Genomic DNA, 137,748 nt, shown 5'->3' on the forward strand with positions numbered 1-137,748 from the left:
GAGGGCTATGAAATCTCTCTTGCTTCTCCCACCTGCTCATGGAGCTGGTATGAATGGTTCAACGCCATCAAGGAGGAAATTATGTCACTAAAAAAAAAATTTTTTCCTGGCTTGGGCTTTAATTAAACTAGGACCACCTCAAGCCTGCCTGTCTGGACTGGAGAGAGATCCAGTATCAATTGCTCCAGGAGAATGACCCCTTTCTTGGATCCCTTATGCATCCCTGAGAAGGTCCACCAGACTCCAGGCACCACAGGAGGAGCCTAGCTGACCCTGCTGCTTTCTGTGAGCCAGAGCTACTTCTGGGCCCTGCTCCTGCCATCTCTTTGTTGCTGCTGTTCCCTGGAATCCCAAGGCCTCCTGGTCCAGCTCCCAACACCGAGCTTGAGGATTTCCTCCATGGCAGTCAGTACCACAGCATCTCCATCCTGCCTGCTAGGCCCCAAGGCCTCCACCAACCTCATTCTTCTTCCCAGTCCTTTAGACTCTCCCAGGGCCTGGCTGTTCTCCCCTTTCCAGCCCCATGAAAGGCAACAGCTTCATCCCACCCCTTCATTAGACAATAAAATCTAGTCTCCCTGCTAGGAGATTGATTATATGATAATAGGAGGAGATTATACTCCCACCTATTATCACCTCCTGAAGGTAAAGATTTTCCAGGAGTCAGAATAGAGGCCTGCTTACCATTTTGGGTAAATGCATTTCATGCCTCCCTAAGGCAACTATAGCAGCAAAAGAAAACACAAGTTAGTTCTCAATAGATCCCTCTGCTATGTGTCTACATATGTCACGCATTTACAGCTGTCCTAACCAAGAAACAGAAGGAAGGAAAAGAAGAAAGGCAGAAAGAGAGAGAGAGAAGACAGAGGAAAAAAAAGTCTCTTGAATTATAATCATCTATGCTTCAGTCTTCCTAATAGACTTAGAAATACCTTGAGGACAGGTACCCCATCTTATAAATCTTTACATCCCCAAAATTGGTGCTTAACAAATGTTGGATGAATGAATGAACTTTCTATGGAATTTAGATCTGTCAGTGCCACAAACCCTTACTGGCCATGCTTAGAAGGCTTCGAGGTGAAGGCCTTCTGGTGTTGTCTTTTCACAGCTCAGAAGTCTTACTTTTCAGGGTGTGATGGCAGCTCACCCTCCTAGACTAGGGACAAGTTTTGTATAAGGTGGAGTGCTTGTACTGGAATTTTCTGTTATATGTGGCCAACCTCTGTCAGCTTGTGAAGATCAGCTTGGTGGCCAGTCAACAGACTTGCCCTTCTGATTCCAGGCAGTTAATATTCAAAGTGTTGATAATTTGGCAAATACAGATTTGAGAAATTGTCACCCAAGAGAGGCATCGGAAGACCATTCATGTGATTGGCTAGGTTTTGTGTATGTGAGTGCTTTGTTTTGTTTTGTGCTTGGTCCACCAAAACCCTGACTTCAGGGTGTTAATTCAACTGACCAAGTAATAAACAGCTGGAGCAGCCCTGCTCTGAAAGCTGAAGGACCGTGAGGTGAAAGATCTTCACCTGTGCTGCAAATGAAGCTTGTTAGCACGACTGGGCATTGCAATCGGTATTATTCCATTCCAGAAGGGCACGCAGCCAAAGGAGGGCTCCTTGGCACAATCTTCTTAGCACTTGTGACTCAGGATCTCCTTCCCTTCCCCTAGACACAGAGGAAGGCTTGGAAACACACTCGGTCATCTCAATAACAGACAAATTGTTATCCCTCAGTGAGAGAAATATAATTCCAGAGATCTGTGTGTGTGAGCTCAAGGGACACCAATCAAAGCCCAGCAGGATTTGAAGGAAGGGTATCTAATAATCAACAAACACTTATTTCTACAAAACGGGTCCTACCAAACAAATTTATAGATGCTTTTTTTTTCTCCCTGACTTAATTACTTATCTGGTAAATAGCCAGACGATGGCAGTGGTTGGGTCAGATAGCCAGAGGAAGCAAACCCTTGGGTAATCAAAAATATTTCCCCTGTCAATGCTAAATCAGCTGCACACAGCCCCACTGCTTCTGCACAGGAGGTAGCCTAGCCCCATACAGGTTAGACCTGGGCTTGTGTTACCAGGATCAGCATCCAACCAGGCCCTGTGGTAGAGGCCTACTGCTTTCCCACAGAGTCCATAGGAGGGGCAAGGGGCGGCGGGGCGGGGCGGTGGAGGGGGTGAGCGGATGAACTGCCCAGGCTGCCCAACAGAGCTGTGATGGACTTCCAAATCCCAGCTCTTGCCTGGCTCTCTCAGAGGTGGAACCCTCAACTCCTCCCCAGGGAACATGGGCCAATTGGAGCACTGGGTGTGGAAGCCCTTCACCCCCCACCTCACCTCTCCTTTCTACCTCCTTGGAAGTGTAAATGAAAGTTTTAGGTACAGAAAATACAAAGATGAATGAGAGGATTCTACCCACAGTGTGGTAGGGAAGCTGGACCAGCAACAAGTACTCCATAACCAGGTGACACCCACAGCATGAAAGCACCACGCAGAGGCTGAACCAAGCACAAGTAGCCGGGACCCCTGCAGGTGGGCTCAGATGAGCAGCTGTTTGCCCTCTCAAGGACTTTGATTCGCAGCAGACTCCCAGGCTGGAAGAAAAAGGCTAGCCCCACATTTAAGGGGAAAAAACAAGACTTGGCTCCAGGGAGGGTAAAGTAGTACATTTATGGAGAAGGAAGGTTCCAGTCCTCCTCAGTCAGCAGACAGAAGAGTAAAAGGACTCTGCACAGAAACAAGTAAAGCACAGCGTTGCATTTTGCCAGGCTTCCTTCTCGCCATCCTCAACACCTCTGCCCAGTTCAAAGCGGGTGGGGAAGGAGGAGTGGGAGAAGAAGGAAGGAAAGAGAGGAGGAAATGGTGATGGGTGGAGAGGGTGGGGGATGGAAAGGTGGGGAGGGGAAGGAGAGAGGAGCTGAGGAGAGAGAAAGTGAAGGGTGGCAGGGGAGAAGAGGTGAGGGGAGAGAAGAGAAAGAGTGGGGGGGTAGGAAAGGAAAGGATGAGTAGTTGAGAAGGGAGAGGAGGGAAAGAAGGGGGAGGGTGGGGAGGGTGGGTGGAGGAGGGGAAGAGTAGGGTGGAGGGGAAGGGAGGGTGAGGGAGGGTGGGGGGAGGAGGGGAAGGGAGGTGATGCTTGAGGATATTTGGTCAACATTTGTTACTGTCCTGACCCAGAGCAACGAGAAGAAAGAGTATGATTTTTTTTCTTTAATAACAGCTTTACTGAGATATAATTCACATACCGTACAATTCACTCATTTATAGTGTATAATTCAATGGTTTTTAGTATATTCATAGATATGTGCAACCATCACCACAATCAATTTTAGAACATTTTCATCACCCGAAAAAAACCTCATACCCATTGGCAGTCACTCCTCATTTCCCCCCAACCCTCCCAGTCCTAGGCAACCACTAATCTACTTTCTGCCACTCTGGATTTGCCTATTGTGGACAGTTCATGTTGTGTCATTAGGTGCCATGGAGTCGGTTTGAACTCATAGCGACCCTATGTAACACAGAACAAAACACTGCCTGGTCCTGCACCATCCTTACAATCATTGTTACGCTTGAGCCCATTGTTGCAGCCACTGTGTCAATCTATCTTGTTGAGGGTCTTCTCTTCCGCTGACCCTGTACTATATCAATCATGCTGTCCTTCTCCAGGGACTGATCCCTCCTTATAACATGTCCAAAGTATGTAAGACACAGTATCGCTGTCCTTGCTTCTAAGGAGCATTCTAGTTGGACTTCTTCCAAGACAGATTTGTTTGTTCTTTTGGCAGTCCATGGTATATTCAATATTCTCAACACCACAATTCAAAGGCGTCAATTCTTCCTTGGTCTTCCTTATTCATTGTCCAGCTTTCACGTGCATATGATGCGATTGAAAATACCACGGCTTGGGTCAGGCTCACCTTAGTCTTCAACGTGAGATCTTTGCTCTTCAACACTTTAAAGAGGTCCTTTGCAGCAGATTTGCTCAATGCAATGCGTCTTTTGATTTCTTGACAGCTGCTTCCATGGCTGTTGATTGTGGATCCAAGTAAAATGAAATCCTTGACAACTTCAATCTTTTTTCCATTTATCATGATGTTGCTTATTGGTCCGGTTGTGAGGATTTTTGTTTTCTTTATGTTGAGGTGTAATCTCTACTGAAGGCTGTGATCTCTGATCTTCATTAGTGTTTCAAGTCCCCTTCACTTTCAGCAAGCAAGGTTGTGTCATCTGCATAACGTAGGTTGTTAATGAGTCTTACTCCAATCCTGATGCTCCCTTCTTCATATAGTCCAGCTTCTCAGACTATTTGCTCAGCATACAGATTGAATAGGTATGGTTAAAGGATACAACCCTGACCCGCACCTTCCCTGACTTTAAACCACTCATTATCCCCTTGTTCTATTTGAACAACTGCCCCTTGATGTATGTACAGGTTCCTCATGAGTACAGTTAAGTATTCTGGAATTCCCATTCTTCACAATGTTATCCATAATTTGTTATTATCCACACAGTCGAATGCCTTTGCATAGTAAATAAAACACAGGTAAACATCTTTCTGGTATTCTCTGCTTTCAGCCAGGATCCATCTGACATTTCATAGAAAAACAAAAACCCAAACCCATTGCCATTGTGTTGATTCGGACTCATAGCGACCCTGTGGAACAGAGTAGAACTGCCCCATAGGGTTTCCAAGGAGCAGCTAGTAGATTCGAACTGCCAACTTTTTTTTCTTTATTAACTTTTATTGAGCTTCGAGTGAACGTTTACAAATCAAGTCAAACTATCACATATAAGTTTATATACACCTTACTCCGTACTCCCACTTGCTCTCCCCCTAATGAGTCAGCCCTTCCAGTCTCTCGTGACAATTTTGCCAGCTTCCAACTCTCTCTATCCTCCCATCCCCCCTCCAGACAGGAGATGCCAACACAGTCTCAAGTGTCCACCAGGTACAAGTAGCTCACTCTTCATCAGCATCTCTCTCCTACCCACTGTCCAGTCCCTTTCATGTCTGATGAGTTGTCTTTGGGAATGGTTCCTGTCCTGGGCCACAAGAAAGTTTGGGGACCATGACCTCCGGGATTCCTCTAGTCTCAGTCAGACCATTAAGTATGGTCTTTTTGTGAGAATTTGGGGTCTGCATCCCCCTGATCTCCTGCTCCCTCAGGGGTTCTCTGTTGTGCTCCCTGTCAGGGCAGTCATCGGTTGTGGCTGGGCACCAACTAGTTCTTCTGGTTTCAGGATGATGTAGGTCTCTGGTTCATGTGGCCCTTTCTGTCTCTTGGGCTCATAGTTATCGTGTGACCTTGGTGTTCTTCATTTTCCTTTGATCCAGGTAGGTTGAGACCAATTGATGCATCTTAGATGGCCTCTTGTTAGCATTTAAGACCCCAGACGCCACATTTCAAAGTGGGATTCGAACTGCCAACCTTTTTGTTAGCAGCTGAGCAACCAGGGCTGCTTTCATAGAAAAGGAATCATATAATATGCATTTTTCTGTGACTGGCTCCTTTCACTTAGCATAAGGTTTTCAAGGTTCATCCATGTTGTAGCATGTATCAGTACTTTATTTCTTTTTATTACCTAATAATATTCCATTGTATGGATATGCCACATTTTATTTATTCATTTACCAGTTGTTTCTACTTCTTGACTATTATGAATAATGCTGCTTGTGAACATTTGTGTGCAAGTTTTGGTGTGGAAGAGAACTTTCATTAGTCATTAACAAGCATTTATTAACTGCTTATTGTACCTAGCAACAACATTGTGCATTTAGCATTAAGGTGAGGGTGAAGAAGGGGACATAGGACAGACACCCCACAGAACTATAAATATACGACATAATTCCTGTTTTTCAACTAGTTAGGGAAGGGAAACTAAGGTTTCAAGAAATACTTAAATAACTAATAATCATCATTAACATTTATTGTGGGCTTATTTCATTCTGACAGTCAGGCCAAGAGCAGGTTCCATAATCAGCTCTGTTATGTAGAGGAAACTGAAGCACAGAGAGGTTAAGCACTTGCCCAAGGCCACATAGCTATTGAGAGGCTAATCCAGGATTCAAACAGTATTGCCCCAGAATCCTATTCTTTTTTAAAAAGCATGTAATGGAAAATTTCAATCACAAGCAAAATTAGAGAGAATAGTATAGTAAATTCAATGTATCTGTCACATAGCTTCAACAATTAGCAATATATGGCCAATCAGAGCCTAATCACAACTGCCATGCTGCACTGCCCTCTATAAGCAATCAAATGCCAAAATGAGGGGCAGCAGCCGTGTTGTTGTTGTTAGGTGCCGTCAAGTCAGTTCTGGCTCATAGTGACCCTGTGTAAAATGGAACGAAACGCTGCCTGATCCTGCGCCATCCTCACACCCTTGCTGTGTTTGAGCCCATTGTTGCAGTCACTGTGTCAGTCCATCTCATTGAGGATCTTCCTCTTTTTCACTGACCCTCTACTTTACCAAGCATGATGTCCTTCTCCAGGGGTTTGTCCCGCCTGAAAACATGTCCAAAGTATAGGAGATGAAGTCTCACCATCCTTGCTTCTAAGAAGCATTCTGGCTGTACTTCATCCAAGTGAGATCTGTTTTTCCTTTTGGCAGTCCATGGTATATTCAGTATTCTTTGCCAACGCTATAATTCAAAGGCATCGATACTTCTTCGGTCTTCCTTATTCGTTGTCCAACTTTTGATTGAAAATACTATGGCTTGAGTCAGGCACACCTTAGTCCTCAAAGTGACATCTTTGCTTTCAACACTTAAAAGAGGTCTTTTACTGCAGATTTGCCCAGTGCGATGGGTCATTTGATTTCTTGATTGCTGCTTCCATAGGCATTGACTGTGGATCCAAGTAAAATGAAATCCTTGACAACTTCAGTCTTTTCTCCGTTTATTACGTTGTGGCTTACTGATCCAGTTGTGAGAATTTTCGTTTTCTTTATGTTGAGGTACAATCCACACTGAAGACTATGGTCTTTGATCTTCATCAGTAAGTGCTTCAAGTCCTCTTAGCTTTCAGCAAGCAAGGCTGTGTCATCTGAATATCGCAGGTTGTTAATGATGCCGCATTCTTCTTCATACAGTCCAGCTTCTTGGATTATTTGCTCAGCGTACAGATTGAATAAGTATGGCAAAAGGATAAAACCCTGACATACACCTTTCCTGATTTTAAACCACCCAATATCCCCTTGTTCTGTTTGAATGACTGCTTCTTGGTCTGTGTACAGGTTCCTCATGAGCACAATTAAGTGTTCCGGAATTCCCATTCTTCACGATGTTATCCGTAATTTGTTATGACCCACAGAGCCAAATGACTTTGCATAGTCAATAAAACACAGGTAGACATCTTTCTGGTATTCTCTGCTTTCAGCCAGGATCCATCAGATATCTGCAATGATATCCCTCTTTCTACATCTTCTTCTCAATCCAGCTTGAATTTCTGGCAGTTCCCTGCTGAGGTACTGCTACAACCATATTTGAATTATCTTCAGCAAAATTTTACTTTCACGTGATATTAATGATATCGTTTGATAATGTCGGCATTCTGTTGGGTAACCTTTCTTTGGAATGGGCACAAATATGGATTTCTTCCAGTCAGTTGATCAGGTCGCTGTCTTCCAAATTTCTTAGCATAGATAAGTGAGTGCTTACCGCGTTGCATCTGTTTGTTCAAACATCTCAGTTGGTATTTCATCAGTCTCTTTGAGCCTTATTTTTTGCCAGTGCTTTCAGTGCAGCATGAACTTCTTCCTTCTATACCATTGGTTCTTAATCATATGCTACCTTCTGAAATGGTTGAACATCAGCCAGTAGTTCTGGTTTTTTGTTCAACATATATTTGTGGAGCACCGGCTTTATGCCAGGTACTATTCTAGATGCTGAGGATCTAGCAGTGAGCAAGGAGATCAAATCTCCGCTCCTATGGACGAGTACAAGAAACTGGTACGAGTGGTTAAGCACTTGGCTGCTAACCAAAAGGTTGGCAGTTTGAACCTACCTCTTTCAGTGACTCTGAGGGAGAAAGACCTGGTAATCTGCTTCTGTAAAGATTACAGCCAAGAAAATTCTATGGGGAAGTTACGTGGTATCACTTGGGTTGGAATAGATTTGAAGGCAGCTAACAACAACAACAACAACATAGAAGAGTACACAGAAACACACGTATACACAAACAAATATATAATGCAACATCAGGTGGTAAGTCCTATAGCCATTGGGTTTAACAGGTGACTTCAGAGACGGAATAACTCCTGAGTTAGGCTCTTCCACTCACTCTACTAAATATCTTACTCCCTCTTTCTGTCTCACTCAAAGTATTATCTTCTCTCCAAACTTATTTTCTTGCCTTTGAGAAGCTACTCCTGAGATGGAAGGCCCCATTTGTCAAACATGGTCCTGCCCTGGGGAGAGATAAATAGGCCCCAGATACATTTCCCAGAAAGCAATGCTGTGAGTCAGGCAGAGTCAGACGGCTGTTCCATCACAGTCACCCCTTGGTTGTTCCTGATAAGGGAGAACGTGGCTCATTCCAGCACACTGCCGTGTCTGGGCACATATATAAACAGACACTCCCAGGCCCCAGTGTTGTTGTCTTCGAGTAAATTATTGACATTCTGAATGACTGAAACATTGGGAAAGAGGTAAGAGCCAGCTCCCCTCTGCTGAGAGAGAGCTCCAGATTCGGAAGCCAAAAGAAGTAAGAGATGGCTTCGGAGGCATCTTTTGAATCGACCTAATCAAAGACAGGTTCAGGAGTTGTCCATAGCTCTTGAAACAGGAGGGGAGAGTCAGGATGGGGAAGCACACAGAGTTGAGGAGAATTGTGGAGGATGGAGGAGTGGCCAGAATAGGGAAGGTGGATTTATGAAGGAACAAATGGCAAAACACCCAGAGAGAAAAGGCGTGTCATGAAAATGTGAACCCATTTTCACCACAAAGAGAGAATTAACGCTTTGACATCTTAAAAAAAAAAAAAGGGCTCTTGTCCTTAAATGATACCCAGAGTATAAGAAGGAAATGGGACATTGACATTAATTATATAGTAATATCATCACTAATCTATTAAGGAGCTCTGGTGGCACAAATGGTCGAGTACGTGGCTGCTAACCAAAAGGTTGGAGGCTCAAACCCACCCAGAAGAGCCTTGGAAGAAAAGCCTGGTAATCTGCTTCTGAAAACTCCCAGCCATGCAGACCCTAAGAAGCACAGTACTGCTCTGAAACACAGGGGGTCACCATGAGTCAGAATCAACCCAATGGCAACTTGTTTAATACCATATTACACCTTTCAATCCAGATCTCACGTTACCTTTATAAATAGCAAGTTACAGTTTGCCAGGGACTTTCACACCTGTTTTTTCAATTACTATAACAACCCACTGGAGTGGGCAGGACATTATGAGCCACAGTTTACAGATGAGAAAACTGAGGCATAATTAGAGATAGGGATGGGCAGGTGTAGCCTAAGTACCCATGTTTTCAACTCAAAACTAAGACTCTTACAAAAGACACGATAACCATTCCTTGTGAGGCGTGACCCCTTTTCAGTGACTGCTCAGGGAACTGTCTCCCTTGCATTTCTATGTGGAGTAGCCCACCTTCTCCAGTGCTGTGGGGAACAATAATCCTCTGATTATTTTTGCCCAGTACATGGGTCACAGCAGTTGAAGCATGTATGAAGAGCAAAGTGCCACAGGAAATGCCCCTTCTTAAGTGTCTCTTTCTTGACCAGTTCTTTCTCTCTGTTCTGGACTCTAAACTGTGGTCCTAGAAACAGCACCTTTGGGTCCTCCAAGCTTTCCACTGTTGCTCTCAGGTGGGGAGAACACAGAGGGCAGACAGGTGCTCCCCTTACATGCACAGGACCTTGTAGAAGCACATGGCCTACCCTGGGGTGGGGAGGGGCGGGGTTGGTCAGGCAGATGTTCTGACAGTGGTGTGCTTATTGGAACACTGAAGCAGCAGTTCTCAAACTTTGGCCTGCATCAGGATCATCTGGGGAGCTTGCTAAGGACATGGATGTCGGAGCTGCAACCCAGGCCTTCCGAATCAGAATCCCCAGGGGTGGGGCCTGGACATGTGTGAGCTTAACAAGCTCCCCAGGTGATTCTGAATAACACCAAAGCTTGAGAATCACTGTCTTAGTGTGGGAGTGGTAGTTAATCAGGTGATGGGGAGTGGCAAATCATGCTGGGAGAAGGGGTAGAAGCAATACAAGCTTTGAGAGCTGACAGGAGACACAGCCAGAAGGCATGTCTGTTATATTCTTATGTTCTTAACTCCCTTCAACAAGATGGCCCAGTAAAGGGGCTAGAACTCTCTTCATTCAGACATGCCTCCTTCTGTTAGACTCGCTGTGTGTAATGGTAGGAGCAAACAATGTTCAACTTTAACCAAAAGCGCTGCCGTGTGTGTGTGTGTGTGTGTGTGTGTGTGTGTGTGTAACTCACAGCACATGGATTCACAAGTACAAGTGTATTTATGGGAAAGAGGTTACAGATACTTTTTTTTTTTAAGAAATGGCAGTGAAAGTTTGTTATAAATATAAGAGATGCCTGGAACATTCTTTCCCATGCCCTTTGCCTGTCTGACTCTTGGGTTGATATCGTTTCCTTTTGAATGCCTTATAGGGCAGTATCGCTCCAACTTCAGTGTGCATAGGAATCACCTGGGGACCTTGTTAAACTGATTCTAATTCAGTGGGTCTGAGGAGAAGTTCTAGTCTGCGTTTTGACAAGTTTCCAGGTGATGCTGGTGCCACAGATCCACAGACTACACTGGGAAGGCAGTGTAAATCTAGAGTGTTTCTTGGCTCGCCATTGTCTCCTCATGTTCAGTAGAGTGATCAGCCCCCGTAGGTGCTCAAGGAACACTGAATGAATGAATGAACGAGTGTATGAGATTGTGTGAGAGTTTACAGGGCAGAACAATCTTTGTCCTGAAATGCAGCATATTTGGGTGTTTCTGCTTCTATCAGTCCTTCACTTGGTGAAATTATTTCGTAATCTGTAGACTAAGGATGTCAGTACTAAGTTATTCCTGGCCTTGTCACTTTACTGCCTAAACTCTAATCTTTGAACATAGTGGTGCTGTACGTGGAGGGAAGTAGCCTTGGTGGTCCAGTGGTTAAGCGCTGTGCTGCTAACTGAAAGGTCTGCAGTGCTAATTGAACGGTCAGCTGTTAGAACCCACCAACCCCTTCTGTAGAGATTACAGCCTTGGAAACCCTATAGAGCAGTTCTAGTCTGTCTTGTATGGTCACTGTGAGTTGGAATCTACTCCACAGCAATTTTTTTTTTTTTCGTTGTTGTTTATATGTGGAGGGTAATGAGCAAGCTTTCTAGAGTCGACAATCTCTGCAAACGGATTTCCTCCATCCAAGGAGGGAGCAGAATGCAGAAAACCACCAGATTTCGGTGCCTGCCTGAGCAATTGTCAGCTCGGCCTCCTCCAAATCAAAAAACAGCCTTTTAAAACAAAGTATGTGTAAAGTAGGTTCATTACCCTAAAACACATGAGTGTAATAATGTTGCCATTATTTAGTACTATCGTTTATGATGAAAATAACGACACTGACAGTTGAGCGATTAGGTGTGTGGGGAAGTTGGGGGATGGGGCAGAGGGCTGTGAGACGGCAGGAGAAAGAGGAACTACATCTCCCAGAGTCACTCGGGAGACTCTACGCCGCAGCGGCGGCGCCCCGCCCCTTTCCCCAGCAGTCCCGCCTCGCCGATGACGTCACAGAGGTGACGTCACGGCGCCCACAGCGAGGCTGGGGTAGAGAGGCCGACCGAGCGGGAGTCGTCCGCTTGTCGTGGAGGCTGCTAGGGAGCCGGGAGAGGGTGAGCGGCGAGCAGGCGAGCGAGCCGGAGCAGACGGGAGGGAACGTCGCGCGGCGTAGCGAGGCGCCGGGGCCAGGCCTCGGCGGACCCACCGCCGGAGCGGGGGAGCCGGAGCTGAGCGCCGCGGGTCCCCACCCCCACCCGGCCGGACAGTGCCCGGCGTACCCCGTGCGAGGGGCGGCGGCGGCGGACGAGACCCGACAGGACCGCGGGGTGTTGCCACCTCCATCAGGGCGCCGGTGCGGCCGCGGGCTCCTTAGAGCCGGGCCCGGGGCCCGTGACAGACGGGCCGAGGAGGGGAGAGAGAGGCAGCGGCGCAGGCGACGGGGAGGCGGCGGCGGCGGCGGCGACACCATGTCATCCCCCAGTCCGGGCAAGAGGCGGATGGACACGGACGTGGTCAAGCTGTATCCTTCGTGGAGGGGGGTTCGGGCAGTGTGTGGGGGGCGGTATGGGGGTGCCCAGGACACCTCTGAAACCAAGCAGGGGTTCCGGGGCACTCCAGGCCACTGTGTGAGACTCTCCCCCCTCCCCCAGTGCCTTTGGCGACTCCTTGGCACCTCCCAGGAGTCAGAGCCCTTTGAGCTCCCCCTTTATGTGCAACACCCCGAAACGTGCGTCGATCCTCGCTCTTCTGCACCCCCGGTGCCCGTGACTTTCCTCCACCACGTTTATACTCCTAAGACGGCCTTTTTTTTTTTTTTTTGGCAAGACTGGCCACTTCACCCTCTTTCCCACCACCAAGCCCACCTTCAGGGTTTGTTTTCAGTGTTTTTTCGCTGTGGATTTAGGGGTTCAAGGCAGAATTCCCGAGAGTGAGGTCTCTCTTCCTTTTTGGAGACGCCCCTCCACTCACAATGCTTCTTGACCTGGAGTAACTCAGGTGACCTCCTTTATCCCTAATTCTTTTCTATATTAGGAAGAGAGTAGTCTGCTCAGTGCCCCCTCTTCTAATAAACAGCCCTGGGTGTTTTGAGTCAGAGACCCCTATGAAGCTTTCTGGTCCCCAGGAGAACCCTACTGTCGTCCTTTCCACTGATAAAGCCAGTCCCATCCATAGTTGTATGTGGTGAGGACTCCCAGGCCCTCCAACAAGCCACCCTCCATATTGTGACTGTGACAGCTGTGGGGGGGTGGGTAGAAAGAGGAGCTCCTGGACAAAATAGCCCCTGGACTATGGACTTAAGCAAACTCCCTCTATGAGGGTAAGGTTCTTGGGGAGTATTTGATCTTGCCAGTTGACACCCTTTATTTTGTATCTCTTCCCCCCAACTTTTTACAGTCTGGAGACAGCACTGGGAAAGCTATAGCAGATAAGTCCTTCCAACTGGTTTGGGTTGGATCTGGGACTGATATTTATTTGGTGACTAGAGAAATTTGAGAAGGTTCTTTTGATATACAGAGGAATTTTCTAAGGAGTAATTTAGAGGGTGGGAGAGAGGAAATGAGCCCAGTGTCCTGAACAATTTATCCCCGGGTGGGGGGCAGGGGTAGGGGGATGCTGTGTGAAACATGGTTAAAAAGGGCTGTCTCCTGCTTCTCTTTCTCTTGCATCCCCATCCCCCCACAATTTCCCCCTGTTGCAGGGTTTTGTTTATATAACTCAAGTTGTTTGGCTAGATTCTTCAGGTGAATTCCTTCCGCCTTCCTTTGATTTGTTACTGTTATTGATTGGATGTTTTACCTCTTTGGAGAGATCTGTGGTTATTGTCAAATATTTCAGTTATGGAATTAACTGAAGTTTTAAAGTAGTTTTTGTATTTGGGTTGAAAGTGGGGGATGGGAGGGATATTGCCTGGGCAAGAGATTTTTTTTCTTTTTTTCTGTCTTTTAAAGGCATGAGGAGATGTTTTTTCTCCTTGCTCAGGAAAGCTAAGAAATTAGAAAGAGTAGATAAACTTTTAAGTTTAGGGTTTGGAGTTTAGAATTTTGGGGGGAGGTGAGAGTAGGAATTAGAGGAGCAAGTAATAAAGTATATACTACGTACCAAATACATGTCGAGGCACAAGTTAAATCAAGTCTTTATGAGCTGTTTGTGGCTGTGATTGAGTTTTGCAAATGTGTGAATGATATCAGTAATGGTGGTTTTTCATAAGGTTGAAAGAAAACTTGGAACTCTGGGCTGTGTGTGTACATTTTACACAAAGCAGTTTCAGATTTTATTTTTGTTTAGGAACAAGGAAATAGCATGGTGGCAGAATCTGAGTTATTTTTATCTTGCCCTGAGAGTTACTGTCACACCTAATGCAAATTTCTACCTAGTGTTTAATTGGCTGGGGTGGGGGGCGGTGGAGGGAGAGAATTCCAGCTGTTTTTGATCAATGTCAGATTCTCCAATTATGTACACGGGTATTTTTAAAAGACTGAGGCAAAAGGGTGAGGCCTAACTTGACCTGATGCCTTTTCCATACAGTGCCTTTTGTTCATTTAGTAGTTGTGGCATCTAGAATGATTACTGCATTTAGGAGTCGGGGTGTGGGGGGAGGAGAGGGGAGAGGAAAACAGACAAAGAACAGCAGGGTGTCTTTTTTTTTTTTCCTCCTTTTTTTCCTAAGTGGCTTATTTCATAGCTTATTTTTAGTAGAAGATGAAAGGCAGAGATGCCTTGGCTTTCTGTTGTCTCCCCACCTTCCTCCTTTCTGACAAAAGAAAGCAGAGGCTTTAAAACCGTAGATCGGTGAAATAGGAGGATAGCAATCTCCGGATTTGCGAGCCAGAGGTGATCTTCGTTTTGTGTTTGTTATTTTCTGGTCTCAAAGGAGTTTGGGAGTTAAAATTTTCAGATTTCCTTTTGTGTGTGTGTTGTGGGGGTGCAGAGAGTCTTGCCTCCTTTCTCGGTTGAATTCCCACCAATAGGCCCAGATGGAGCCAACAATTTTTGAGTAAGGTATATTAAGCAAAAAAATGAAGGAAAAACATCTCCAACCTACTACTAAAATGAGTAATATTGTGTGAAAGGGCCTGGGGGTTGAAAATGAAAGATGGTGGAGAGGGAGTAGAAAGAAAAGGTCTGAAGGAATGTACTTGCCTTTTGCCCCTCAGTGCCCCTTGCTGATTTCTTTGGTGTGGAGGCTTAGAGCTGGTTTCATGGCAATCTCCTGTTCCAGCCCATTTTTGGATGTTTCCTGTAATTATGCCATCATGATTTACAGCCTGGCAGGGAACCTATCTAGTACTAAAGTAGCCATGTGGGGGTAGGGAGACCAAAGGATGGTAACTGTTTGGTCACTGCCTTCCACCACCTCCAAAGGTTCTTCGGAGACACTGGCTCTGGTTGTTGTTTGGCGTCGGTGATATTTCTTTTGTGCTGGGCTGGTAGGAGGAGAGCTGACTCCCAAGTTATGCAGGGAGTGAGTGTTTTGCACCGATGCACTTAATCTGCTGGGCGGTTATGTTCTGAAACTCTGACTCATTCATTGTTTCTCTTCTGATCCTTTGCTGAGGGTTGTGCAAACCTCCCCAGGAGCCTAGAAACTGATTTACATGCTTTTGGGGCCTGTAGGAATGCGTCCTCATCAGAAAACAGTAAACCCAAATCCAGCAGCATGGTCTTGAATCGTGTGGCCATCTGTTTGCAGGGTCAGGTAGATGGGTGACACTGTGCTGTTCCCAGGCTGGCAACCTTTGAGGTTTGCGTCTCCAGCCCGGCTGATTCTTTATAGATTGTCTGAGAACTGGGACTTAGGTGACCTTAAAGCGTGATTTGCCCTAAAGGAATATCGGTTTAAATTCTCCCTGGTGGAGAAACAAACAGCTCAGGTTACATGGGCTTCCTTGTAGGTGGGGGCTGCTCGTCTCACCCTGTTGCACAGCCCTGGCGATCCTTTTATCTGTGAACAGTGGCCCCTGCTAAAGGCTGGAGCTGCTTGTTTTGGAAAAGCGTTTGCAGGCAAAAGGCCGCAGGCACGGCTCCTCACAGCTCATTGGCTGCTCTGTTACTACCCGGAAACCGAGGAGGGGCGGAGCCTCCAAACAGCTGATGGAGTGTGTGACAAGGGAGAGTGTTTATATACAAAAGAGGTGGGGGGCTGGGGAGGCTTGTGAGCGGTGGTCCAGGATCAAGTGTGTTTTCAAGGGGTAGAAAGGAGAACCTGACCTGTTCAGGAGTACACGCATGTTCAGGAATACTAAGGTTAAATCAGAAACGTGGGTCTGATGATAAGGAGGACTTGGCAAAAATGCACTTGTTATTGGTGTGAGATTTTGCGTCTTAGTGATACCAAGAGTTTGAAAAGATTCTTTTTCAGAGGAAGCACAGCGACTTAAAATAGAATATGTCGCTTTAAATGTATTTAACTGGCTCATATGCAGGGATTGCAGGACGGAGGTAAAAAGTTAAGCTTCTCTTACTAAAGCTTCCAGAGTAATTGTCAGAAAGGGGTGGTGTCTTGTGCTAAATTCACCAACAACACATAGAACCTTATAGAATCTTATGGTACCTGGCTTAGGGTTTCAGAAATGTCTGTAACAAGTTCATCTCCCCAAATGTTTTCAGCACCCTCTTTATGTCAGGCATGGTGCTGGGTGCTGGGGGTTCAGTAGTGAAACATTAAGTGTGGGTGATCATGGTGCTTATATAATTAGTTTAAAAAAAAATCTTTTTAATCAGAAAGGACAGACTGTGCTTAAGCCAGGTCAGCACTGCATGTATCACCTTGCTTTTGGATAACTTGTATTTACTCCCAGAATTGACTTTCCAAGGAAAGGTTTAAAAAAAAAAAGTGAATTGTAAGTGATGAGATGTATGGGGATCTATATTCTTGCTAGATATTTAAAAGATATTTAAGAAATGGAAACAAAAACACATTAAGCTGTGTAGCCATTTGTCTTGGTATTTTAATAAATCAGTATTCTGTCCCTAAGTTAGTGAGTCTTCGTTACTCTTTAATGTGTGCTGAACCCTAGACAATTCTGTAGTCTTTCACCAGCTCCGGTGTCAATTGGGAACCTGTGGTTTGCCTTCTATTTCCTGAAGCCTGTTTTTGTGAGATGGGTTGGAAGGTGGAACCATTTCATGGTTTTAAGTCCTCAAACTAAAAGTAAAGATTTGGCAACTCCCAGTGTTCCAAATTTGTCTTCTCAGCCTAGATTTTGGTGACAAATATAACTGGTACTTATCTTGGTGAAGCAGGAACCTACATGAGTAAGCATTCACAGCTTCAGGACATCTGATTCCTGTAGTGCCGTTCTAGTAAACTACACGCGAGCCCAAAAGTTCAGCTTTTAGGGAAAAAAAAAAAATGATTTGCAGATGTGACCCATAAAAATCCCTTACTATTTGTATGTGTGTGTTAGAACAGCCTAGATTTGTTGGTTTTCGAGGGATTGTAATTTTCCCAGAATGCTGATCGTATATGTATGTATATATATAAATTTTTTTTTTTTTTTTAATTTAGGATCTTGGTCAGTCTTAACAGATTTGATGGATCCAAGGGTCATTGGAGTGTTAGGCAAGCAATTCAGACCTGCGAAAGTGCTTCCAGTGTAAAAGCTTTTTACCTATAGACCCATATAGTGCACATTTTGGTAAAATAGTGAAAACTTACTTGGATTATAGAAGTAATAAGATAGTTGAGGAAAATATGGGTTAAAAAAGGGAATACAGTCTCTCATAATCCCATCCTTTAAACAGTGATTCTTAAATGAATGTTAAGCGCATAAAGGGCTTTTAAAAACAGATTACTGGGTCCCAGCCTAGAGTTCTCTGAGACAGTAGGTCTGGGGCGGGACCTGGAATTTGCATTTCTAACAGGTTCTCCATGATGCTGAAGCTGCAGGTCACTTTGAGAACTGTTGTCCTCGAAGGTTCACGTGGTTTTTTTCCTATCAGTCTTTTTTCCCCCAAGGGTATATTAGTTTCAGCTTATTGATCATACTACGTATGCTCTTTATGCTTAATATTTTTGCAGTTATTTTTCCACTTAAAAATATCGGACATAATGAACTGTTCCTGTAATGTGCCACGGATGGAATTCTCTGTCATTTCTCTCTGGTGAATAAGGTGGAAGTGAACATCTTTGTGTGTAAGGCTTTTCTTGTATTTTTGGGTTATTTCTATCTTCCAGAAATTCGATTCTTGGTCAAAGAATGTAAATTTTTTTTTTTTCATATTTAAAAAAACCTTTTTTTTTTTGAAACATAGTATACGTACAGGGAAGTGCTCATATTTTTAATTGTACAGGTTGGTGACTTTTCACAAACTTGACACACCTGTGTGAAACCAGCACCAAGATCTCAAAAACAGACCATGACCTGTGCTGAAGAAGCCCTCTTGGTGTGCACATTTTGAGAATTCTGATTTGTGTTGCTAAGTTCTCTCGAGCAACCTTGTATTTTGCTCTCCCTTAAATTCTCCAAAGAATATAAACATTTGAATTAAAAGATTTGATTAAAAATTATGGCCCCTACGCTCAGTAGGCTCTCATGTTGCTGTGTTTTAGTTGGTGTCACTTCACCGAAGCAGTCATCCTGGCCTAGAAATTAAAAGATGAATTCTGCTTTCTCTTTGTTTAAACTTTTTTTTGTGTGTGATAATGGTGATTCTCAAGTTGCTGTTTGCCAGCGAGTTGATTGTGACCCTATAGGACAGCATAGCACTTCCCCTTCTGGTTTCCAAGGCTGTGATCTTTATGGAAGCAGACTACCACATCTTTCTCCCGTGGAGATGCTGGATGGATTCAAACTGCCAACCTTTCAGTTAGCAGCCAGTCGTTTAACTGCTTAACCGCTGTGCCCCCAGGCCTCTTTGATTGTCACATTAGGGGATACTTTTGCACTTCCCAAAGAGCCTGTGATGAGTTGGTAGGTTAAATATTCCATTCATGAGCAGATAGAATCTGACTGGCCAGGGCCATAAAGGTAGTTTTGGTAATTAGAAAACTTTTTTTCCTTTTTTTATTGAGGTACAGATGACATGCAGTAAACTGTGCATATTTAAGGTGATACATTTGATAAGCTTTGACATAAGTATCACCCATGAAACCTATCACCGCAGTCAAAATAGTGAACAAAGTTGTCTTACCTGGACATTTCTTGTGTTCCTTTGTAATGCTTCCCTCTCCCCCAGCCATTGATCTGATTTCTGTCACTACAGATTATTTTGCATTTTCTGGAATTTTATATAAATAGAATCACATGGTAGATACTCCTCTTGTGGATTTTTTCTTTCAGCATAATTATTTTCAGATTCATCCATGCTGTTACTATGTGCTAGTTCATTCCTTTCTACTGCTGAGTAGTATTCCACGGTATGGGTGGACCAGTTTGTGTACACAGTCACCTGTTGGTGGACACGAGGTGTTTCCGGTTCTGGGCTGTTACAGATAAAGCGGCTGTGAACATTTGTATGGTTATATGCTCTCTTTTCTCTTGGGTAAACATGTAGGAGTACAATGGTTGGATTCCTGGTAGGTGGGTTTAACTTTCTAAGAGGTAGCTTGAATTTAATTTTTTTCAGCTGATGCTCTGCGCGTTATACAAATTGTGACGTTAAGTTGTTTCAATCACTTGTGTATTTTAAAGCGCTCCCACTAAATAGCATGATCCTAAAGCCCTGATTTCTAACCTTCTAATATGTTGGAAAAAAAAAAAAAAAAATTTTTTTTTTTTTTTTAATATGTTGAAGCTAGCGTTACAGCTGTCTTCCTCCTTCCCATTTGAAATTAGTGAGTTAAATTTTTATTGTAAAATATTTTTATGTTTTGTGATCCTTTGAAATGGCACTTGAGGAATTATGGTCACAAATAATTATATTTGTGTTTGCTATACCTTTTTAAGTTTTTTTTTTTATACCTTTTTGAAGAGCAATCATACTTTTTGTTGATGGTATTCTTTTCTTTTTTTTTTGTAAAGTATTGATAAGATTTTTTTTTTTTTTTTTTAACGTTTCTTGGTTTTACTTAGTGAAGATTACAGCAGTTTACAGACCTTTATGTAGGACTGTGAGCTTGGAATAGTATGCTAACTTTTCAAGTGGACTAAACTCAGGTAGAATGAACCAACTTAACCAACAACAAACAGCAACTCAGTGGCAGAACCAGAAACAAATCCTAAGAGTTAGTGTATCCCTTAATAGCGTGCTTTCCCAGAACTTTTTTAAAGATCATTTTTAGTAAAAAAAACTTTTAATTCTTGGCATTCCATATGACTTATTTGGTAGATTAAATAATAGACATTGACATAATAAAAAATCAGAGATCGTTTTGTGATAGTTGTTACTATCCCATTCATTCTGATAAATTACAGACATTTGAATTTACTCTATTGTTGTAGATGTTTACATATATGTTGCTTAAAAAATTAACATTTTATAACTGACAGCTGAGACTTGTAGCTTAGCTAACAGAAAAAAAACAAAAAGCCTGGTTTACACCTGATTTAGGTTGCCATCAAAGACAAATATTTCAGTAGTCAGAGGGATGGTTTCCTGAGCATGTATTTTATTTATAATTGTGGTAAATATATGTGTAACAGAACATTTGCCATTTTAACATGTTTTACATGCACGATTCAGTGACATTATGTTGTTCAGCCATCACCATTATTCATTTCCAAATTTTCCTATCACCTTTTCTGAGCATGTATTATTTTCTAATCGCCAAAGTAGAACTCAAGCGCAACGTAGAAACCTTCGAAAACAGAAGTCAGTGCAGTTGTTGCCTTGGTGGTTCGCAACGAGGATATTGCAATTGAGGAGAATTGTTATATTTTTACGGGCAGGTACTGTGGTTATTAGAGGGCATTGGTGGGGCAGTGGTAGAATTCTTGCCTTCCATGTGGGAGACCTGGACACCCAGCCAGTAGACCTCATGTGCAGCCACCATTTGTCTGTCCGTGGAGGCTTGCGTGTTGGCTTTGATGCTGAACAAGTTTCAGCAGAGCTTCCAGACAAGACAGACTAGGAAGAAAGACCTCTGGTAATCTACTCCCCAAAATCAACCAATGACAAACTCTGTGGATCACAACAGTCCACGTTCCGTTGTGCGTGGGGTGGCCATGAGTCAGGCCAACTCAATGGCAACAACTCTATCGTAATTATAATTTTTTTTCTGTACCTCATCAGGTGCTTGAGGAAGGTGGCTGGGTGTTTGCAGGCGAGTCCTTGTGGTGTCTGCCCATGCCCAGCAGGACCCAGATCCTCAAGAGGCAGGGGAAAATCCCGTAGGATGGTTATGGTCATGAGAGATGAAGACTCCTTTTTTGCCTTTACCTGCTTTTTAGGTATCTAAGGCCTTAGGTTTAAGGTAGGTGATTTGAAGTTTAGGTGCTGCTGATCTTCTGACCTGGCTTTGCAGACGAGTTGGAAAGAATAGGAGGCCCTTGTGAAGGCTGAGACCTGGTTGGACTTTGCCCTTCTCAGGAAGGCAGGTATGGCTGGTGGGTCTGTCTCTGGGCTCCCAAAAAATGCCTGGGAAACATATTTTAGGGACTTCAGAATTTATTTAATTAACTGGGAATGGAATTTTATGTCTTTTGTTCAACTTCTGAGTTTCTAACTTTCAAAGCACTTTTAGGGATGCATTATGTATGAAAATAGAAAATTCCCTGCATGTGAAATTGTTATTAATGCTATAAATTATGCTTTCTCTTTTTAATATAAGGCTGTAAACTTCATGTTTTTGTCAAATACACTTTTCAGGGTTTCTTAGATGATAAAATCTTAGTTGAGGTAATATAAATAGAAAACCAGATACAAAGTGTGTGTCTGGTACTTGTTACCTCAGAAGCAATTGGATTACCACTCAGTTTAGTGAAAAATAAATTTAGTTTTCTCCAAATGGTGCTAATATAGCGTTGATTATCTGGATTTTGCTTTTCAATCGGTTGACTTTATATTGCATGGACAGCTTCTATAAGGTTGATTAATTCAGAGATTCAAAATTCGGGTAAAAATTTCTATTGTAGGGTTTACCTGTAGGAGGTGAATTTGGTTAAGAGTTGTGTGCGTAAGAAATCGCCAGGTGTAATATAGCTGATATATTGTTTTATGGTCTTCATTATGGACTGCTGAATGTTTAGTACCCCATTGCTAATCTCTGAACCTAAATCTGTAAATAAGTCTCCCTGGCAACAAAACTTGAAACTACATAACCCTTTTTATTTCACTCCAACGGAAAGAAGCTGGCTTTGCCTTTTTTCATTAACAAATGGTCACTTTTACAGCCTTACGTTCCCACAACCGTGACTTGGTACATGGTTAGATCACTAGTCCAAACTAGGAGAGCCTACAAGGAAATCATTCCATGATGTAGCTCTTGGATATTTTTGGTTTTATTAGAAATTGTATTTACATTCAAAAGGATGAGCACAGACAGCTGTGTTTTAAAAGTCTTGTAGTACTTTCTGACAGGAGTTATAGCTCTTTAACTTAACTTGGTGACTGATCTTAACGTTGGTTTTAAGTGTACTTAAATAATTTTAGTAGAACATAATGCACGTTTGATAACAGAATTATTAGGTGAACTGTGAAAAGCCCAGAGTTTGACAACACAAGTTGACATTATTAGCATTTGTTAACTTTACAGACTAAATTCATTAAATTCTCCATAGCCACCGTCTCAATAACAAAGAAAAAATCTTATATTTTGTCTTTCCATTCGTTTGAGCCCTTTGAGATTAAAAAAAAAAAGGCAAAATATTTCTCTTTTAAGTTAGATTTCTTTTATGGGTGGAAGAAAGAGAGGGAGGAGACCTTTGAGTGTGCTCACTAGTCTGTTGTTCTGGGTTGCCGCCCCTTTCTTCTGGCAGTAAAGAAAGGCAGCTCTTGAATGCTCTCTCTTTGATTATCAAATGAAGACATACGTTTAAGTATACCTGTATTGAGTCTTTCATGCTCTTGTGAACACTTAAGTGCTTTTAGCTTTTCTTTCTACAGGCTCTTGGGTTAGAATAGGTAACTAAGTTCCTTCTATGAGTTATTAATGTGATTATACCCTTGCATTTTTTATGAGATGTAGCTCAAATGTAAAGCCATGTTATACCACAAAGACCAAACTAGTGTCTCATGAAGACTGTAATTTTATTTCCATATATTAACGCATGTTTTCATATATGTGTGTTTTCTATAAATGTTCTTAGCTTATACTTCTTCATGAATTTCTAGGAATCAAACAAGACAGAGTTAAACTCACTGACAGGAAAGTACCTTTAGATTGATTAAACACACACACACACACACACAAACACACATACACACAAACAAAAAAATAAACCTCTGTGGAGAGAAGGTATCTCCAGACCCTTTACAGCATCCAGCATTCATTAACAGATGGTCACTTTTACAGCCTTACGTTCCCACAACTGTGAATTGGTACACGGCTAGATCACTAGTCCAAACTAAGAGAGCCTATAAGGAAATCATTCTATGATGTAGCTCAAACTAAATTAAAAAGTAGTAGCAAAGGTAGATCCTTTTTTTCTAAGGGTTTGAACATCAAACTGTTTATACTTGGCCTATTTTACTTTGTGCAGTTTGGCAGTTATTTATCAAGCTTGGATTTATGCTAAAACTGTGTAGTAGCTCACAGCTTTGTTTTATGTCCTCTGAAAGTAGAAATAGCTGGGTACACCTTAAGTTTGTCTTAACTGTGTTCAGGGAAATCATCCAGCGGGGCACCTGAGTGTCGTGTTCTTTAGAGGTCCTCATCTCTCCTTGCCTCTGAAGAATGTTTTTCTGAGCTAGTTTTATTCAATCTGGTCAGTGTTTCTGAGATTCAGAAGCTGCTAACAGTATTTTCTTTAAGTCCTCAAGGTAGGAAGTCTAGAGGTTTCTGTCACCAAGCATCCTCCTGTGCTCTTCAGGCAGGTAGTTGGGAGAGTCGTTTCTCCCATGTGAGCTTAGTCTCAGGAATTGAATTTGAGCCCCTTTGCTTCTAATTCAGAGAATGACTAATGAGGTACCATGTCTACTTGTAACTATTCTTTTGTTGTTGTTGTTCTTCTCTGATATATGTCTGCAAGCCTTTGACCTGGATCATCTTTATTGACAGTAAGAGGTACCTGTCTTATCTTTTTATTTACTTAATGGGAACTAGAATGAAAAATTCTGTTTTTTGTAGAATCAGAAATTAGTATATGACTTGTGTGCTTTTTAATCGGCTTATTGTTTGAATGAATTGGATAAAATGTAATGATTTTAATGTGTCGTTTCTGGATGTTTTATTTCTTAAATGTCGTTCTTACGGTGTTTTGTCAGCTCTGACGAAATTCTGATGACGTATTATTTGAAGTTAAATTTTAGTAGGTATTCCATGTGCATAGTCTAGTGGAAACACTGGTATTACAAAGCACTGGTTGCTTTCTGAATATGAGAGCACTTTAAGTGGAAATTAATAATTATATTCTCCACAAAAAATTAAATGTAAAAAAAGTAGAAAAAATTATTCTCTCTGGACAATGTTGAAAATGGCCTTCAGTTCACTGGACCACTTAAGATTAGGAGAGAAAACTATGGCAACTTTGTTTTTATTAGTAGAAAAAAAAGAGGCCAAGGCTGAAACAAGGAGACTGCTTTTCACCTGAGACTTGTAAAATCAGTTTCACATTTCTCATGTGAGAAATAGAATTAAAACAAGCTATAGTCTGAAAGGAGCCCTGCTGGTGCAGTGGTTAAGCGTTCAGCTGCTAACCAAAAGTTCGTATCCACCAGCCGCTCCTTGGAAACCCTATGGGGGCAGTTCTACTCTGTCTTATTGGTTCAGTATGGGTTGCTATGAGTCGATATCAACTCTGTCAATGGGTTTGGTTTTTGTTTTTTTATAGCCTAATAAGGTCTAATTTAATCCTAGAACTGAAAGATTAATAAAGGAAAACTAAAAATGACGTAGTAGGTTTTAATATAAGGAGCCCTGGTGGCGCAGTGGTTAAGTGCTCGACTGTTAACGAAAAGATTTGTGGTGTGAACCCACCAGCCTCTCTGAGGGAGAAAGACCGGTGATCTGCTCCTGTAAAGATTACAGCCTTGGAAACCCTATGGGGCTGTTCTGTCCTGTCTTGTAGGACAGCTATGAGTTGGAATCAAGTCTGCGGCACACGGCAACACAACAGGTTTTAATGTAAGTGTTCCGGTATCTCTCTACTACAGTAGATGACATTGAATCTGAACATTTTTGGGGTGTCTGAATTGTGTATGTCCTGTCAGTTGAAGAAACAAGCCCCATAAGTGTCTGCTTTATGGAAGCTTTTATCAGGATAGAATAGCAGCATGCTGTTCCTTTCAAAATCTTATATCACCTAAATTGTATGTTGTGGTTACCATGAGTAGAAATCAGCCGATGACATCTTAACAGTGACAATACATTTTGGTGTTATTTAGAAAGTAAACTAAGGAGTGAGGGTGTAAACTGAGTTTAAAACAGTTTAGTACTTAACATTTGAATGCTTTACTCTTTTATCTTTCAGAACTCTTCAGATATTTTTAAATATACCTTTTGCTGGACACTTAGTTGCGAAAATTTTTGTTGACGTTTAAACTCTTGAGTGTCTAGTGGATCGGCTTTGCTTTGTGTTATAGCAGTCTTAGGTGTTAGTCTTAAAACAGCTAAGCATGTAGAAACTTTAGGTGCTTGCTTCAGTTTGTAAAAGTTGGAATGATTTTATAAACGATGACTTGGGATAGAAGTGGCTATTTTCATTTTCTGTTTTTTATCTTACTGCTTGATAGCTTTGACTTTTTAAAAAATAAGCTTTTATTTTGGAATAATTTTAGATTTACAGAAAAGTTGCAAATATAGTACACGTGGTCTTGTGCCTCACCCAAATTTTGTTACCCCTGGTGTTTTAATTTATATTATCATGGTACGTTGGTCAAAACTAAGAAACCAACATTGGTATGTTACTGTAAGTGAAACTCTAGACTTTTTTTTTTTTTTTTTTTTCAGATTTCACCAGTTTTTCCATGAGTGTCTTTTCTTGTTCCAGGATCCAGTCCAGGATACTAAGTTGCATTTAGTTGTCATGTCTCCTTAGTGTCTGTGAGGGTGTCTCAGTCTGTCCTTGTCTTCATGACCTTAACAGTTTCGAGGAGTACTGGTCAGGTATTTTGCGGAATGTCCCACAGAGGTGAAGAGTCCTTCTCATGATATCCACGTGACATTATTTGATCCACTTGGGTAAGGTAGTGTTTCCTAGGTTTCTCCATTGTAAAGCTACTTCAGTGAAACCTCTGAGAGCCAGAACTCGTGGGACTGCCTCGTGTTTTCCTGGCCTCACAAGTTTTCTGCCTTTGACAGGCTGCAGTCTTACCTCTTCCCTGTTACTCTATATTAGTGGAAAATATTTGAGTTTTTCTTCTCTGACAGATTTCCTCCTAACACAGGTTCCAGCTTTCTCAGGTTTTACTGTATTTTCCCCTTTCCATATGCTTTTCTTTGGAAGCAAGCAAGCAAGCCACCAAGCCTAGCCCACACTCAAAGGGTGAGGGATTAAGCTGTACCTCCTGGAAACAGGAGTAGTTTTTGACTTCTAATTATAATATATTAGTGTGTAAATTTAAGTTTTAATGGCTTTTGTACAGAAGTTACATTCCCATGTTGAGTGACGTGTACATTGATGCTGCCTTTTTGGAAATAAGGTGGTCAGGATGTAGTCTAGAAGCATGCATATTTGGTGGACACTTTATTTCCCTCCCAATCTGCACGGCAAGCGCAACTTTCCACATTTGGCTGTTTTAGCTATGGGGTAACATTCACGTGTGAAAACGAAGACCAACTTTGGATGAGTTGCAAAGCTGTTAGTTCAGAACCTCATAACTGAAGGAATTCTATAATTTTAAGAGAAACAGGAAGAGAACCTGGAAGTGGGATGGTAACAAAATGGTATTCGTATATGCAGATATGTATAGTCTGTGTATCTTCTTGTTTTTATATCAGTTATATAATTAACTCATCAGCTGCCAGTTCTAGTTGAAGGCTTATTATTTGGGCCCATAAAAACCTTTTATTCTGTCTTAAAGGAGTGTTATCTTTCAGGATTTTGCTACTTTTTTTTTTTTTCCTTTTTAGCAGCTCTATTTGTGTTCTCAATGAAAATCTTTATAACTTATTGGCAGTTTTTACCAGAAATTCAATTATTGTAGGGAGATTAGCTGAGTAGAACTTTACTTTTTCTTGACTTTAGCATTTTCTAAGTAATTGAAGCTTAACTCCTTTAAATAAGAAAACTTGTTTACTTGTGATGGTTTCTGGTGTATTTTTATTTTAGCTAAGTTTTTGCTGTTTTCTCTTTTTCCCCTAGGAAAAACACTGATTTTCATTTGAAAGAAGTCTTAAAATATATAGTACACTGCTTTCTGGAGCACATATATATTTATAGTACATTGGGCAAGTGACCTCTGAAAATGTATTAAAATTTGGTCAAACCCATTTGGTTTCTGGGCTAAAAAGTTAAACCAAAGTATTTATCTTTTAGGGACATCCTTAAAAATAGTGGAGAAGAAAGATAGAAATTGAATGTCAATGACAAATACCTTACTGGTATAAATATAGTGGTAGTAAACCCTTGAATTTGAGATTGTAGAGGATAGTTTGAATTTATATGTTCATGAGGACACCTGAGTTTTTGTGTGGTATATAGGTCAGAAGTGTTTGTAACCTGCTATTTACTGTGTGGTACATTTTTAGACCTTTGGCTTTAAATAACGCCAGCACCTGGGTGTCATGTAGGTGCTAAGAGTCAATAGTGTGACACTTAAATCCATCTTACTGCCTGGGTGACTCTGGGCAGGTGTTCAACTGGTTCCTTGGATACCTCTGTTGATCCAGGTTTCCTTTGCTCATGCTCTTACATCTGACAGCCCAGTGGATGATTTTTAGGGAACAGAGCTGGTACTACCTTAATAGTATCGAGCCTTTCCAGATTCACTTTTGTACTTAAAAAAAAAATCAGTAGCAAGTAGCAAAATTTTATACTGCTGCTTTAGTCTGTGTTTAACTCTACCTTTCATATTCCCTGATACTTGCTCTCTAATATGCTGTCTTTTGTTCTAATACATCTCACACTTATTCTTGTAGCATACCTGTTTTGAGAGTTGAGAGTTGAGGACCCACTTTTGTGGGCTACACAGATGAACTGAAAGTGCTGAGATCGTAGAGTAGGTCCTTGTGGTGAGGGGTCTGGAGCTCACTGAGGTTCCTTAGGCTCTTGTCCCTTGTAGCACACATGTAGATTGGCATGTATACTAGGTACTCAGGAAGCACCTGGGAAATGGATTAGGGTTAATACTATACCAAAGAGTTTTCACCAGGTCTCTGTGTCATTTCTGACTTAACTTTGGCACCTGTAACGGGAACAATATAGAAGTCATGCAGTCTCTTCCTCAGAGGCCAGAACTTTGGTTCTTTGATGCACAGATGCCATTTTTGCCTTTTCATGTATACAGTTCATTTTTTCACATGTACCGTATTTTTGTTCTGAAATTGTCCTCAAAGCCAGTACTTTAGTTTATTAAATGCCATTCTGTGTTGAGATTCTTTGCTGGTATTTAAGATCAAAGGAAATTATTTTTTCAAAGGAAATTCTTGACTGTGCATCAGGGAAAGAAACAGGTGGCCCTTGAACTCCTCATCCAAGTCATGGAGCTTATTAATACTTCATTTTATACTTTGTAAAGTGTTTCAAGATCCACCTTATTTATTCAGTGGTTCTCAAGATGGCTTTTACTGGTTTAAGATATGAAGCCACCAGCTTATTGGTCTGCTCCGGACTTCTTTGAGGACCTTTATTTTGTGTTTTTTACATTTCAGTCTTAATCTGTGAGAAGAGATTTCATTTAAGAAATGCTATAACAGCTCACACCTTCTATAAAAACTTATACGTGGCCTGCTTTTAGTTGCTCAGAATAATAGGGAAAATACTTAAAAATGGCCCGATATTTTAAATTTCATTTTACAGATGACAAAACTGAGGCTTAGGGTAAATGACCTGCCCAAAGTCATAAGACTATTAATTGCTATACAAGGAATCAAAACAAAGTCTTTTTGCCTCTGAAGCTGATGTTTTTTTCTACTAATTATATCATATTGCCTCTGATTTATATAAACTGAATACACATAAGTATAGTTTGCCTTTTTTGTGTCTGTGTGTGTGCTTGGTTAAGGAGGAACAGGTTTTTGCTCCTTAGGGTATTGACAAATTCTTTAATCATTTGAACCCTTTAACATAGAGGTTCCAAAATGTGGCCTGCAGACCATGGGGATCCTCAGGTTGCTGTCAGGGCACCTATAAGGTCAAAACTAGTTTCATAATAGTAGTAATTTCTTACTTGCCTTTTTGCTGTATTGACATTTGTACAAATGGTGCAAAAGCAATGGAGGATAAAACTGTTGGACCTTAGCATAAATGAGGCAGTGGTACCAAAATTGTATTAGAAGTCAATGTGTTCTTCACCACCTTGCACTTAGAATTTTATATATTTATGGCCAGTTCCATCAAAGAATGTCCTTGATAAAGGAGTAAAGATAATTCATTTACCAAGTTAGACCCTCTGGTGTATATCTTTTTAGGATTCTGTGTGATAAACTGGGTGGTACACATAGAGCACCTCTGCTGCATACTGAAATGTGATGGTTGTTTCCAGAAAAAGCGTTTGTGTGCTTTTGAGTTGCCAGCTGAACTAGCTGCTGTTTTCACGGAATGCCCGTTTGTACTTGAAAGTATAACTGAAGATAAACTATGATTATTCAGACGCGAGTGTTCGGCAGACATTTTCTCAAAAAGGAACAAAGTGCGAATGCCTCTTTGAGGAAAATTACTGACAGTATGCATTGCCAGTGATAAAATCCGAGATTTAAGATGAAAATTAGTATTTTGGAGAACTTGTATCTGCCACCGTGTTCTTGACACTTTTCTGGTAGCGCATAGGGCATTTCTGATAAGGTTAGTGGTGGCGTCACGTGTGACTTTTTTTGATGTATGATGAAAATTGTCAACATTTGGAAGAGCTGTCTACGTCGGCAAACCGATATATTCCAAATTACCAATGCATAGTAGGAAATCGCGCTTGGGTAAAAGACCCATTCCAAACGCAAGGGAGACCCTTGGATTTTCTGTAACAGTAGAAACTGTTGGTAGGATTTCAGGTTCCATATTGCAGTTAGTTTTTAGGAAACTACCAGTTGTCATGTTTTTGTTGTAGTATCAATGAAGAATGTCCACAGCACTCCTCTCTCTTCCAGCTAATTCAAACCAACACAGTGTAGCCAACCGCATGCAGATGCAGACCTGAGAATTCAGCTGTCTTTTATTAAGCCAGACATTAAAGATTGAACATCACTTAAAAATGTCATTCTTACTAAGTTTTTAATTATTCATAAATGATTTCTGTTAACATGTATTAATTACTGCTTTTACATGAACTAATATTTTTCATTTCTAATATAAGTATTGATAGCTGTAATCCACGTAAATAAAAGTTCTTTGGGGCCCTTAATTTTTAAGAGTGTAAAGAGTTGCTATGATCAAAAAGTTTGAGAATCACTAGTCTAAGGAATGTAGGTTGGAAGAGAAGTTGTAACGTTGTTATAAAGTCTCTAGAAAAGGCTGTATTTTTACCTGGCAGAGTGTCTAGTGTAATAGTAGGTTCTTTAATAAAGTCGGATTGAATCGAATTATACAGTAAACCATGTAAATATACATTTAGCCAAGAAGGGAAATTGGTATTGTGTGAAGATGACAAGTATTTTTATGTTAGTAAAGAATGTCAGGTTTACATCTTATTTTTCAGGTTCTAAGACACTCTCATTTTTTCCCACATCTTACAGTCTTTGGAATTGGGATGTCTTACAACTGGTGGCAAATCACAGTAACAGCTTTTTTCTTTCTTGGTGGTACTTAAAATGATGGTGTTTTGTAGATTTGGTGAAATAGAGCAGTGTCTTTTTTGTGTGGAAAGGAGGAGGAAACAGATTGGATAGCAGTTCAGTTCTTGGGCTACAGGATATACTGCCTTGACTGTTCTTATCCGGCACAGCTGACTCCAGGCAGTGGACAATGGCCCATTGTTGGATATTCCATTCATAAAGCAATTATCTTTATTCCAAGCCAGAAGACTGGATTCCATTGTTGGTTTTTAAGGCTTTTAAAAGATAAAACTGATACAAGGTTTTTTGTGTGTGTGTGTGATTTTAAATATGCAAAGCCTTTTGTATGTAACCAGATTGGTGATGGGAACGTAACAGTAAGTATTGAGTAGTTACTCCGCCCCCCCCACCCCCCCGCTGTTGTAAAGCAGGCCTTGGGAGGTCTTAGGTGTAGCTCTTGGAACAGGGATGAAGAAAACTGGCAGAATTAAAATTCTTGGCTCTGCCGCTCAGTGACTGTGAGGCCCTGGTGCTTTGACTTCCTTCTTGGGTATCTGTCTGTTTGCTAATCTGTCAAATAAGGAGTTGGTTTACATGATGTGTAAGTCTTTTCCAACTTGAATATTCTGATGGTATCTATAGACATTTTGCATATAACTGTGTGTGTATGTTTAAAATACAGATCTTCACAGCAATATGTATACCTTGCGTTGCCTCTTAGAGAACAGAGAATTGAAAATAGCGTTATAAGTAAATTTTCAATTTCTTTTTGAATCTTACTTATCTTTGAAGATAGATACGGGTAATAAAAATAAATTCTGCAGTTTATTACCTTCTTGGTATGAATTTTTGCAAGTACAAAATACACAGCCCTTGACACCTTCATTTCTGGCTTTGAAATATGGCAGTAAAATTGTTGCTTCGTATTTAAACACTTGCATTAATGTTACGTATGAGCAGGAAAAGCCTCAATCTCATGCCAGTCGTGAAGAGTCATTGTTACTCTTTCATTCGTAGAAATGGATCCCTGGAAATAGGTGAAGAATTATGAAAGTGTAATTATTAAAACGCTATCCAGTGTTTACTCTCGTTAAAAACCTGTTGCCATAGAATCAATTCCAACTCATAGTGACCCTATAGGTCAGAGTAGAACTGCCCCATAGGGTTTCCGAGGCTGTAATCTTCACAGAAGCAGACTGCCACATCTTTCTCCCCCTGAGCCGCTGGTGGGTTCAAACTGCTGACCTCTTGGTTAACAGTTGAGTGCTTTTACCACTGTGCCACCAGGATTCCTAGTGTTAACTCATCACCTGCTTTATTAAGAATTCAAATGCTTTATCCCACTTTGGAGAGTGGCGTCTGGGGTCTTAAATACTAGCAAGCAGCCATCTGAGATGCATCAGTTGGTCTCAAAGGAGAATGAAGAACACTGCAGACAAAAGGTAATTATGACGCCAGGTGACAGAAAGGGCCACATAAACCAGAGACTACATCAGCCTGAGACCAGAAGAACTAGATGGTACCCGGCTACAACCAATGACCGCCCTGACAGGGAACACAGCAGAGAAACCCTGAGGGAGCAGGAGAGCAGTGGGATGCAGACCTCAAACTCTCGTAAAAAGACCAGACTCTATGGTATGGCTGAGACTAGAAGGACCCCGGAGGTCATGGTCCCCAGACCTTCTGTAGGCCAAGACAGGGGCCATTCCTAAAGTCAACTCTTCAGACAGGGATTGGACTGGACTATAGGATAGAAAATGATACTGGTGAGGAGTGAGCTTCTTGGATCAGGTAGACACTATTTGGGGAACTCCTGTCTGGAGGGGAGATGAGAAGGAAGAGGAGGTCAGAAGCTGGCTGAATGGACAGGAAAATAGAGGGCAGAGAGAAAGGAGTGTGCTGTCTCATCAGGGGCAGAGCAACTAGGAGTATATAGCAAGGTGTACATAAATTTTTGTATGAGAGACTGACTTGATTTGTAAACTTTCACTTAAATCACAATAAAAATTAAAAAGAATTCAAATGCTCTATTTACCATGTTCAGGTCAAACTTTGACCAACTCTAGGAGTGAAGCAGTTGTTGCTCTTATCACAGGTGGTGGACTTCTGGCAAGATGTTATTGTCCCTGTCTGGTAATACAGACCAGCCAAGTTAAAAATGCCTTCTGATTGTGGCCTGCAAGTGTATCTCTTCATTTTTTGTTTCAGAAGAGGGAAACTTGTGGTTCTTGCGTGTCTTGTTTTAGTTTTGTTTTTCATAGAGTACATCTAGAAGAAGTAGTATGGTTGAGTAGATGGGACGAGGCCCTTGTTAGAATTCTTTCAAATAACTTTGTAATTTTAAGCCAGTACTTTTCTCCGTCATTTTTGTTTCCTGATCCCTGGTGTTATGAACAGTGGATTTCAGAATGTTTCCATGTTTTAGAACCACTCCTGTGTAATATCAGTCACCTTGTTGTTAGTTACCATTGAGTCAGCTCCTAGCAACCTCATGTAAAATAGAACGAAATGTTGTCTGGTCCTGCGCCATCTTCATGATCCTTGATATGTCTGAATCCGTTATCAGTCATCTTAGATGTTCGTAATTGGTAATTGGGGTATTTTAATTACTAGCTAAGAGCAAGGTATTAAATTATAGTCCTGGTCCTTTTACTTAAATTTGCCTTATTAGTTGGAAGTGTTGTGATTGAGGATGTTGGTTATCAGTTTTATGATTTTCAAAATTACTGCATAACTTCTAATCACGTAAAAACTGTCTCAGTTTGTCCAGTAGCAAAGAGGGCTACTTCATGATTTATAATATTGCAGAACTTATTCTAGGTTGACTGCAATTTTATTGGATAAACTGTAGTGAAAGGTTTTTAATTTGACCATATTGTAGATCTTTCAGCTGCCGCCTTTCTATGAGTATAATAACCAAACTAAAAATGCAGGTAAAACTTCATTTTATTCTGGAAGCTAATTGATACATGAAAGGGGAAGGAATACTATAGACTCAAGAACAACTCTATTGCCATATCTGCTTTATCACATATATTTTCAGTTGAACCATTTGAGAGTGAGTTGCAAATATCGTTTAAGACTTCACGCTGAATACTTCAGCATGCATCTTTGAAGAACAAAGGCTTTTCCTACAAGAATAATTCCATTTATTTTCAAGTAATAGCCATAGATGAGATATTCATATAGTGCGATTTTTAGTTTAGCCATTTTCTGAAGAAAAAAGCATATGTTCTTACTCTTTGAACAATTTAATAACAGTATTAGAAGAATAAGATGAAAACGTCAAAAAGATTGCTTTAAAACCCATGGTATCATAGTGGAGGAAATATTTTTCATAGATTCTAGTAATTTATAGACTCATCTATTAAAACACGTTGCTGTCGAGTCGATTCTGACTCATAGTGACCCTAAAAGACAGAGTAGAACTACACCATAGGGTTTCCAAGGAGCTGCTGGTGAATTCCAATTGCCGACCTTTTGGTTAGCAGCCAGGCTCTTAACCACTGCATGACCAGGGCTCCCAGCTGTTAAAGGTAGGGTTTAAATTTGCTGCTATAGTTGTAAATTTTAAAAAATTCAGCAGTTTATGTGGGTTGTACTTGAAGTGTGTCCATATTCATTGAATTTATTTTTAAAATAAGGTAACCACATGGAGCCTAGATTGGCATTCATTGTAACGTGAGTTTATTTTACACTAACTGCAGAAATAGAATACATTTTAGTAAAATATTAATTGGCCATAGTTCTTGGAGTAGATTCTTTGGATAAGGAGAAACCCTTTTGATTTGACCCCATGTTAAAGTCTCTCTAAAATAAATCAGCCCGTTTTTCTGCCCTTAAAATGTACAGTGGTGACGTAATCGGACACTAAAGATTAGAGGCCAGAGACAGAATGCAGTCAGCCTAACATGGTGATAATAGTGCCTGTCCTGAGGGTCATCGCCCCAACTAAGTGAGATTGTGTACATAGTGGTTAACACAGTGTCTGATACATAAGCACTCAAATTTAGCCTTTTTTTTTTTTTCCCCAGTAAACATCACTGTGGAATATATATTGATTTGGAGTGATAGACACCAGGACAGATTTTAAACGTTGTTTTTTTTTTTTTTTTTTTGGACATGTGTTCTAGTCATTTGCTCATTTAAAATGTTTTTTGAAATGATGAAATATTTCGAGCACAACAACAAATCAGATAATGATAATGGAATGGTACCCATTACCCAGAGGTTTGTCATATCTTCACATTTTATGTTGTTTTGGAAATTCTGTTTTTAAAAGAAATAAGACCTAAAGTTATGTTGAAGCCCCCTGTGAAACATTCCCATATTCCCCTCTCTATGAAGTAGAGGTAACTGTCTCTCAAACTGTCATTTTCCATTCATATGGGTTTTTTTTCTTTTACTCTCTTGTACATGTATGCATCCGTAAACAATAATGTAGTATTGTTTGTGTGTTTAAATAAATGGTATCATCCATATTATTTTTTGGTTCAGTATTATTTTTGAGATTTATTGATGTTGATACAAGTAGCTCTACACTATTCATTTTTAACTCATAATACATTACTTGCATGTACCATATTTTATCCATTCTGTCCATGGTTATTTAGATTATTTCCAGTTTTTCACCATAAGACACAGTGCTGTAATGCTGTTTTTTTTTGAGTACATAATTGTTTCTCTAAGGCAGTGTTTTCCAAGCTTTTTTGATCACTAGCCACAGTAAGACATATGCTTTATATTTAGACCCTGTACACATACATGTGTGTATGTATTATGGCAACTATAGTTTTATGAAAAAACATTTATTCATACAATGTGAGAGGTATCCTCTTGATATACATATTTTTTCATTAATAAAAAGAAGGTGGTGATCAGAACCTATATTTGAAAAATAAATATTACTGGAGCCCTGGTCGAACAGTGGTTAAGAGCTTGGGTGCTAACCAGCAGGTCAGCAGTTTGAATCCACCAGCTGCTCCTTGGAAACCCTGTGGGGCAGTTCTCTGTCCTGTAGGGTCGCTATAGGTCGGAATGGACTCGATGGCAGTGTGTATGGTATTTGGTGTGTGTGTATTACCTGAAGCAGAACTGCTCATCTCAATGGGGCACATCTTCAGCTTTGCCAGGAACAAAAACACTCCTCTTCAGAGCGGTCACACCAGATGCACACCCCCAGCAGCAGTATGCGAGAGTTGCCCCCCATTCACATCCACGCCAGCACGTGAGCAGCTTTTTAATATTTGCCAATCTGATGGATGTGAAATGATATTCCAGTGTTTTCTCAATTTATTTTCTAATCAAATATTTGAGTACCTTCTCTTCATGGACCCTTTAAAGCAGTAAAGATGCTACCAAGAGAAGCAAGACGTGCCTTCTGCACTCTAGCAAGCTTGCATCCTAGGAGAGAGAGGTGAACTTTGTCAACCTACGCATGGCAAAGGGACACAGAGGGAGTTGTGTGCAGCCCGCTTGGGGAATGGGGCTCTTGAGAGATGAAGCCTGCTCGGACTTCAACGACGGGTAGGCATTTTTAGACAGCAGTGGAGTTGAAGGACATTCCAGTTGGAGAGGAACAGAGTAGACAAAGGCATAGAGCTGTAAAACCACATCATTCAGAGAACTTAATGAACGTTTATGACTGTACACAGGGTCGCAGGATTGCTGAGGCAAAGGGTTGGGCAGAGGGGAAAGCGGAGCCATGTAGGCGGGCTCAGGAGCTTTCTGCTGCCACTGTCAAGTCACTGCTGAAGGTTTTAAGCAGGGTATTAACAGGAAATTATTTTTTAAGTCTAGGAATGGATTCTAGTGTTTTGTTGAAGATGATGGCAAATCAAGTTTTTGTTTTGTTTTAGTCTCAAACTCATCGGTTTGACACTTTTTATTATTGCCCTTTTGAAGTAGATAATAGAAGGTATTTTCCCTTTGAACTGCCTTTGGTCATTTGCTTCCTAAAATAGAGTAATTGTAGCCTAGCATTTAACACATTTGATGTCATCCACGCTTCTTGGTTTTAAGTAGGACAGCAGATGGTCTTCACAGGTATTTTTTCCTATCGTGAGACAAGAATAGGTGTAGGTTTGTTGTACAGAGTTGGCAATTTTAAGAATTTGTATTTTTGAACATCTGTTAAAAGGATATTTCAAAACTTTCTGTCTCACCTTTGCCACACCGTAGTAGGAGTCTAGTTGAAAGAACTTCCTTTAAAAAGCTCGGGGTGCCTCTCGTTAATCAGCTGTCTGTTGTGATGATGCAGTAAGTAGATCTCTTTGGGTCCTGGCTCCTCTTGGTGTTCCTGAGCTACCCAGTCGTTTTTAATGGGAGATTTTTGTCTTCTGTAAGGCATGAAAAGTTGAGGCCTACCAGCACCTAATTTAAAAAAGGCAGTTTTAGAGAGCAAGTTGGAGAGAGTTGTATTTGGAAATTTGTGATGCCTTAAAGAATTAACAAATACTAAGCACATAGACCAGAACAGGAAGCACTTGTTGGTGTGCAGGTTTGGTGTTAGCTCTTGGTGATGAACCTCCCCCCGTGTTTGTTAGGTTCAGCGGTATGCTATTAGATGTTGGACAACACTGAACCCTGGGTTATAGTTGCATAAATGTTATTTTTAGATTACGAAAATCCTATACTGGTGTATTAACTTTTCTAAATCTTAGAGTTTCCTAGCTACTTGATATTAAAAAAAAAAAATGTTGCTCCATGGTATCTTGAAAATAAAGGCTTTTTATTAGTTTGAGAACCATGCTTGAGCTTAAAAAAAAACTAGACAGAAGCATGTATTATCCAGTATCCTCTCAGAAAACCCTGGGATGTTGATTCTCTCTGGCTTGTCTCCTGTTACCCACCTGGCCTCTAACATGCACACATACAAGCAGTTAACAGTTGCAGAAGGGGTAGGGACGTGAGGTTCCGTCCTCAGGCAGAGGCTAAGACCAGTTGTCTGCCTCCTGGTGACTCCATGTATGTCAGAATAGAACTGCTCCATAGGGTTTTCCATGGCTGGTTTTTGTGCTATAGATTGCCAGATCTTTTTTCTGAGGCATCTCTGGGTGGACTCGAACCTCCAACCATTTGAACCTCCCAGGGACCCCAGGTTAGGGGCTAGGAAAAAAATTAAAAAAAAAAAAATTATTGCATTTACACAGCAAATTAGGATTCTCTTAATGATTTTTATACCAGTTGTTTCATGCCATTGGTTACAATTTTCACAGTGTGTCGGCATTCTTATTTCCATTTTGTTTGTTCTGTTTCCATTAATCTAGTTTCCTTTCCCTCCTTGCTGCCCCATCTTTGCTTTTGGGTAAATGTTGACTGTTTGGTCTCATATAATTGATTGTTTAAGGAAGTACATTACTCACAGGTGGTATTGTTTATTTTATAAGCCAGTCTATTATGTGACTTCCAGAAATAGCTTCAGTTCTGGATTTAAAGGTTATTTTAGGGCAATAGTCTCAGGGATTCCTCTAGTCTCTTTTGGTCCGGTAAATCTGGCCTTTTTTTTTTTTTTTAGGAATTTGAGTTTTGTTCTACATTTTTCTCCCACTCTATCCTGGACCTTCTATTGTATCCCTGGTCAGAATGGTCGGCAGTGGTAGCTGGGCATCATTTAATGTGGACCGGTTTCTTCTTTGAGCCTGATTTCCTTCAATCTCTTTTGCTCCATAAGGGTAGAGACAATAGTTGTATCTTAGATGGCTGCCGGCAAGCTTTTAAGACCCCAGATGCTACTCACCAAACTAGGATGTAGAACATTATCTTTCTGGCTAAGTTTTGCCAGTTGACTAAGTTTTCCCTGGAGATTATGGTCCCAAGCCTTTTAACCCAGTAAACCAATCCTGCAGGTTGTTTGTATATGTCTAGGAAGCCTGCGTAACTGTGCCCTCTGTGTGCTTTGTTATGTCTATGGATAGCTATATAGCACACACAAATGTGTGTGCACACGTCTACAGATACACCTATGCTGGATAGCTATGTAGCACACACACACGTGTGTGCACACATGTCTACAGATACACCTATGTGTGCAGGTACACTCACTCGCATATGCCCTCCCGTCCGCGTACGTGTAGCCGTGTCTGCCTACGTAACCACGCACATATGTTTTTGGATGTTTTTACTCTTGTTGCAAAATTGTATGTGTTATAACACTTACTGAAATTGTTCCTTTTTCTTGTGCACTTCTTAGTGTCTTTATTTACTTTAATCAAAGGGGCTAAGAATGTTTTGTTTGCTTCCTGCCTTTAGCAAATGTAATACATGTTAACACCTTGGCAGCTGAAGTCCCACAGGACCAGTTATATACAAGGTGACTGTTTAAACAAAATGAAACAGCGTTATCTTGAATTTAAGCAACATGTACAACTGAGCAAATCGGACTTGCAGGTGGTTTGGCCATTAAGCATGTGTTTAGGCAGGTGGACAAGATGTTTTCTGTGTGCAGTGTAGCCCTGAGGCCTTGCCTCCATTCCATGTGCCCAGGAGTGACGTGTAAAACAGAGAGGCTGCTTCCCTTCCCTTCAGCTTTCAAACAAAACCAAGGCTTATAAACCTGAATTAGACTGCTGCAAGGTGCTGGGGAGCATGGCCCTGGTCCTGGAGTTGATTTTTGGCGAATTTTTGAAAAATTCTGTTAGAACTTGAGCATCGATAAGTGGTTTAAAAAAACAGGAAGAAAACACAAGGAATGTTAACTGCTTGGTGTGCACGTTCTGTAGCAAATGTCCGAGAAATTTAAAGCCAGTCTGTTAAAGTCTGCTTTAAATTCCAGTGGGCGGATTTCTCTGGTGGGTAAAGCTAGGACTGTATCTGAAGACTATTTTCCGATTTTTCTTAGATACCCATGAATGGAATATGTTGGATGGCAGAAGTCTTCTGTTACAGCAAGTTATATTGTCCATTAAAACTTTGTGTTTCGGATCTTAGACTAATTATGTGCCTATAAAAAAAGCTGGAGGCATTTGAAGAAAAATTAACAGGTGCAGGAATATGAGCCTTTTGAAAATTTAAGTGCATCTGAGGAAACCCTCGGGAAGTGGGAGGGTTTTAGGGATTCCTTCAGACTTATCATTAATAATTGAACTTGGTGTGAAAAACACATTTTAGCTGGAGGGAGTTAGGAGGCTGGTAAAGGTCAAACCATTTTTTCCTGAAGGTTGTCTTTGCATTGCCTTTGGTTTGTCTCTAGATCCTCAACTAATAACCAATGGGAAAAAACTGTACATCTCCTGACATTTTTATGGCTTTTGAAGTGGGTGTGGTGCTTAAAGGTAACTGTGTGTTGGAGGGTTCTTTTGAAAGGCAGGTGGACTTAGGGGCTTGTCTACTGTGAGCCAAGCCTGTGTTGTTTCTGCTTTGGTTCTGGGTTGGGCACAGGTGCAGCAGGCTGCTTTAGAAAGAGGTAAAGTTCTGCTTCCAAACAGATGCCTTTCTGTTTCAGTGTTTCTTCCTGGTGCTCTGAAAACCATATGTGGAAAAATAGCCCTGTTCTGTTTAGAAGTTAAGGGTGTTGCCTGCCTGAAAGCACCAGGTTGTTGTTATTAGGTGCCCTTAAGTCAGTTCCGATTCATAGCAACCCTGTGTACAACAGAACGAAACACTGGCTGGTCCTACACCATCCTCACAGTCGTTGCTGTGTTTGAGCTCATTGTTGTAGCCACTGTGTCAGTCCATCTCATTGAGGGTCTTTCTCTCTTTTGCTGACCCTCTTAACTTACCAAGCATGATGTCCTTCTCCAGGGACTGGCCCCTCCTGATAACGTGTTCAAAGTATGAAGTCTCACCATCCTTGCTTCTAAGAAGCATTCTGGCAGTACTTCTTCCAAGACAGATTTGTTCTTTCTTCTGGCAGCCCACTATATGTTGAGTATTCTTCACCAGCACCGTAATTGATACGCATCCATTCTTCTTTGGTCTTCCTTATTCATTGTCCTGCCCTTGCATGTGAATATGAGGCTGTTGAAAATACCATGGCTTGGGTTAGGTGCACCTTAGTCCTCAAAGTGATGTCTTTGCTTTTTAACACTTTAAAGAGGTCTTTTGCAGCAGGTTTGCCCAGTGCAGTACATTGAAGACCGTTCTTCTGTGGACATTGATTGTGGACCCAGGTAAAATGAAATCCTTGACAACTTCAATCATTTCTCCATTTATCACGGTATTGCTTATTGGTCCAGTCGTGAGGATTTTTGTTTTCTTTATCCTGAGGTGTAATCTATACTGAATGCTGTAGTCTTTGATCTTCATCAATAAGTGCTTCAAGTCCTGTTAACTTTCAGCAAGCGAAGCTGTGTCATCTACATATCACAGTTTGTTATTTTAAAGTTCGAGGCTGCAGATGAAGAAACTTTCCACCGTTGAGTAAAATGGAGCCACGCTACCAGTTTTTGTCTCTAAGGAGTATGTTTCTAGAAACTGTACATCCCACCACTCCTTTAAAAGTTAAAAAGGTTAATTTCATAACTTCAGGGAAAATCGTTGCTGCCTCTGACTCAGACTGGAAGTTGAGGTGATGAATCTGTTGCTTCCTATGTGCCAGACACAATAAGAACAGTGGGACAGCTGACGTTTGAGTACAATGTCGCCAGGCACTGTGCTTTTAGCCCTTTACACAGCTTATTAATCCTCAGAGTGACCTGGAGAGGTAGGAACTCCTGTTGCCATTTTTCCTGTTTTACAGGTGAGAAACCTGAGGCTTAGGCCCCAATCTCATGCCAAGTGAGCTGCAGAGCTGGGAGATCAACTCAGGCTACCTGAGTCCAAATCACTAAACACTGCAGTATTAGTACTGATAATTCCCTGAATGGTGTGACAAGGAGGATGGTCTTATTTCCCCCAGGGAGCAGGATCAGAGAAGATAAATAATTTACTGTCTTACAGCTAGTCTTGAAACCAGAATTCAAACCTGGGTCAGTTTGAAGGGAAAGCCTGTGCTCTTTCCACTGAGTGGATCACATTAACTCTTAGGGTATGTTACTGTAATATCTGATTTTTAAAGATCTTTTTTATTTCTTGCGTTGGTTGCCTTCAGTTTGTAGAGGAGGTTGTTTAAAAAGTTCCTCTGTGAGGTGGTTGTTTGGAGTGCGGAATACATTTTCTGCTGGCAGCAGTGCTGTACCTGGTTGTTGTTCCGGCTGTCCGAACAGAGCCTTTGGTGCACCCGATACACTTCGTCTCCTGAAGCCTGTGACACCAGCCTGGGTTCTGAGACCTGCTCAGAATTCACGGGAGGAAGAGAAGCAGATACGTGTCCCTAGCTATTTCTAGATTCCATTTGTCCTTTTACGGATGTTGTCTCACTTGGTGTGGGTAAGACCATAAGGCATGGGGTTGTGGTTAAATACAGAGGCTCCGAGGTCACACCTGGATTTCGATTGTGGCCTCATACTTACTGGTTCTCCCACCCACTCCCAATCTACCGGGAGAGCTGAGGTGAGGCTGTAGCCTCGAAGGCTCAGTTTCCTCATAATAAAATAGAGAGGATTGACTTTCCCCATGGGTTGTTGTGGGGCTTGAATGAGACAAATATACCTTAGGTGCTCTGAATGGTGTCTGGACGTGATAAGTGCTCACAGAGGTGATGGAGACGGTGGTGACTTACTCTGCTGTGTGTCCATCCCTTTTATTCCAAAGCTTTTTGTAGACTGTGAGTGGAACATTCCGAACTGGATACAAGGTCAAGTTTGGGAGTCCCGTTATTTTGTTTTCACCTGCAAACCAATAAATTGGTGATTTAAATACTGTACCATCAAATTGTATGTTGTAAATTTTGATATAATTTTTAGACCTAGACTTTACCTGGAAATACACTTGGTTGTGTTGAACAGGTATTAAGGATTGAGCTTAAATTTTGATGAATGTCTTCAGTGTTTAACTGCTTTTATGAGCCTTTCAAGTTTTTGTTGTGTTTAAAACATATTTATACTTTTTCTTTTTGCTTCTCAGGCGGAGAAACTGAGGTAGGAAGTAGGGATGGGCTTTGCCCAAGGGCTAAAGGAGGGGTGGACAAACTTTATCTGTAAAGGGCCAAATAGTAAATATTTTAGGCTTCATGAGTTATACGGCCTTTGTCCCCTGCTCACCTTTGCCTACTCTACTCTTCCCTTGTAGCAGGAAAGCAGCCATAGGTGGCACGTACATGGACAGGCTTCTGATAAAATCTGGTTTACAAAATAAGACAGGAGACCATAGTTTGCAGACCCACAGACTGAAGGAACATTCTCATTTCTGTCTCATCTGAAAGCACTACCCTCATCCAGTATCTCCCTCTGCCTGTTTATTATAGCCTGGTTTTCCCTTGGGCTTCATCCTCAGCCCTCTTTTCACATAACACATCCACAGGTGAGCTCATCCTTTCTTGTAAACTCCTATATTTGCGTCTTCAGTGGAGCTGGTTCCCAAATTCCACCTTAGGGTAGCTCCTGCCCTCCAAACATCTCTCCAAGAACGTTCCCAACAGGCCCTTAAAACAAGTCCAGTACTGAATTCAGTACTTTATTCCCCAGACTCAGGCTGCAGCCTTGTTTTTGGTTCACTCATCTGTTGCCCAAGTAAGAAACCAGCGTGTCCCCTAACTCCTCCCTTATCCTGTTTGTTCTGCCCTCCTCTCTCCGCTTTTCCCATTACTGCTTCCTTCAGACCCTCAGCATTTTACCTGGTCTGTTGGAAATGATCTCTCCTCTCAGGGCCCTCAGCATTTAGTTTAGTCCCTCTCTCCTTCCAGTCTGCTTTTCATTTTGCTGCCAGAGTGGTCCTATTTTTAGTATATCTGATCATGCCACTTCCTGCTTAAAACCCCTCTGTTGTTCTTCAGCGTCTGTGGTTTACAGCCTGACTTTTATGTCTTGGTATAAAACTCTCTTGGTTAGAGAGGGACCTGAGGCCTCTCCCTACCTAGAGGTCCCAGTGTAGTGCTGTGCCCACCCGCAGTGCGCTGGCCTTCCTAAAGTCAGCTTCCTGACTGCTGTGCTAAGTCCTTTCTCTCCTGGCTAATTTCCGTTCATTTTTCCCTGTTCATCTCAAGCTTCGCATCTTCCTCGGAGCCTTCCTTGACACCCCATCCTCCATGTTGGGCTCAATGCTTTTCCTGTCTCGCGGTATGCACTAGTGGCACCCTTTGTTTCCGTCCCAGAGAGCAGCTACCACTTTACAATCAGCTGTTCTTGTGGCTCCTGCCCTCGCCGCTGCTGAGCTGCTCCTTGGAGGACAGATCCTGTGTCTTTTATCCCGTTGTTCCCAGCTCCTAGAACTGTACATTGTACGTTAGGACTTGGACATTTTGAAGAATGAAGGGAGAATGGTAAATATCAGCAAAGAGGTAGGACCACAGGTACACTTTTCTCTCTCTCTCTGAGGGTTATTATCTCTACTCTTCAGGGGAATTAGAGGCCTAAGGTAGTTGCAGGGAAAAGGAATATCCTTGTGCCAGGGTATGTGGTACAAGAATGCTTAGTGGATAGGCCTGGACCTCAGAACTGCCCCCTTGTATGCCCTTCACAGCCTGCCAACTCCCTCCGTAGAGCAGTGCTCTTAATGTGGGGTGTAGATCAGAAGCTCGTAGGGTGCCTCATGAAAATCCACTGATGGATACCAGCCTCCTCCCCCAGTTACTAATGGGGCTGGTGGATGTCAATACCCTGGTGATTCTTACACACATATATTTCTTCTTCCCACTTCCAGTCATATTTTCCACCCTGTATTTTCTCCTTGTTCCTTCTATTGCTTAGTTCTTCTTGGCCGTTTTTCCGATTGCCCTTCCTCTGAGAGGGAGGGGCTCCAGTTGCATTGAGGTTCAAGGAATGAAAGTGCACGGCTCAGTGCGTTTGCACTGGTGTAGGTGAGGGTTAGTATTCTGAAGTGAAGGTAGTGCCCCTCAGTACAAATGGGAAATTACATTCTGACTTAACTTTGGGAATAAAACTCAAGTCTGTTAGTTAAGGACTCATGGAGTCAGACCTGCTGTCGAGAACATCCTCCTCTGCTTCTTTCCACACCGCTCACCTATCCCGTGTTTCTTGTCCTTGCAGATAGAGACCCAGGAACAGGGAGGTCTTTCTTTGGAGGAGCCTTGGGTTCGACCCCTGAAAGGTGGGTTGGCAAATGGGAAGGTGGTGCTAATTTGTGTTTCTCTGCCGCTAAATTAGAAGGGTTTGAAGCAATTACTTGCTTCATATTTAGAAGTACACTCTGCTGATTTTGAAACAGAACCTATGCAGGTAGTTAGCTAGAACCTATACAAAAGAAACCTCTTTTTTCTTCATAACTGCTTAGTAATCTACATGGTAAATGAACCATTTTGCCTCAGAGATGTGAAATAGAAATCTATAAATGAATAGTTTTTTTTTTAATTGGACAAATATATTTGCATTTATTACAAAAGATCATTACATTTAATGCCAAAATAACTATGTTAAAGACATAGGAAAAGATAAGAACATCACTTTGGGACTGGACAGAGGATACCATGTTGGCTGTCTTCATTTGTCTCTGAGGAAACAAATCAAACTCTTCTCCATTCTATGTTCTGGATTTTCTTACTCCCTGGGTTTGGGCTGGGTGCAGCCAATATGAACAACTACATGAGACTGGCAGGAGAAAATGTGGTTCTTGGGGTCTTTATTCCTCTGGCTTCTTCCCTTCAGTGTCATCCAAGGATGACTGAAAAGAAGACACTGCTTTCTTCAGGCAGTTCTTTCCACACTGCTCTGTTTCGCTGGGTTCCGGTCACAACTCTATCCTTGTCACTTCAGACATGGGCTGGCAACGGCTCCCCTTGCTATTGTTAGCCCTCAGATTCTGCACTATCCCTTGTGGTTTTCTTTCTTTCTTCCTTTTTTTTTAATAATTTTTATTGAGCTTTAAGTGAATGTTTACAGATCAAGTCAGTCTGTCACATATAAACTTATATACACCTTACTCCATACTTCCACTTACTCTCCCCCTAATGAGTCAGCCCTTCCAGTCTCTCCTTTCGTGACAATTTTGCCAGTTCCTAACCCTCTGTATCCTCCTATCTCCCCTTCAGACAGGAGATGCCAACACAGTCTCAAGTGTCCACCAGGTACAAGTAGCTCACTCTTCATCAGCATCTCTCTCCTACCCACTGTCCAGTCCCTTCCATGTCTGATGAGTTGTCTTTGGGAATGGTTCCTGTCCTGGGCCAACAGAAGGTTTGGGGACCATGACCTCCGGGATTCCTCTAGTCTCAGTCAGACCATTAAGTCTGGTCTTTTTATGAGAATTTGGGGTCTGCATCCCACTGATCTCCTGCTCCCTCAGGGGTTCTCTGTTGTGCTCCCTGTCAGGGCAGTCATCGGTTGTGGCCGGGCACCATCTAGTTCTTCTGGTCTCAGGATGATGTAAGTCTCTAGGTCATGTGGCCCTTTCTGTCTCTTAGGCTCATAGTTATCGTGTGACCTTGGTGTTCTTCATTCTTCTTTGATCCAGGTAGGTTGAGACCAATTGATGCATCTTAGATGGCCGCTTGTTAGCATTTAAGACCCCAGACGCCACATTTCAAAGTGGGATGCAGAATGTTTTAAGTGAATAGTTTTTGAAAGTGAAGTTGTTAAGAGGAAGTTTATCTTCTTACAGTAGGGTTTCTCCAGGAAGCCCTCTTTTTTGAAATGCAGCTAGTTTGATCTTGGAAAGCATATTCCATTAAAAAATAAAATATATATATATATAGGCCCATACAGTTAGCCTGTACTATAATGGAATGAATGCTGGAATTTTCTGTGCACTTTCACCATCAATTGATGTTAGTCTCAGGCGAACACGCAGTGGCCAGAAAACCTTGACTGAGAGATGAAAACAAAGATTTTTACCTTATTCATAGGTACACTTTAGTTTTTAAAACTAATAAAATATTAAGACTCTTAAAACTTAATACTTTTTTGGTAACCATCCACCGATGGCAGGATTAAGAAGTGGTGCTTCAGAACTGTATCCTTATTTTAAGTTAGAAGAAATGCCGAGGGGCTCTTCATTTAGTGCCATATTGTATTAGACCTTGTGTGGAAATGACACAGTGGTGTGCTAGTGAATGTTGAGCGTCCCACTCTCTGCACTTGAGGGTTCCCAGGGTGTGAGTACTCCGCCATGGCTGAGCTCCGACGACCAGTGTGCTACCAGTCAGCTTGAAGTTGGGAAGAGCTGCGAATCACCACCTGGCTCAGCACAGCGGTGCATTAACTTCAGCGAGCAAGCGTTCAGAATTTTACAGCCTGTATTTTTAATACTTAGCTCATTCCTGTCTTCACCTTAACCTTTGTTTTAGATTGGCCTTATTGAGATATAATTTATATGCAATAAAACCAAAAATTTTAAGTGTACAACTTGCTGAGTTTTGGCAAATGTGTACCCCACCACAGTCATAATGGAGAACATTGCCATGACCCCTTTAGTGCAGTCGCCAGATTAATTTTTCCGAAGTCTTGCTTTGTATCCATCATCCAACGGTGCACAAAACTTTCACTGATTATATACAAAACTCTGGCCTGGCCCTGTACATCTTGCCTCTTGTCTATTTCTCTGGCCCATCTACCACTACCTGGCTACACGAGCCTCTTATTCCAAGACAACGGATCTGCTGGTCCCAGCCCAGCCCTGCACCTGTGCTTCACTCGGGTCTGTGCCCTCACTGCAACACTCGCTTTTACCTCGAGTTCCTTCTTGCCCAGACTGGCTTGCCTTTCCTTTGAAGTTGGCTCAGGCCCCATTTTCTTATATAATCTAGTCTTTAGCGATTACTCCCACATCTGACCTATCATACCACTTATTTGATACTTCACTTTTGCAATGTGTACTGAAATCCCAGGTTTTTTATGGGGTTGTTTGGTCTTCTCCTACAAATTTGACCATGTGATAGGGCAAAAAGTGTACTGCACTTAGCTTTGCTAAAAAAATAAAAAATAAAAACTTTTAGTAATGGTTCTTGATGACAATTTTCGGTGGCTTTCCCTACTCTGAGCCACAAATTCAGGGACACTTCAGGCGAGGATGTGCTGTGCTGCATTGTGGACCACTCAGCCCGAAGGGCTGGTTTGTCAGAGTGGATATGGGCACTAATTTTGGTCAAAACCAGTGTTAGTCATTAAAATGCACATTGGAGCTTTTACCTCTGCTTTGAACATTCATCCAGGGGTGTTTAGCCTCTTGGACTTCGGACTCTTGGCAAGGATTAAACATTTAAATTAGGTCCCAAAAGAAATTCTTTGTTCCCTTCAACCAGGTTATTTTACTTTTTTGAAGTCCTGGTAAGAAGTCTGTAGGGTGTATCATTGATTTCCTTCCTGTCCCAGGAAGCCATATTATGGTATTCTGAAAGAACGTTTGTGTCTTTTTCAGTAACTTCACTATGAGCAAATTGTTTTTCTTTCCATTTTAAAATTTGTATTTTCCCTGTTTAAAAAAAAAATGTAGATTTAGTTGTTGAAAGCTGACATCGAATGGTAACCTACCACATACTTCCAGAACTATTCTAGATGCCTGTCTCTGTTTCTCCTCAAATTTCCTCTCAGGTTCCTCTTCTTGCAACCTTTAAACATTTGTTCCTCAGGGTTCCATAGTTGGTCCTCATCTCTTGTTAGTTGACATACTTTTTTGTGTGTAATTTCAACTCTTTCATCACCCAAATACAAGTGTCTCCAAAATTTGAATTTCATACCTCTTTTTTTTTAAGCTCCAGTCTTGGATGACCAAATGCGTTCCTGACAGCTCTTTACGGCCCTCCCGAGACCTCAGCTTCAACGCATTCTAAATGGAACGTTGCTAAGTCTTTTTCCCTCTCTTACTGAATGGCGTTACCATCCATAAATAACTCAAGCCAAAACTTTAGACTCATCCTTGACTTGTCCCCCTTTCCTCACCTTCTGTATCTATTGGGTCCACCTCAGACATTTCTCTTACATGCTTTTCCTTCTCTCTGTTTGAGGTCAGGCTGCCCTCTTCCTTTGTTGGTGGGAGAGGGAGTGTCTTTCCTTCCTCTAAGCAGGTTTTCTTCCCTGGCCTCAGATTAACCAAGCTTATGAGTCCAAAGGGTAAAATTGAAATGCCAGTGTATAATTTTCAGTGTGTACCTGTGTGTTTTCTCCCCACAGGCAGACATAGCTGGGCACCTGTTCCATAGCTAGAAGGCTATGTGAGAAGGAAACAGAACAAAAGCAATGAGATGAACCAAGTGTTTAATGTTAATGGCCTGATGTAATCAGGTGATACCATCTTCTCATACTAGAGAGAAGTCTGTTGTTACCAGAAAACTCAGGTCTGTGGGCAAAGGCTTCTTCTCCCCACCCAGTTGCTTCAGTGGCCCCTGCCAGCCTTGGTCTAATTCTTCAGTGTGCTTACAGGGCTGATCCTTTTTGTCAGATCCCTTTCTTTACACGTATGAGTACATTAAATCTGACGACACTTGCATCTTGCTACATGGTGGAAACCAAGCTTTCTCTTTCAGATGGCGTGCAGCCCTCTCCTTTTGGTCATTATATGTGGCCATCTTATTTCATGTGTTTGGAGAAAACCTCATCATAACTGCCATGTATGAACAAATACCTCAGGCTCAGCCGGCACTGCCACCTCCTTAAATGCACCCTTTTCTTTCCTGGCCCACCTATGTAAGGAGCATCTTCCTTAGCACCCACTGGGTAACCCTGATCATAACACTTCTTCATGCTTGGTAATCGTTCCATGTCAGTTTCCCCACCAGACCTGGAGCCTTCTGAGGGCAGGCTCTCTCTTCTTCCTGGATCCTACTGTCTGACGGAGTGCCAGGCACTGGGCTAAGTGCCAGGAATAAAATGAAGAACAAGTCAGATAAGGTTTCTGACCTCTTGGCGCTTGAATTTTGTTGGAATGGGGAGAACTTACAGTAAGACCTATAAAGCAATAGACAGTAGGTGAGGTAGAGAATAATTGGGGGCTTGGAGGGGGTTGTTCTTCGGGTGACCAGACCCGTCTCTAAGGAAGTGACATTTTAAGACACACTGTAAATGATAAGAAGCAGCAAGCTATTTGTAGAAACAGGGAAGTCGGGGCTAGGCAGAAGAAATAGCTATGGCAAAGGCCCTGAAGAAGGAGAGAGCTTGTTGTGTTTTAGGAAATGAAAGAAGACCAGTGTGTCTGCGAAAAGTAGAGAGATATACCGTGCCAGTCATTGTGGGTCTGAATGAGTAAAATTAGACAGCTGTTAGTACAGTGATTAATACAGTGGTTCACGTAGGCTAAAGTTGTTCGCAGCTAATACTTGGTTGTATGTTAGAACCTGTGTTCTGAATGTTCATTTTGCATAATGTTAATATTCACAAATAATGACTGAAAGAAAACCTAGGATTTCAGTCTTAGGTGAAACGTATCCTGCAATTGACCAGACTCTTATAGGAGGTGCTTTTCCTTGCTTGAACGTCTATCTTCTAGGGTGCCCGTAACATAGCCAGATAAGCCTTCTGTATCATACTAAGAATTTCCACCTAGCCTTACTTAGCACTGTTAATTTTTGCTGGTTGATCTACTAACTATTTTCGGTCAACTGTTGGAATAAATACTACTCATTTAGTGCCACGTTCTCATCTGAAACCCAATTCAGGATCAGCACAACCACATTTTTTAAACTTGCATGAGTACAGTTTTCTAATTAATGTTGACTGATGTTTTTAACTTATTTAAAATGCTTGTTTAGATTCTTTGTAAGGGCAAGGATTCCTCCCTTCCTTCCTACAAACCTGTTGTGTGTCTTCCACCTACTACTATGCAAATGCGTCACCGGGGTTAACTGGAAGCAGAATCCACAGTAGACAGACAATGAGAGGGGTAGTTCTACTTCCCACCAACAGTCTTACCTTGGAAAGCATCACAACCTGGCAATTTCTTCATCTTTATAGTGTAAAAAATACCTGCACTGTAGGGTCATTCTCTTGGCAGAAGCTTGGTAAATATTTGATCCCTGTTAATCCTTGGCTACCCAATGGGGCGAATATGATTGTCCCCACTTTTATAAAGGGGGGAAGGAGGGTAGCAGCAGGGTTAAGAAGAACATTTTACTTCCTCTAGCTGGTGGTCTTAAACTTTCGTGTGTGTACTAATCCCGGACGATCTTGTTAGCATGCAGATTCTGATATAGGTAGTCTGGAATGTGGCCCAGTTTCTGCATTTCTGAGTGTCCTCACTTGTGTAACTAGGCCCTAGGCTGCTTACCTAGAAAGTGATGGGGCTGGGCCTCAAACCAGGTTTGCTCTGCTACAGAGCCTTCCACTATACAATAGAACCTTCCAACTCTCATGAGTGGGACAAGGGTTTTATTGGGGGACTTGTATGTTAGTTGGAGCCTTGGTGGCATAGTGGTGAGGAGCTCGGCTGCTAATCAAAAGGTTGGCAGTTCGAATCCACCAGCTGCTCTTTGGAAACCCTATGGGGCAGTTTTACTCTGACTTACAGGGTTGCTATGAGTCGGAATCAACTCGATGGCAACAGGTTTTTGGTTTTGGTATGTTAGTTATTCAGTAATTCATTAGACTCGTAAGAATCTGAAGTTGTATTTTATTCATTTATTCAGCATTTCCTCAGAACCTTTTATGCGCTGGCTCCCTTATTAAATACTTTAAAAGGAGTTGTCCGTTGCTTTCAAGACAATTCCTACTCGTGGCGACCCACTGTGTGTGGAGTAGAACTGCTCTGTAGGGTTTTCAGTGGTTGTGACTTTTTGGGAGCAGATCCGCCAGGCCTGTCTTCCAAGGCGCCTCTGGGTAAACTTGAACCACCAGCCTTTCTCGGGTGGTAGTCAAGCATTTAACAGTTTGCACCACCCGGAGACTCCCTTTTAAAGGAGTAGGGCTAGATGAAAAGGGATATTACTGAGTGTTGTCTATTGGACAGTTACTTGGTGTCTCATCACCTTAAACTTAATATTCCCTGTATTACTCTGATCTTCCCCCCAAACCTGTCCTCCTGCCCTTTTTTTTGTTGTTGTTGTTGTTAGAATAGCGTGTCATCATCTACCTCATCTGCCAGACCGGAATCACCAGATGCTCTTTGAGTCCTCTCTCTCCCTCACATGCAGTTAGTCATCAAGTTCTTTCAGATCTTAGAAATCCCAGTGAGATGTGGCTGCCTCCTCAGCCTGTTGCTGCTTGTCAATTCTTACCTGTCCTTGTGCCCCAGTCCCGCTGCCTGCCTCTCTCCTGACCCAGTCCCCCTGTGCAGTGTGGGATCTGCGGTGTCTGGAGTTCATCTTCCTAAAGCAAACACATCTGAGTGTGCGGCTCCCCTCCTCAGCGCCTCCAGGGTCTCCAGGATGGTTAGAGCACATACTTGAACCAGACTGCCTGGGTTCAGATCCTGACTCTACAACTAACTGTCTGTATGAGCCTGTCTTTGTCATCCTTTCTCTCCTGGGTTGTTGTGAAGACAACAGTGCATGTCAAGGCTTAGAGGGCTCTCTCAGCACCTTGACGTGCTGGGCAAGGATGAGCTCTTGTTAATATTTGTGCCTTGAAAGGGGAAGTAGCAGTTTAAAAAATTGGGAAAGGGCTGCACCAGCATGCCATCTTTGGGGCAATTTACAGGCTAACAGTCCTCTCTTTAGCAGTTGCTAACATGAATATAATAAGGACTTAAGCATATTAAGGTAAGCAGTTACTTATGTAGGATACTTTTCTCAGGATTGAAGAGACGTAATTTCAGCTTGGTAGGTTAGAAACTAAGATAGTAGTTGTTAGCTGTTGTTGAGTTGGCCCCCAATTCACAGTGACAAAATACTGCCCAGTCCCATGCCACCCCCATGATTGATTGTAGGTTGGACCGTTGTGAACCATGGGGTTTTCACCGGCTGATTTTTGGAGGTAGCTACCCAGGCCCTCTTTCCTAGTCTGTCTTAGTCTGGAAGCGCCACTGAAACCTGTTCAGCATCATAGCAGCACTCAAGCCTCTACTGGCAGATGGGTGGTTGGCTGCACATGAGGTACATTGGCCCGGAGTTGAACCCCAGTCTCCCACTTGGAAGGTGAGAGTTCTACCACTGAACCACTGGTGTCCCCTAGACTGACAGGTGTACCCTTTGAATCTGAGGATACTGTTTTTGGAGTAGTTATGATAATAGCAAATACTGAGCCTTTCCTTAATCCTGTGATGTAGTTAATATTATTCCCTTTTACAGTGAGGAAACCAAGGCCCAGAGAGGTTAAGTGACCTGCCCAAGACCTGTGGCAAGTAATGATGAAACTGAGATTCCCACTAATGAGCCCACTCTCCTAACTGCTAGAATTCTGCCAGTTTTAGTGTGAAATCTCTATTCTTTTAGGGAGGGGCAGGTCTGAAACTGGATAATTTTGTGAAGTGGGATTGTAGAGAGGTTAATGGGTTCTAGGACTTTTCGGTTTTGGATTTTATTGGGTAGATAATGCTGAAGTTGAGTGCTTTCCATTTCTTTAAAAGTGATGTTAATTTTTTTTTTTTGTAGTAAAATACAACAAAATTTGCCATTTTAGCAGTTTTTAAGTGGACAATTCAGTGGCATTAACTACATTTACAGTGTTGTGCAACCTTCACCACTGTCTACTTCCAAAACTTTTTCGTCAGCCCAAACAAAAACTCTGTCCCCATTAGGCAATAACTCCCCATTTCTCCCTGCCTCCAGCCCCTGACAGCCTCTCAGCTACTTTCTGTCTCTCCAAATTTGCCTCTTGTAGATATTTCGTGTAAGTGGACTCATCGTGTTTTCCTGTCTGGTTTATTTCAGGTAGCATGATATTTTCAAGGTCATGCATCATATAATGATACATGCTGTAACACGCATCAGATCTTGATTCCTTTTTATAGTTGAATAATAACTCCATTATATGGAAGTGTCTCATTTTGTTTATCAGTTGGTGGACACTTCGGTTGTTTCCACCTCTTGGCTCTTCTGAATAGTGCTGTAATGAACATTGTTGTACAAGTATCTGTTTTTGTTTCTGCTTTCAATTCCTTTTCTGCCCAGGTTCTGGAGTTAACCTATTCCATGTGTTAAATGAGATTTGATTGGCATGTCTTGTCTTTGAGGTAGTTAATGAAAGGTACTTCATGTCTTGGTGCCTTTTTGTTAATGAAACCTGATGGCTGCCTTCACATGCAGGTGTTCTGTTAGAGAGGCAAGGAAGAAGGCCAGCAGGGTGGATCCCTGTGAAAGTCCTGGTTTCCCTCTGGGTGCTCTAGCAGGGTTACAGTCGACCTGTTGAACAGCAGTAGAGAGGGAGTGCACTGGACTGATGGCAAGTGGAGAAGCATTTGAAGCTGAACTTTGTTTCACTTTAAACAATACCAGTATTGGTGAGAAGAAGAGGAAGCCCAGTCAGCTCAGTATGATGGTGGTTAGAAAGTAACTAGATGCAACTCTTTTTGAAGGGCATTTAAATACTATATATCACATTAGGTATAAATTGCTTGACTCAGAAGTTTTTACTTTTAAGAATTGCAGACAGATACTTGAAAAAGTAACGGAGACCCTGGATGGCACAAATGCTTAAGTGACCAGCTACTAGCCAAAAGATGGGAAGTTCGAACCCACCCAGAGGTGCCTCAGAAAAGAGGCCTGGCGATCTGCCTCCAAGAGGTCACATCCTTGAGAACCCTGTGGAGCAGTTCTACGCTGCACACACTCGGTCACCGTGAGTCTGAATCGATGACAGTCTGAATCGATGACAGCTAATAACACTTGAAAAAGTATACCAAGAGACCTGTACTGGAATGTTTACTTGTTAACACTGTAACAGGGAAAAACCGACAACTACCTACCTGTTCACTAATGGAGGATTAGTTAATTATGGTGCTTCTGCATTGTACAGGTATTATTAAAAAGCGGGGTTGGGGGGAGCTTAGCTCTCTATGTCGTGATAAAGACGTCCTCCACATAGTGGAGAAAGGTGTTTACAGAACCGTTTGCACCTGTGACTGTGTGTAAGTGAGCCTGTGAATGTGTGTGTATAAACATGTCTGTGTAAAGGGCGTCAACAATAGTAGCATCTGGGCAGTGGACTATCAGGCTAGGGGGTGGGAAGCTGCTCTAGGCAGTAAAACAAGGTCCAATTCACTTCTTCACCTGATCCGCTGAGGTGAGTTTAGTTGGATTGAAAGGCGCTCTCTCTCTTGCAAAGGCGACTCTCAGAACTGCACCTGACCCCTGCTTGCAGCAGCCTCGGTCTTTGTGTCTCACTTAGTGGCACCTGAGCCAGTCGGGCCTGCTTCTCCCCGTGATGCAAAACACAAGAGATGGAAATGCAATAGTTTTGTCACCTTTTCGATGCCAAATTTTCTTACTATATATACACCCGCTGTTGTGAGTATCTAGGTTTATTTTTTTCCTGTTTTGCTAAAGAACTTTGATTTTTTTTTCACTGTTTATTCAAGAAGCGCTCCCTGAGAAACTTGATTTTTTTTCCCTTTCCATACTTCATAACAATATGGCCGTTATTATTCTCTTAGTGTTTATGCATTTTTAAGTCTCACACCTCAGCTTACTTTAAATCATGAGGCTAACTTCCGTATCACTGTCTTAATTGTACCTGAGCACCCATTTCTTACCATGTTGTAATCATCTCTATGGGTCTCGAGCTCGCAGTCTTCTAGTGCGGCAAGAAAGCATCCTCGCTGGACGCTGCCACTTGTTTACTTGTATGATGCTTAAAATAGCCCTGGTCACTCTTGTTGCTGTATCACATTGCACATGTTCATATCTCTGCCTCTTGGTACTTTCCAGGGTTTTCTGCTTATTTAATCATACTAGGGTTATTTTCTTACAGTAGGGTGTTTCTCAGGGCTTCAGATCAGCTCAAACTAGTTCAGTCATGGCCAACAAAGTAAAACTGGAAGAGACCCAGATTGTTATGATGTGGGTGATCCAGAACAGTAACCAGAATGGGAAAAATTTCGGGTGGAAGCCCTGCAGTGGTAGACTCAGAAGAGGTGTATGTAGTGAGCTCTTTCAGGAGCCTGATGCATGAGATTGGACCATGGAGAGTGACACAATCAAAGTTCCTTAGTAAGCCACCATCTTTGAACAGGCCACCTCTACTCAAAATAAGAGATTGGTTGCTATGCAATGTGTATGCTGCCCTTGTTTCCTTAGAGAAAGATTATGTTTCTAGCAGGGCTTTGACCTGTAATTTTTCCTGTTCCAGTTATTGTCCTGATTCACCCAAATTTAAAAAATCCAGGCTTGTTCTGGTTTTCCTTCTTCGGCCATGACTAAACCGGGAAGAACCAGTTCAAAGCCCTGGTGTTTTCTTTAAAAGCGACCTTTTTTTTCCTCTGATATAAAGTTTTGTTTCTTCTGTTGTTTTCACTATGGACTTTTTAAAAAAGCAACCCTTCAGTTTCTGTTGAAAGCTTTCACCCTAGTTCTTTGGTCCTAACTGGTCACCAAGATAATAAATAAAAGGCAGTTAATAAGAGCTACTTGAACATATTATCAAATAGAATATTTGCCTGTTAACTACCTTTTTTAAATAGTTTTGAAGCAGAATTTCAATTAAGAAGCCATGACTATTTTCCTTATCACTTTAGATTAATCTCTCCCTCCCTTTTTCACACCGTTGATCTAGACCTTTGTTAAACTTCCAACAGGTAATTGCTGCTGCCTTTCATAAGGCTTCTAAATGGGTGGTAGAAACTGGGCTCAGTTGAATAAAGGCATATTCATTTGTTTTGGAACACAGAGTTCTCTACATGGTGGATGGCACTGTAAGCATAGGTGAGGTTTTGCCCCCCCCCCCCGCATAAAATCTTGGCAGTGATCTTGAACCTGTTACTTACTTCTTTGCATGGGTATTGCTTTAAAAAGGCCTAAGCCTGTATTGCTTTTTCCCCCACTTAATTTTTATGAAATCAGGGTGAGTGTTATTATGCCACTCAATATTTGACTCCTGCTATGCCTAATTTTATTTTTTTTATGCCTAATGAACATGGAGTAGTAAAGGAAACAGCAGGGGTTACTCATTCATGTTCTGGAAAAGAACCTGGGAGTGAGGAGGGAGGCACAGTGATTCGAGTTAGCAATGATTTCTTACCTATTTATAGGGGCAGACTCAGTTGTTTGTGTGTGCATGTGTGATATCTTTGCCCCTTTCCTCTGGGGTTACAGGCAGTTATATTTTAACTTGAAGGCATTGGTGGTTCAGTTGGTGGTTCAGCGGTAGAATTGTTGCCTTCCATGCAGGAGGCCTGAGTTTGGTTCCCAGCCAGTGCCCTTCATGCACAGCTGAGGCTTGTATGTTGCTATGATGCTGAATATGTTTCAGAGGAGCTTCCAGACCAAGATGGACTAGGAAGAAAGGCCTGGCAATCTACTTCTAAAAATCAGCCAATGAAACACAGTGGTCTGATTGACAACCAATCATGGAGATGGTGCAGGACAAGGCAGCATTTTGTTCCAGTGTGCATGAGGTCACCATGAGCTACAGGCCAACTCAATGGCAGCTCACGACATATTTGCATTTTAAAGAACTTGCTTTAAGAAATTCTCCTTCTTGAGATTACTGGAGTCATAAAATTAAGGTGGGGGAATAGCTGGTCTCTAGGAAGGAAGGCCCTTGACCTGGATTGTGGCCCTGGAAGTTTCAGTATTTAGCTCCGTGACTTTGAGCCGTGTTGACTGTTCTGTAAAAGATCGTTTTCGGCTGGTCCGCTGTTGTTCACCGTGTCATAATCTTCATCTGCTCAATGGGTACTACTACTTCGTATTAATTCTCACGGATTTGCAAATGTAATATACTGTATGTCACTATAGAGTGCCAACGAAAATATTTCCTTGTGAAGTTATCACTGCTTGCTGTGAATAATTCACATATGTGATTAGAATGTCTGCGGTGGGGGTGGGAGGAGGTTATTAAACATTTAGCTTTATTCTCTCTTCATTGAGTGACATTGCAGCCTGTATGCCCGGTGTTAGAGTAATAACTGGTCTACTGCATTTAAAACAAAAAAAGGAAGTAATGATCTCAAAGATTCCCCAAGAGAACAACATTGGAAACACGAGTACCAAATACACTGCATAGATCTGCTACAAAGCCTTAATATTATATTAGCCGTATTAAATTCAGCTAGGTAATACTCACCGAGCACCTCCTTTGTGTGAGCTTTGCACAAGGCACTGTGGGTGGCTCAGCAAAGAAGCATACAGCCTCTAGGTAGGACATTTTTAAAATAGATGTTTCTATTAGAATTTTGTAGACAGCCACCCACATATTTGCATGTTTCTATATTATTTTTGGAGAAATTATATGTTGCTTGTGACTTGGAAGTTCTCAAGATTAGATGCTATTGTCATCCTGAAGGTTGTGATTCCTGTGTTTTTCTTCTCTTCCTCCTCGCCAGCCTACTTGATTAGGTAGAGTCTGCCCCTGGAACAACAGAGTTCTTGCCTTCCCTCTTCTAACTCAGGGACTGGGGTCTCGTCTCCCTCTATACTAAGGATTCAGGCCTAGAACCTCCCACCTTTGTCTCCCTTCTGAGGGAAGGAAACATTTCCATTCTCTAAGAAAATAATTTTCCAACTCCCTGAGAGTGGGGAGTTTTAATTAAGTACCAGGCTTCCTACCTTCTAAAATGTTTCAAAAAATTGTTTTAACACATTTTTTCTGGGTCGTTTGTTTGGATTTTCATTGTGGACTTGTTGATATGTCTGTAGTGGCTTGAGAATCTTGTAGGTCTTCCTTTCTTTCCTGCAGTTCAAAGGTGTATCCCGAGTTTGCAGATTGTAACCTCGGTATTTGACTAGGTGGTCGTTCTTTAACAGTGAAGTAGAGTCTGCTTCTTTCCATAAAAGTAGAGAGTAATCAGATATATATTGTCTTCTGTTTAAAAAAAAACAAAGATAGAGATTGGAAAGTAAATAAAAGTAAATAAATGCTTTAATTTATTTTCATTATAAATATTTTCAAACACACAAAATTAGAGATTAGTGTAATGAATCCCCATAATAGCCTGATTCAAATTCTGTAGTTAACAGTATTTTTCTCATGTATCTATTTTTCTCTGTTCTTTCTTCTTGCTGAAATATTTTAAGGTAAATTCCAAACATTTTCATTTGACCCCTACTTACATCAGTACCTCTAAGTACCTCTAAGACATTTGGACATCTTTCTTAAATAACCATGAATGCCATTGTCACAGTTTAAGAATATAATTCTTTGGGAAGAAGATTTATTTTTAATATGCTGTCAGTTTTACCTTTGAATCAAGCTGTGATAAAGAAACCACATCGTGAAAACTAAGCTTATGATTAACCTTTTATGAGTTAGTCAGAGTAATAAATATCCTGTTTAATTAGCCTAAAATATACTGTGAATTTATGTACATATGTAAAGTTTTAGTTACAAGTAAACAGTGCATTATTGCCATAAAATTGCAAAGTAGTGAAGTTTATTTATTAATGAGCTACTTTCGTTTTATTGATAGCCTTCTGACTTTAAATATTTTGAAGTGCTTAACTGGAATTGGAACTGCTTTGTATTTCCTTGGTCTCAGCTGGCATCAGTATTTTCCCCTCGTTCGTTTTTCTTTCTCTCTCTGTCACTTTTTCTGCAACTGAGTCATCTCTGAGTTTGAGTATCTGACTTTATAAATCTGCTTTTTTTAAACATTTTGTTGGGGGTGGGGTGGGACTTCCTGTATATCTTTCTGATACACTTCCTATTTTTAAAAACCTATTAGAAAAAAATATTTTTCTTAATTCATGACTCAATATTTGTTTCGAATTTTTTACTTTATTTTTTTTGTAAGTTGGGTCGTAAAGTAATATATCCAAAGCTAAATAATAATGACAGTTTTTCCATTAAAAAAATATTTGCTTGGATTTTGCCAATCTTTACTTTGGTTTCCGATACGGAAGTTTTAAATGAAGCATAACACTTCAGGGGAAGAAAATCTCTTGTCCCTAAGGCTAGCCTGACTTATCTGCTGGCTGGTAATGAAAGTGCTTGCTGTTTAACCTGACTCTTAAATGTTTAACTAAATTTTTGACTATGTAAAGTTAAAAATCTCTATGCTACTTTTTACCTCTGAGATAATGAGTCTTAAATGTGTAGTGCCTGACAGGAAGTTGTCGAATTTTTGCTGGATTTGCTTCTGGACAATGCACATTTATTTTGAATAACTATATTTAAGTAGACGATATGTCTCTTACTTAGAGGTTAAGTTTGGCCACTCCAGCTAACTAACTCAGCCATAAATCTACAAACAGACAAGAAAACGACTCTAATCTCAGAATTATATATTTTACTCCTGGATGTATGGATCTTATGTTTCCTTCCTAGACTTTAAGCTTCTTGAAGGAGAGCTATTTAAAAGTGGTTTTTGTTTGCCTTATGGTACGTATGTGTGTGGGGCGTGTAGTACATTTAGTAAATTAGAAATAAAGCCTCCTTGATCTCCTGTGGGTTTACTAGATGTTATTTTAACACAGTATTCACCAAAATGCAACTTTAAAAACATTCCTATTAGTTCATGTGAAAAGTTTAAAAATATTTTTGAGGAATACAAGAGACAAAGCTGCTTAAACTCAGAAGAGAGATATTTCTCTTTTGTTGAAGATTGCTTTTGACATTGTATTATTGCCTCCCAGATTGAGATAAATGAATAAAAATATGCCCTAAATCTTTAAAATATGTATGGACTTCATCGCTGCTAGAAGCCGTTTTCCCCCTTTACTACCTTTTGTTCTTTTCCCTTTGCTTATTTTCTCAGTAGTTTTTGTTATTTTTATGTTTTCCCTTTAGAATAAAAGGTCCCCCGTCCTGTAAAAGGGGAAGAGCGCTGACATACTATGGGGATTGCAACCAGTGTCACAAAGGAATGTGTGTGTAAATTTTTGAGTGGGAAACTAATTTGCGCTGTAAACTTTCACCTGAAGCACACTAAATTTTTTTTAAAAAAGACTACAGCCAAGAAAACCCTATGGAGTAGTTTATATTCTGTAACATATGGGGCCGCCATGAGTCAGAGTTGACTGGATGGCTGTGTGTTTTTTGGGGTTTTCTCTCTTTCTGTGGAGATCATATATAATTCCTTTGGAGTTTGGGCGTGCAGTTAAATCTAAGTGACAGCCACGACTCAGAGAACTGCCCTTCACCTGCAAAGTCTAAAGTTTCTTACTGCCTACCTCCATTTTCCCTAATGGGGACATTTCTCTCAGGAGGCTTCTCAGCCCACATTCAAGTAGGTTTTTCATGTGGTCGTTCCATGAGTTGCCCAGACATGTCTACTGAGATTCAGGCTGGGACCCCTGTTGCAGTCATACTCCAAAGAAGCAAAATAGTCACTATAAAGAATGTTGCTTTAATAAACTTACTGTTGAAATGATAGTCATAATAATAATAAAAGGTCCCACCTCCTAATATGAAGAACACAAACCTTTACTGGTTTAACACCTTTTCTCCCTCTATTTTAAATTTAGGATTTTCTTCTTAACCAGGCGCCTTTGGTATCGGACCCAAATCATTTTTCCTTTACTAATAACGTACGCACAGGGACATCTGTATTATTATTTTGCCCATAGGCTTTCTTTGTTGTAAAGGCACAAATCCATGCGCTTCTTCCAATGTGGTTGATTTTTCTTGGGTATCTTTATGAAGCTACTTAAATTTGATTCCCCCAGGATGTCACCCGTCTTGAAAGAGCCTTTTTCTCTTTCAATATGAAGTCTTGGTTTTCTTAAATACCAGATATCCCTGGCAGGAAAATATTGGCCTCTTTTGAGAGGGGTATGGTAGTTCTTTTAAACCATTATGCTAGTTAAATGCTGATTGACACTTGAGACTACATTATTAGTTCTTTAGAACTTTTATTATGGAAAAATTCAAATATAAACAAAAGTAGAGAGGACGATATAATGAACCCCCACGTACTCTTTACTCAGGTTCTGTAGTTAACCAAATCAGGCTAATACTGTTTCTTCTACACCCCACAACCCCCAAACCCCAATTGGATTATTGTGAAGCAAATCCTAGATGTCATAGATTTTAGTTACAAAATACTTCAATTTATATCTCTAAAAGAGAAGATTCTTTATCAACATTACTCTTGAAAATATTTTATGTGGTATTTTTATATGGATTAAGACACTTGTTTATTTTACCAAGAAAACTAGGTAGTGGTGGTTGCTGGGTGTCAGCTGTCCTAGTGTGATTAATCTTAAGGAGACATGGAAACAGACCCGTCTGAACATGGACGGACGTACAGGCTGCTTCTACTGCGTTCTCCACAGAAGCACATTTCCCACCCCAGTGGCCCACTCGATGGACACAGCTCGGGGGAGGCCACCCTATTTTTATTTTATAAATTCTTCAGTCCTAGGTCCTTGACACATTGGCACAGACTTAGTCTTTAGCGCCTTTCTAGGGTAAAAGTTTGTTGTGTGTGCCATCGAGTTGATTCCAATTCATAGCAACCCTGCGGGACAGAGTAGAACTGCCCCACAGGGTTGCTAGGCTGTAATCTTTACAGGAGCAGATCACCAGATCTCTCTCCCACAGAGCCGTTGGTGGGTTTGAACTGCTCACCTGTCAGCAGACAAGTGCTTAACCATTGTGCCACCAGCGTTGCTTGGTAAAAGGTTATTGTTGTTAGGTGCCATCAGATGGTTCTGGCTCACAGCTACCTTACTGGGCACAAGAGAACAAACTGCTGCCCAGTCCTGCAGCATCCTCGCAGTCTTGCTATGTTTGAGCCCATTGTTGCAGCCACTGTGTCAGTCTACTTTGCTGGTAAAAGGTGGTGTTGTCAAGTGCAGCCCAGTCCGTTCCAACTCAGAGTGACTTCATATGACAGAGTAGAACTGCCCCGTGGGCGCTTCTAAGGCTGTAATCACTGGGAGCAGGTCACCAGGTTTTTTCTTCCATGGAGTGGCTGGTGGGTTTGAACTGCCGACCTTTCAGTTAGCAGCCAACGGCTAACTGTTGGTGCTACCAGGGCTCCTGAGTGAAAGATACAGAAGGACATGAAGCCTGGAGAAACCACACCCTAGCTTTAGTTTACCTGTCTTTATGAAAAAGGAGCCCTCGTGGCACGGTGATTAAGCACTCAGCTGCTAACCAAAAAGTTGGCGGTTCAAACTCACTAGCTGTTCTGCGGGAGAAAAATATGGCAGCCTGCTTCCATAAAGATTACAGCCTTGGAAACGCTATGGGGCAGATCTGTTCTGTCCCACAGGGTTGCCGTGATTCAGAATCCACAGCAACAGATTGTATGGAAATTTTCAGAACTACTTAAAAGTCACTTCAGTCCTGATGGAGACATTTTGCCAAGAATGTCAGTTATCTCTTGATGGTTTGGCATCAGCCTTTACATATTAGATTGTGTAATCATAATGCCATTCAGGGAAAATAAGGTGGCGGGTGGCTAGCCTTGTCAAAGTGACATGGACTTGGGCTCCTGGCACTATTTTGTGAATAACTTAGATCGGGAGTGAGTAAAATGTGATTTATGGCCTTAATTAACAATTTTTTTTAGCAGAACAACGTTGGAAGAATATTTTCTATTTTTAAGCTTTAAAACAGAAAGTAATGAAGGAGCCTTCTAGTTAGTTGCTACCAGTCTCCTAGTCTCATGGTCTGCCAGCACATCTCAGAAATAAATCATTATTTTTGTCATTTTAGCCAGCCTCTCGTTGCCTTCCTTGCCCTTGACTTTGAAGCAGAAAGGAGAAAGATACTCGTGGCCTGTACCATAAATACACATGGCAGCAGCAGCCAGGCAATTTTGTATTTTTGTGGCAAGTCATTCATTCAGTGGTATTGGAAGGACTTATTTTTAATTCAGCGTTTTTCTTTTGATGAAGCCTATTTTCCCATCTGATTTTGTCCCTGGACCAGTCTAAGGCAGCACAAATTTAGCACAGCTTCTACTTTCACAACCTTGGTGGAAGTTTTATTCACTTTGCTTTTAGCTTTGCATGTGAAGTGGCCTATGCGAACTCTTTACTCGATGGTGGTGGTGTTGGTGTTAGGTGCCTTTGAGTTGGTTCTAACTCATAGTGACCCTCTGTACACCAAAATGAAACACAACGGGGCCTGCACTGTCTTCACGGTCATTGCTGTATTCGAGCCCGTTGTTGCAACAGCTGTGTCAGTCCATCTCGTTGAGAGTCTTTTTTTTTTTTTTTTTTTGCTGACCTTCTGCTTTATCAAGCATGACATCCTTTTCCAGGGACTGGTCCCTCCTGTTAACATGTCCAAAGTATGTGAGATGAGGTCTTGCCATCCTTGCTTTTAAGGGGCATTCTAGCTGTACTTCTTCCAAGACAGATCTCTTCCTTTTCTGGCAATCCGCGGCACATTCAGTGCTTTTCACCATCACTGTAATTCAGAGGCATCCATTCTTCTTCTGTCTTCCTTATTCATTGCCCAGCTTTCACATGCATGTGAGATAATTGAAAACACTGTGGCTTGAATCAGGCACACCTCAGTCCTCAAAGTGATATCTTTGCTTTTTAACGCATAAAACAAGTCATTTGCAGCAGATTTGCCCAGTACAGTATTTCATTTGATTTCCTGATTGCTGCTTCCATGGGCATTAGTTATGGATCCAAGTAAAATGAAACCGTTAACATCTTCAATCTTTTTATCAGGTGTTGTTGCTTATTGGTCCAGCTGTGAGGATTTTTTGATTACTTTATGTTGAGTTGTAATCCATATTGAAGGCTGTAGTCTTTGATCTTCATCAGTAAGTGCTCCAAGTCCTCTTCACATTCAGCAAGCAAGATTTTGGCATCTGCATATTGCAGGTTGTTAATGATGTCGCATTCTTCTTCGTACAGTTGAGCTTCTCAGAATATTTGCTCAGCATACAGATTGAATAAGTATGGTGAAAGAATATAACACGTACCTTTTCTGACTTTAATCCATGCAGTATTCTCTTGTTCTCTTCGAAGAGTTACCTCTCGGTCTTTATTCAGGTTCCTCGTGAGCACAATTAAGTGTTCTGGAATTCCCATTCTTTGCAATGTTATCCATAATTTGTTATGATCCACAGAGTTGAATGCTTTTGCGTAGTCAAAAAACCTAGTAAAGATCTATGTTAGTCATCTAGTGCTGCTATAACAGAAATACCACAAATGGATAGTTCTAACAAAGAGAAATTTATTCTCTCACAGTCTAGGAGGCTAGAAGTTTGAGTTCAGGGTGCCAGCTCCAGGGGAAGGCTTTCTCTGTCTGCTCTGGGGAAAGGTCCTTGTCATCAGTCTTCTCCCATCAAGGAGCTCCTCAGCACAGGGACCCTGGATCCAAAGGACTTGGTGTTCTCCTGGTTCTTGTTTTTTGGTGGTATGAGGTCCCCCACCTTTCTGCCCACTTCTCTTTTATATCTCAAAAGAGATTGACTTAAAATACAACCTTTCTTGCAGATAGAGCCCTGCCTCATTAACATAACTGCTTGATAATCCCACCTCATTAACTTCATAGAGGTAGTATTTACAACACATAGGAAAATCATACCAGATGTCAAAATGGTGGACAGTCACACAATACTGGGAATCATGCACTAGCTGAGTTGACACACATTTTTAGGGGACACAGTTGAATCCATAGCAACATCTTTCTGGTATTCTCTGCTTTCAGCCAAGATCTATTTGACATCAGCAATGACATCCCTCACTCCACATCCTCTTCTGAATCCAGCCTGAATCTTCTGGCACTTCCCTGTCCATGTACTGGTGCAACCACTTCTAAATTACCTTCAGCAAAATTTTACTTGTGTGTGATATTAATGATATTGTTCAATAATTTTCACGGTCTGTTGGATTACATTTCTTTGGAATGGGTACAAATATCAATCTCTTCCAGTTGGTTCGTTGGGTAGTTGTCTTCCAGATTTCTTGGCATAGATGAGTGAGCACCTCCAGCACTATATTTAGAATGTATGTAAATGGAATCATATCGTATGTGCTTTTTTGTGTCTGGTTTCTTTCACTGTTTCACAGCTACGTCTGTGAAAACCATGCATCTAAGTGTATTCGTTTATTCTTTTTTAAATTGCTGTATTCCATTGGGTGACCATACCACAGTTTTTCCTTTCCATTGTTGGACATTAGATCATCTCTCGTTTTTGGATATTACAAGTAGTACTGGTGTGAACATTCCTGAACGTGTGTTTGGTGAACATAGAAATTTTTATCTGTTGGGTATATACCTTGGAAGGAGCCCTGGTAGCACAGTGGTTAAGTGCTTGGGTGCTAACTGAAAGGTTGGTCGTTCAAACCCGCCTAGTGGCTCCATGGGAGAAAAGACCTGGCGACCTGCTTCCTTAAAGATTATAGTATAGAAAATCCAATGGGGGAGTTCTACTCTGTCATTTTGGGTCAGTATGAGTTGAAAATGGACCTGATGGTACCTACCAATAACAACACACCTAGGGTAGCACCAGTGGGCACAGGGTACGCACGTTGCATTGTTGGTAGATCCTGCCAGCAGTTTTCCAAAGTGGTTGAAACCTTACCACGCTACCGCTGGCAATGTATGGTTATTTTTAAAAAATACCTTCATAGAAGTGAAATTTGAATAGAAGAGTAAATTTATTTTAAGTTTTGAAATATAGTGCTAGATTTCTTCTCAGATGGACTCATTTATACACCCCTGAACACTAGGTTTTATCCAGCTTTTTCATTTTTATCAATTTATAGTGAAAAATATATCTTATTTTTAAACTTCTTTAATGAATTAAGATATACTTTTGCCCATTTCGGTTTTCTTTTCTAGAATTGGCCTTTTCTTGGTTGGGGTGTTTCTATTTTCTTGTTGTTGTTCCTGCTTGATAATAACTCTGTGTAGAAAGATGGATAGTTTTTGTTGTGTTAACATTATTTTCTTCTTAGTTTCTCCTTTGTCTTCTTTTACAGTATAAATGTCTTTTAAATGTGTGTGTGTGCTAATCTTTTCCTTTAAGGCTTCTAGGCTTGGTGTCATTGTTAGGAAAGCCTTCTCTACCCTGCAGAGTATTAAATGGAACCCTGCTGGCTTAGTGGTTAAGAGCTCAGCTCTAACTGAAAGGTCAGCAGTTTGAACCCACCGCCTGCTCCCTGGAAACCCTATGGGCCAGTTCTACTCTGTACTATAGTTTGTTATGAGTCAGAATTGACTCGGTGGCAGCAGGTTTGGTTTTTTGGTTTAGAGTATTAAAAAAAAATAAAAGTCTCGTTTTCTTGGAGGACTTTCCTGTTTGTATTTTAGTTTATTGTAACTGGCTTTGACTTTGACTTTGCTCATTACAACAAGGATGCTTCTTTTTTAAATTTTAAAACAATTTAAACATGCTGCACTATTGCTTACTGCAGCAGCATTAACGTTGGGATATTCTGTAGGGTAGAAGAGAGTGGCCTTTGGTAGTTGGTCGGGAAGAACTTAGCAACCAGAGCACACATGCGTGTGGCCGCTCGCTGACCGAGAGAGAAATGAAGCCGATTCTCCTATGTGGAGACTGTCTGAATCATTTTAATTTGCTCGGTATTAACATAGTGAGTTTTCATTTAGAAAAGAATGAGATCGAGTTAGCCTAGACCAAGTTATCTTACTTGAGTATGTCTTGTGGATACTCTTTAAAGCTTATGAGCCATGGACTCTGCCCTGAATACACCTGGCCTCTTGCAGTCCGTCCTGTGGCCTGTAGGACAGAGGATTACCCACCCACTGCCGTCAAGTTGATTCCGACTCATAGCAATCCGGATTGGGAGGCCCAATACGCCCAATACTTAACCCCAGGCCGTAAAAGATAGCTTTTTTTTTTTTTTAAGAGATCATTTTTAAATTTCTTCAATGTATTTTCTCTCTTCTACAATAGTGTAATTAAAATGTGATTTTCACTGCTTACTGAGAAAAACGAGATTGGTCTCCACCACCCGCACCCCCCTCCGCCAAAGATGCAGTAGGATTTGAGAGCTCTTCAAAGCCCCCCCACCTAAAATTCTTACCAGTAGAGGCGTTAGTGGGTTAGACCACAAAGCAGAGACATAGAACAGATATTAGACCAATAGCCTTCTCTTCCGCTAAATATGGATTAGTTTGGTTTCTATAATTGACTCTTTGTTCCTTAAAGGGGCAAGAGTCCCAGGTGTAGGTCAGTTTTTGAGGAAGAGCCCCAGAGCACACCAGGACCTAGAAGTGAGCCTAGAGGGGTACGGAGTTTTGGGTGGGAGGGAATGAGTAGAGGGAAGTGTAAATACCACCGACTACATTTTTTTTATTTTTATTTTTGCTGGTCTCTTGAATTTGGCAGTAATTGCCTATATCATTAACTATTTCCATTATTCTATAAACCAAGGAGGAAATGGTGGAAGACTTTCCTTAGTAGATCCATAATTTTGGTAGCATTTCGAGTTTAGGAGAATCCATGTTTTGCTATGTATTTTGAATTTGACTAAAGGGACTGCTGAGTTGTGGGTTGGAGAGGAGTATGGGCATAGAGGGAAGAAAAGCTAAAATTAATTGCCTGTTTTGCTTTACATGTATACAAAATGCAGCCTTATGCCTTTTGCATATTTAACCCACATAATCCTCACAGAAAGACTTTAAAAAGTGCTGTTTTTTCAATTTGCAAAGAGAGTGCAAAAGCTCAAGATTTAATGATTGTCTAGGCTCACTAACCTAGAAAGTGGCAGCCCTGCAATTCAGACACCAGTCTCTGCCTCCAAAGCTCATGCACCTACTTTTCACAAGAGTACGAATTGCTTTCTGTTGTTGTTGTTAGTTGCCAGCGAGTCAGCTCCCACTCCTAGCGACCCTGTGTACAACAGAACAAAATGCTGCCTGGTCCCGCGCCATCCTCACAGTCATTGCTGTGTTTGAGTCTGTCGTTGCATCCACTGTGTCATTTCGTCTTGTTGAGCATCTTCCACTTTTTTGCTGACCTACTACTCTACCAAGCATGGTGTCCTTCTCCAGGGACTGGTCCCCCTTAGTAACGTATCCCAAGTCTGTGAGACGAAGTCTTGGCCATCTTTCTAAGAGGAGCATTCTGGCTATACTTCTTCCAAGACAGATTTGTTTGTTGTTCTGGCAGTTCATGGTATATTCAGTATTCTTTACCAATACTGTAATTCAAAGGTATGAGTTCTTCAGTCTTCTTTATTCATTGTCCAGCTTTTACATGCATATGAGGTGACTGAAAATACTTTGGGCTCTGGTCAGCTGCACCTTAGTCCTCAAAGTGACAACTTTGCTTTTTAACAGATAAAAGGGGTCTTTTGGAGGAGCTTTGCCCAGTGCAGCTCATTTTGCATTGCCTCCTAAATCATCCGAATTATTATGTATAATAATTTACCAGAGCCGAGGTGGTGCAGTGGTTAAGAACTCAGCTGCCAACCAGAAGGTCAGCTGTTCAAATCCACCAGTTGGTACTTGGAAGCCCTACGGGGCAGTTCTGGTCTGTCCTGTAGGGTCACTATGAGTCAGAATCGACTTGATGGGTTTGGTTTTTTTTTTTTGTTTGTTTGTTTGTTTTAGTTTTACCAGTTTCATATCAAATTTTGGTAATGCTTTAAATGACATATTTGGGGATGTCCTCAGTGTTAACTTGCAGGTAATATAATGTCTGTGTAATTTCCTTTACCTTCCACCTTAGCATTGAGAGTAAGCATGAGGTTACGATCCTGGGAGGACTGAATGAATTTGTAGTGAAGTTTTATGGACCACAAGGAAGTAAGTACCTGTGCTGGTTTGTGTTCTTCTCTCACAATCTTTTACTCTATCTCGTTCGTAGACGATGAGACTATGAAAGACACGGTGTGGTGGTGTGTGTAGCTTTTGAAAAGTACATTTAATCGAACTTTAGACCCAGTGAGGAAATTTTGCTGTAGTGACATGCTTTTCTCTTTGATTGCTATGCGATGGTATTAGAATTGTGAATTCTGTGTTTTATTCGGATGAAGTGGTTTTTTTGTTTGTTTTTGGTGGTGCTTGTTTTTATCTTTGTTTTTTATGTGTCTGGGGGATATGGGGTTAGTTGAGATGGGAGAGAAAGGACATGACTATTACTAAATAATTGAATAGTGTTTGATACTTCAAAGACTCAAGTAAATTTGGGGAAGAGAATGAATCTGCTTATTCTCTAACTCTGCATCTTTTAAAAATCTAGATCTGAATACAAGGTTCCTGCTGGTTGTAATATGTCCCTGGCCCTGGAAGGAATTCATTTGTAGGGTTCTCAGAGGAGATTAGCATTTGAGGTTTAATTCACACTCAGGGTTATTTTCTCATTTGGAGACCCGGTTCTAATACTCAACATTGTTACTTTCATTTCAGCACCATATGAAGGCGGAGTATGGAAAGTTAGAGTGGATCTTCCTGATAAATACCCTTTCAAATCTCCATCTATAGGTATGCAACTGTCCAGTTTCTCCTCCTAGATATTTTTTTAATCAAAGGGAAAAAGAAAAAAGTAAAACAATCCTACGTTTTGTGGGAGGTAATAAATTCCAGAAATGGTTACTTAACTAAATGCTTCCTTTCTTTGGGTTTGGTTAATTAGTGACTTTTGGGGGACTTCTGCAGTGATATTTAAATCTTCGCATGATTGTAATGACTCTAGATTCTTCTCTATTGCAGGGTCAGATTAAAAAAAGAGCTTTAAGACCCACTGACGGTTTAGGCTATATTAGCAATGAAATTATAAACATATCTTAAATCTCATTTCAAATGCCAGATTGTCAGAATTAATGTTATGTATTCTGTCATTGACAAATTCTCCCTAGATCCTACTTTGCTTTTGTTCATTCCAATACTTAGACGACCATTTTCTATTCCCCTACCCCCAATCTTTTTAGCTTTCTAAACAGTAGAATAAAGTAGAGTAGAAAACTCAGTTGGGTTGTACCTTTTCCTTAATTTCTCATTCCTTAAAAAAAAAAATTTTTTTTTTTTGGCTTTAATTGGTGCTGTTATTAGCCTGGCATTCCCGTGAAAGTACTTAATGACAGCTTAGGTCTCTTAGTGACATTTGCTATAGAGGTATGTCTGATTGAAGGTTGGCACCTTTAAGTATTTTGGGATTGTAGAATGGTGGTAATTCATGTAACTTAAACCAGCCATTTCTACTTCATTCTGTAGATAATTTTATAATATAAAATACTGATGAATTTAGAGTAAGACCAAGAAAATAAAAATTGGAATATATTGAGCAAAGTCAGACTTAGTGTCACATTCAGACATCTTGCTGCTGTGGGCTGCCTTTAGAATTAAAGATAGATTTTTTTGGAGTTTAGACCATCCCCTCCCCCAAAAAAAGTGTTTTAAAGAGATGTAGCAAAGACATTCTGAGCTTGTGCTTTGATTCCAGGCACCTAACCTACCCAGAGGCGCCTCAGAAGACAGGCCCACCAACCTGCTTCCTAAAGGTCATAGCCTTGAAAACCCTATGGAGCAGTTCTACTCATGCACACATGGGGTTGCCATGAGTCAGAATCAACTTGATGGCAACTGCCAACCATAAAAGCATTTCTGTCTAGGGTAAATAAAGCAGAAAGGTTAGGATGGTTGCAGACTAAGTCCCAGTCAAATGTAGCAGCCTCTCCCTGGACCTGTAGCCATTTGGACACTATAGAGTCTTATGCCTTAAAAGTAATTACAGAGCGCCTCTAATTCCTTCTTAGGTAGGGGAACCCTTAGTGCTCATATGAAGATTGTCAGGGGGTGAAATAGGAAGGGAAGTGTGAGGTACTGAGTTAATACCGGCATAGTCTGAGGCAGCAGCCCTGGCCTTGGCTGTAGTCCAGGGTGGTGGGATGCAGGTTTCATCCAGCTGGGGAGGGCTTTTCTGTCACACTGGGTTCCCCCTGCTCAGTTTATCTGTGAACTTTATGGTGTTTCTTTCTATATAGGCATTTTAAGCTTTTACGTAGTTGAGAGTGGTATGTAAAGCCTTAACAGACAGAATTACCAAATGATGCCAGTTCATTCAAATATATTTCAAAAATACCTCTTTACTTAGAGACTAATTGGCATGCTGTGTCTAGTTTTGTTACCCCAGATTCTTAGAAAGGAAACAACATAGCTTGTTGAAGGTAACAGTGAACCTGTAAAATGCAATTGTATATCCTGTGGAAATGTAGTTACTGCTCAGATCTGCCTCAGCGTGTCTTTCCAGGTAACGTGGTTGTTTCGCTGTAACTTTCAAAGTAAAATACCCAAGCTTTAGACATGCTTATTATTAACTAATGACACTACGGAAGCCAGTGTGCTTTCTTAAATGAATGATGTAGAATGAAATCGGCTGGGGCAAATGACAAAGCTAATTTAATGTCATAATTACTCCTTTGCCTTTCTGTGTGCTTTTGGAACTTGGTAATGCCTACAGATGTGCACCCTGGTCTCTCAGGGAAGTAGATCTAGTTGAAATATTTGTACATGCTGTCCTTGTTTCCTCCAGAGGAAGATTGCATAAGAGAGTCTTAATCAGCTGTGTGGGGTGACCCATTTTCAGGTAGTCAACAGTGTAATTACTGTTAGGATGGGCTTTAAACATTTTGAGATGTAGCAGCTCACTTAGAATGACCAAGATTTCTTTTTAGAATCGTATAGATAGTTGTAAAATGACACATAAGGAGAAGGAGGTGAGATAAACCCAGTGGTCGTTCTTTTTTGAATCCTGGCTGTATGGTATCTGGGCAGGGATCCTTTTCCTCCTGAGCTAAACTTTGAGCTCTTCAGTGTATTTCGACGTACACAGATCCCTCCCCCGCACCCCCCCCCCCGCACGTTCATCTTTGGGATTCTGTCTAAATATAGTTTTAGAGAGTCATGTTTTCAGTAGTTATATGATTGCATAAGATGTAACTAAAAATGTCTTTTTAAAGACAGTTTGCATCTCTGAATGAACGTTTTCTTCAAAATAGTAACATAGCTACCCTGAATCCTCTTTGGAAAGAAAAGGAAGAAGTCACCTTGGGAGGTTATGAACTTACTCTAACAAAATGCCATTATTGTTTCAAACATTTTGAGCCCATTTTTAGAATTTTACATCCTCTTTGAATATTATCAGTGATGGCAAACGAGATGCTTTGAAGCTGGATACGAGTTTTTGCTGTGAGTCGGAATCGACTTGACAGCCCTGGGGTTTTTTTTTTTTTTTTTGGTTTTAAAGGCCATCTAAGCCTAGGTAATAAAATGAATGGAAAAACCGAGTAATACCAGTTGGAGTATAAAACGATGTATACTTATGGAGTTGACTCAAGTTTAAGGACTGTGATTTTCTTGTAAACTGGCCCGATGGACACTTGCAAAGAGAAATTCTAAAACTCCTTCAGTCAATTGTAACATCATTGAAATAGTTGTCTAGTTTTCCCGAGAGAGTACTTTAAAATAAATCTGATCTATTTGAAGATTTAGACTCTTATCTTTTTTATTCGGAAATATTTCTCGAGGTCTTAGCAGTGGTGCTGAGTGTTATTACCCACAGCAGGAGAGAGTGATTGGTCATGGACCGGACAGTAGGAAAGAGATTCTGGCCTTGTTCTCCATGACTGTGAGAATGATGCCCATCTTACCAAACCACCATTTCCTCATCTGTATAGTGAGATATTGGAATGAAATGAACGTGGCATGTTTGACACTGACCAGTATATGAATGCCTCAGGGTACGTGGCGCTCTGTGCGGGTTGTTAGAGAGGCTAGCTGGGAGAGGAGATGGGTGAGCATAAATAAAACACTGCACCTGCTTTAGCAGTTGCATTTCATTGTTGTAGGAGAGGTGAGGCATGAGTCAACACCCTAATCTAGGAAGCAAGAGTGTGGAGGAGGCAGGCTTTTACAAGATTGTGTTTCGTGTGTTGAGAATATAGTCTTTACAAAGTTTCAGAGATGTGAAGGTGCATGTGAGGACTGTAGAAATAGTCAAAACCCCAAGTAATCCCCAGTCCATGAAGATTTTATTTTATGCAAAGAAGTCGCTGTGGAGATTGCCATATTCCTTACTTCTCCAGGCTCATAGGTCTCAGCCATGACCCTGATCTAGTAAGAGAAAGCTTTCACCAGGCAGAGGAACCCAGACTTGCAGTTGCTCTGGGGGTGAAATAAAGGTGAGTGATCTCTGATCTCATATAAAAAGAAAGTAATGTAGAACAATTTTTTATAAAAATAAAGCGTAACCAATAAACATATATCAAATGACTTCATGTCTAATCTGAAAAATGCAGATTAAAACAATGAGATAACATGTGGCTATCAGAGTGGCGGGTTAAACTCAGTTGACAAAGATAATTATGGTGTAGACGATCTAGCAGTATATATTGGTTGGCAAAGGTTTTATTGTCTTTGATTAATTCTCCTTAAAAAAATTAAAAATTATCCCAAGGAAATACTCAAAGATGTACACCAAGATTAACGTATCAGAATATATGCATTAGTTACTTATAACGTTTAAAAGCTGGCAACAACCCAAATTACCAAATTAATAGTAAAGCAGTTAACGTTATAGTACGTTTTAACGGGCAAAATATTTTACAGTCATTAATCATGTTTTAACACTATCTTTAAAAAAATACACAGGAAAATATTTACATATAATGTAACCATTATTTTTTTCCACACACATTCCAAGTATGAACCCCAAATACTGTCTATAATTACCCTATGAGTGTTAGGCTAAAGGGGATTAAAAACATACTTTTATGTAGTTTTCAAATATCCTAAAATAATTCACTTTTATTATAAAGGTAAATACCGTTAAAGATATGGCAAATGCCTGTCTTTTGAAAGCAGTGTATGTCATTGTCTGGTTCCACTCTTTCCCCACCTTTTGTTCTAGAAAGCCACCACACTATCCTTGGCCAGAATTCTCACCTGGTAGCCTGCTTAAGGGCCTGCCTGACCCACACAGTTCCCACCAACTTCATTTCTTTTTTCCTTTAAGGTTGTGTGTGTGTGTGTGTGTGTACTGTTTTCTTCCTTTCGTCTTTTTGCTTACAGTTTACTCCATCTTCATACTATTATTATCCCTTTACGCCAACTGTTTTTTTTTTAATTCTGTTAAATATATATGTAACAAAAAACATTGCCATTTCAACAATGTTCACATGTACAGTTCACTGACATTAATTATGTTCGTCACGTTGTTCAGTTATCACCCTTACCTGATCCCAAATTATACCATCACCCTTCACATTTCTTTTACAGCCTTTTTCCTTCTCTTGGGAAGTTCTCACCTATTTCTGTTTTCTGTCCAACTCTTCCACTTTTGCTCCCCTCTCCCATTTTGCTCCATTTTTCTCTTCACGTGAACCAAAAGAAGGCACCTGTTCACAGGTAGTAATAATAATAGCAATACTTGTGATAAACTTCTACAAGGAAAAGGAAACTCATGAATCTTGAAATCATAAAATGAAGACATAAGATATTAGATTCTGGACTTTCAGCTTGTAAAGGTCTTGAAAGTACCTTATAATCCCCATTCAGGATGTATTGCAGTTTCCATCAGATCAGATCATACCTACTTTACTTAAAGTCTGGCATTCAAAAAAAAAATTGACATTTAAGATGAAATTGATTAAGAATTCATTTTATCTTATTTTTAAATGATTACTGACTAGTATATTAATAAAACTATATTCACTCCAGATGGAAGAATGGAATATTTTAGAATCTTTTGTAAATAACCATAAGACCAGCCTAGAAATCATGTCACGATTTATACATTGTTTTTATGAAATACTGTGTTGAAAGATCCAGCTAACATGTCTAAAAACTAACTTTTGAAATGCCACCTATCTGTAAGTAGGGTGGGGATCCTATATTTTGGCCACAAAACCACTGCACACTCTCCCTGTATTCTTGGTCTCCTCTCTCTTCATATCATCAACGAGGAGGGCCTTCTGCCAGGACCAGGTTATATGCACGATGTCTGGATTGCGTTTTGATGGTACCAAAGCTAACTGTGCAGGAGGAATGGGTGATTGAGAACAAGATTCCAGAGGAACTGCTTAATGGTTTGTCGAATGTTGATAGAATTGCCAGGAAGGAAAAAAAAAAAAAAAACAGGCTCATTCTGCAATTTAGTTGGATGTCAATAGCATATAGCAAAAGCTAGCAAACCCATTTGAATGAACAGAGGCAAAATGATAAAGTCATGGCCAATAATGGTAGTTAAAATACTATATCGAGCTGTACCAGTGGCCTTTAAAATTAAGTCAGACTCATCTGAATAAGATGAGTGTAGGTTATTCTCATCTAAAGAAAACTATACTAGCTAACCTGTCAGTCTCTTCTAAATCTCCACATCTGTAGTAGGTTCTTAATTAAAGACACTCCTGTAATCAGTGATTAAAGGAAATTATTTAACCCTTTTCATTGTGAGACTAGAAGACTTTTGGCATTATGAATTTTTTATTCCATTATGGCTAGAAATTACCTTACACTGGTTTTTGGAATGGAGTTTTATGGTATGGTATGGCCAAACTAAACCCAGTGCCATCGAGTCGATTCCAACTTATAGCGACCCTATAGGACAGAGTAGAACTGCTTGTTAGAGTTTCCAAGGAGCGCCTGGCGGATTTGAACTGCGGACTCTTTGGTTAGCAGCCATAGCACTGAACCACTATGCGACCAGGGTTTCAATGACCAAACTATAGAACTTAGAATACTTACCATTTTGTGTTTTCTTAGATGGGAAAATTCTATGACCACTCCCTCAGAAACTAGTGTGAGTCACTTAAGCCAGCAGTGTTTAATAAGAGGTGGACCAGGATTTGGAGTAGAGAGGAGTGTGTCATTCGTGAGAGGGCTCTGAGTTAGTCATTTAACAAAGGCCTGCTGACCACTCTGTTTCTACAAATGAAATGAATTCTTAGACGAAGAAGCAAAATTCCATTACGATTAACCTTGTGCTTCTCTACTTTGGTGACCTTGGGGTTTGAGTTTAATTCCTGGGTTACCAATGAGATCCATTCTTGTCTTTAAGTTGAATTTGTAGGTAAGTCAGAACACGTATATACGGGTCTGATTTAGTGATAATCAAATGTTTGTCTTTAGTATATATAGTATACATCTTACCTTTCTGCGCATACAAAACACTTAAGAAACATTTCCAAACCGTGCAGTGTTTTCACGAGCATCACAGTAGTACGTTCATTCGTTATTACGAACCATCATATTTAATTCAAAAATTTTTAATATAGTAGGCTTTATGGCAGTCATTCTTAAGTATGAGTGATTTGTAAATCGGACATTTATAACCCGGGGACTGCCTATAGTCCAATAATTTCTAATGTGTAAGGATCTCTGTCTTTTGGATTCTGGTAGAGAGGAAAAAAGATTCCAGTAAGAAAATTTGTAAAAAAAAAAAAAAAGTATAACATTATGAGAGTGTAAGCCATTGTCAGAAGCTTTGATTTCAGTGGTGTTCTGAAAATGAAAATTTTCGGGATAGATTTTTAAAAAATTATGTCTGGCAGCTATGTCAGAATCTGCTTTCTCAGACAATGGATATGTCCCACATAATTTCTTCTAATCAATTCCACAAATTTATTGAATACCTACTGTGTGCAGGTGTTATTCTAGGTGCCAGGGATATAGAAGTGAACAAATTGTTCTCTTGGCACTCACAGTCTTCATGGGGAGAAGATAAAACAGTTGTAAATGTCCTGTAGCTTTATGCAGGGAACTGCTGTGATAGAATTGGCTACTTTAGATCAGACGTTCAGGAAGGGCCTGTCTGAGAAAGTAAATGAAAGCTGACACTTTAATGAAAAAAAGAAGCCAGTCCTGATCCCCGTGATCAAGGGGGCAGAAAGAATGGCGAGTATAGAGGCTCCTAGGCAGAAAGGAGCTTCACTTGCTCCAAGAAGAGAAATGGGGCTGGCGAGGCTGGGTGTGAGAGAGGTATGAGCTGGAGGGTCCCAGTGGTGGGCAGGGACCAGGTCCTGGAACACTTTGTAGGCCAGATTAAAGAGTTGGATTTTATTTTAAATGTAATGGAAAAAAATAATTGAAAGGTTTCCAGCAGTATGGTGAAACAATCTCATTTGTTTTTTTAGTGGTCACTGTGCTGTGGGAGGAAACCCTGGTGGCGTAGTGGTTAAGTGCTACAGCTGTTAACCAAGAGGTTGGCAGTTCAAATCCGCCAGGCGTTCCTTGGAAACTCTATGGGGCAGTTCAACTCTGTCCTACAGGGTCGCTATGAGTCGGAATTGACTCCACAGCAGCGGGTTTGGTTTTCATTTGGTGCTGTGGCAGAAGAGAGAGGGTCAGGAAAAGAAGCTAGTTCTAAAGCTGTTGCTTTTGTTAGCCCAGGGTGCTGAGGTTGAGAAACCTCCATTGCTCTGAAAAAATTGCCTGTGTTAAGGAAAGCGTACAAACAGAAATGGTACCTAAAGGAAGATAAAAGGCTGGAAGGTTTTTTCATTTTTTGAACGGGAGATTCTAAAGGATGTTTATATGCTTATTGTAGGGAGTAGTCTAGAAAAGAGGGAAAGCTTGATGATATTGGAGGTCAGGAGGATGCCTGAAGGAGCACAGCCTTTGAGAAGGAAGGCAGGGAGAAAAAAAAACTAGTGCTGAAGAGGAGCACAACCATTTGAGCGAGCTGGTGAAGGCAGGAGAATCTAGTGTGTATGCAGGAAAGATTTTAGAATTGGTCATGGAAAACAAGGAATCTGGCTGATTGGCTCCCATTTTCTCAAAGAAAATGGGCAAAGCTGTTAACTGCAAGTGAGAACTGGGAAAGAGGGATGGGGAAGCAAAGTGAGGGAAAGGAGTGGGAGGTATGCAAAATAATGGTAAAATGTAAAAGCCATTGGAGGCTGGAGGAGCAAGCTACTAGAGAAATGAGAGAGGAAGGCTATAGGTGGTGATGAGCCCACAAAAGGTTAGTGAGCACAATTTTAATAAGTCATCCAAAAAAACCAAGCCCAGTGCTGTCGAGTCGATTCTGACTCGTAGCAACCCTATAGGACAGAGTAGAACTGCCCCATAGAGTTTCCAAGGAGCGCCTGGTGGATTCGAACTGCCGACCCTTTGGTTAGCAGCCGTAGCACTTAACCACTACGCCACCAGGGTTTCCCCATGAAGGAAGTCCCAGGTCTGTTTTGCTAACAACCTCTGCCCCCTTCCCCTACACCCCCAGTATTCAGGGCCTGATGCATTGCCTATTCCATAGAAGACATACGTGAATATTTGTTGAGTGAATGCATGAATGAATGCCTACTTAGTGGCATCCTCAAGTCCGAGTATAGAGAATGTGACTGATTGGGTTCCTCCAGAGTTGTGCTGAACAGCCATTTTAGAGGGGGAGAGAGCAAGGAATTTGCAGAGGATTGCCAGAGATTGATGATGGTGCTGACTCTTAAATCCAGAATTAAGTAAGAAGACGGGTCAGTGGGAAAGTCGGTGGATTAGAGCTGACAGATGAAAGAATTGTTCATGGGTGGGATATACTTTGGGAAGCAAGGCGGAAGGATAGTAGACTGTGGTTGGAGAGGGGATGTCTGAATTGGTGGTTTTGGGAGGTGGAGCTGTCTCTAGTGTTCACAAGGTTCAAGGTATGTCCTGGGCAGTGTGGAGTGAAATGGAATAGAGGAAAGGTCATTGAGGAGAAGGTTAAGGAACTGAGGCCAGAGTGTTGGGAGCGTAGTGTGTATGGTCACTTAAAATGTCACTACAAAGGACAGGCTTTGGGGTGGAGAGAGACCTTAGAGGCCAGGTGCCCTAAGTTCTCTGTGAGAAAAGCAGCCGGTCAGTGGTCAAGGTGGTCCTGTTAATGTGAAGACCCGCTATTAGCAGTCTGTAATATCTAAATCATTCTGATTGGTATCGAACTTTGTCTTGGTATCAGCCAGAGTAGAAATAGTACGTTGGCTCCCCCTCCTCCAGGCCACCCCTCAGGGTAGCCCTGCCTTTGCATATGCTTGCTTCTACCAGATTTATAATTCTGCCTTTGGCAATAATTAATATAATCTTTCCATTTGCATATAAAAATTCCTTCTAACTTGCTGTTTAGGTTAGTTCCTACTATAAGTGTAGTAGGTGACCTTTAGGTTTTGAGGTGGTTATTAATTCTGACATGTTTTTGGCATTAAATTCTTTTCTTTCCCTTGAGGATTTGGTATTATAATGAAAACATGTATTCTTGGCTTCCTTTTTCTTTGGTTAAACTGAAGTTCTTTTAAAAACAAATCAGAGTAATGCCTTAGTTGCCTTTGAAGAACATGTTCACACGGTTTAAGATTTGCTCCTTTTCCTGGTGTTGGTGAAAACTGTACTGCTAGAAGGAGCGTTAGAAATCATGTAGTCCACTGGCTTCGTTTTAAGGATGGGAAAAGTGAGACCCAGAGAGGCAGAGCTATATCACTGCTGACCAGTTGGAGAGGCTGCCTTCTGGCTTCCAGTCCAGTGTTTTTTCCACTATACGAAATGCAGTCAGAATGGTCTTTTTAATGATAAATATTAAAGTAACTGTATTTTCCATTTCCAGTGTGATGGGGTTATAGGAAACCTAATATCCCATAACCAAAATATCCTCTGATATTCTTGATAATTCCTAAGGAGTTAAGAGAGATGGATATGTAGGACAGATATTTTCATTTTTCAGATGAACGTGAGATGAAATTACTAGTTCATTAAGGTAATGATAACATTATTGAGCGCTTCCTTGTGCCTTACATGGCAATCCAGTGTTGTATAGATATCATCAGGTAACCTGGTTTTACACGTGAGAGGACAGGCAAAGCAGTTTAGTAACTTGCCCAAGGCCACACAGCTTCTCCAGTGAAGCCAGGATTTAAACTTAGGCAGCCTGACTGGAACCTGGTCTTTTAACTCCTACTTTGTTTAATAAGAGTTGTAGAGACTTTACCTTGTTTGGGTCTTGTGATTCCAAGTCAAAAGCATCCTTCTACACTGTACTCTTGTACAGTACTTCTGTACTCTGACCATGAAAATAAATACTGGCTGACTCAAACAGCGCAGTTAGATCAGGAGACTGAGAAGATAAATTATGGGGGCAGGAAAGAGGTTACGGTCTTCTAAAAATGAAACTACAGGAGAATAGGTTTAAGGCTGCAGGTGTTGGTAATCCGCAAGGTTGGTAGAAAGGTTATGCTGTTGAAGGATAACACTTCACCTTTTCTTAGTTATAAATGAACTTTTCTTATCCATCCAGCCCATTCCTCAGCCTCCATATTATCAGAGAGAAAGGAAGAAACAGAAAAGAGGACCCCTTGTTGAGTTTAGATCTCCTGAGCAAACACAGGATCAGTTCAGAAGTTCCCATGACACAGGGCATTGACAGTGAGCTCCTTCCTTGGTTCCTCACCCAAGAAGAGACCGGCCCAGGTCCAGCTCTCCTGAGTAGGAAAGGCTCAGCTCTCTGAAGAGACTTCTGCCCGGTTGCAGGCTGCCACGGGCTGAGCCTGGCTGTCTGAGGTAAGATGAAAAGCTGGCAGTATGGCTGTTGCTAGTGAAGCTGGCAGCACCGCTACCTGTTATTTCAGCTGGAACACCCCAAATCTGGTCACCTGGTAGGAAAGGAGAGCTTGGGGTAGCTCAACTAGTTTCCCTCCAAGATCCTAAGTTACTGCTTGTAAAAAATGTATAGTCTGAGATACTGCAAGAGAAGACTCAATCTTTAATAAATATCTCTTAATGATTACCCATTGCTGTCAAGTAGAATCCAACTCATAGTGACCCTATAGGACAGAGTAGAACTGCCTCATAGGGTTTCCAGGGTGCAGCTGGTGGGTTTGAGCTGCTGACCTTTTGGTTAGCAGCAGAGCTTTTAACCCCTGTGCCACCAGAGCTCCTTTTAAACAATTAAACGAACCAAACCAATACCCACTGCCCTCGAGTCGATTCCAACTCACAGTGACCCTATAGGACAGAGCAGAACTGCCCCTTAGAGTTTCCGAGGAGTGCCTGGCAGATTCGAACTGCCAGCCTTTTGGTTAGCAGCTGTAGTACTTAACTACTATGCCACCGGGGTTACCAAACAATTTGGCCTACTTAAAAAAAAATTATCAGCTTTTTTCTGAATAATTTACTTTATGTGAGCATTTGTCTTAAAGACAAAATATCAGGATAACTTAATGTATTCACTTTTTCTCACAGGAACTCATAGGCTTGTAATTAAATTGCATCAACCATAGCTGCCTTAACCATTTGCAGCCCAGGCTTATGCTGTCCCTGGGACGTAGCTAATGGTTTTGCGTTTTAGCTGTTTACCTAAGGGTGGATTTACCTTATTTCCTGAGTCACTTGTCTGACCTCTTATTTCTTCGAGATTATTCTGGGTGGAATTTCTGGGTAGGTGATTGGCCCAGGTTATATTTCATCTACCCACAAATTTGATTGCTAAATATCCTCACAAATAAGAAAACAAAGGTGGAAAATAAGATGAATTTTTGTCTCTTATTTGCATATGACCCCAGCATCAGCAGTTACTCAAAAGTTTGTACAAAAATGTGTACAACTTCCTGCAGATCCGCTCCTAGGACTGGGAGCAGAAACAGGCTGAAAGAAAAGTTCGTTTCCAGCTTGACTTGACACAGTGTTATTTCTTATTTTCTCTCTCTGCCCTTAGCCTGTGGGTCAAGATATTCGTTGAGTACTGGGGCAGGACAAGCAAAAGCGTGGCGTGTTTTTCCATTTCAATCTGTGTTTTTAGTCAAGATGTATGATTTTACATCAACCAAGCATGATTTAGATTCCTCCAGAATTATAAATCACTTCTGTCAAAGAGGACACCGAACAGAGGCTTTTTAACTAAACATTTGTTTCTATTGTTCATCCACTTCTTTCTGCAAATGCTAGAGCCGTGCCAGAGAATAATTGTCCAAAAGATTAAACAAAGGAACCCTGAATCTATCTGGCCAGGCCATTGAAATATATTAGAAAATGTCTGGTAGTGAATAAAATCTTAAATCACTGAGATTAAAAATGACTTGCTGTTTCCACTTACCGTGTTTCCATAAAAGCTGTTTTCAAAATATGTTCTTTTTAAAATATCTTCAAAATAGTTCCTGGTTGAATGGAAACAAGTGTTGGGAAAACTCTCTTGTTGCAGACGTATTCATTAGTGTGGTGATAGCGTTGCCAAAAGGAAAGAGAACGTGCCAGGGCAAACAGGCCCGGTCCTGAGAACCATCCTCCTCTGAATTCCTGGCCTGTTCTTTCTCAGTCACCCTGCCCCCATCATCCAGAAGTTCCTTTGTTGGAATCATTATCCAGAATGTAAATGGCTTTGACAGAAGTGCTACCCACAGCCTGTCCAAGAACAAATTTAAAGGAGATATATGTCCCTTTCTGTTTACTTACTTTGGATATTTATTTAAACAATTTTTTAAAGTCTTGTATAGGAAAAGCAAAGAAGTTTCCTGAATAAACTGAATGCTTTGAAGGCCAGAGTAGCAGGGGCAGGGGTTTGGGGACCATGGTTTCAGGGAACATCTGAGTCAACTGGCATAGTAAAATCTATTAAGAAAACATTCTGCATCCCACTTTGGGGAGTGGTGTCTGGTGTCTTAAACATTAGCAAGCGGCCATCTAAGATGCATCAATTGGTCTTAACCCATCTGGACCAAAGGTGAATGAAGAATACCAAGGACACAAGGTAATTATGAGCCCAAGAGACAGGGCCACATAAACCAGAGACCACATCAGCCTGAGACCTGAAGAACTAGATGGTGCCGAGTACAACCAATGACTACCCTGACAGGGAACACAACAGAGAACCCCTGAGGGAGCAGGAGAGCAGTGGGATGCAGACCCCAAATTTATAAAAAGACCAGACTTAATGGTCTGACTGGGACTAGAAGGACCCCAGTGGTCATGGCCCCCAGACCTTCTGTTGGCCCGGGATAGGAACCATTCCCAAAGCCAACTCTTCAGACAGGGATTGGACTGGACAATGGGATGGAGAGGGATGCCAGTGAGGAGTGAGCTTCTTGGATCAGGTGGACCCTTGAGACTATGTTGGCATCTCCTGCCTGGAGGGGAGATGAGAGGGTAGAGGGGGTTAGAAGCTGGTGAAATGGACATGAACAGAGGGAGTGGAGGGAGGGAGCGAGCAGGCTGTCTTATTAGGGGGAGAGCAATTGGGAGTATGTAGCAAGGTGTAGATAAGTTTTTGTGTGAGAAACTAACGTGATTTGTAAACTTTCACTTAAAGCACAATAAAAATTAAAAAAAAAAAATTGTTTCAGATTAAAGGAGCCTTAAAGAGATTTTTTTTTTTTTTTTTAAAGACATATGACAATGAGTGGAACATATGATCTGGGATTTTCTTTTGCTGTAAAGGACATTATTGTGACAATTGGCAAAATCTGAAAAATAAAAAATCTGTAAACTAGATAATGGTATTGTACCAATGTTAATTTTCTGATTTTGATCGTTTTTTGGTAATTATATATAGGAATGTGCCTGTGTTTAAGAAATAAATACACACTGAATATTTAGGGTAATGGGGCATCATGTCTACAATATACTCTGAAAAGCTTCAGAAAAACATTGTATATGTAAAGAGAGGTAAAGAACAAAAAATATAGAGCAAATGTAAAATGTTAACATTTGGGAAGTATGGATAAAAGATATGAAAGAATTCTTTCTATTTCTTGTGTTGTGTAGAATAATGGCTCTCAAAGATGTCATATCCTTATAAATGGAACCTATAAATACATTACCTTACATGGCAAAAGAAGCTTTGCAGATATGATTAAATTAAAGACCTTGAGGTGGAGAGATTATCTGGGTTAGCCCAGTGTATCACACGGGTCCTTCGAAAAGAAAGAGGGAGGCAGGAAAGGCAGAGTCAGAGCGAGATTTTGAAGAAGCTGTAGTGTCACTATGAGTTGCAATCAACTCATCGGCAACAGATTTTTTTTGGGGGGGTGGGGGGATGGGATTTATCTGCTGGTTAAGGAGCCCTTGTGGTTCATTGGTTAAGTGCCGGGCTACTAAACAAAAGATCAGTGGTTCAAAACCATCAGCCGCTCAGCGGGAAGATGATGTGGCAGTCTGCTTCCATAAAGATTACAGACTCTATGGGGCAATTCTGCCCTGTCCTGCAGGGTCACAATGAGTTGATTCAATGGCAATGGGTTTGATTTTTTGGTATCTGCTGGCTGTAGAAGCTGGAAAAGTCAAGGAAACATATTCTGTTTGAGAGCCTCCAGAAGGAACTCAGGTCTGCTGCTGGCACCTCGATTTTAGCCTAGTGAGATCCATTTCGGTCTTCTGACTTCCAGAACTGTAAGATCATAAGTTTGCATTGTTTTAAGCCACTAAATCTGTGGTGATTTGTTACAGCAGACATACGAAACTAATACACTATTGTAACTTTTCTAAAAGCCTGAAATTATTTCAAAATAGCAAGGTTTTAAAAAAAAAATTTTTTTTTGGAGGGGGGATATTTTTTAAAAATCTCCTGTAATCTAAATATCGAAAGGGGGTGTTTCAGTTAAAATCATAGAATAGCAGTAAAAACAAAAAGTGATTCTGTGAGGATGTCAGTAGGCCACTCACAAAATTCTACATTAACGTGTATCACTGAGAATGTTGAGTAATTTTCTTAATAAAAGCCAGGATACTTAAGTTTAAAAAAAAAAAAAAAAGTCTGTTATAGGAAGGGATCATTTTAGTCCAGAAAGTTTTTGTTTTGTTTTATTTAGTAAAGTTGTTCTGGCAGTTCTTGTTCTTCAAAGCCAGGTTATAACTTTCTGCCCACTTTGGAGGAGTCAGCAGATTTTGTGGCATTTTAGCAAGTCTTTGTGTTGGTAGTTCTGGATTGTATTCTCCAGAGCACGTCTGTACCTAGAAAAGGTGCATATAGGAGTCCCTGGGTGGTGCAGGAGTTAAGCGTTGGACTATAACTGAAAGGTCGGTGGTTCACACCCACCCAGAAGGACCTCAGAAGCCAGTCCTGGTGATCTGCTTCTGAAAGGTCACAGCCCTGAAAACCCTCGTGCAGTTCTTCTCTGCACAAACGGGGTCTCCGTGAATCAGAATCAACTTGGCAGCAACGAACAACAAAAACAAGGGCTCAACCATTGTCTGTTTCTTCTTAAGTCCTCAGTTCTCAGAGTGCTGGCCGTTGTCAGTAAATCCTAGATATTTAGAACTGATAGGACCTTTGGAAATAGAATGTGAAGAACCAAGATTCTGGAAATTACATAGTCCAATTAACTAGATACAGGTTTCTTTATAGTCCAGAGAAGTGAAGTCACTTGCCCAAGGCCTGCAGTTAATAGCAGAATTGGCACTAGAATCCAGGCCCTGTTTATTCCTTGAGTCTTTCCAGTCTGATTCTGTTCTCTATCCTAGAGCCTTCTGAGCTACCGGTATCCCAGATGGTGTTTTATACTTAGCAGGGGCACTGGGGACTGGGCTCCACCCATTTATTGCTGAAGGACATGTTTACTTAAGTTCTTTTTGGCCCTCTCTATTAAACTACTTTGGCTTTAAGCAAGCCAAATCTAGTTTTGATCAAAAACAATGTAGAGACCGTATTGATTCCAAATGTAATCTCCAGACCTTGTACAATGAGAACAGCACCTTAATGTTTCAGAGAGTGTTTTGATAAATGTTTAAAGCTCTTTTCACCGTAGCTGTTTCCTTCACCTATACTTTTAAGCCAACATCAAATTGGTGCAGATGGTTAAGTGTTCAACTATTAACTGAAAGGTTGGCAGTTCACACTGACCCAGAAGGTGTCCTGGAAGACAGGCCTGGTGATCTGCTTCCGAACAGTCACAGCCTTGAAAACCCTACGAGCAGTTCTGCTCTGCACCTATGGGGTGGCCATGAATCAGAATCAACTCGACTGCAACTACTAACAGCAATGATTCTGCTGTAGGAGAGATGGCCCTATTCATTTTGCCTGAGATCTGCCATTCCCATTGTCCTTCCCCAGCGCTGAGATGCCGTGACCTGATGGGGCTGTTCCCCCGGAACACCTCACTATTTTAAGATTCAAGTCTTAAAAAAAAAACTGTAATAAAAGTGGAAGGATGTGTCTGTTTATCACTGTTCCAGCTCTAGGCTCAGTGGCTTCCTGTCTCACCCAGTGAAAGCCAGCATGCCTAAAGGGCCCACGCATACAGATCACCTTGCCGACATCTCTTTCCTAGGCTCCTGGCCCGTGTTCACGCCACTTCAGTTTCACCAGCTGCTCTGCTGCTCTGCAGACATATCGGGCCAGCTCCTGGTGCACTTTGCCCCTGGCTGTTCCTGCTACACAGACACCCTTCCCAGACCCAGGGGCCGGGGTGGCTTGCCCCCACCCCCTTCCAGCCTGATGTCCTCTTCTCAGTGAGGCCTTCATGGCCGTCCATTTAAAACGCAGCCCCCACCCCATCCGTCCCTGCTCCTCCTCTTCACTGTGTTTTCCGCCATAACACTTGCTGCCTTCTAACATGGCGTTTGTTTTCTAAAGAGCTCTCCTGGCGATTCTCATCTGCAGCCAGCACCGGGAACTTCTGCCGTAGATGTTGCTTTACCAGCTATTTGTTTGGAGAGTTCTAGCAGAGGCAGGGTTTTAAGCAGCAACAGCAAAGTTTAAATCTTAATTGTAGCTTCAAGCGAAATGCTTTTCACGTAGTAGAACCAGTCTCTGGAAGGAAACCATGTAGTGGCTAAACGTTACAGTTTTCCACTCTTTGGAAAGTTTCTTGGCAGTTGGGATAGCGGTGTGTTATTCTCTGTAACTAATCTTGAGGGCCACGTGCTTCATAACTTGGGCATTTTCTGATTTTCCGTTTTGAGTTTATATTAATAACACAAGAGTATTTAAAAGATGAGATTTCAAATAATCAATTTCGGGACTCTTTCCCTTAAAAGGAGGGACCCTGGTGGCACAGGGGATAAAGCACTCAGCTGCAAACCAGAAAGGTGGTAGTTCAAACCCACCAGCCGGTCTGCGGGAGAAAGAAGTGGCAGTCTACCTACTTCCATAAAGATGTACACCCTTGGGAACCCTTTGGGGCAGTTCTACTCTGTCCTTCACGGTCGCTGTGAGTTGGAATTGACTTGACAGCAGTGTGTTAGGTTTTTTTTGTTTGTTTTTGGTTCCCTTAAAAGGATTCTGCTTTAGTTAATCAATGTATAATTAGGTCTACATTAGAATGTTTGATACTGTTTATAATTTTTTATTTGAAAGTTTACTTTTTTCCAGCTATTACAGCTATATATTGTAGAAATTTTGAAAAGCCAGAAGAGTAGAAATAGAAATAATGGGGGGGGAGGGAACCACCAGAAATAACTACTGTTAATACTTGTCTGCTTTCTTCTAGCCTTTTTTCCTTGCTGTGACCCTAGTTTTGGTATAGGGAAGGCAGGATTTGGGGTGGGTGTGTAGGGATTGGAAAAGTACAGCAGAAAGTGTCCCCAGTAAGAATTAAACACTGATACCATTTGTAAACATTTGCTTCCAGCTTCTTATGTGTGCATTAAGAAGAAAAAACCAAAAAAAGCAAATAACACTTAAGCATATTGTCTCTTTTTAAAAGGAATATGGTGTTATAGAAAAAGTCATCTTTTACTACCGTTCCCAGTCCTATTTCCTGTTCCCACGGTGACCTTCACCCTGTACCCTCCCTGAAAGAGTTACTTTTGTAAGTTTGGTATATGTTGGTCCAGTACAATTTTCTCTACTTGTTATCATAGAGAATATGTAGTATTGCTTTGTTTTATTTAAATGGTATCCTGCTATAAACTTCATTCTGCAACTTGGTTTTTTTTACTCATCAAGTTGATACATGTCGATCAAGTTCATTACCTTTCCCTGTATAGGACCACCAGTATATGGATTTACCACAGTTTATCCATTTTGTTCCTTGGTTTTTAAGAACAATGCTGCAATGAATATCTTCACGTGAGTCTCTTCAGGCACACGTGTATTAGCATTTTTCTAGGGTCACGTGAAAGTTTCTATCCTGCCTTTTTTCCTCTTGACATTAAGACGTGAACATTTCCATTGGCTTAGTTTTCTCTCTTTAAACCACATACTCTTAAATCTAGGCTTCAAACCGTCTTTCATTTCCTTAATGAAAAATTAGTAATTGTTCAAAGGGCTTTTCTTTTTGCATCAGAATAAATCAAACATTGCGTGGACTCTCGATAATAGTAGATAAAGCATGAAGCTACTTAAAAAACGCAAGATTTTTATTTTTATTTTTATTGTGCTTTAAGTGAAAGTTTACGAATCGAGTCAGTCTCTCATACAAAAATTTATATACACCTTGCTGTATACTCCTAATTGCTCTCCCCATAATGAGAGCACACTCCTTCCCTCGACTCTATTTTCGTGTCCATTCAGCCACCTTCTGACCCCCCTGCCTTCTCATCTCCCCTCTAGACAGGAGATGCCAACGTAGTCTCATGTATCTACTTTATCCAAGCTTACTCTTCACCAGTATCATTTTCTATCCCATAGTCCAGCCCAATCCCTGTCTGAAGAGTTGGCCCCGGGAATGTTTCCTGTCGTGGGCTAGCAGAAGGTCTGGGGGACATGACCTCTGGGGTCCTTCCAGGCTCAGTCAGACCATTAAGTCTGGTCTTTTTTACGAGAATTTGGGGTCTGCATCCCACTGCTCTCCTGCTCCCTCAGGGATTCTCTGTTGTGTTCCCTGTCAGGGCAGTCATTGGTGGTAGCTGGGCACCATCTAGTTCTTCTGGTGTCTGGCCAATGTAGTCTCTGGCTTATGTGGCCCTTTCTGTCTCTTGGGCTCATAATTACCTTGTGTCTCTGGTGTTCTTCATTCTCCTTTGGTCCAGGTGGGTTGAGACCCACTGATGCATCTTAGATGGCCATTTGCTAGCGTTTAAGACCCCAGATGCCACTCTCCAATAAAAAAACAAAAGATATAAGAGCGAAAATTAGAAGCATGATTGGCACTTGGCATGACTAGAGAAGGCAAGGACTGGAATATACCTGGGGTTTTCATACTCTTACCCCCATTGTCTCATTGAGGGAAGTTTCTTAGATTTTTGGAGACAGCCTCTTTACCAGCTCATTCTGGAGACCTTCCTCCAGTGCCACAACCTCTTTCCTCTCTTCCCCTTCCCAGCGAGACCCCTCCCTCTAGCCGTCTCAACACTCTGTACGCACTGCAGTTATTTCTTTGTCTCTCTTGTCCCACCGTACACAGTGACCTCAAGAATAGTGGACCATCTTACTTGTACCCCAAGCAAGCACAATGGCTGATATGTAGGTGTTGACAATGTATGTTTTGAATGAACGAAAGAGAACTTGTGCTGGGGGGGGGTGGGAGGGGTCGAGGGTGGATGTAGTGATTGTGATGACCATCTTAGGAAAGAACTTCAATTTACTGAAAGTGTGGAATGGAATAAGGAAGTCCTAAAAGGAAGTGAGGTACCAAGAATGACAAAAGGACAGCTTTGACAGTGAATCTCTGCTTTAGAATATCGTTTGTGTATTTGTAAACTGAACAAATCACTGATTTTAATTCAGACAATAAATTAATTTCTCCTTGGAATGTAAACATCAGTGTATTTGTTAAAGTCGCTCCTTGCTTTTCTAGGAATAAATTTAAGAACTTCGATCCCTGACAGATATAGCTACCTTACAGAAATTTTTTTAAAAATTCACTCTGACTCATTTCTTGGTTGGCCCAATTTTAATCAAAACTAGGTTTCCTGGAATGAGTAGACTAGAGTTAAAGGAAATATTTTGGTCTCTGTTCTTACGAAATCCTTTGTGGTTTGGAAGGGGTACTCCTTTGAGTTTCGACAGCTTCATTCACGTTCCGCACATGGTGTATCAGAACGGTGCCGGTAAATGAGCTACAAAAGGAGAAGTCTGCATGCAGAACCTCCGCATTTAGAGATTGAACAATAAAACTCGGGAGGTGAAGTCAAAGTGAGCTTTCTTCAGCTTTATCACGACCCTAGTTATAAAGCCATTTAGTAATAATAAAGTCTCTATTGACAAGTATGTTCGTAGCCCAGAAAACAACTTATTTTTATGATTCTTTTGTATAGGAAGCTTAATTGCTCCCTAAGTTCACTCGTTTGATTTATAGGACTCTGATGTATTTTAAGTAATTAGAGCTGTCAGGAGGAAGATAGTCTTTTATAGTCTTACCAGTATCAAAAGATTTAGGGCTGAAAGTAATTTTTTATGGGTATTATCACCTTTTTTCCAACACTGAAATTGTTTGTAGGGGCTGAACTTTAACTGTTCTCTGGATACTTTTTGCTGCTAATAAACATCTCTTTTTACAGGATTCATGAATAAAATTTTCCATCCCAACATTGATGAAGCGTAAGTAACTATTTAAAAATGTTTAAATGTTAGCAGCAACTGCTCGCCATTATTGGAAAAAAAAAAAAAAACCTCAAAATTAGTCTTTTTGAATTTTATTAGGAGTAGGACAATATGAAGAGTCACTTAAACTATACAGACCAGGGATGTGATATTCTAAACCAGTTAGTTCAAATTCTGTTGCTTAGTTTTTTCCATTGCCATCCAGCTAATTTTGGTAATATTCCACATCTCAGGTCTCTGTGTAGACACAATCAGAGATCTGCATTCAGTATACACACTTGTTATTTTCAGCCCTTAGAGTATTTCTTGAGAGTTCTTGAGAGGCAAAGATGAATAACTCTACTTTCATTTTAGTTCTGGAAACTAATTATGTCTTTTTTCATTCTAATATTTTATTACTGTTTAAAAATGTGATACCAGGGCATCTGATTTTTTACTTGTAGTACATTTGGACTGTGGTTTTTTTATTGTCATGACACTAAATTTTGCTGTTACACACACACCCACACAGGAGGTATTCCGAATACTGTGTGAATTGGTCATATCCATACATCATGCCCCTTTGTCCTTCAGTGCGTTAGTGGATATTTTCTAACCACAAGGATATTCTCTTATATAACTACAGCGCAGTTGTGTCAGATTCAGCAATTTAATGTTGAAACACCACCTTTTATCTAATCTACAGCCATATTCCGGTGATGTACTTCATGGCATTTTTGTCTTTCAGTACAGTGTCCAGCCCAGGCTCACGCGTTGCATTTAGTTGTCATGTTTCTTTAATCTTATTTAGTTCAGAACAGTTCATCAGCCTTTCTTTGTCATTTATGAAATTGACATTTTGAAAGAATATAGACCAATTGTTTTATAGAATGCCCCTCAATTTGGGTTTGTCCTATGTTTCCTTATGACTAGATCCAAGGTATGCACTCATGGCCAGAAAGCCATGACAGTGAGACTGCGCCCTCTCAGGGGAATGCATTCGGAGGCATATGAGGTCTGTGTCCCCCTTGTTGCTAGTGTTAACTTTGATCCCCTGGTTAAGGTGTTGTCTGGTTTCCCTGTTGTATAGTGACTGTTTTCCCTTTTAGTCTGTAAGAAGACACATAAGACCTTTGTAAACACTCTATTCCTCATCGTGCGTCTCCTCAACTGGGATTCCTTTAATCTATTAGAATTACGATTCAGTACGTTTCCTTGGTAAATAAAACTAGTTGCCAGATAAATGCAACTAACTTTCTAATTTTTAAAAAAATGCCATTCTTTCCATCTGTTTCAGGTCAGGAACTGTGTGTCTAGATGTAATTAATCAAACTTGGACAGCTCTCTATGGTGAGTTTGGCCATGGAATATTTTGGGGAGATACTGAGACACTGCCTAAAAAAATGTTGCTTGGCTTTTCTTCTCTGGTTTAAGACAATTTTGTTGTCGGGAATGGGAAGGGATTTTGAGGGCCCGAACGGGAAAGCTTGGTCAGTGAAAAAAGTATTTTCTTTTAAGTGCACAGTCAGTTTAACAGTGCAAGTTTAAAGTCATTTTGTAAGATTCTGGACTTAAGGTACAGTGATAGACTTAGGCACACACAGAAGCATGTATGCAAACATTTTATATGTGTGTATATTTAGAAGCACATTGTATACGTGTTTATATGTAATGCCTCTTAGTTTTGGTAAAATTCCTAGAATTGGCCCTCTGAAATCAGATAAATGAATTCAGAAGTCTGGGGAAATCATCTGTTTAAAGGCCAAAACCTCCTTCAGAAACAAAGTTAAGGGTAATATAGCCTTACCTTCAGTACTAAAATTGGCATCTTATTTCTTAGAGCAAACCAACAAATAATTTACCCAACTCTGCAAAACACTATGCTGAGTACCAAGGAGTATCAGACCTGCTCTCCTTGAGCTTATAACTTGCTTGGGGAGCTGAAATATTTCAGCTAATTTAAAGTTAATTAGGAATACAAGACATAAGTCTTGTTCTTCCCCCTACTTTATCCCCGTCTTCAGCCTCCCTGCTCTCCTGCCCTCACCCCCCTGAAGATTCCTGAGACCTCAGCTAAAAGTGTTCTTGGGACACCCCTGCATTTTATATCTCTCTTTGGTGGCCCGCTTTTATTTCTACCTTACCATAGCCATACCTGCTGCCGTTGAGTTAATTCCGACTGATAGTGACCCTATAGGACAGTAGGACTGCCCCATAGGGTTTCCAAGGAGCAGCTGGTGGATTCAGACTGGTGACCTTTTGGTTGGCAGCCAAACTCTTAACCACTACTCCACCAGGGCTCCGTTTCTACCTTAGTTAGTTGTTTATGCTCATAGTTTTTGTGCTGCTAGGTTCTTTCCTGCCTTAAGGGCTCCCAGGGTACATGTCTGATCTGTCTGTAAGTCCCAGCACTGCCAGCATAGTGCTTCTTACCAGTACGGGTTGAAAGGAGTAGTACAGGTAATGGTTGCTGAGAAAGGTACAGAGGAAGGAGGGAAAATCACTTTAGCTGGGGCCTGCCAGGTATAGCTGCTTCTTGTTGAAGAGTCCTCAGACCTTGTAATGGCTTAAGGTAGGTGAGACATCTTGTTCTAATCACAGACATCCCTGGTGGTCTAGGATGGTGAGTAACAGTCCCTGAGGAAGGTCAGTCGCCAGCAGCGCACGGTTAATCATGTTGGGTTTTTTCTCTCCTGATTCTACTAAGCAAGAATTCTTTCCTGTCCCTGGAATTATCTCCCTGATCTGTGTGTGGCTGATACCTTCTTGCCTCACCTCAAACATCAGTTCCTCAGACAAGCTCCTTCCTAGTCACTCTAAAATAACAGCACAGTACCCTGTTTAAGTAAATTTTAGAATCGGTGTTTTTTTTATCTTACCCTGTTAGATTGTAAGCTCCCTTAGAGCAGAGACTTTGTCTTGTTCTTGTCCATATGTAGATACATACACATACACACTTACATACATGTATATGTGTATATAATTTCCAGTGCCTAGAGCAATGCCTGGTACATACAGTAAGGATTCAGATAGTGTTGAATTAATGAATGGATCAATCCTGCCCAATTCCGTTTAGCACGGGCATTTTAGGGAGACAATGGCTTAAAAGGAAATGAGGCTACAAGAGAGAACGTATACTCTGAGGTTGATTAAGTGGCTTTCTTTTAAATGGTTTTGGTAAAAGTGCCTCATGGCAGGCTGCCTGGAATATCTGATGTAATGATGTATTTTCTTAAAGTACATTCACATTTTAGAAATGTACATATCAAAATACTGCAAGCTGGTTCCAATTACAATGAAGTAAATTGGATTTTAGTTTCACTAATTCTTTTACCGTTGACCAGAAAAGATTTATGAAAGAGGTGTGCTAATTCTCAAGGACCTTAGGTTGCAGAACAGATTTTTTTTTTTTAAATAACAGCTTTATTGAGTTTGCAGTTCACGTACCATACAATTTACCCATTTAAAGTGCCCAATTCATGGTTTTTAGTATATCCACAGATAATGTACAACCACCACCACAGTCAAATTGGGAACATTTTCATCACCTCAAAAAGAAACCCCATACCCTTTACCTGTCACCCCGTTTTCCACCATGACCCGACCCCCCCCCCCCAGCCCTAGGCAATTACTATTCTAGTTTCTATATACATGTTCCTATTCTGGACATTCCGTGTAAGTGGAACCGTATAGTATGTGGTCTTCTGTGACTGGCTTCTTTCACTTAACGTGTTTTCAGGGTTCATTAAGCGGTAGCATGTATCAGTAGTTATTTCTTTTTATTGCAGAATAACATTCCATTGTATGGATATACGACATTTTGTTTATCGAATGATGGACATCTGGGTTGTTTCTACCTTTTGGTTATTTTGAATAACATTGCTATAAATATTTATGTACAGGTTTTTGAGTGGACATGTTTTCCTTTCTCTGGGGTATACACAAGGAGTAGAATTGCTGGCTAATATGACAGCTCAGCGTTTAACCATTTGAGGGACTGCCAGACTTTTCCAAAGTGTTGGCAGCATTTCACATTCTCACCAGAAGAACAAACAAATCTGGTCTTAGAAGAAGTACAGCCATAATGCTCCTTAGAAGCAAGGATGGCGAGACTTCATCTCATGTACTTTGGACATGTTATCAGGAGGGACCGATCCCTGAATAAGGACATCATCCTTGGTAAAGTAGAGGGTCAGCGAAAAAGAGGAAGACTCTTGACAGAATGGGTTGACACAGGGGCTGCAACAATGGGCTCAAATATCGCAACGATTGTGAGAATGGCACAGGACCGGGCAGTGTTTCATTCTGCTGTACATAGGGTCTCTGTGAGCCTGAACCAACTTGATGGCACCTAACACCACCACCACCAGCAGTGTGTGAAGTTCAGAACAAATTTTAAAGCAGAAGGCCAACTTGACTAAGATTTCTTCATGTGTATAAAACGTTAGAGTCTATTCTTATATTACCTTACAAAGCATTTAAGAAGCAACGATAATTAAACCTCATTGGTCAGAGTGAACTGGCAGAAAGGTTGGTTCAGATGATTTTGAGGTTTCCTTTAGACTTATCTAATCTTGGGACCTCAGCTGAATTTTTACTGGCAAACTGCTAATGTCTCTGGCATTGAAGGTTGGTTCATTGTTGGTGAATTCTGAATCACTCTATTTCCTGCAGTGATTCTTGAAAGAATCTTAGTTTAAAGGACCAAAACAATTAATACCAGATAACTGTTAGGAAACCCTGGTGGCGTAGGGGTTAAGTGCTATGGCTGCTAACCACACGGTCAGCAGTTCGAATCTGCCAGGCGCTCCTTGGAAATTCTATGGGGCAGTTTTACTCTGTCCTATAGGGTCGCTATGAGTCGGAATCGACTCGACGGCACTGGGTTTGGTTTTGGTTTTTTAACTAACAGGAGAACGCTGGCATGTTAACACAATATTCAACTGTAAGGCAAAATACATAGCCTGGCAACCAGAGCTTGTTTCAGCATCTCTACCGTATAATATGGTAAGGAGCAGGGAGCTGCTTGTGAAAATTTTTGGCAATTAACTTTTCCCCAGGGTAGATATCATACAGTGGATATTCATATTTGTAGGATAACAATAGTGCCCAGTTGAAATTTCAAAATTACATTTATCGAAGCCTGATATTAAATAATGTTCATGTTAATAGGAAATTTAGTCCTGTATTCTCCCTGCCACCCACAAAAGATGATTGATTTCTGGTAGCCCATTTGACTCATTATTGCTTCTGTTCTTATCCTGTTTTCCTTTGCCAAGTATAAATGCATTTTTTTCATCCCAAAGCTCAAAATTGGTATAATTGTAGTTTAATCACTCAGTAATTTAAAATTTTATATTATTTAACCTTGCAAGAGAGCTAATTATAGTGGGTAATGTGGTTAATTTTATAAAGATGCTTGTCATCAGGATGCTGTCTACTGAGTATATGAAGTTATCTATTGTTCCTCTCCTGACATTCAGAGGAAAGTAGCAGATACCATCACAAAGTGGATTCATTTTGGCTTCCTGCACAATAGCATCCTTTTTTTTTTTTTTTTTTTTACATCCCTTCCTGCTTTTCCAGGTCAGTGATAAAAGCTTTGGAAAATTTAAAATGCAGCAGGTCTGCATGAGGAATCATAGCTCGTAACTGGGGGAGCCTGGAGTCCAGTTTCCTAAACGGCTAATTTTAAGGACTGATGGGGGGAGAGATGACAAGTTCATTAAGCCACAGGTAGCTGTTTAAGCTTCTTTTTTATTTTGCAATTTTCTCTTTTAGTCCAAAATATATTTTATCCACAGTTGACTCCTGGGCTCAGATCCCTTGCCTAAAATGCAGATTTTACCTCCCACCGTTCTCGGCCATGTACACTCAAACCCTGCAAATGGAATTTATCTCTGTCCAGTTTTCGTTTTACTCATTTCTTGACTGATTTGGTAAATTCCATATTCTGTGGACTAAGTTGTAGGCAAGTGAAGTGAAAGACATAGTTTTCCTATAAAATTGGGCAGCTTACTTCGTGTCACTTTGGACATGCTACTAGAAGGGACCAGTGCCTGGAAAAGGACATCATGCTTGGTAGAGGGTCAACAAAAAAGAGGAAGACCCTCAACAAGATGGGTCGAGTCAGTGGCTCCAACAAGGGGCTCAAACATAGCAATGATTGTGAGGATGGCACAGGACTGGGCGGTATTTCGTTCTGTTTTGCATGGGGTTGCTAACAAAAGAGAGTCATCTGTGGAATCAGAAACAGACAAAAGTTGACTACAACCAAAGGAATGCTTCAGGGCCTTGAGATTAGACAAGAGATGCTAATTTTTTTTTTTTTTATCAGACATTTAGAAAAATTTTAAAACAAATTTATTCGGTAGTCCTATGTGTTTGGGTTGGTTTATGCTGTGGTCTAATGAATTAAAGCTCTCCCATGTTGGAAATAGTTACCCCATCTTCCTTTTCAGCCAGGTATCCTCTGAACCTTCCCCAACAATTCAAATTTTGGCTAAAGGTAATTTATCTTAAAGTAATGCTTTGTATTGGTGAGTGTATGCTATGTTTCTAGGCATTTTAGCATAGTTACACAGACAAGAAATACATGTATCTGTCTGCATGGGTGATTGATTGGCCAACAGCTACAGTTCAGAGAGGCTTGAGAACTCAGTATTGACCCATCCATGTTGGAATCACAGAACTCACCCTGCCTCTGGAACAGCTGGATGTCATGAGTCCCCTAGGCAGAGGTCAGGTAGAGCAGTTTCTTTCCAGTACTATGTGAGAAATACCATCTGCAGTAGATAAAGAAACAATAGGTGAGTTTGGGATTTGATGGCTTCCACAGGACTTTGCTCTGTGACCCACCTCCATTGTCTTTCGGCTTAGAGATCTTCAGATGTGGTGGTGGTAGGTGGCTCAAGAGCTTAATTAGCTAGACATAGCAAAATGATGTCTTTATGGGTTGAACAATTTGGAAATTTATCACCAATACTGCATTCACTGGTGGTCAGCATTAGAACCGTGGAATGGTTCCAGCTTTGTGGGTTGAGGGACATGAACCAGCCAGGTGTGACCGTAAAGGCCAGCTTTCACTTATGTTCTGCTTTCTTCGGGGTGTAGTTTAAGGGCTCAGTCTTGATTATATGGACAAGCAACCCTGATTTGTTTTCCCTTTCTTTGCTTGTGATCACTGTGTATAGGTAAACTCTTCCACACATAGCTACTTAGCTTGTAATCACATGAAGTTAATCTCATTATTCTTTTCTGACATTAAGGACAAACTAAATTACTGCCTAGTAACTAAAAATGTAATAATGAGTTTTACTATGAGCTGCAAGAATACCCAACTAGCTAATTACATATTAACTGCCCTCATTTCTGGAAAGTTAATAACAAATCCTATTGCTATGTTTTAAGCTTGCAATCTCTTAAGATAGGCAGGGTCAAACCAGGTTTGAAATGGGATTAATGCCCTTTAAAAAACACCTAAGTAAGGTGGGAAACACTTTGAGATTGACATGGCAAGAAGAACAATTTTTTTTTTTTTTTAAACAATAGTTTACTGTGTTTTAGGTGAAAGTTTACACAGCAAATTGCTGTTAGGTGCTGTCCAGTCGATTCTGACTCATAGAGACCCTATCTAAGTACAACAGAACGAAACACTTGCCTGGTCCTGCACCATCTCCATAGTCATTACTATGTTTGAGCGCCTTGTTGCAGCCACTCTGTCAATTCATCTCATTGAGGGTCTTCCTTTTTTTTTTAGCTGACCCTCTACTTTACCAAGTGTGATGTCCTTCTCCAGGGACTGGTCCCTCCCGGTAACATGTCCAAAGTATGAGAGACATAGTCTCTCCATCCTTGTTTCTAAGGAACATTCTGGCTGTGCTTCCTCGAAAACAGATTTGTTCATTCTTCTGGCGTCCATGGTATATTCAGTATTTTTTTGCCAACACTATAATTCAGAGGCATCAGTTCTTCTTTGGTCTTCCTTATTCGTTGTCCAGCTTTTGCATGCATATGAAACAATTGAAAATACTATGGCTTGGGTAAGGCCCTCCTTAGTCTTCAAGGTGACATCTTTGCTTTTTTGACATTTTAAAGGGGTCTTTTGCAGCAGATTGGTCCAATGCAGTATGTCATTTGATTTCTTGACTGCTGCTTCCATGGGCGTTGATTGTGGATCAGTTTATAGTGGTGTTGCTTATTGGTCTAGTTGTGAGGATTTTGGTTTTCTTTATGTTGAACAAATTAAGTTCCCCATCAACAATTTTTATGCAGATTGTTCCATGCCATTGGTTACAGTTTTTATAATGTGTCAGCATTCTAATTATTTCCATTCTGTTTGTTCTGTTTCCATTGTTATAGCTTCCATTCCCTTCCTTGCCTTCTCATCGTTGCTTTTACGTAAATGTTGACCGTTTGGTCTCATATAGTTAATGGTTTAAGGGAGCACATTACTCACAGGTGACATTGTTTATTTTATAAGCCAGTCTATTATTTGGCTAAAAGGTGACCTGCAGAAATAGCTTCAATTCCAAGTTCACTCTTTAGAGTGGTGGTCTTGCAGGTTCTTCTAGTCTCTTATCAGTCCAGTAGATCTGACCTTTTTTAGGAATTTGAGTTTTGGTTTACATTTTTCTCCCGTTCTATCCAGGACCTTTTATTGTGTCCATGGTCAGAACAGCCGGTAGTACTAGCTGGGCACCATCTAGTTCTTCTGGCCTAGGTTAGTAGCGGTTGTGGTTCGCCTGGGCTCTTAGTCCCATGGACTTGTTTCTTCTTGGAGCCTTTGATTTCTTTCATTCTCTTTTGCTTCTTTAGAGACCAACTGTTGTATCTTAGGTGGCTGCTCACAAGCTTTTAAGGCCCCAGGTGCTACTTAACGAACTAGGTGTAAAATATTATCTTTGTAATGAAGGGCACAATGTTTTTGATGAACCAGGAGCCTCTTTTCTTCATTCCAACCTGTGTGTAGTAGCATTCGTTTTCTTCTGCAAATCCCTATGGTCTAACTATATTGCGAGGAGCGGGCTGCAATTAGGCAATGACTGGGTGGGATGCTTTCAGGCATTCCATGTTCTGTAAGTATGGTGACCTAGTGATCTGGCAGTTAGCAGAATGTATTTGGTGTTCCTCCAGGTTGTAGTACCCCACATCTTTGACATTGCCCATTCCTACCTATGATAGAAATACCTGTTTTCAGTTTGGAATGCTACCACTAAGTGAGATTAAATATATCTATCGTGTACATTGCAAAAATTCTTACCAATTTCTACCACCTGCAATTGCTTTCTTTTGTGTGTGTTTATGCAGGTGAGTGAGACCTTTAGTCTCTTTTTGGAAAATCCCCATGGACTCACATGAGAACGTATGTGGATCAGATGAGTTCAGACATTTTGTATTTTTTTATCCACATTTAAAACCCTCTCAGTCAAGTCATTGTGTATGTTTTTGAATTTACTGTTCAGCAGATTGGTGCTGGGATATGTTGTAGTGTTGGCAGCATGTTAGCATTCAGTGAATTAATACGGCGTGGCAAGCTGTGTGGCAAGTCACTTGCACACCATGGCACCACAGGAAGTCATTATGGTGGTCTGTTTCCGCTTGCCACATATATGTCCTGAAAACAGCTGTGGAGATAGGCGCTTCTTCATTGAAGTTGGGTTCATTCAGTGATTTTAGAGAACGTTATTATTTATCCTCAAGGCCATTTCTTGTTTCATGTCTGCTGCCTGTCTGAGGGTATTCAACCTCATTGATTTTACTGAAGTTTTCCTGAAGGGCGTGTGTGCAATCTTTAAGGGCCCTCTGCTTACCAACTGCTTTGATCGTATGTAGCACTGATCCTTCAGTTGATGAGATGTATAGGTTTTTTACTACTCCTTTTTTGGGAGAATTTCACTGTTTTCTAATCCTTACAGGTGACATACAGGACAAAATTAAAGAAGTAAAAAACTCCAATCCACTAATACTGCAACTTCATAGGAGCTGGTAAAAAGTGGAAAGGAAAAGATCCAACAGTTAACCCAAAATTATTAAATAACCAGAGGAAATGTGGAAATTTTATTTATTTGCCCTCTTTCAATCCTATAAAAATTGGCTACATCATTTTTTTTTTTTTAAATGTACATAGTAGACACAACAACAAAAACTTGTTGAATGAATGAACAAAATGAAATTTTAGGGTCGATTATATTTTAAATACATTATAAATTTGTGCTTGCTTAGCAATTCATGATGAATTCAATACAGTACTTACAAGGTGAGCATAAGTCAACCAATGGGATTTTGAAAGATTACCTGTAATTTTCTCTAGTCTTCAGGGATATGGATAACATGGTTGAAATTCCAGGTGACTCCAGGGAAAGAGGAGATCTGTTTAAGTCACAGACCAAATCTTAGTTCTAGACTGCTAGAATGGATTCCTGGTGATCTCTGCCCATCTTTCTACCCCTCCAACATTGCACTCCTGTTGAATTACTGGATAGGTAAAATTATCTTAGAGACTAGTGGCCAGCCCAGTGATTGTCACCTTGGGAAGCTAGTGGCCTCCACTGAGGGGCATGTTGAGGGGAACAGTGAAGTATAAGCTCGTTTGGATAGCATGCTTCCAGAGTACGAAGAATTTTGAACGAGAGCAAGAGGAACTTGCTGTTGATGGGAAATGGCCTTGAGTGATTTTTTAAAGAACGCTTTCTCTGATTACAAAGACAAGAATTTGGAGCCTGGAAGGCTGGCCAGGAAATGGTTGCCCTGATCCAGGGCTAGAATGGTATATTGGGCTTGATGTAGTAAAAAGCCAGAAGAAATAAAAGAGGAACTAGAGACATTTCATTATAGCAAGTAAAGAGTCTAGGGAGAAAGCCTAATCAGCTCCTTCCAGAGTTTTGGCGTCTAAGAACAAGTCAGCCTAGGCATTAGGAGAAGGGAATAGGTTTTCAGGAAAATAATTTTAGGTGTGCTGAGTTTCGTAAGACTGGAAATATAAAGGGTCACTTAAAACGATGTAATTGTTAGTTGCCATTGAGTCTGCCTCTGAGTCACGGTGACCTCAGGTGCAATGGCGTGGCCCTGTGCCGTCCCTCCAGTTGGTTGTGGATGGCATTGCTGTGATTTCACAGGGTTTTCATGGGCTGATTTTGGGGAAGTAGATCACCAGGCCTTTCTTCTCAGTCCATCTTAGCCTGGAAGCCCCACTGCAGCCTGTTCAGCTTCATAGCAACAGGCAAGTCTCCACCGACAGACAGGTGGTGGCTGTGCATGAGGCACGTTGTCCCAGAATCGAACCCGGCTCTCCCGCGTGGAAAATAAGTCACCACCACTACCCTTCTAGATGGTATTAGTGGTCCTTTATGCCCAATTAAATCAACACTCATTTACTCCCCACAGTCTGGTCTCTGTAGCAGCGTTCCTCAAAGGGAGACATTTTTGGTTGTCACACTGGGGTATTGCTATTGGCATCCAATGTATAAAAGCCAGGAGTGCTGCTGAGCATCCTACAATGCAGGGGACAGCCCTCTACAACAAAGACTTTACCCTCCCCGGTATGTCAGCAGTCCTGAGATCGCGAAACACTGCCGTCTGGCCTTCTTGCCACTCTTTTTTTTTTTTTTTTTTCTTGGCAAACAGCTCTTTAATAAATGACAATTAAATATGACCCATGTGTTCAAATCCCCAAGCCCACTCTGCCCTCCCCTGCTTGGAAAGCCTCAAGCCTTTTCTTCATCTGGCGGTATGCTGTCTTTTCTCGAAGACCCATCTTCTATCCTTAACCACCATTGACTTCTTGATAATTATCAGCCTAGACTTATTTCTTTACAATTATGAGATGATGAGCTTCCCAGAGTAAGAATGCATAAAGTCAGTTCTTCAAACAGAATTGCCACAGAGTTCACTGCTGGGCCAGGGACTGATGTCTTTCCGCACAAGTTTTTTGTTTGTTTTTAAAAAGAGGAACCCAGGGCACTGAGCATCTGGGGGCAGGGGGCCAGACTAGAAAAGGGGGTGGGACAGATGGCTTTGCAGGAGGGGAGGGATGGCTCTGATGGCCCTCTGTCACTGTGTATGTCATGGTGGCACTTCCTGACTTAGAGCATGTTGGCTGTTGAATCTGTAAAAAAAAAAAAGAAGATTTTGCCAGTAAAAGTCCCCAAGATGACTTTCTGCTTGCTAATTGTGGCTCCTGGTGGGGCCAACCACTTGAAGCTTTGGGTGTCCATGGGGTTTTAACCTGAAGATAGCAGCAACCTTTACAAAAACTTTGTTTTAATGTTCAAAGGAAGTAGTGGAAGAAGAAATAATGTGTGGTCACCAGTTCACTAAAAGCCAAGGATAACGCGTGAGGTACGGGATTCACCCCCTTCTTCACAGGTTTTCTTTCAAGATCTGTGCTATCTTACCATGAATCACTTAGAGTGGGGTGGCTTTACTTTAGGAATTGAGGCATATTTCTCCGGCGTGACTCTTTTTAATTAACATGTATTCCTTAAGGGATACAGGTAAGCTGAGATTTAGGCTAGCTCTAATATTTGTATCAGTATTTTAGCCTCACCCTTTGGTCGATTTGAAGTGTATTTTATAGCCATTTTTTGTAATGTGTAATTCTTCTTGTAGGAACAGCATTAGTATACTTCTCTTTTTTTCAGATGAAGAAATTGAGGTACAGAGAGGAAGAGACCTGCCCAAGGTCAAAGAGCAAGTCAGTAGCAGGTCCGAGATTAGACTTGTGGTCTTTCAGGTTTTTCATCTGTTGCTCACCTCCAAGGAGCTAGCTTCCCTTTTGCTGGAGGCAGTTCAGCCTAATGGAGTGTGCTCTGCCAGCTGTCTCCAGTGTGCTAGGGGATAGCATCACTACTTACTCTGCTCAGAAGAGAGTCAGTCTTTCCTTCATGGAGTTGGTAGACCTCCACCTGCAGGAAGTGACGGTGACAGCAGCATGTAGAAAACAAAGATGGCCACAGATCTGTGCTGAAGTGTAGAAGGTACTAAACCAGCACTGCTTCAGCAGCCCAGCTGCGGAAACCTGAACACCTTGAGCCGAAAAACCCACGGGCTAATGGTCCCCTTCCCAACTGGTCTCTGGGGAGAGGGGGAGCGTAGGACAGATGGGTAATGTTTCCTGGCTGCGCATGGACACACACACACGTACGTATCACACACACATACAGATGCTGGCCAGTCCTCAGTCTGAATCCCTGGGGCCTCAGCATGTGTGTTTTGAAAAAATTCCACAGGGAACTCTGTTGGACAGACAGACAACCAGGACCTACGCTTACCCAAGAACCATTGCTGCAGACTAAGTGAGCTAAATGATGCTACTCTTGATGAAAAATCAGTATGATTTCAGTGGTTTTTAAAAGATTATATATAAATCATTCATCTGCCTAAACGGAGATATAACTATTATAATATTGTAAACATTAATACTACCAGATTAGATATGGCACACCTGAAGAATCAGCCCTAATGGATCACATTTTGGTAACTGCCAGTTTACTCTGTTTGCTCATCATAAACCACATTTCTTAGTTAGGAATCTTGGGGCTTCTTAAGAAATGAATGCAGCCAGTAATGGAGCCCTCTGACAGTAATCTCCAGGTTGTATGGCCTGTGTCTGGCTATCTCCCTGTAAAAAAGATGTGGGCGCAATGTCTGACCTCCTGTAACTTCACGAGGTGGAAGGAGAATCAAGGCCAACAGCTCAAGTCTGATTCCTATGAGGCGGAGGTCAGACATGCCTCCTCTCTCCGCCATCTCTACCAGTTCTGACACCAACTGTCCCTCTCACGACACTCTGCTGGGTTCGGTAGTTCATTGCAATGGCCAGCAGAATTCACACTAGATACTCAACAATTATGGGGCTTATTAGGGAAGTGACAGGTTACAATTCAGGTTCAGGAATGCTTGGGATATAGTTCTTTCATCAGGACAGCCTTTCCCCAGCCATACTCGCAGGCAGGCCTCTCTGGCCCTCAGCCTCTGCCCTGCTCAGGCAAGTGTTACGAAGCTCTTTTAGCTCTGCCAGGAAGTGCCAGAAGCACTCAGCTTTCTCGCTCCTTTGTGCCTGTTTCTCAAGCTCATCTTTGCTCTCTATGTGTCTGTCTCTGCCTTTTTTTGTCCCTGTCTCTCTGTCTCCTGGTTCCAGGAGCTTCTCAGTGCAGGGATCCCAGGCCCAAAGGATATGCTCTCTGCTCCTAGCTATTCTTCTTGGTTGTGGTGGGATCTCTCTCTCCGGCCTCTGGGATGGCTCACAGCAAGCCCAAAGGATTGAAAAACTGACCAATCCCTTTGGTGGGCCACAATTACCCTATTTGTACAGTCCTTAGAAGACTATGGCGAGAAAGGCCACACACAAGCCATCTGTCACACCCCACTCCTTTACAGTAAGTTGAAGGTTAGCATCCTTAAGATAAAGGTCTTTGAGCTAACATATGGTCTTGTTATTAGCAATCCATTCTAGAGAAAAAGTTCATAATGAGGGATTTTTCCAAAGATGATTATCTCTATTTCATTCTTGATTTATAGTTCAAGTCTGTTCTATCAGCATGTTTATCTTGAGGGAAGGCTGCTTTGGAGAGGATTCTCCATGGTAACCACTCTGTTTCAGGAAGGGCTTCCTGCTCAAAATGGCCATAGCTGCAGCATGCTGGCCTTCAGAAACTGCCATCCTCACCTGACTCAGGGCCACACACTTTTCCTTTCCTCTCTTCTGTTTTACAGGTGGGACTTAGCAGATCTGTGAAACGGACCCGGAGTAGGTTCTTACAGGGAGAAAGGAGACACAGAAAGAACCAATAATGGAGGGGTCTTTCACTTGTTTGGAACAAGTACCTAGATAGAGCTTGAGGAACTCAGCGTTGTGGGGGAGGATGTAAAATCTCTTCCTGGAACACATGAAACACCTAGTTATGAAATAAGTCATCCGCACTGTTTCTCCAGCTCTGAAACACTTCTGAACTTTACTTAAAGATAATGAAACCTCTACTTCAATTTTTTCCTTCTATTTATTGTGCTTTAAGCGAAAGCTTACAAATCAAGTCAGTCTCTCATACAAAAACTTATACACACCTTGCTAAGTACTCCTGGCTGCTCTCCCCCTAATGAGACAGCACACTCCTCTCCATCCTGTATTCCCGTGTCCATTCAGCCAGCTCCTGTTCCCTTCTGCCCTCTCATCTCCCCTCCAGACAGGAGCTGCCCACATAGTCTCATGTGTCTACTTGAACCAAGAAGCTCTCTCCTCACCAGTATCATTTTCTGCCTTACAGTCTAGTCCAATACCAGTTTGAACAGTTGGCTTTGGGAATGGTCCCAGTCTTGGGCTAACAGAGGGTCTGGGGACCATGACCTCTGGGGTCCCTCTAGTCTCAGTCAGACCATGAAGTCTGGTCTTTTTATGAGAATTTGATGTCTGCATGCCACTGCTCTCCTGCTCCCTCAGGGGTTCCCCGTGTTCCCTGTCAGGTAGCCAGACACCATCTAGTTCTTCTTATCTCAGGCTGATGTAGTCTCTGGTTTATGTGGCCCATTCTGTCTCTTGGGCTCATATTTACCTTGTGTCTTTGGTGTTCTTCATTCACCTTTGCTCCAGGTGGGTTGAGACCAATTGATGCCTTTTAGATGGCCGCTTGCTAGCATTTGAGACCCCAGATGCCACTTACCAAAGTGGGATGAGGAATGTTTTCTTAATACAGTTTGTTATGCCAACTGACCTAGGTGTACCCTGAAACCATGGTCCCCAGACCTCTATCCCTGCTATTCTGGCCTTTGAAGCATTTGGTTTTATTCAGGAAACTTCTTAGCTTTTGGTTTAGTCCAGTTGTACTGACGTCCCTTGTATTGTGTGTTGTCTTTCTCTTCACCTAAAATAGTTCTTGTCTACTATCTAATTAGTGAATATCCTTCTCCCTCCCTCTCCGTGGTCCTAACCATCGAAGAATATTTTTCTCTGTGTTTGAACTTTTTCTTGGGTTCTTGTAATAGTGGTCTCATACAATATCTGTCCTTTGCTCAACTGACCAACTTCACTCAGCATAATGCCTCCCAGATTCCTCCATGTTATGAGATGTTTCATGGATTCATCGTTGTTCTTAATTGTTGCATAGTATTCCTTTATGTGAGTATAGCATAATTTATCCATTCACCCGTTGATGGGAACCTTGGTTGCTTCCGTCTTTTTGCTGTTGTAAACAGTGCTGCAATGAACATGGGATATACTTTATTTTTTAAAGGGTGCTGATTTTGTCTTTTTTATGGGAACATTTAGGTGCAAATAATCCTTTTGAACAGCACTCGTAATAGTGTGGCAAGAGAAACCCCTAGTTCACTATATTGGGTATCTGTGAACACTATGTGTTACTTCCTGTGGTTGAGCTACTGGAAAACAAGTGCACACGCATCTGTGGAATAGTGGACAATTCAGCCCTGCAAATGCCTGAACGCACTCTGCTTGGAGACCATCCCGCTGGCCTTGCACTTGTGATAAGGGAAACTTTCAGTGGGGTAAGGGGAACTCTCTCTGACCCCTGGTCCTCCCAGTGAGCATGTGAGAATCTGATGCAGAGATGTGGGCACCATTACCAAGGTGTTATGAGTGTTCATTTTCTCCATCAACAGAGGCAACATAATAGTTAAGCTGAAGTGTGCAACCCATCCCCTTGGGCAAGTTGCTTCACCCTTCACTTCGCCTCGGTTTTCTCGTATGCTAAATGAGGTGGTAATGGGGCCTACCTCCATTGGCTGTCGTGAAGAGAAGAGTATACAGAGAGGGCTTAAGAGTCCTGGTTTGTAGTAGGCACTGTGTGTTAACAGTTACTGTTGCCCTTACTGTTGTTACTGTTAATGTAGCTTTTCAAAAACCTTATAAGTTATTTCTTGTTGTTGAGCATATATATAGAAGAATATATATCAGTTCAACAATTTCTACATGTACGTAATGCAGGGGCATTGATTACATTCTCTGAATTTTGCAACCATTCTCACCCTCCTTTTCTGAATTGTTCCTCCCACATTAACATAAACTCACTGCCCCATATGGTACATATTTAATCTTTCTAGTTGTTGTTGTCAGTTTGTTCCCATATAGGTAGACAGTTCTTATAAAAGAGCACAATGCTCAAGGCAAACATTCTTTACTAAACCTAGTACCCAGTGCCGTCGAGTCGATTCCGACTCATAGCGACCCTATAGGATATTCTGTACTAGTCAAGTTAAATTATTTAGTTTTAAGAAAACGTTAGGGGTTAGTTTTGGTTTAAGGTTTAAAGAGTATCTCAGGGCAGTAGTTTTAGGGATTTATCAGCCTCATGGCTCCAGAAAGACTGGGTTCCATGGGAATTTGAAATTCTGTTCTGCAGTTTTCCCCTTTTGATCAAGTTTCTTCTATAGAATCTTGGATCAAAATGTTCAGTAATGGTAGCTGGGTACCATCCAGTTCTCTTCTAGTGGCAAAGGAGGCATTAGCCACACATTCCATTTCCTTCTGTTTCTCACTCCCTTCTTTCTCTGTTGCTTCAGGTGAATAGATACCAATTGTAGCTTGGATGGCAGCTTACAAGCTTTTAAGACCCTAGGCACTACTCCATGAGCTAGGAGGTAGAACAGAAGCACTAAACATGATATTAGGCCAATTAACTAGGATATCCCATGAACCCATGACTGTAAACTTCCAAACCAAGAAACCAAAACCTGTGAGCTGTTTGGTTGTACATGAACAGCCTCGGTCAGCATCTGCTGTTTTACCAATTCAACTTTTTAAAGATGTACGACTTATTGACAGCAATTCATTAATCAGTAACCCTGTCCTTAATCAGTGTGATTTTTTCCATCACTGTAAACTGAAACTCAGTACTCTGTAAGCAGGAAAGTCCCCTCTTTCCCCCTTCCTTGCACTCCTGGTAACCACTAAGAAATTTCTTTTGCCAGTTCTTGGCCTTTCTTGTCTTTTTATATAACTGAGGTCATAAAATAATGTAACTATTACTAACTCTTCCCTGCTCTAGGATTATGTTTAATTTGTAAAACTTCCATGCCCCTGATTCCTCTTCTTAATTTGCTTACCTTTTGGCGTTTTCTACCACTGCCCTAAGGAGTGCCCTAAACCCAAAAAAGATAAGGAGAGGAAAAGGGGGGAAAAATAATAAATTTCAGATTTTTCAGCTTTACTAGATATTTCAAACATATTCAAAAGTAGAAAAGATACAATTATAAGATTTTTTTAAAAGATGAAAAAAATAAAATGCCATTTAAGGTATGCAAAGTAGACATTGCAAGCCTATTACCACGATGTAAACTTTTTTCGTAATTCTTTTTAAATGTTTAAGTATGCTTTTCTTGTGATAAATATTTATGTAACAAAACATTTGCCATTACAATATTCTGCACATACACAGTTCAGTGACACTGAGTTATTGTCATCATGCTGTTCAGTCATCACCTTTATACATTCCCAGATTTTTCCATCACCCTTAACAGAAGCTCAGTGTCCCATAAGACATGTTGTTGTTAGGTGCCATCGAGTCCATTTCCACTCATAGCAACCTTATGTACAACAGATTGAAACACAGCTTGTGTTTGAGCCCATTGTTGCAGCCACTGTGTCAGTCTGTCTTGTTGAGGGTTTTCCTCTTTGTTACTGACCCTCCACTTTACCAAGTACGATGTCCTTCTCCAGGGACTGATCCCTCTTAATAACGTGTCCAAAGCACATGAGACAAAATTTCTCCGTTCTTGCTTCTAAGGAGCATTCCAGCTGTACTTCCTCCTCGACAGATTTGTTCATTCTTTTGACAGTCCATAGTATATTCAATATTCTTTGCCAATGCCATAATTCAAATGCCTCCATTCTCCTTTGGTCTTCCTTATTCACTGTCCAGCTTTCAGATGCATATAAGGCAGTTGAAAACACCACAGCTTGGGTCAGGCGCACCTTAGACCTCAAGGTGACATCTTTGCTTCTTAACTCTGAAGAGTTTTTTTGCTGCAGATTTGCCTAATGCAATATGTCATTTGATTTCTTGACTGCTGCTTCCGTGAGTGTTGGTTGTGGACTAAGTAAAATGAAATCTTTGACAACTTCAGTCTTTTCTCTGTTTTTCATGATGTTGCTTATTGGTCCAGTTGTGAGGGTTTTTGTTTTCTTGATGTTGAGGTGTAATCCATACTGAAGGCTGTGGTCTTTGCCCTTCATTGGTAAGTGCTTCAAGTCAGCAAGGAAGATTGTGTTGTCTGTATATCACAGGTTGTTAATGAGTCTTTTTCCAATCCTGATGCCCCGTTCTTCTTCATATAGTCCAGCTTCTCAGATATTTGCTCAGCATACAGATTAAATAGGTATGGTGAAAGAATACAACCCTGACGCACGCCTTTCCTGATTTTAAACTACACCGTATCCCCTTGTTCTGTCCGAACAACTGCCTCTTGGTCTATGTACAGGTCCCGCATGAACACAATTAAGTGTTCCAGAATTCCCATTCTTCACAATGTTATCCATAATTTGTCATGATCTACAGTCAAATGCCTTTGCATAATCAATAAAACACAGGTAAGCATCTTTCTGGTATTCTCTGCTTTCAGCCAAGATCCATCTCACATAAGCAATGATATCCCTGGTTCCACGTCATCTTCTGAATCTGGCTTTTTTTACGTTTTAAACCATTCTTATGTATACACACTGTACATAGCTGTCAATCTAGAGAACATATCGCGTTATGGCCCTTCTCCACCCACCATTAGAACAAAAGTATTTCTCTCTGATCTCTAAAACCAAAACAAACAAAAAATTAGAGTAGTTCTATATACTGTTGTAGGTCCGTATCCCCTCCAGAATGGAACGTTTTCTATAAAACATGAAGTGTGTGCAGAAGAACTAAGAAGATGGAGAAACAGAGCCCCGGGGTCCCACAGCTCACAGCTGTGGGACAGCACAGGAACGTTACAGTACCTCTGAGGTTCGGGGAAAGTGGGGTTCTCTTTCACCCAGGTGTTCAGGGCATGCCTCTTAATAAAACCTGGTGTGACTGCAGGCTTTTTATTGGTTTTGCCCTCCGTGTGTGTGGACGTCACCTGATGTACCAAGCACCTTGTTCTGAATCTGGCAAGAAGGCAGTTAATAAATGTTGATTAAAATGCTTATTAATAAATGCAGTGTGTTGATACTTGTCTGTGTTACGATTATTTACAGTTTTAAGTGGTCCAGATAGTCCCTTACCTTCATTATCTAGAGTATTTGCCTCCATTAGAAGTTATGAGGATTAAATTGTCAAGTCTGTAAAATTGTGTTCAGTTCTTTGAAGATTTGGGGCTTGAATACTTTTCAGAACGGGAATTTTGAAAGCTTTAGAAAACAGCTATGTCAAATTAACTGTGACTGCTTATTTCTAGGAATTTAAAGTACTTTCAAATGTTGGGTACACATTTTAATTAAAAAAGGAAGATGGAATTAATTAGATATTCAATGTGAATACCAGGTACATCTTTATCTGGTTCTTCAAATTAAAATTTAAAAATTGGTATTGAGAAGAAATATGTAATATAGGTACCATGTTATGAAGCAGACTTTTAATGGGAAAACATTCATGTATATGTGTTAGAAATTTTCAGAGGTAAGAAGTTTTCACTGCTGAATTCAAGTGAAAGACATATTTCAGATGCACGTGCTTGTTCCATACATGACGTATTTCTGTTTATTTTTTCAGATCTTACCAATATATTTGAGTCCTTCCTGCCCCAGTTGTTGGCCTATCCTAACCCCATAGACCCTCTCAATGGTGATGCTGCAGCCATGTACCTCCACCGACCAGAAGAATACAAGCAGAAAATTAAAGGTAAGAAGGCACATGTATACCTGGAGACAGAAGGACTTAAATCTCTTGGGCTTTGGTCATTAAAGCCCTTCGGAAGCCCCTCAATCTTTTCTTTCAGACATAAAAAGAAACTGTGTGTGGTCTGGAGTGGAACTCACTAGTCTCTGTAGTTCCAAGGGTCCTGGCTACGGCTCAGAGATGTCCTGAGAAGGCCAGGGGTCCAAGCAAGGAAGCAGGAAAGGAGTAAGAGAACAAGCAAAAGGAAAGATAAAGAAGTGGGGAGGCTCACCTGCTGGGCAGTAATAGTAATAGATGTAACCCTGCTGGTAATCCCCAGGGACACCCAGACAAAAGAGCCCCTACCTTGCTTTGTTTCCTCTTGTCTTGTACCACTAGGAAATTGGATTTGAGAGTAAAGCATTAATTGAAAGACATAGTCTCACATTTGTTTACAGATAAGAATCATCCTGGCCTTTCAGGAAAGCAGTTAATTTTTGTCATTATGTAATTGCTGAATTTATCATTAGACTTTCTGTTTCATTTTACCCACTGAATTAAAAATGCCCAACAAACTTCTTTTCTTGCTCCCCTAACTGGCTTGCTTCTCATGATGGGAAGTTGGCATTCACCTGCTACTCCTCTACTACGCAGAGCTAGCCTTGGTACGATGTGGGCTTCCCATTAAAACGCCACATATGCTCTTACGGTGAGAGATGTGCCAGTGGTGGCAGCACTAGTCGGCTTGAACTTTAGGACCGGGAACCCTGTTTTCCCGATCATAAACAGTCTTCGTATTAATAGAACATGAATTTCACGAACATGAAAATAATGTTGAGAAACAACATCCCAAGCGCCACACTGGTTTACTGGTGTTTCTCATGTCCTTTCGACTTCCACATACATTGGGGGAACTTTCATCATAAATAATGCAGATAAATAAAGCCCCACCAAAAAGAGAAGAAACTCAAAGTCCGTGAAAACTAGACTTCTGCTTCTTAGCAGATCTATTCAGTGTTTAAACTGACTTGCCCCCCGCTGCACAGCAGCCCACAGCACCGGGGTCCACAGGATGTGTTGGTCCCATGAGAACATTTGCCTGAGACGGCAGTAGAAGTCGCTTACCAGAGGTCGAATAGGTAAATTTTCCTGCTCACCTGTCCAGGTATAGGACAAACCATCCAGGTATAGGAGGCATCTGGAGCTTTTTGGACTCAGTATTGTTGTTTCCCTTCTGCTTGTTTTCTCATTCTTCCCAGGTTGCTGTAGGGTATTGTTTGAAGCTTTTGCTGAGGTAAAGTAGAAATACATCTAGTCTAATTAATTGACCTAGGTTTCGAGTGCTTTACAAATTAATATCTGATTTATGTAGCAGAATATCTACATAGCTAAGGAAACACTTATTTCAAGGAAAAGGCAGTCGGTTTCAACCAAATAAAATTCTTTTATAAAAATACGTTAAACTTTTGGCGTAGGAATCCCTGAACAGTGTCTGGCAGTCCACAGATGTCTGGGCGCGGAGTGTGTTCCTGCGGTTCTCCTATGCATCCTGCCTCAGCAGTGCACCCACCACTAACCCTGTTTGAGCACCTGTCTCTCATAGCATCCATTACAGAAGGATTACAGAAGCCGGCCTGCAGTTTTGTCCCAGTACGGCTGCTGTAGTGTAGGAAGCCCATCGCTTTCTGAAATGTGAATGTCGGTTCTCATTTCATCTTTCTGAGTATTCTGAGAGAATCACGGCCATCAGACCTGAACTCACCCTACTTCCTACCCTTGTTCCCTTTGGCAGGAAATAAAAGGTATCCCTCCTTATTTCTCAGAATCACTCCCCCACCAACCTTTGGTCTTCTTCCCCCAGTTACCACTTCCACCTCACTCGACTTTCAGTCTTCCTCCCCGTATGGTTGTCTCTGTGCTCTGTATCTGCCCCTGTGGGCGCCTCTGGGCACAGCGGTTACGAGCTCGACTACTAACCAAAGGGTCAGCAGTTTGAATCCACCAGCTGCTCCTTGGAAACCCTAGGGGGCAGTTCTCCCCTGTCCTGTAGGGTCACTATGAGTTGGAATTGATTCAATGGCACCAGGCTTTTGGTGGGCGCCTATAGGACCCAGGCTAATCGTTTCCTTTCACTTTAAAACCGTGGCTCCTTGTCTTAAACTCCTGAAGTCTCCTTTGTTTCCCCTCCTTTCCTGAATCTGTTGCCCATGTCTTCTAAATCTTCTGGTACCTTTCTAAGGCCTATTTTCCTGGACCTTTCTGCAGCTTTGGTATCTTACCCCTACCTTTCTGCAGATTTTTCTCACTCTGTTTCCTGAATGTGATCGTTCTCTTTACACTGCAGCCTTAGGCTCCCTTGTTCCGTCCCCAGCCTTTGGGAGGCACATTAGCCTCTCACAGCTTTAGGTCGTCCTTCCAGGGAGATGATTTCCACAAGCCGCGTCTAGGCCTGCCCCTCTCCCAGCCTGCCTCCCGCACATGTCCATTTGCATGTCCAGTCACCACAGCTCAGGCACAGGGACTCCCTGAACATCAGTCGGCACTCACATTTAGCCAGTGCTGGTTTCTCTTGCATATTTAAAACGTATTTAGAATATTGGATGCCTGTAGAACTGGGTGCCATTGGAGCCATCTAACGATACGTTACTCACTGCCCCAAAACCTTCACTAGGTGGCCTCTTAGCTGTCACCCAGGTTCTCTGGTACTGTGTTTAAGCTTCATCTTTTGCCTTCCCACCTCCAAATGCATCAGAATATGACAGTCAAATTAGATGAGTTTCAGATACTCAAGTATATTCCCTTCGTTTGTTGGTCAGGAAAAGTTTCTAGCTGACAGAAAAAGAATAAACAACCGTGTACCCACCATCCAACCATAGCAAAGTCCTTACATTTTACCTTATTTGCATCACTTTTTTAAAAAGTAATATAGTTCTGTCTACCTTGGTGTTTTAACATTCCCACCACTGCCTTCCCCACCTGAGCTTTTGACAACGCTGTGCCTTTCCCCCCAGTGCCCCTGCTACGTGGTGGCTGGCGGAACTTCTCTGAGGGCCAGTGCAAACTGGGCCACCTTCCTTCTGTCCTCCAGTGGCTCTTATTGCACCTGCCTCGTACAGGTAGTCCCCAACCTGTGACGAGGTTCTGTTTCAACAACTCCTTAAGTCTGTTTTGACGTAAGTCGAATACCTTTTCGTTTTAGTTTTCATTATTGTTGTTGTTGTCAGGTGCAGTTGAGTCACTTCCAGCTCATAGAAACTCTGTACAACAGAACAAAACACTGCCCGGTCCTGTGCCATCCTCATGATCATTGTTATGCTTCAGCCCATCATTGCAGCCACTGTGTCGGTTTGTCTCGTTGAGGTTTTCTTTTTCGCTGACCCTCTGCTTTACCAAGCATGATGTCCTTCTCCAAGACTGATCCCTCCTGAAGTCTCACCATCCTTGCTTCTAAGGAGCATTCTGTCTGTACTTCTTCCAAGACAGATTTGTTTGTTCTTTCGGTAGTCCGTGGTATATTCAATATTCTTTGTCAACACCATAATTCAAACCCATCAGTTCTTCTTTGGTCGTCGTTATTCATCATCCAGCATGCACATGAGGTGATAGAAAACACCATGATTTGGGTCAGGTGCATCTTAATCTTCAGGGTGACATCTTTGCTTTTCAACACTTTAAAGAGGTCTTTTGCAGCAGATTTGCCCAGTGCAATGCGTCGTTTGGTTTCTTGATTGCCGCTTCCATGGGTGTTGATTGTGGATCCAAGTAAAATGAAATCCTTGACAACTTTATCATGATTATTATTATTGCCCTTTAGTTTCAGTATCTTTATAAATCATAACATTGAACATACGCAAGTCAACATCTGAAAATAACATCAGCAAATTACGTGCGGCAGCACTGTATGTAGTACATATCACTAACAATAAGATGTACTAAAATCTAGACAGTCATGAGTACAATTCATCGTAACTCTGCTGTGTGTAAGTTGGGGCTTCTATCTTCACTGGTTCTTTTGCTCCTTAGTGACCTTACTCTTCATTTTTCAATCCCTGAAAGGCCTTGTCTTAGTAAGAACTTAATATATATTTATCTCCTTGAATATAATAAAGGCAAATGTATCATATCATATCATAGTGTCAAAGAACAGCGGTTTCTCAAAGAAAGAAACAAAATAACCAACAGATTAAATGGTAAAAATAAAATTTCTAAGATTTTAATAAACATTTCACCCACTCTACAGGGTAAATTAAGGTGAAGTTCCTACCCATTTAAGGGCTTATTTAATCTGATCATCTCAGAGTCAAGTTTTGTTACAGTGAATTTGAAAGTCAGAGTCAGTGAGCTCAAGCATGACAGCTACCGTGAGGATGGCGCAGGACCGGGCAGTGTTTCGTTGTGTTGTGCATAGGGTTGCTGTGAGTTGGAACCGACTTGACAGCACCTAACAACAAAATCAGGTCAGAGCCTGCCTTTTTTTTTTTTTCTCTCTGTGAAGGGGCCAGCTTTGGCCCCTTAATGGTCTCTGTCTCCTCTTCTTCCTCTTCCTCCCCCACCTTTAAAAATGTAAAAGCCATTCTTAGTTAGACCCCTGTCCTAAATGACTCAAATTTGGCAGGCCCATTGGGCCACTTCCCTTATCTTCCTTTTGCAGCCAGTCGCTGCAGCTCCACAGGGAAGAAAGAAACAAAGCAGAGGAGTGAGGATATTTTTTCTCACACATGCATTCTGAATAGGCTTCTAACAGTCTTGTCTCTTCATGCTGTGTGTAGGCTATTTATTTGGAAACAGTATGCACTTAGAATTTTTAGAAACAAGTTTAATGGTTTATTCAGCAGCTCTGAGCATTTTTTGCAGCCAGCAGATTCTGCCTAGGCTCTGACAGCATAAACCCTCAGGTAAATAGTACCTAGTCAGGTCACTCAGAGACTTCTGGTGTCTCTGTAGAGCAGCTCATTCCTGAGCAGACTGAGACTGTTTCCACCAGCTGCTGCTTCAAAATCTGACGGGCAGGATCTGTTTAGACTAAGCTCTATTTTTAAAATAATAGATTTGGGCTGACTGTAATTACATAACTGCAAATCTAAAAAGGATGAGAAATTTCCTTATACATTACGGAGTCATACCGTAGCTCTGTTCTATCTGCGGGGGTGCGTGGTTTTATTAACATAGCCAGTAGAAAGTGTGAGATTCACATTTCCCTAGTCCATCAAGTTTGGAGACATGCAACCATATTGGGAAGTCAGTAAGAAAAGCACTGGACGTGGGCCCTGGCTGGACGCTGGGCAGGCGGCATTGTGGCCCTCTGCTGGCTTTACTGGGCCTCACAGCTGAGGCCTCTGGGGTGGGGGCTCGTTTGTCTTGTGCACAGTTGATGTCATGTTTTCAGCCCCGTCCGTCCACCCCAGGAGGTGATGGCCTGTGGGAGTTCTGAGATGGTGATCACTGTATTTCAGCCCCTGCCATACACGTCAGGTGTGCTGCTCTGCCCCTCTCAGTAATCCCCACAAACTCGGTTCCAGAGCTGTACCCCTGTGGGGTTGTCCCTTGCTTTCGTGACCATAGAACTGCCATCTTTGTTGCTCTCCTGGCACTTCAGGTAAGGCTGGGCCTGCCACTGTTTAGGTGGCCTCAGCACACAGCAGCCTCTCACCGTGCCCTTGTGTTTTCTCTGTCCCCTCGCCCTGTGCAGAGTATATTCAGAAATACGCGACGGAGGAGGCGCTGAAAGAGCAGGAGGAGGGCACCGGTGACAGCTCGTCGGAGAGTTCCATGTCTGACTTTTCGGAAGACGAGGCCCAGGATATGGAGTTGTAGTAGAAAAGGCACCTGCTTTTCAGAAAGACTATTATTTCCTAACCATGAGAAGCAGACTATAATATTCATATTTAAACAAAGCAATTTTTTTTATTACTAAACAAGGTTTTTATGAATAATAGCATTGATATATATATATTATATATCACCCTTTAGATCGTGATTTATTGGTCATTTCTCAACCTGAGGTGCATAGCATATTCCCACATTCCATTTTGGTAGCAATATGCAGTCGGAATGCATGCATTCATAAGTCCATGGCCAAGGCCGCCTGTGTGCTCCTGAACCGTCAAAAGAAATAGCCGCTCTGATAGGTAGACGCGAGTAACCTCTTCTCTTATTGATGGTTCCAAAGAAATAAACCAAACCAACCAGCTCTTGGACGTGAAGATAGAATAGTACTTTTTCCAAGTGAAAGGAACAAATTGGGGAGGAAAAAGGCGTCCATGGAGCAGTGAGAGCCTGCCCGGGAAGAGCCAGAGCTGCCCCTGCCTGTTAATCCTAGGTGGCCCCATTTCTGTGGAGTAACAGTATACCACAGGGAGCTAATCGGAGTATTGAAACTTAAAACCATTTTTTGACTCGGATTTTAAGTACATTTTTATATGTAGATTCCTGCCCTTCAAGCTCCCGGGCTCTGCAGCCACAAGTGTTTTGCCTTGGAGAACCTGTTGAAAGTGTTTTCTGAACCTGATCATTTTTCTTGAGAGTAGAGCTTATAATCCAGGCCTTTTGTGAGAGGACAGGACAGGAGGAGAAAAGTGACCAGGAAGATGCTTCCGTTGACCCAAAACATAAGTCGCAGCCTAATCCTACTGTTTGGCCAGTGCGAGACTGCTCCCTTGGACTAAGAGCTTTAAATGTGAGGGTTTTGGGGGTGCGTGTGAACTGTGCTTAGACAGGTTGCAGATGTAAAACGAGACAGGCTCATCCTCGCACTCGCCTCTCAGTGCGCCACCAGCCCAGGAAGAAGACCGCTGTGGCTGTGGACCCCGCGGGCTCCCGTTCACATTTTGTTTCTGTTTTCCCTTCTTCTGCCGCTTGCCTGGCAGCAGCCTGGTCACCATCTGCTTGTGGGAGTGGGAAATGGGTGTTTTAGACCCAACACATTTTAAATTGAAAATGAATAATAATTGGAACAAATAAAGGTTCTTAGACCCAAAGTGACTGTATGTGGGAAAAACAAACCCAGCTTTATTCAGCATATGACTGACTAGGAAAGAGGGACTCAGAAATGTGATGTAATAGAACAGGTTTGAAAGGAAGGGAATTTTTTTTCTCCTGTGTGTATGTCAAGAGGAAATCAGACCGTTGAAAATGCCCGCTAATCAAATATGTACTCAGCTAACCATATGTCCCGGTTGCCGGCACAGCCTCTTTCAAATCTGAGTGTCGCCTACTGAATCTGAGGAGAACTTGGAGACGTTTCAGACTGTAACTTTGTGTTCTTTTTTGCCACAACCGACAGGGCAGAATTAGCCAATCCTCAAATCTCCTAAAGACAACTTTTGAATGTCCCACCGGGATACTTTTTCTTTTTGGTGTGTGTTTTCAGTTTAGAAGTGCTATTATTCCACAAGGTTTGAGTCGATGAGGTTGAAAGATAGTCTATCCTTTTTTTTTTTTTTAATTCAAAAAGCACAATCAGTCTTTTCTTTGAAAATCTATATAAAGTACAACTTGCTTTTGGCATGATTATTTTCCTAAATAAAAGAAATAATTTACTTATTTTATGTTAATTACGGGCATGAAGCAAAAGGTTTTCTTTAAAATAAAATTAAAAGTGCAGTTATGTAGGGCTGTGGTTAGTTAACATACTGAGTTACTAGCATTTGTGGCTTGTTGGAAGGGTAGTATTAACTATTTAACATGTAATGGTGTACTTTAACTCTTATCTAGCACGTTGTCTTCTCATTACTTTGGGGGAGGGAGGGGCTCTGCTGGCACTGTCTAACCTGCTTACCTGCTGAATGAGCAGTTTGCTTGTGCTATAACCTTTATTGTAGGTGCTATTTAGGGTAGGCTTAAAGTACGGGGTGGTGATTTCAGTTCAAACAATAAAAAATTGTATTTTTTCAATATTGCAGAAGCAATAGTGTTCTAATTACCTTTCAAAAAATGATGTCCCAGTAATAACTGTTTTTAATCTTGTCAAAAGCTAGTTGGCGGATCTAGACCCAAACATAGGGCAGGTGTATGAGCGTGAGCAGTGACACAGCCCTGCTCCACGACCCGATCCCTAAGGCAACAGAGCCTGCCCCCGTCCAGCACCAGACATCTGACAGTGCAGAGTCCCCAAAAGGAAGACTTGTGGGGGAGGTTGCAGGAATTAAGCAGATTTGTGTGTGTGTGTGTGTGTGTGTGTGTGTGTGTGTGTGTGTGTGAGAGTCTGTGTGCGTCCCCCGGTGGCTGTCCAAGACTGTGTTGAAGACATGATTAGGCTTCTCCTGGGCCTTGGAAGCTCCTGCAGTTGCTACCAGATGACATGCCCCCTCATTCTGTGCAGATTTATCTTTCCTGGGCACTAACCTTGGTCCCATGCATGTTTTTGGCTGTGTGGGGCTTTTTCTCTCCACTGGGAACTTGACTTTTGACAGGTGGAACATAATCCTTCTTAGACTAACCCTATCCCTTCCCTGCACCTGGGAGAGGTGGGCATCGGAGACCATGCTTATAGTAGAGGCAGCTGGAGGAAGGCCTGGCTGGTGAATCTGAGGACTCTCACCCAACCATAGATGGTGGCATCATCCTGGGGCAGGGGGTGTTTCCAGGGTTGTTGGTCCTTTCGAACGCTCAGAAAAAGCATCCAGAGCCTCCCCAGAAGAGCTGTACCTTCCTGGATATAAAGGTGGTGGTCCGTCAGAGCTGCGTCTAGCAGTTTTCAAGCCCTTTTCAGTACCCATAGTTTTTGAAATCCTACCTTGTGGTTGACCAGCGCAAGCCATTCTTTGCAACCCTTTTCAAATAACTGAGCTCAAACTCTCCCCAAACACCAACAAGCAGGATGGCCCCAGCAGAGCAGCACTTAATGGGCTCTTGGCTTGCCCTGGAAGCCCGGCACTGAGCCTTGTGGGTCGCCTTCAGTGGTAGCCAACCTAGAAGCTGGTGTCTTGGCTCTTTTGTCTTCAATCTCATCACCGTCCTTGAGGTTACTGTGCAGTCTCAAGGAGCCTTTTATACTAGCGAGATGATTATCACAAGTTGCCATATTTCTTCACAGCACCTAACATTTTTCTTCTACTTCAACAGCTGTTCTAGTTGCCAACTGGCTGATCTAAGCTTCAGATGAGTGTCTCCTCTCAAAGGAATCTCCCCTCAGAGGGCTCCCTGAAGGCCTAGTTGGCCTTCTTGACTGGCACTTGCTTTTTATTACGCTCGTATGGTGGGGAGGTGGGCCGAGAATCATGAAGGATCTTCCACCAGCCTCCATGAGTGGCTTCCAGGCAACATGCTTCTGGGAAGTAGTGTTTAATTTTAAAGGGTGTGTGACCCTCCTGTGTCTTAGGGACTCAATTAGAAAAGTGAGGAACATTCACAAAAATTAGCAAAAATCTTCAGCTTCCACAGCCTTGTTGACTGGAATTGAATCATTTCTGATTGGGTGCAAAGAAAAATGCATTTCTTTAGTCTTCTGAATCCGTTCATATTTTCTCTGGCCATTGAACACCTTGGTGACTTCGTTAGGGCCTGGATGGGTGGACGCCCCTGGGGGAAGGGCCAGCTAACAGCCCTCAGGTATGCAGGTTCTCCACTCACCTGAGGAGGGGCCAGGCTGGCTCTTCAGCAAATGCTTTTGGCTGTGGGCTTGGGAAGAAATGGCCGTGATTAACTGTGTTTGGTACATTGTGCGATACTTGAAGAGATAAAAGGATTTACGAGTCCTTCATTGAAACCTAAGCTTTTTATTGCTTTTTCTCCTCGCCCCTTCTCCTCCCTTCCACCTTTTTCCTTGCATTGTGATGATCTAGTGGGCACTTCTGTCAACAGGACAAATGCCTCCTCTGGCTATAACCTCTTAATAGTTGTGTATAATAAAAACTGTAAACTTTTTTAAAATAAAATGTGTCTATACCTTGGCAAGTGGCTGGACCTTGATCAATAAGATAATAGCCCCATGATTACTCTTATTTTTTAAAACAAACCCCCCCCCCCGCCCCCCGTTTCATCTGGCTTCTCTGAGCAGCAAACCTTGGCTTTTGTGACCAAGAAGCTCTTACTTAGAAGGCAGATAACTGGATAGTTTGGGAAAGGAGTGTCTCCCTTAGGCAGCATTACCTAAGAAGCCCCTCCCCCAGAGTCTTGCCCTCACCTGGAACTTAGGTGACTGCGGGCTGTTAACACGGGTCTGAAAGATTTCTCCACTGGAGTCTTGACAAGGCCTGGGCCTGAAGTCCCCTTGGCTTCCCTGTTGCTGATTTTTCTTTCCAGCTCAAACCTTCGAGACCCTGTCAGCTAATGCTGAGCAAAGGAGACCCGCGTGGCCTGGAGTTCATTTAGCCAAGTGCCAGCCTCACCCCAGAGCGGGGCGCAGGTGTTGCACCGGAAGCTGATCGCTGGGTCGGACCGGCTTCATCCACCAGCATTTCAGTTGCTTCTAAAGCGTTTGCCCTAATGGCCACCAGATGGCGATGTTGACTAGTTTAATAGAAAATCAATCTGCTTACTTGTGCTTGATTTTTAGAAGGCCCTTAAGATGATGAAAGGGATAGTTTTCCTTTCGACGAATATTCTCACTTCCCCAACTCTCTTCCACTGTTTTCTTCTCCTTCCTCATTTCCCCCCAAAGCCCTCTTTTTTTTTTTTCACTGATGGATTCTCCAGTAGACCCAGCTTTGTAAGGCCTGCCCCCCACCTTCAGTCCCATAGCAAGGAAGCCCTCAAGTTACCTTGACTGACTCCAGTACTTAGGTTCAAAACGTTCAAGTGGTCTTCAGTAACCCCTCAGCCAAGGGTTTGGTGGAACAGAGGACTGAACATCAGGGCTGTGAGTTTGAGAGCCAGCTCTTGTCCTGACAAGCTGTGCGACCTTGAGACCATTGCAGAGCTGTTTGTAACATGAGGCCCCTAAACTAGGAGGCTCGGATACTCTTGACACTTGGTGACTCAGAACTCTACTCAGGCTCTGAGACAACACTATCAGGATACCATATTAACCCACGACACACAAGGTGTCAAGATCAGATGTTTTGAATTTTTAGACCCAAACAGCTTTGGGCTTTTAGAGCACCCATTTTGCAGCTGAAAAGGGAGTAAAAAGACACATGGGTCACATGGACAGCCATTGTCTTGACCTCACCCAAGGCAGCCGCCTTAAAAGCTACCCCACAAGGAGTCTCCGTGCACTCAGGCTTGTGTCTTCCTCATCCCGCCAGTAATCTCACCAGTGTCACCCTCAGCCTCTCAGTCTCCATATCAGCTGCTTTCTGAGTGGCAGGTGGCTCTCCCCAGCCACCTTGAGCATTCCCCTTTTCTGGTAAGGGGGACCCAATGTTTCTGAGGCATATTGTCCTGGAAAAGGGAGTAAGTCCTGTGCCCAGAGCCCCGGGACTTTTCTTTGCCTTAAATTCTCTTGCCTCTCTGAAGGCCAGGAATGCTGGCCTGCTCTCTGCCTCAGGGAATGAATGAGTTCCTGTGACGCAGGGCCATGGTGTTCCCTGCTCCCCACCTAAAACCAGGCCAAAGAAGGCGTTTAAGACTCCCATATCCCCTGGACCTGCAGAGGCCAGGACAGACTGGGCAACTCCGTCCTAGGACAGTCCACCTCCTGCCAACCCTGCCCTCCAGCACCTCACGCAGCAGGGATTGTGCGTGCAGGGCTTCTTGGAACTGAAGAGCTGGCTGACCTAGGATTTAATGGTAGAGCTGAAGAGTTAGGAGCATTCCCCTCTGACTGTGAGTGCGTGTACGTGTGTGTGTGAGCAATGAAGATGTTTATTTTCGAAAAAGGGCTGCAAACTCCTGTGGGCTTGGGGGTCCTCAGAGCTTTTTGGGGTTCAAGATTTTGCTTCCAGGACCTGGTGTCAAGCAGTGGGGGTGGCGGGAACAGACATTGACTCCCTAAAGGAAAAAAAAGTCTACCCTTCTGGCTGCCCCATCATTGAGAATTAACCTGCAGAGGGGTTGCCAGACAGCAGATGGGGCTTTGGCTTTTAGGTCTCTCTTATCCTCCGTCCCTGGGGCCCCGCACCTTGCAGGCAGCCTTGGTGGTTCTCTTTTCTTCAGTTCTTTGAGCAGTTAAGTAAGTACCTGCTCCAGTGCACCGATGTGCGTTTAGAAGTGTGGAACAAGCTTTCAAAAGATGCATTTCTACAGATTCCCAAAGAAATACGTGCAGTAAATCCACCTTCCAGAAGCATGGGAAGGAAGTCTTGCATAATGCTTCCTCCAGATAACCACCAGGGACTGGCTGAAGAGGATTTCTCTCTTGGCCAAATGCTTCCACTTGTGATCCTCACTGGCCCTGTAGCCCCCCAGTGAGTCGACCAGGCCTTGGTCCCATTTTACATTAACTGCCTGAGAGGCACCAAGTGACTTGGTCACACAGCTAGTGAGCAGCAGAGGCAACGTTGGAACCTGGATCTTCTCACCATAGATTAGTGGTCTTTCCATGAGTTCACGCTGTGCCAAACCCTGTACCCATCAGTACCCACTAGGGCTGTGGGTGCCTGTGTCTGTGTGAGCCTTTCATGCCATCTCGGGCCCCTACAAGATGCCTTCCATTTGTCCCTGTCAACCTGGTTGCCTTTCGCAGGGTCAAGGCCTTTCCGCACCACATCCCCATCTCCACCAATATCAGTGTCCCCAACCTCTGGAGTCTGCAATGGAGTCAAAATGAAACGCAGATGTAAACCTAGAACTGGGCCTATCCCCTGAGATTACCTTTTAGCAAAATAGCAGAGAGGCATATAAGATAAAGGCTATTACCTGTAAGATTGGTGCCCTACTTAAAAATCATCAGTATGAGACCAAAAGGTCAACAATTACTCAAAAGCAAAGATGAGAAGATAAGGGGGCAGGGAAACTAGAGTACCGGAAAGGAAACAGGACACAATTAAAGAGAATGCTGACATTGTGATGAATGTAACTAATGTCAGTGAACAATTTGTGTGGAAATTGTCAATTAGGAACCTAATTTGCTGTGTAAACTTTCACCAAAAACTCAATATTATTTTAAAAAAACAAACAAACTCAGATGTACCCCAAGCCCCCTTCCTAGAGCAGAAATGTAGAATGCAATCCAGGTAGGTAACTTAAAACTTTTCTAAGAGCCACATTACAAAAGTAAAAGCAAAAACAGGTAAAATTAACATGCTGTATTTAACTCAGTATATCCAAAATATTATTTCAGCATGTAATCCATATAAAAAATTTATGGGATTTTTGCTTATTTTTGCACAAAGTCTTTGAAATCCAGTGTATATTTTACACATACAGCGCATCTCAATTTGGATGCTAAACTGTCAACATTAAAGTGACATGTAGTCCTACCAAAACAAAGTTGCTTAACAGAAAAAAAAAAATTCATCCTGCTTGTTTTTGAATTTAAGTTTACTTTACAATTTAACTAGAATTAAATTTTTAACAAAAAATAAAATATTCAGTTCCTCATTCGCAACCTTTCAAGTGCTCAAGAGCTACCTATTGAATAGCAATGCCCTAGAAGCAGGACTTTTTGAGAAGAAAGCAAATCGCAGAGCAACTTTTGTGGAGGTTTGGAGAAAAACCCTGGACGTCACACTCTGCCGAGAATGTTCTGCAGTCTGCTATCCATGTGCCTCCCCGGCCCCTGCGTGCAATACTGAGCCAGAGAACAGGGTCTGGAAGTAGGGAGGCTCTTCCAGTTCTGTCCGAGGGTGTGGACCCTGCAGGCCAAGGACCAGGAGTCCGTATCTCACTTGTCCCTATCCCTGCCTGAGTCTGGCGGGAACTGGAGACCAAGACAGTGGGATGCAGGGGTTGTGGACCCCACCAGGTGACACTGTCCGAGGGGGTGAAAAGGACTGTCTATAAATTTTTTTGTGCAATGTTTGAGCAGAAATTTTTTTTTAATAAAAATATCCCTGTAGTTATAACAACAAAAATATTTTTCGTAGTCCCAGCTTACATGTATTAATATACCTACAAGACTAAAACTCTATGCTAATTTACTCTTTAAACCTTCTAATCCCTGGTGGCTTAGCGGTTAAGAGCTATCTATGGCTGCTAACCAGAAGGCCAGCAGTTGGAATCCACCAGACACTCCTGGGAAACTCTGTGGGACAGTTCTATTCTGTCTTATAGGGTTGCTATGAGTCGGAATCTACTCGCGCCCGATGGGTTGGTTTTTAATGCCCTTCAGCCAGAGCTGTCATATTGCCCCGATGCTTCCAATCAGTTTCCTGTTCAGGCTGCAAGCACGCTGTTGTTTTCCTCGCTGCGGGTGTTTTTACAGTGCTGATTTTGTCAAGTGTTCTGGTGTTTTAGCTACAATATTGTGGTAATTAGCATGGAGGGGTGACACCGACTCGATGCCACTGACTCCTGCGCGGAGGGAGGCAGCTGCAGCCCAGCACCCAGGGGTCTGCTCCCGGCACCCCTCTCCTCCGACCGGGTCAGCACCGTCCCCTGGCCCGGTTACTGCCGCCCTCACCAGGGCGCCCAGCCGGTACCACTGGAGCCCGAAACGTCACTATTTCAGAGTCGCCCGTGCCTTTTAAGACTAAAAGGTCCGTTCTTTGGGGGCCAAGTCTCCTCTGCGGAGACGAAAGCGCCCAGAGCCGGCTGGGGGAAGGCGGCGAGGCGACCGGAGCACCGCTGCCTGCCACCCGCCGGCCATCTTGGCGCTCGGCGCCGGCGGCCTCCCCGCCGCGGACACCAGGGGGCGCCCGGGCCTCGCTGTGGGCCTCGGCCCGGCACCGCCTCGGGCCGGGGGAATCGGGGGGCCGCCGGCGCCGCGCCACACGCGACCCTCCGCCGCCCCGCAGGCCCCGCAGCCGCCAGGGACAGCCCGTGTGGGTCTGGGCCAGGGCTACCCGCACACCGAGCCCGGGAGGCCGCTCCACCCAGAGGCCTCGGGGGTGGGTGCCTGGTCGTCCCCGTGCCCGGCTCCCCCGGCCGCGACCCTCCTCTCCTGTCTCCGGAGGAGGCAGATCTCTCAGGCTCCTCAGACTGGAGCAGCCCCGGGCTCAAAGGGTCCTCGCTGTCCTCTCAGCCTGCCTGTCCCCTCGGCCAGGCTCCTGGTGGGCAGCAATGGATGGGACTGCCTAAGCAAGGTCAAGGCAGGGGTCCCAGACCCACGAGGAGGCTGACGACGAGACTTAGAAATGAGAGGAGCTGTGGGGCTCTGGAGAGCTGGCCTCGGGAGCAACACCCGGCAGAAGTCCTAACCATGCCTTCCTCTCTGCCTCAAGTGCTGAAAGTTGAAAAGTGCCCTGCCCTGGGGGGCGAGGACGCTGAGAGAAGGGATGGACACCCAAACAGGGAGGGAATTGAACGCAGAAGCCCAAAGGGGACCTGCTTACACCACTGTGCTAACCACAACCCTGCCAGCAGGGGCCGGCACATCAGGGGTGAGGAGAGAGCTCAGCCACCTCATCTCACCTCCCCTGCTTCGCTTTTGGACAGAGAAGGCTGGGTGTGGGTCTTGAAAGCCCACAAGCCACGAGAATGGGGTTTGGTCAGGGCCTCTTAGATGGGAAGGAATTGCCAAAGGGGCAGGGCAGTCCAGGTAGAAGAGTAGCCCGGGGTCCGCAGGGCGGTGGGAGTGCCCTTGGTTGGGGGCGAGGTGGGGTATCAGAGTTCTGGCTGGCGTGGAGGTCATCAACAGCCAGAAATGAGGTTGAACGGTGGTTTGGGACCAAATCAAGCATCAGAGTTGCAAACCTAGGATACAGAGAAAGTGAGGAAGAGAAGTGATCAGGGGCCAGAACCAAGACGGCTGTGAGTTGCAAGAAGGGGGGAGAGGGCGACTGGTCAGGCTGCAGGAGGTGGGTGGGGCAGGGGCAGCTGGAGCACAGGAGGAGGAAGGCAACTTCATCTTGAGTGCTCTCACTCTTTCTGTCCTGGATCACTAGCTCTGGGGGAAGCCAGCTGATGTGCTTTGAGCAGCTCTATGAAGAGAATTGAACCCTTAAAGTCGGCAAGGAGCCAACAACCATGTGACTGAGTGTGGACCCGCACCCTCCAGACCCAGCAAAGTTGTGAATGACCACAGCCCCCAAGAGAGAGCCTGAGCCAGAAGCACTGTGGGAGAAGCTAAGCTGACCCTCAGAAACTAGAAACCCGTACCTGTTGCCATCCAGTCGATTCCAACTCCTAGTGACCCTATGGGTCAGAGTAGAACTGCCCCATAGGGTTTCCAGTGAGCGCCTCACAGATTTGAACTGCCAACCTATTGGTTAGCAGCCAAACACTTAACCACCGTACCACCGGGGCTCCAGAAAATACATGAAAAGATGCTCAATTTGGTGAGTGGCATCTGGGGTCTTAAACACTATCAAGTGTCCATCTGAGGTTCATCAATTGGTCTCAACCCACCTGGAGCAAAGGAGAATGAAGAACACCAAAGACACAAGATAAATATGAGCCCAAGAGACAGAAAGGGCCACATAAGCCAGACTCCATCAACCTGAGACTGGAAGAACTAGATGGTGCCCAGCTACCACCAATGACTGCCATGACAGGCAACACAACAAAGAATCCCTGATGGAGCAGAACAGTGGGATGCAGACCTCAAATTCTCATAAAAAGACCAGACTTAATGGTCTGAAACTGGAGGGACCCCAGAGGTCATGGCCCCCAGACCCTCTGTTAGCCTAAGACTGGAACCATTCCCAAAGCCAACTCTTCAGACAGGGCTTGGACTGGACTACAAGACAGAAATTGATACTGGTGAGGAGTGAGCTTCCTGGTTCAAGTAGACATGATACTATGTGGGCAGCTCCTGCTTGGAGGTAAGATGAGAAGGCTGAGGGAGACAGAAGCTGGTTGAATGCACATGGGAAATACAGGGTGGAGATAGGGAGTGTGCTGTCATATTGTAGGGAGAGCAACTAGGGTCACAGAGCAATGAGTATTTGTATAGATTTTTGTATGAGAAACTGGCTTGAATTGTAAACTCTCACTTAAAGCACAATTTAAAAAAAAATACTTAAAGGCATTAGCCATTACCAAACCAAACCCATTGCCATCAAGTCAGTTCTGAATCATAGTGATCCTATAGGACAGAATAGAACTGCGTATAAATCTTTACAGAAGCAGACTGCCACATTTTTCTACCATGGAGTGGCTGGTGGATTCAAACCTCTGATCTTTTGGTTAGCAGCCAAGCACTTAACCACTGCACCACCAGGGCTCCTATTAGCCATTAAAGAGATGCAGATCAAAACTACAATGAAATACCATCTCACCCCTGCAAAAATGGCAATGATCAAAAAAACCCAACAAATGAGGCGAGGCTGTGGGGTGATTGGAACTCATACATTCCTGGTGGGATTATAGAACAGCACAACCACTATGGAAAACAGTATGGGATTTCCTCAAAAAGCTAGAACTAGGATGTCACGGATTGAATGTGTGTACCAATCGGCTGGGCCATGGTTCCCAGTATTGTGTGGTGGTTCTCCATTTTGTGATTGTCATTTTATGTTAAAGGGGATTAGGGTGGGATTGTAACACCCTTACTAGGGTCACTTTCCTGATCCAATGTAAAGGAAGTTTCCCTGGAGTGTGACCTGCACAACCTTTTATCTTATAAGAGATAAAAGGCAAGGAAAGCAAGCAGAGAGTTGGGGACCTCATACCACCCAGAAAGCAGTGCTGGGAGCAGAGCTCGTCCTTTGAGCCTGGGGTCCCTGTGCAGAGAAGCTCCGAGTCTGGGGGAAGATTGATGAGAAGGCCAACGGGGAGAGAAAGCCTTCGCCTGGAGCTGACGACCTAAATTTGGACTTTTAGCCTACTTTACTGTGAAGGAATAAATTTCTCTGTGTTAAAAGCCATTCACTTGTGGTATTTCTGTTACAGCAGCACTAGATGACCAAGACATAGAAATAACTTATGACTGAACAATCCTCCTAGGTATATATCCTAGAGATATAAAAACAGTGATGTGAATAGACATATGCACACCTATGTTCATTGCAGCATTATTCAGAACAGCAGAAGATGGAAACAACCTAAGGGCCCATCAACAAATGAATGGACAAACAAATTATGGTACCTACACAACGGGATACTACGCAACTATGAAGAATGCTGAGTTCATGAAACATAACATGAATGAATCTGGAGGGCGTTATGCTGAGTGAAGTAAGTTAATCACAAAAGGACAAATATTGTATGGTTTCACTTTTGTAAAAAATCAAGAATAGTTATACACACAGAAAGCAACTTTCTTTGATGGTTACCAGGCATGGGAGGGAAAGGGAGGAGGAATCACTTTCTAGATAGTAGACATTTGTTACTTTTGGGAAGGCAATCCCAAATATGGGTGAGGTCAGCACAACTTGACCAAGGTAAATAAAGACACTAAGTAATACATGAGAAGAAGAGACAGTTTTGGTAAATGCTGTATAACGTACTATTTGGCAGCAACAGTAAAAAAACAACCAAAAAATATGTGTGCGGTTACGTAGGTGGACATGGACGTACATAGGAAGGCATATTCAAGTAAACGCGCTTGCGTGTGTAGGTGTACCTGTAGACATATGTATACACATGTTTGTGTGTGCCGTGTATATATCCACAAATATAACAGCACACAAGGGGCACAGTTAGGGAGGTGTCCTAGACATACAAACAACTCACAGCATGATTTACTGAGTTAAAAGGCTTGGAACTGCAGTCTTGGGGGACAATTTAGTCAATTGTCATAACATAGTTCATAAAGATAATGTCCTATGTCCTAGTTTGGTGAGTAGATCTGGGGTCTGAAAAGTTTGTGAACAGCTATCTAAGATACAACTTGGTCTTTACTCGTATGGAGCAAAAGAGAATAAAGGAAATCAAAGACTCGAAGAAGAAACTAGCCCACAGGACTAATAGCCCGTACAAACCACAGCCTCTTCTAACCTGAGACCAGAACTAGATGGTGCCTGGCTACCGTTACCAACCGTTCTGACCAGGTTCACAATAGAAGTCCTGGATTGAATGGGAAAAAAATGTAGAACAAAACTCAAATTCCTAAAAATGGCTGGACCTACTGGACTGATAGAGACTATCGCTCTAAGATACCCCTTGAACTTGGAACTGAAGATATTTCTGCAGGTCACCTTCCAGTCAAATAATAGACGGGCTTATAAAATAAATCATATCGCTCATGAGTAATGTGCTCCCTTAAACAATTAACTATATGAGACCAAAAGGTCAACAGTTACCCAAAAGCAAAGATGAGAAGGGGGAGGGAAGATAGATCAATGGAAACAGAACAAATAGAACTTAAATAATAATGGAATAATTATTAATTATATTTACAATTTTAAATTTAAAAATAATGGAATGCTAACATAGTCTAAAAATTGTAACCAATGGCACGGGACAATTTGTATAAAAATTATTAACCAAAAAACCAAACCCGTTGCCACTGAGTCAATTCTGACTTAAAGGGGAACCTAATTTGCTGTGTAAACTTTCACTTAAAATACAATAAAATATTATTTAAAAAGAAAAAAAAAAACCCAAACCAGTTGCTGTAGTCAGTTTTGACCTGTAGTGACCCTATCAGATACAGTAGAAATGCCAATAAATAAATAATACACACCTCCATTATTCAGGTGAAGAAATGGAGAGGAGCAGGGGCAAGCCCAAGGTTCCACATCCTCTTAGAATCCATAATAGGCAAAGTGGGAAAGGCCATCCATACCCCAGGCTTCAGGAAGAAAGGTTTCCAAAAGTGGAGACAGAAGAATAGGCTCAAGCCAAAACCATAAGTAGAAGACAGTGGCCTCCAGTTACAAATGACTAATTGACCATGTGGTTGACCTCCCAGTAAAACCAGTTGCATTCCACAGAGTTTTTAAGGCTACGACCTTTTGGAAGCAGGTTGCCAGACCTTTCTTCTGAGGGTCCTCCAGGTGGGTTGAACTGCCAACCGTTCAGTTAGTACACTTAAACATTTGCACCACCCAGGCCCTTGGTTAACCTCACTCCTTCCCAAAACCACACTAAGATGACAGTAAAGGGTTATAAAAAGGGGCAGGAGGCATAAGCCACAGGAGCAAAAAGAAAGGGAGAGTAGCCAACAGCAAACAAACAAACAACAATAACAAGACAATGTTGGAACTAGAAAACAGGTACACACGTAGTAATTGACATAACAGATTAAAAACAAAACAAAAAGTTTTCTCATAAAAACCCTATGCCTAAGCTAGAAAGGAGAGAAGTTGAGAGGCATCTGCAGAACCTCCCTGAAGGGTCCAGTGGTTAGTGGTTCCAGGTCCCTCCGATCATGGGGGTGAAGTGAGGGCTGTAACAGGAGAGGCTGAAAGCTTTGTAAGTATCAGCCACCTAGATATGCTCCCAAACTCTGCAGCCAGGCTACTGCCCCTCTTCCAGCCCAGCAGAAGACCAAAGGATTTCACTAGGAAAATAGCAAACCAGGAGGATACATACATGCACAGCTAAAGGGAAGTTACCGTACTAAAAACTGGGAGTTAACGTGAAAGTTAACATACTCAACATTACAACCTCAACCTCCAATCCTCACTCAACTCCCGGAAGCCTGGCAACCAGGCTTATACCATCCAGGCAGGAAATGGAAAGATTCTTGTCTGAGCACTCAGACCAACACAAGACTCAAAATTACTAACATTGGGAGTCTCCCAAAGAGACGTCCACACCAGGTGTAGGACACAAGACTAATACACAAAAACTAAGTGTATTTCTGTATAGTAGCAGTAAACAAACCAAACATAAAATTAAGAAAACAATTCAATTCACAATAGCATCAAAAATAATAAAGTGCTTAGGAATAAATTAAGACTGATATAAAAGGTAAGACAGCCCTTGTTCATGGATTGGAAGACAATATTGTCAAGATGATAATAGTCCCCAAATTGATCTTCAGATTCAAGACCATCCCTATCAAAATTCCAACTGCATTTTTGTGGAAATGGACAAGCTGATCCTATAATTCACATAGAATTCCAAGGGACCCAGAATAGCCAAACAATCTTGAAAAAAATAAAACTCTTCTTACTGCAAAGCTACAGTAATCCAAGCACTGTGGTACCACCATAAGGATAGACATATACATCAACGCAATAGAATTGAGAGTCCGGAAATCAGCCTATGCATCTGTGGTCAATTGATTTTGAATAAGGTTACCTAAACCATTCTATGGGGAAAGGGTAGTCTTTTCGACAGATGATGCTGGGACAACTGAATAGCCACATGCAAAAGAATGATGTTAGATCTATACTTCACACCATATACAAAAACTAACTCAGAATGGATGAAAGAACTAAATTTAAGAGCTAAAATTATAAAACTTTTGGAAGAAAACATAGGCGTAAATCTTCTTGATCTTAGACTAGGAAAGGATTCTTATACAGGAAACCAAAAGCACAAAGAGCAAGATGAGAAATAGATAAATTGGACTTCATCAAAATTAAAAACTTTAGTGCTTCAAAGAACATCAAGAAAGTAAAAAAAATGGAGAAAATATTTGCAAATCATATATCTGATAAGGTCTAGTATCAAGGATGTATAAAAACTCTTAAAACTCAAGAGTAAAAAGACGAATAGCCCCATTTAAAAACGGACAAAGGGCTTGAATAGACATTTTTTTCAAAGACAATATACAAATGCCAATGAGCATGTAAGAAGATGCTCAACGAAAGAAGTTTCCAGGATAAACTGAATGCTTCAAAGGTCAGTGGAGCAAGGGCAGGAGTTTGGGGACTATGGCTTAAGGGGACTTCTAAGTCAATTGGCATAATAAACTCTATTATGAAAACATTCTGCATCCCACTTTGAACTGTGGCATCTGGGGTCTTAAATGCTAACAAGCGGCCATCTAAGATGCATCAATTGGTCTCAACCCACCTGGATCAAAGGAGAATGAAGAACACCAAGGCCACACGATAACTATGAGCCCGAGACAGAGAGGGCCACATGAACCAGAGACCTACATCATCCTGAGACCAGAAGAACTAGTTGGTGCCCGGCCACAACCGATGACTGCCCTGACAGGGAGCACAACAGAGAACCCCTGAGGGAGCAGGAGATCAGGAGGATGCAGACCCCAAATTCTCACAAAAAGACCATACTTAATGGTCTGACTGAGACTAGAGGAATCCCGGCGGTCATGGTCCCCAAACCTTCTGTTGGCCCAGGACAGGAACCATTCCCAAAGACTACTCATCTCATCAGACATGGAAGGGACTGGACAATGGGTTGGCGAGAGATGCTGATGAAGAGTGAGCTACTTGTATCAGGTGGACACTTGAGACTGTATTGGCATCTCCTGTCTGGAGGGGAGATGGGAGGGTAGAGAGGATTAGAAACTGGCAAAAGGGTCATGAAAGGAGAGACTGGAAGGGAGCGGGCTGACTCATTAGGGGGAGAGTAAATGGGAGTATGTAGTAAGGTGTATGTAAGCTTATATGTGACAGACTGACTTGATTTGTAAACTTTCACTTAAAGCACAATAAAAATTATTTAAAAAAAAAAAAGAAGAAGATGCTCAACGTTAGTCATTGCTGTTGTTGCCTTCTAGTCGATTCCAACTCAGAGTAACCCTGTAGAGCAGAGTAGAACAGTTCCATATGGTTTCCAAGGAAGTGGCTGGTGGATTCAAACTGCTGACCTTTTGGTTAGCAGCCACAGCTCTTAACCACTGTGCCACCAAGGCTCCAAGTTAGTCATTAGAAGAATGTAAACTGAAACCACAATGAAATGCCACTTCACACCCATGAGTATGGCTATAATAAAAAAGATGGACAATAACAAGTGTTGACAAGGATGTGGAGAAATTGGAAAACTCATACATTCCTGGTGGGAATTTAACTTATGGCAGCCTCTTTGGAAACAGTTTGGCAGTTCTTCGAAAGTTTAAACAGAGTTATCATATGATTTAGCAATTCCGCTCCAAGTAGATACCCAAGAGAATTGAAAAAAAAAAGTCCACGTAAAAATCTGTACATGAATCTCCAAAAAAAAAGAAAATATTCCCTATTTAAATTCAGAGGTGTATTACTCATAATAAATCTACTTGACAGAAAAAAAAAAAATTTGTACACGAACTTTCATAGCAACATTATTCATAATAGGCAAAAAGTAGAAAGAACCCAAATGTCTTTCACCTGATAAACAGATAAACAAAACGTGGTACATTCATACAATGGAATACTATTCAGCTGTAAAAAGGAGTGAAGCACTGGTGTATGCTACAACATGTATGAGCCTTGAAAATATTACGCTAAGTAAAAGGAGTCAGACACAAAAGGCCATGTGTTATATAATTCCAATTATATGCAATGTCCTGAGTTGGCAAATCTATACAGACAGAAAGTAAATTAGTGATTGCTATTTTTTTTTTTTTTAAGAGCTAGGGGGAGCCCCGGTGGCGCCGTGGTTAAGATCTTGGCTGCTAACCAAAAGGTTGGCAGTTTGAACCCACCAGTAGCTCCTTGGAAGCCCTGTGGGGGCAGCTCAGCTCTATGAATCAGAATGGACTCCATAGCAACAAGTTTAAGGGCTAGGGGGAGAGGGGAATGGGAGTGACTGCTAAGGGGTAAAAGATTTCTTTCAGGGTGATGAAATGCTCTGAAGTTAGATAGTAGTGATAGCTGCACAACTTTGTGAGTATACTAAAAACCGTGAAAGTGGTGATGGTGTGGGAAGTATATCACAATAAAGCTGCTATAAAAAATGTTATTAGAAATGTCTCTCTTAATTACATGAATGGGTGCTTTGTTTTGCAATTATTTTTTTCATGGTTCATAGGACAGGAATAATTTCAGTCCTATTTTCATTTTTAGAGATGTCAGTGCTCAGAAACCTTGTTCACATACTTAAGGAGCTAGAAATGGAAAGCATTTTGATACAACAATTTCAGCCCTTGGAATTCTTTCTGAATTATAGCCAAAATCAGCGTGATCTATCATCACAAATTATTTTTAGTGATCTACCTGCTGACAAATCAGCAAAATTCAGTCCTCCTCTGATTTGTTGAAAGCACAGAATTGGGAATCACCTGACTTGCAAAATATATTTTTTACTCCTGAAAGTCATTCCATTCATCAAGGCTACCAAGTTTTACTACGACTTACCAAATAGTTGTTAATTATATCTGGTAGTTTTTCATTTATAGGAACCTTGTTCAACTTAATATATTCAGAAGTTTTGGGAAATCAAAACATTGTTAATTTTAGTATACTTTTTTTTCTGTCAACATAATTTTTTATAAAATGATTTTATTTTATCACACTTTATGTAAATGTAAGTGATTTGCACTTGACTAATAACCAAAAGGTTGGTTGTTCAAATTCACCCAGCAGTGCCGGGGAAGAAAGTCCTGGTGATCTTCTTCCCTAAGCATACAGCCCTTGAAAACCCTATAGAGTACAGTTCTACTCTGACACACATGGGGTCTCCATGAGTCAGAATCAACCCCACAGCAATGGGTTTAGATTGTTTGGATTAATGTCTCTACACACTCATGTGTGTAAATATATATGTACATGAGTTAGGAACAAAAGTAGTTAATATCATATAGGGCCTTAAAACTGTAGTCTTTGAGGTTATCTCCTCTACCAGACAGAAATCGTTTGCGTCTTCCCTGAAAAAAATCTACACCTTAACAAGGACCTTCAGAGAGTTTCTAATCTCATTTTATTTGGTTCCTAATCAACAGTCAAACACAGATACACTCCCCTAGAGAAAGAAATCGTTCTCAGGTGTTCCCATTACACAATACTCCATTGTGACAGTAAAGGACACGCAGCCACCCTTTTGCCTTATTTCCATGTTTTGGTTAATTTTTTCCTTACACCCGTTATTACAACTTATGTGTTAATAAGGAGCCATGGTGGCAAATGGTTAAGTGCTTTGTTGCTGAGCAAAAAGTCAGCAGTTCAAACCCATCCGCTGCTCTGTGGGGGGGAGTGACTTGGCGACCTGCTCCCATAACGATTGTATTTGTATGCCTTTGAGTCTATTCTGACTCATCACCAGCCTATATGACAGAGTACAACTGCCCAGTAGAGTTTCCTGGGCTGTGATCTCTATGGGAACAGGTCGCCAGGTCTTCTCTCTGGTAGAGTCGCTGGGTGACTTTTTACCACTGACCTTTCAGTTAGCAGCCAAGTCCTTAACCACTGCACCACCAAGGCTCCTTGCTGTAAAGATTACAGTCTAGGAAACCCTATGGGGCAGCTCTTTGCCATCTTGGGTTACTATGAGTCGGTGTCGACTGGAAGGCACACAACAACAACAACAACATGTTACTAAAATTATAAATTATTTATGGCTTGGGGACTATGATAAAGTGGTACAGTATTCCTTCAGTAAACGTGTATTCGCGTGTATTTCAAATGCTGATGGTTGGCTCTGGGGAATAATTAACAAGAATCTTGTATTAGAACATCAGAAATAATGCCACTAATTTTGTTAGGCACTATGATCAAACTTTTTTGAAAATTTTAATAAAAGAGAAAACATAGAGTGCTAAGAAGTAATTAATCTGACAACCGGCCTATAGTTTTATTTTTTGCTAATAAAAATCAAACTCATTGCCACTGAGTAGGTTCCAACTCATAGCAACCTTATAGGACAGAGTAGAGCTGCCCCATAGGGTTTCCAAGGAGCAGCTGGTGGATTCAAACTCCCATCTTTTTGGTTAGCAGCCATAGCTCTTAGCCACTGCATCACCAGGGCACCATTTTTGCTAATGGGAGGGAGAAAATATTAGACATTTTATCAGATGAAATAAAATGAGAATTAATTGTAATTGGAACATTATTTTCAAATAGTATTTTGTGGTATGACTTGATAACATGGATCTTTAAATGCTTTATTGAATAAAGCACACTTAATCTGAAAAAAAGGAGCCCTGGTGGTACAGTGGTTAAGCACTGGGCTGCTAACCCAAAGCTTGGCAGTTGGAACCCACCAGTCCCTCCATGGGAGAAAGATGTAGCAATCTGCTCCGTTAGGGGCAGTTCTACTCTGTCCTATGGTGTCACTACGAGTCGGAATAGACTCAACAGCAATGGATTTCATCTGAAAAGAGAAAACCACATATACAGTAAAACCCGTAAGACCCGGAACTCAGTGGGACTGCCTTGATTTTCCGGGTCTCCGAAGTTTCCTCCTTCAACAGGTGCAGTCT

At 41.9% G+C, this 137,748-nt stretch overlaps 1 protein-coding gene across 7 annotated transcripts; it reads left to right on the forward strand.

Annotated features, from left to right (window-relative positions):
• The first annotated feature begins 9,932 nt into the window (after positions 1–9,932).
• UBE2H (ubiquitin conjugating enzyme E2 H) lies at positions 9,933–121,516 on the forward strand. Of its 7 annotated transcripts, none has more exons than XM_010587407.3 (7): positions 11,943–12,258; positions 69,214–69,290; positions 69,894–69,968; positions 90,810–90,849; positions 92,129–92,181; positions 111,522–111,650; positions 117,316–121,516. In XM_010587407.3, exons 1-7 carry the CDS (start codon positions 12,206–12,208, stop codon positions 117,438–117,440), a joined length of 552 nt encoding a protein of 183 aa, XP_010585709.2. In that variant the 5' UTR covers positions 11,943–12,205; the 3' UTR covers positions 117,441–121,516. The 7 variants fall into 7 exon arrangements, 6 of the variants coding, with proteins under 6 accessions (XP_010585710.2, XP_010585709.2, XP_023400385.1 ...); XM_064289737.1 differs by lacking the exons at positions 11,943–12,258; positions 69,214–69,290; positions 69,894–69,968 and adding exons at positions 73,568–73,663; positions 80,737–80,999; positions 88,073–88,177; XM_023544617.2 differs by lacking the exons at positions 11,943–12,258; positions 69,214–69,290 and adding an exon at positions 71,603–71,733.
• Positions 121,517–137,748: the final 16,232 nt, after the last annotated feature.

The sequence above is a fragment of the Loxodonta africana genome, chromosome 8 (genome assembly GCF_030014295.1).
Source record: "Loxodonta africana isolate mLoxAfr1 chromosome 8, mLoxAfr1.hap2, whole genome shotgun sequence".
NCBI classification, from domain to species: Eukaryota; Metazoa; Chordata; class Mammalia; order Proboscidea; family Elephantidae; genus Loxodonta; species Loxodonta africana.

Bases quoted from the DNA above. Each gene is read 5' to 3' on its own strand.
- UBE2H (XM_010587407.3), top strand. From the start codon at position 12,206: ATGTCATCCCCCAGTCCGGGCAAGAGGCGGATGGACACGGACGTGGTC. The intron at 69,969-90,809 runs GTATGCAACTGT...CTCTTTTTACAG, and splicing joins TTTCAAATCTCCATCTATAG to GATTCATGAATAAAATTTTC. The intron at 90,850-92,128 runs GTAAGTAACTAT...CATCTGTTTCAG, and splicing joins CATCCCAACATTGATGAAGC to GTCAGGAACTGTGTGTCTAG.